Below are 119,766 nucleotides of genomic sequence, written 5' to 3' on the forward strand. Positions count from 1 at the left end.
AATTTTTGAGGTTTCAAAAAATGTTAGCTTGCGTGCACATAGCTTTACCACAATACAAGAGGTACCGCCATAGCGAACAAGTAGAGTGTGCTTGACATTGAGTAATGAACAACGCAAGATAAATTATGTGTTTTAAACTACATACAACAAATAGCAACCTGAATATGTTTTGAACTGCAATTTGCATTTCACATGTTTTTTTTTTATTGTGCATTTGATAAATATATTTAAGATACATTTAAAAATATTGTTCCACTCGTAATGAGAGAACCTAATTTCGAGACGATGGCCAGGATACTTACAATTAAATTAAAATGTGAGTGAAACAATTTCTAAATTGTAAACTTAGCGTTGGAAAAAAGTAGGTATGTAAACTTTGTTATGAAAAAATAAATAAGATTTTTACACTTCTAATGTAACCGTATTTGCACTGACGAAAAGCCATGTAATAACTGGAGTAATAATGTTTGTATTAAAATTGTCCCGTTGTAACAAATACACTGGTGTAAATCTGTAAGAACGGTTAGACATTATCTCCAGTTACCATTGACGCACAGCCTTTAGTGTACATATTATACTGCTACTTTAAGCAGTAACTTTACCGTAGCTGATTAGTATATGTATGTACGTTTCATCATTAGTTTTGTGAATAAACTAATGTTGGTTTTAATGAACACAAGAGTTTTTTGGAAGCTCTGACTAAGTAAAAAATTTAACTTAAACTATGAAATGCCAATAAAAACGGGTGCGAAAATGTTTCAACTATATTTATTTAACTATATTATTGAACTAATTATTATAGAACATTGATTCCAGAGGTTCCTCTACCATTTTCCGAAATTTATCATGCTTCTATTTTTATTTTCATTAGGATATTAAACTCAACAGGCTAAGGGCGGTAAAAGTACTGTTACACTTGATTATATACAAAATACATTACAGTGTTATAATCAATGATTTTATCATACTACCTAAAAATATGGGATGATTAAATAATCCGCCGAAACAGAAATGGCGCATACAATCATTCTACCCTGGCATATTATATCATCGGCAATGGTATATTTGATCAGTTTTTAAATGTTGGAAGTGGCCAAAACAATAGCGACGCTGAGTAACTCGAGCCAACAAACACTTGACATGACGTGCAAGTGCGACATTGTGGTCAATTAATTGTTTCTTTTCTTTACTAACCTGACGTCTTATAATCGACCTGTCGTGTCTAAATGAATGTCAAAAATAATATCCTCCACATAATTAGCTTTAGTTTGAGATAGTTTGAGACTTAATATTTTTGGGTAATATGAATCGACATAAATTATATGCTTTTACTAAATAGGTTTATATCAATAAAGTTATATTAACAAAGTTTGGAACACATGAAATAAATATAAAATACTGATATTGTCTTATGCTTTGCTGGAGTTTCAACGTTGCTTGCGATTTAAATAGATCTATATCACCTAAAACTCGAATAATAAAAAAACCCAACATGAACAATTCAGGTAATAGATAAAAACAAAGAAATGATTATTTCAAACTTTAAACATTTAGGCAAATTTTTATACGTATACATTTTCTTGTAAACGCATGAAGGGTTGCAGTATTTGAGATACACCTTATCATTTTATTGTCTTACACTAACTTGCCTTGAAGACGAATTACTAAAATCGGTTCTTATCCTTCCATACAAAGGATTTGAAAAACACCTGATTTAAATTATAAGATAAATTCTAAAGAAACTAGCGTTTGTAGTGGGAAAATTTAAACTGGAATGAGGTATGGAAAAATCAGAGAAATGGATTTGCTCTAAATTAGACCTAGACAAACGATTACCTTCGTAACTATTGTGATGCATGTAAACTAGATCTATTATATAAAGACATATGAAATCCAATTAAGATCAGTGTAAAAAGTCCGTAGGTTTATAACAAAAATATTTTTTGTTAAAAAAACATTGTTTTTCATCCATTGCGGGAAAGTCCTGTATTTTGATAGGTGAAAAGAAACAATTTTCCACATCGTCGCCCGTGCACGTGAAGTGGTGGTTCACGTTCCTCAGATAGCTATCGCTGTAGCAACCACAACAATTGTCCGATCACTCGTATATTAATGTGCTGTGTAGAGTAAATTGGAAACTAAAATGGTAATGTTATTTTTCATTGTAAGATAATTTAGTTTGATGTAATCAAGCTTTTTAAACAGTATATATAAAACATGTTGAATGTGTATATAATTTTTCTTAATATTGCAGCAAAAATAGCCGTTTTAATACATGCGTTGCGGGTCTAAAGTAGCTCCTTTAGTCCCTAAAGGAGTAAAAAGCCTTTTTGGTCCCTAGGGAGTAGAAATCAGCTGTTGTACGTTTGATTGTAAGCCATTGCATGAATCGAAATTATTTATCGATTGATTTAATTGGCTTATTGTTGCACTATTTCCAATAGTTCGACAAATCAATAGTATGATGTACAGTAAACAAATGTATTTAAAAATATAGGCTTGGTCTATACTAGTGTATGAGTTCCATCAACTTTTGAAATTATTTAACAATATCATTTTAAGATTTAATGATAAGAATTAAACAACGGCCAGACATTCTGCAACCGACTACACAACCCTTTAGTACACAACGGCCGCGAGCCTCAAGCCGAAACATGCTTTTGTATTTAGCTGATTCTGCCGATGTTATTAACTGCATTTTCTTTTATTTAGTAAAAGTTTTATTGCACCAATTCATAACCTTAAAATGTTTTAAGACAATTTCCAAACTGTTTAGATAGCTTTGTAAAACTGCCAGTTTTTAAATTTGAACCCTAAAATAATTTTTATGATTTAAATGTATACTTTGACTATAAGAAGGCGCCTATTTTTCAAATTCAGATAGCGTATTAACATAATTTTAAAGTGTTTTAATATGTTTCTTTAACTGCTGAATCAACTCTTATCACCCTCACAATTAAAAAAAAAATATGAATTTACAAAACTTTAAATAGGCCAACGAATAATATAAAATTAGAAACTGCTTAGATCTATAAGTTAACTTTTTGACAGAGGGTAATACCAACCTGTGTGACCTAGGTTAAACGAAATAATCTCAAGACTCGCAAGACGTTTTTTATCATATATAATACGTTCAGTCTAGTAAGTAATGTTTATCAATAGATTATCAAAGCTTCTTGTTGGTTAATGTAAACACAATTTCCTAAGCACACAAACCATGCCTTATCTGTGTCGCACTGAGCACAGTGACAGCGTGTTTAAGTTGTAGTGTCTACCTTCTTCACACACGCCATCTTTGTGCACAAATTACTATATATCACTCTAAGACTGCAGCTTTTAGCGAATTTACCATATAGGGAATAAATAACGCTATTACCGCATGTCTCATAGTGGAACCTGGACTCTGGACTGATTTACTTTTTCGTTATAAATGTATAGAGTTAACCAGTTCCTAGAACCGATTACAATTAAGTTACCTCTTTATATTTGGTAGTTGCCTTATTTTCTCTTATGTTAATGATCAGTAGTTACGGATTGGCATTTTAACTTATTGGGCTTCTTTGGAGTATCTACAATATTTAAACTAAATGTTACCATGTACAATGTTCCTAAAGCAATGGTTTTTTATTGTTGTTGTATTTCATGATTTTATGTCCTTAGAAGCCAATAACACTATACATTCAAATTTACATTTATTTCTGTCAGTGTGATAATTTCGGTCTTTAGGAATAACTGGTGTTATTGGGCTGAGAATCCAATTAAAAATAAAACATCACCAATATTTAATATGAAAAAATTAAAAACTATTATTTCAGTAAAAAAAAAAATCTAGTTTTTATTACATTTAGAACAAAGATGTAATCCTACGTTTATTTAAACCAGGTCATGCATGACCCAGCATGATCGAACAATGAGATGGGGTCTTATTATGGAAAATTGTTATGTGAAACTGGGTTATTCCCATTTCACCCACAAAACATAGAATTCCACAAATTTCTTTCCATGCATTTTTTTATAAAAAAACTAACAATTTTGTATGGATAAGCGTTGTTGTATAGTTATTGGTTACGGTAAGACACCTTAAATGCCTACATTTTTCTTACAGAGAAAAAGTATACTGTTGTGGTTAGCTTGTTTGTAGTCCCAAGTACTTGTTAGCCTAGTAGTTTTTTTTTCTTTTATAGATAACAGATATAACATTATTATGGAAATAGTTTGGTGAAGATCCGATCCAACCAGGCAAATGTAAATCTACTTAGTTTGACGGTTTGCTGCGGTGGGAATATTAGTGTTATTATTAATAAAATCCAGCTTCATATTTTGAGTCATGATTTTAGTTATGAAATATTGTACATAAATAATTGTACGTTCATAGTAAAACTTTAATTACCCAAAATATACAAAAACTGTACTCCTTCCAACGTTCGCCTACTTTCCCCTTCATATTACTTCATATTAAACATTCCAACTTAACCCGCGATGGATACATCTTTCCCTGAATCATATTTTCTTGGTTGTTGACACACTGCCTTTAAAAGACAAGGCTTAATCCTCTTTAAAAAAGATTGTACCAAACTTGTTGTTTGTTTCTCAATAAGGAAATACCATTACTCAAGATTATAACAGAAAGAAATGTCCTTCTGTCTCACATTAGTTTGGAAAAGGAAAAAGTTACTCTATTGAGTGTTATTTTTTTATAGCTAAAATGGACATGTTACGTTAATGAATAAACATCTAGGAAATGTCCACTTCGTCTGACGAGCAATGGCCAAGACATGGAACTTCGGCTTTGAAAAGAAACAATTTTCTAGTTCGGCGCTCTTGCGTTGAGTTTACAAGCCTCAGCTGGTTTGTATTGTCACGTCTGTCGGTTTACAATTTGCGTTGACAACAACCAAAAAATTAAATAACATTTTCAAATCCTAACAACCAGAGAGGTCACCAAACATGCTCACAAGAGTCTCTTTTGTTGCGACGTAATTGCGTAATAAATATCAGCCTCATTCAAATAATTTTAGGCACAACATACACCTGAGATATCAAGTAGTCAGTGACAAATGATAAAAACAAATGAATAAATCAGCAATACAATTATATAGGTGTGTTTTATTTACCCTTTTCATCCATGCTATTAAAAAAATTCTTCCTTACCTTATTAAAGAAAGTGGACTGAATCATCTAATATTCTTAAAATCTAATGTTGGCGTCCTCATCTTAAATAATTGATATTGATTGATATTGATAATGTTGAGCTTGTGATATAGAGCCTAGAATTAATTTATAGCCCAATAAATAGTGTAATCTCTAAAATAAATCTCGCTTGGATAACAAACCAGTCCCATTATATTTGAAGGAAAGTTCTATCAAAATCAGATATCCAAAGATATGATCAGGGATTATGTGTCCATGATGATAGTTAAAATGTGTTTTGTGATAATTTTTCAATCAGGCTAAAATAGTAAAATTTAGAATTTACAAAATAAGATGCCATGTTCCTATAAGACGGACTTCACATAAGGATTGTCATAATGAGAAGCCAGGAAGTAAGCTTACTAACAGTTAGGTAGCCGGTCATAGTTCTATGTTATAATAACTCAATAACTCAATAACTCATTTATTTAGCAAGATTAACATTAAAAATGCATTAGCCAAGTCAAATTTACAAAAAATAACTATTAACTAACTTTTAAAATAATTAAAATTAAAATTCATTAGGACTGTCCGTCAGCGAGAAAGGCGCGGACACTGTAGTAGCCTTTACCCACGAGAAATGACCTCAAGTGCCTTTTGAAGCATCCCGGATCTGATGTGGACTTGATTTGAAGTGGGAGAGCATTGAACAGTTTGATGGCATTATAGTTTAGATGTCTTTCAAAGAATGTGGTTGAATGGGCTGGAATTCTCAGATTGAAAGTATTGCGAAGCAGATACGAGTGGGTGGATGTGGTGTGGAAATGAGAATAATTTGACTTCAGAAAAGTGAGGACTTCTAGAATGTAAATACAGGGAAAAGTTAGAATTGCGGATGATTTAAATACAGCTCTACAAGTTTGTTTGTAGGGAAGGCCGTGAATTATTCTGATAGCTCTCCTTTGAAGGCGATAAAGGAAATGGGTTCTTGTGCTTTCACCTCCCCATAGTGCAACTGCATATATCATGTGTGGATAAAGTACACCGTAGTAAGCAGTAAGAAGTACATCTTTGTTTGAAAATTTTGCTAGTTGGCGCAGAAGAAAAATTCCTGAACTGATCTTTCTACAGACAGATATAATGTGCACAAGACTGAATCACAAATGCAATTTAGGTTCACGGACAGATCTAGCGTTTCATACTCACCGGGACACACTTTGTGTAATTATTACTGAGGTTATAGTTAGTATCTAATCTAGTAGTAATCTGAGTAGCGTAACCGATAAAACATCATTTATGTAGAGTTTTAAAATGACTGTTGTTCAAATTCAGACAACTAGTATATGCTTTGTTCTTTAGTTTAAGATCGGAAAATATCAGAGATTTAATATTTCTCTAAACAATTGTTTTTTTTTTTTTTTTTTTTTTTTTGTATTTGTTTTGCCAACATTTTTTTACTCGAGCCTTTTTTTCTGTACGAATGAGATAATGTATGGCTAATGCCAGCCTCTATCTTGACAATGGTTACTTTGTGGTCCGCAAGCCACACAACTAACCGCTGAGTCTATACAGCGAAATGGGTTCAGCTCTTTAGTGAGGCTTGCTGTTTACTTTGTTTTGTCTTAATGTGTTTGGGAACAAACTACGTTTTGGAAAGTTCCTTTTTTAATTTTTATCTCACAATATGCTACTGTTATAAAAAGAACTATATATTTAAAGTGTGTACAAAAGACTTGTACGACTTTACACTGAATTCACGATGTTAGTTTTCAACGAAAAATTTTTCCCTGTGCTTGATGTCAGCCAAGTTCTTAAGTTTGATTTTTCTCATTGCTGCTAAGAAATGAGTTGACAAGCCGACACAAAAAAATAAGGTGTTTGCCAACATACTGTTTCGTCGACTTCTTGACATTTAACCTTTAGATTTCCTTTTATATGTGGATATAATGAACATAGTCTGCCAGACGATTACCTCAACTGATGAACTAAGAAACAATTAGGATGAAAGCTTTATCCAGCATTCCAACGAAGTGCTAAAAATGGATGTCTATTGGAGCAACAATATAAACCACCTGCGGATCGTAAATGACCAAACGCCCAACGATTGGGGGCACCGAAGTAGAAAATTGTTTCTTTTCAAACCTCAAGTTTTCATGGCCGGAACTTTGGATGGTAAAAACATGTTTTACATCCGAGAAAATCTAATAATAATTTCGAAAAATAAGTCGTGTAATTTATTCCTAAAAAAATATCATCGTTCACAAATAAAAGTCATCTAGAAATTAATGTTTTAGTGGTTTCTTCACTCTTTAATTTTCGAGCGTCAGATGTACAAATTGCTGTAGGCATTACATGATTTCGAGTATATTTTAATTCTTTATTTAATTATAAGTGGGCATAAATGTGTTCTATTGACATTCAATAAACTCATGACTTTTTCCAAATACAAGTCCTTGAGGTTGCCAATATTTTCATTATTTTATTTTATTAATTCCCATTCTATATTAAGGTAATTACAACTGTGTGACTCAAAAAAGCTAATTTAATAAACTTTTGTAAATAGGAACCTGTCTAAATATGTTAAAATTTGTCTTATCCAATTTTCATGATAAATCAAAATGTGTGAAGAAATCCGTTCCTTGTAGAAATGTGTCCTTGTATTTAGCTGGATGATATTTAGGAATTCAATGCATGATGACAAATTTACTACCGTTTTAAAATAACATTATGTTAAAAAAATATGAAGTATGTTATGTTCACTAAACTGTTTAGACCAATTATTGAACTATACAATTACTAAACTGTAGCTTATAGTTTATTCTAATGGCCAAGTACATACCTTCTCGTAAAGGCCAAGCGGCTCATAAAGTCCGTTTCAGATTTATAAAATCGTAACAATTATTTTTGTATATGGACAATGTGTTCATACATTTGCCCGATTGAACAGATATAATATTTGCCAGTTATTGGGATCGTGGGTTTGTTAATCGGCATTTGGCTTCACTGCGTCAGAAGTAATCCTCTTTAAATCCATTGATCTGTTTGCAAAGAGGTTTATCGTCATTGTCGCCATTAATGGCAATTTGTTATCACTTTCAAATGCATACAATTGGCTAAGAGTTTGTCGACTATAAAAGAAAGAAAAAAATTGAAAACGTTGTTATTTTGATGATACAATTTGCTATTAATTACTAATTTAAAAATTATGTATACGTTTTTTAATTTCCATATGATACAGAGTGTCCACAAAAGATTGGTACAATTTCATACATTAGTCATACTGTTAATTTTTAACACATGATGTTATTCCTTTGTTTGTTTTGTTGGCTACACGTTTAAGTTTTGTTTTACTCATATTTATGCCGATTTTGTTCATCCGAATAGGATTTTTACCTAAAATTTAATATGTTGACTAAAATATTTAATGGACAAGGTTTGAAAACTTTGATTGAATAAAACGATAACTGCCAGAACCCCCATAATTTGTTATTAGAATCAAGATGGTTGGTCGAATGATCTTTATATGTTTGAACTCACTTGTTCTGTTGATCTGGGGTAGTATTGTCATCTAACGTGTCCGACATGCGATATCTCATGGCTTCTTCTGACTCTGCCTTGAATCTAAAGAGTAAATTGAGATCAGAATTGTTCAAAATAATTATATCTGTTTATTATATACTGAATAACTCCCCAGTATTTTTGACATCACTCTTTGTGTTTTATCCGTATTGGGTGAATAAAGGACACTGTCTACTTGTAAAAAACACCTTAGTTAACGTGCCAAAAGAAACAAAATATCAATGCCTTTCTCCTAAATTTTACATACCTCCATTTCCATTTAAAATCCTGTTATAAATCGGGTTTTTTATTTTGTTTTATTTTTTTAGAAATGCTTTCATTATTTTCTTACTGAATTCTTTAACTGAGATGTTTTTCTCGGAGGTTATGTCTGTTATTTACCATATTATAAGGTTAAACTCTATCATAGGGCGTGATGCCAGGAAAATATGCAAGTTAGTTTGATTGCTAACTCCGTCTATTTTATCTGCCAGTTAACGATTTAAATTTAAAGCCACAATATCTATTAATATGAGTTGTAGGTAACACTAAACTGAGCTGTGTAGCCGAAACAACTAACACAGGTTGAGCATCGTAAGTTAAAAACTAACAATATGGCTTGAGTATGAAGAAGAATTCTTAGTAAAGGAATCTTTTAGTAGCGTTATGTTTTCCCCGTTTACTAAAAAACAATCGGATCGGTTTGATGAACACGTCATGTAAATCAAGTTTGCAAAATGATTGACAATTTTAATAAAATGAATACTGCTACTTACACTACCATACTCTATCGTAGTTTAAATAATTAGGTAGTAGTTATTCAACATCTGAAAATTAAGATTTATGATTCGAATGTTACAGGTTTGCTATTAATGTATACTAGGGTTGCAGTAGATAATAGATAATGTACGATGAAAATTTAAGAATGGTGTAAAAGAAAATTGATAGTTTAAAAATATAATCTTTTATTCTTTATGGAAATCTTTATGGTTTCTCTAGAAAGCCATTTATATTCCGAACTAATCAACCTGAAATATTTACTCTTAAATAGTGAGACATTTTTTTATACGTTACAATATAAATCTTATATTTTGTAGTGACACAAGGCCACACGTTTATTTAGTGTGGCCTTGAGTGTCATAACAGTTTTATACAAATTAGAAAGTGTCTGTTTGTTTACTGAGTGAATTCATGTGTTAACCCATGCAGGCTTTGACGACTGGGCAGGTAAAGTGCTTATCTGTAGCCAATACTAGCCACAGTGGACTAAGCCTTGCAGCAAGCGGATCAACGGATTTGAAGAGATTGTTTGTGACAGAGCGAGACTGCACGATGTTAAACAAACATTCAACATGATCAACGAATATATCTGATGATCTGACGTCAACTACATCAACTAAGCTACCACTCTCGGGACTATGTTTGCAGTTGTAGTTAATGTAAACTAACTTTAAATGGCATACCTATTGGGAAAGATGTTAGTATGAGTAATAAAACATAAAATTCCAATCCTGCATGATAATTCACAAGTGTTTATGGAAAATAAATCTTTAGATTTCGTACGCGTTTTTTAGCTGGAAATTTTCTATATTTGAATCCGGGAATTTGAGGACCGTATTCAAGCTCTCTACTAATAAACCAGCTCGCTTCTTGGTCTTATTTTGAATACTTGTAGTAAGAATATCCATGGAACAATACTGAAAATCAAGTTAAATTTCAACTAAATATAAAAGAGTGTTGTTCTTAACTAATTTCAGAACGACACCTAATTTCAGGTTTGCTTGCCTAGTTTCAGAGTATTTGATCTAAAAAAATTATATGTAATATATCTTTTTCTGAATAAATTGAATGGAATAGAACTGCACATTATTAATTCTACTTTACACCAATGCTACAAAACATCATATGCCAATAGAATTATAGCATTAAGAATGCAAAAGAATGTTAACAAGAGTAATCAAAATACAAAATAAAGTATACGTAGGGGAAATAATATCCGTGTGTTAAGTGAAATGAATCAAGAAACACAAATTCCAAGTTAAAACATTCATTATTATTTATTCAACTAAAAATAAATTATTCTTTCGCATGGCTGCTGATAAAGTATACCAACAGCTGTTCAAGATATACAGGTTTCAAAAATTGTTAGCTTGCGTGCACATAGCTTTACCACAATACAAGAGGTACCGCCATAGCGAGCAAGTAGAGTGTGCTTGACATTGAGTAATGAACAAAGCAAGATAAATTATGTGTTTTAAACTACATACAACAAATAGCAACCTGAATATGTTTTTGAACTGCAATTTGCATTTCACATGTTTTTTTACTGTGTATTTGATAAATATATTTAAGATGCATTTTAAAATAGTGTTCAACTCGTAATGAGAGAACCTAATTTCGAGACGATGGGCCAGGATACTTACAATGAAATTAAAATGGGAGTGAAACAATTTCTAAATTGTAAACTTAGCGTTGGAAAAAAGTAGGTATGTAAAATTTGTTATGAAAAAGTAAATAAGATTTTTACACTTCTAATGTAACTGTATTTGCACTGACGAAAAGCCATGTATTAACTGGAGTAATAAACTGGCCGCAATGCAGAAAAACAAATGTAAATTGTAAATGTTTTTTTCTTTGTAGTTATTTTGTATATTATATTTCTGTATATATTATCTGTATATATATATTAGGTTAGTTTAGTTTTAGTTTGACTTGAGTAAGTTTGAAAATCATGTATATGAAACTCGCTTGTAAATAAAGGCCTTTTTATTTATTTATTTAATAATGTTTGTATTAAAATTGTCCCGTTGTAACAAATACACTGTTGTAAATCTGTAAGAACGGTTAGACATTATCTCCTGTTACCATTGACGCAAAGCCTTCAGTGTAAAGGTTATACTGCTACTAAGCAGTAACTGTACCGTAGCTGATTAGTATATGTATGTACGTTTCATCATTAGCTTTGTGAATAAACTAATGTTGGTTTTAATGAACACAAGAGTTTTTTGGAAGCTCTGACTAAGTAAAAAATTTAACTTAAACTATGAAATGCCAATAAAAACGGGTGCGAAAATGTTTCAACTATATTTATTTAACTATATTATTGAACTAATTATTATAGAACATTGATTCCAGAGGTTCCTCTACCATTTTCCGAAATTTATCATGCTTCTATTTTTATTTTCATTAGGATATTAAACTCAACAGGCTAAGGGCGGTAAAAGTACTGTTACACTTGATTATATACAAAATACATTACAGTGTTATAATCAATGATTTTATCATACTACCTAAAAATATGGGATGATTAAATAATCCGCCGAAACAGAAATGGCGCATACAATCATTCTACCCTGGCATATTATATCATCGGCAATGGTATATTTGATCAGTTTTTAAATGTTGGAAGTGGCCAAAACAATAGCGACGCTGAGTAACTCGAGCCAACAAACACTTGACATGACGTGCAAGTGCGACATTGTGGTCAATTAATTGATTCTTTTCTTTACTAACCTGACGTCTTATCCACTGTCGTTTCTAAATGAATGTCAAAAATAATATCCTCCACATAATTAGCTTTAGTTTGAGATAGTTTGAGACTTAATATTTTTTGGTAATATGAATCGACATAAATTATATGCTTTTACTAAATAGGTTTATATCAACAAAGTTATATTAACAAAGTTTAGAACACATTAAATATATATAAAATACTGATGTTGTCTTATGCTTTGCTGGAGTTTCAACGTTGCTTGCGATTTAAATAGATCTATATCACCTAAAACTTGAATAACAAAAAAACCCAACATGAACAATTCAGGTTATAGATAAAAAACAAATAAATAATTATTTCAAATTTTAAACGTATAGGCAAATTTGTATACGTATACATTTTCTTGCCAACGCATGAAGGGTTGAAGTATTTGAGATACACCTTATCATCTTATCGTCTTACACTAACTTTCCTTGAAGACGAATGACTAAAATCGGTTCTTATCCTTCCATACAAAGGATTTGAAAAACACCTGATTTAAATTATAAGATAAATTCTAAAGAAACAAGCGTTTGTAGTGGGAATTTTTAAACTGATTAGGAATGAGGGATGGACAAATCAGGGAAATATTTGACCTTGACAAACGATTACCTTCGTTGCATGTAAACTAGATCTATTATATAAACACATATGAAATCCAATTAAGATCAGTGTAAAAAGTCCGTAAGTTTATAACAAAAATACTTTTTGTTAAAAAAAACATTGTTTTTCGTCCATTGCGGGAAAGTCCTGTATTTTGATAGGTGAAAAGAAACAATTTTCCACATCGTCGCCCGTGCACGTGAAGTGTTGGTTCAAGTTCCTCAGATAGCTATCGCTGTAGCAACCACAACAATTGTCCGATCACTCGTATATTAATGTGCTGTGTAGAGTAAATTGGAAACTAAAATGGTAATGTTATTTTTCATTGTAAGATAATTTAGTTTGATGTAATCAAGCTTTTAAACAGTATATATAAACCATGTTGAATGTGTAAATCGTTTTTCTTAATATTGCAGCAAAAGTAGCAGTTTTAATTCAGGCGTTGCGGGTCTAAAGTAGCTCTTTTACTCCCTCTTTTACTTAGGAGTAAAAAGCCTTTTTGGTCCCTCGGGAGTAGAAATCAGCTGTTGTAAGTTTGATTGTAAGCAATTGCATGAATCGAAATTATTTATTGATTGATTTAATTGGCTTATTGTTGCACGATTTCCAATAGTTCGACAAATCAATAGTATGATGTATAGTAACGCAATCGCAATAGACAATATGATCGAATAACTCACTGAACAGCTGCTTATTTGTATTAGCAAAATTTAAAACAAGCTGGAAGTCACTGTGAGAGGTTATCTTTACATGAACAGTATTTTCGTTTTCTAGCTTATTTGTTGCAATGACAAAAATATAGTTCATCAAACGGATAATAAGTCTCTTTTTAACCTTCGCTAATTTTTCTTGAGCTCGGGTTGAAAGAGTCTCTTAACGCCCTAGTGATGATATATAGTATTTCTTGGTACGTATACTAAACACGTAACGTAATAAATTTTTAGCTAGAACAAACGTATCCTAGTTGGCAAATAAAAAAAATGACTCAGAGCTTTGGCGTACTCCGTACTCCAGCCAGCCATCATTCAACAAACTGTATTTTTTACTAATCATCGAACAATACTAAAAAGTAAATGCATACACAAGTAATTTTCTTTCGAGGGGCTATTTTGTGAGTAGATATAAAGAAAGTACTTTATTTACTTGGTACTTGGTCATTTTTGCGTAATATATTTGCGATTTCAGTGGAGTTCAGTGTGGAGGGACAGTGGAGATGGCAGCGGACAGAGAAGCGTGGAAGAGGCTGATCTACGAGGCGAAGAATAGACTGCGATTTGTAGCGCCCCAGCAGTAAGTAAGTAAGTAATATTTGCGATTTAGATTATTCCTATTGGATTATAATGCAACTAAAGAATTTTGCAAAGCTTTTTTTAACTATGGCATTTAATGTAAAAATGTTGTATCGTACTTTTCAGCAAATCTATACTAAGGGCAGACACATGTGTCTTAGTATATCTATGAACTCCATACTTGTGATAAACTATATATTATGATGAAAAGTTGAGAAGCATTATTAGCTGCTATCATTTACCGACCTGCAGCTTCATCCTCTTACTGTAATAGCCGCCATTTGTCATCAGAGCGACCTCTGAAACCATGACATCAACTAAAACCGCTTGGTCCCCATCGGTTAGTTGTCCACAGTTTATTTTTGTATGCATCATATGATTTTATTTATAATTGCATTTTTACAAAATCGTAAATTGGAAAATTGGCCTATTTGAAGCAACGCTATATTTGTTATAAATTTATATTGTGCTATTAAATCTTAAAAAACAACTGAATCTACCTGAAGTTACTATGTATCAATCTAGTAATAAGTGGTTTTCATGCAAGATTACCTTTTTACAATGGTCCAACACCGACCTGATCTGATGTTAATTATTGGAATTTAGGAACCATCTTTTAATTTTAAACCGGGATTTGATTTACCTTCGTCTTTAACAACTATGCAACATAATGTTATGGAGCCACGCAGTAGTGTTAGAATGCAAATCAGCTGACCATATTTCAAACTTTTTCATGTTTAGTTAATTAAAAACAGTTTCATGAATTTCTGTTACTTATTAATGAATTTATCTTTAACCATTAGTAACAAATATTATCTACATTTAATTATGGATTGTTTTGATAGGTAAAGCGCAGTATTTAATATATTTTTCTATGTAATATAATGCCATTTTATTCTATATTTATTACGTTTAATAAAAAGTATCAAAACTCTTTAAATTATTAAGGATGTACATAATATTTTGATGAGGAGTTAATTTAGAATAAAACAGTTTGTGCTCGAAAAACACAGCGGAGATGTATTTTTAATTTGCACTAGACAAGAGAGTGGGAAGCTGTGTTCAGTAAATTGAAGTAAATAAACGTTTATGTTTCCACCGAGTGGCGTTAAGCTTCATCCATTGGAAATTGTGTTTACTCATGAATATAATAGCTGTTACACCGTGCAATTCAATTTCTAAACAGATAATATTCGCTTCAATATTATAGTGCATTCAATATTTGATATTCGTAGCCATGAAAACTATATGTAAATAATACAACAATAAATCAACATACAATGATATAATTATGTAGTTTGAATAAAATATTGTGTTATTTGTGTGAGTTTATTTTTTTTTTAATAAAGCACTTATGTTAAAAAAATGTAAAAGGGCTTTTGTCAACTAATTTATAATTTTTTAATTACAACCAAATTTTAATATTTGTTTTAAGTTTAACGAGGTAAATACTCTATTCAAAAATAAGAAGGACCATTAGCAAAATATAGATAGGCACAACTTGAACAAAAATAAACTAATGAAGGAAGTTATTAAAAGTAATTTCTCTTAAGAAGTCTTGAAGATCCTGATTAAAACAATATGACTAATACTGGTAAATTATTTCATCGTAGTTATGAATGTATTTTTAAATTGTATGTATTTTATATGTATTTTATAAGGATAGATTTCTAGATCAAATCACTGTGTTAAGTTGTTTCTAACTCAACAAAAGACCAAAACCTTAACGGCCATATAAGACATTTAAATGTATTAATGAGTGGAATGAACACTTACAACGTTTTTCGCTGAGGCGGTGCAGAAGTGACGTAGACAAAGATGTATGACCTCCACAAGATAAATGATGTTTTGCTTTAAACTATAACCAACAAAGGCTGACCAATATGTAACGGTTATATGTAAACTTCACAATTTATGATAACATTTTTTTTAGCCTACACTGATGTAGTTAATTGTTATTGAATTGTTATTGTACCTTATTGGTGGTGGGGTACGTTTCAGACCGTATTGTAACCAGGTTTAACTATTATTTGAGAAGACCTCAGTATGCCTGGTGTTTGCAAAGGGAATGAGTCACATTATTAGCTGCAATGCAAGAGAATATTAAGGCCCGGTGAACGATTATAATTAAGGTTGAAAGTTCGTTCTTGTTAAACATCTGGACTAGGGCTGTTGAGTTGAACCCTAGCCGGCACAACCTTCATAACATAACCTCGAAGTGTGACCGGGGTGACAACTGCATCTACAGGCGATGTTCGGCCCGGTTAAGAAATAAAACTATACGTACTATTGTCGGTTTTACTTCTTCCTATATTCCGCTAAAATTCTGTTTACTTCGGTTTTACTAATTCATCTCTTCCGCTGTTATTCTTATGCATGAGTAAAATACGGTCGTACCGGCCTTCCATGTTACAAGCCCCGTCTTTTTCTACTTTTTCGTAACTCGCGGACCAACCAGCAGGTAACATTGTGCTCTCTTCACTACTATCATGGAATTTGTAAAGAATCCTGTATGTCATTCTCGTCCCGGCTAGTCTACAAGTTCGTGTTCGTACAAAATCATCATCTTGATCAATTCGCTTTTCGCAGTGTTCGTAGATTTTCACGAAAGAAACATTATCTTCTTAACAAATAATTTAGTGTTATTGTATATTCAGAAAGACGTTTAGTAACATTTTAAACATATAACTACGCGTGAACATAATGTACACCACAATACATCTTTACACTATGGATTCAATGAGAAAATTGTTTGAGTGAAACCCGTTTCAACTGTGATCATTTATTCTTTTTACTTTATAGTCTGGAAAAGAAATGTTAACTCACGTAATAGTCAAACTTTCAAATCCAAACAGTAGATGTAATTAAGCTGACGTAACAAAAGTACCAAGCACTATATTTTATTATTACAAATCAAACATTTTTTCAAGGAAAATAAACCAATTATTTTTTTAGGTTTACATTCACTTTTTATAATTACCAAAAGCTTTCTATAATTTTTTAGTGCGTGGGATCAAATTCGATTCGTAATCTTCAAACAGCTGATTTATAGCTATTTACGTAACAATTGTAGCATGAGCGTTTTTACATCACGCAGGTGAATGTTGTGCAACGAGCGAAGCAAGTTGCATAATTCACCTAAGTGATGTAAACACGTTCTTGCGTAATGTGTAACGTAAAAATTTTACCTGACCATATTGTCAGGGGGTTACGTACAATATTTTTCATGTACCCACAATATACAGGACGGGGTGTAAAAAAGTGTACCTAACCCAAACTTTCCTATCCCAAGCGTGATGTATACTACTTATTTACTTCACGAGTGATGTAAAGTTGAAAAAACTCACTCGGTGAGGTAATGAAACCCATTTAAATAACATTGAGTGCCTAGCTTAAAAATTATACCTCTATGGAGCCAACAACGTCCAACGCTAGAAATCAGCTGTGCGCTTGAATTTTATTGTTACGCTTTGAAGAATTTTCCTAACCTAACTTTTGTTTGTTAATGAAAGTTACTGTTAGAAGATGAGTGAAATGGATAATGAAAATATTGTTCGTAACCTCCTGTATATTGTCGGGTCAGGTAAAATCTTGTACGTTACACGTAATCTTAGGAGAATTATGCATTCACTGCGTGATGTAAAAACGCTCTTACTACACTTGTCATGTAAATAGCTATAATCTACAATATACAAACTGGTTTGCTTTTAAGTTAACTATTCTATTGATTACAATAAAATACAGGAGATTTTTACTTGGAAACACAACATAAACCTATGAACAGATTAAAACTATTTTGAGTAGATGTTAAAAAACACATTTCACTCATCTTTTAACAGCAACGTTCTTTTACAAACAAAAGCTAGGTTAGGAAAACCCTTTAAAGCATAACAATAACATTCTAGCGTTGAACGTCGTTGGCTCCATAGAGGTATATTTTATTAGCACTTAATGTTATTTGGATGGGTTTCATTACTTTACCGAGTGGGTTTTTGAAACTTTACTTCACCGAGTGAAGTAAAGAAGTTGTTTACATCACGCTTGGGATAGGTAAGTTTCACATGGCGGGTTGGGTAAAATTTAAAAATGTTTTCAAACGAAGGTTGATTGCTTATTCCATTCATTTATCATTCATTACTTATTAAAAAAATCTATTTTATAAAAAACTAGCTGGGCCGACAGACGGCGTCCTGTCCTAATGTGGTATTATGTAAAATGCTCGTTCATTTTCAAGATGAGCTCGTTCGAATGGCTCAATCGTGTCCTGGTTGAAGTTCGTATGCTACGCTAACTCACCTTTAGGTTTGAGCTCGTTTGTCTCGTTCCCTGCGCTTAAACTTACCTTGAGATTTAGCTCGTTCGCTACGCTGGGACCTACCTAACTCGCCTCCTAGTTGAAGTTCGATCACTACGCTCACTCACCTTTTTGTTGCAAATTAGCTGTTGTCATAAATTAAAAAAAAAATAATAGTGCTGAACCCTGTTGGTAAACCTATTAACCTTTTAATGCTATTAAAACATCACAGAATCAAATTGCTTAGTTGAACCAGCTGTTGAGATTCTTTAATTCAATTTAAATATAAGTACTCATAAGGTTAACATGGGAAACTCCAGAGCCACTGAGGCGGAGCTTTTTTGACGGATCTGCGCCAAACTTCACACAAACCACCGTTGAGTAATATCTAATGATGCCTGAAAATTTTATTACAATCTGTCGAGCGGTTTCGGGTCCATAAAACAATTTGATTGTTACCAGATGATTATTATAGATGACTTGTCTGATTGCATGTAACTGCATGTTTAAAAGACCAATAAAATTCTCATTCTCATTCTCATAACGTTCAAATATATATATATACAAACTTCCTCTTTTATGAATATAGATGATGTACAATAACTGGTTCTGAAGTAGCTCCTAACATTTGTTTTTATCGCAGTCATACCATACTAAAAAACATATTAAAACTAATAGTATCAAGAGCTAAGAAACATAATGGAAAATCCTATGAAATTTTCCGTTCTAAAATCTAACATAATGACTGCTTACCTAATGTAATGAAGTTCCCAATTCTCTTGAAACGGTTAAAGTATAGGTGCAATGTAATTGAGTATGAGCTAGAATTTGACAAAACGTGCATTAATTTTCTGCCTTAACATAACTTATTAGAAAAATACTTCACTTAAGTCTCAAGCTGAATTTATTGCAAGATGAATGACTGCCGGCTTGACATGGTCGCTTTTCATTACTACTAAAATATAAACTCTTCCTTGACGGTAAAAAAGGATGAAAATTTGACATACATACTCCTTACAATTAATACAGCTCCAAAAAAGGGCTTATTCTACTTAAATGAACGATAAAAATAGTGGAGTTTTTCAAAGGTGTTCATGTTATCTTCGCAAACAGACATAAACATAAATATAAATATAAACGAATTGGGGTTTTTTTTGCCTTTGGGAACCTGCAACGGAAAAAAATATGGTAGGTCCAGGTCTTAACTTGGGGCCTACGACAATAGCTTATTCCCGATGTGGAAATTTCGCTGATAATATTTGAATAATCAAAATTCACTATAATACGTTACATTATTAAAAGTCAGAGGTATTCAGCTAACAACGACTAGAGACAGTGTACATCACTTGAGACAACCATGCACTTCCTGTAGCTTGTACAACAGGAATTCCTACACGCAGAACACACAAGTCATGAGGCCGCTATCTTGTTTGATTCCAATGTTAATTAGTTGTAGCAAGCACATTGACACAACAATTCAAACATTATAAACTGTCAGAGTAAAGAGGGAACTCTATTAATTTTAGAATATGACACTTATGTTAATATAATGATAACTAATATCGTAACTTCATGTTTATTACCTTATATTTAGATGTTACTAGCCATAATTGGGTACAAATTGTAAAGAAAACTATAAGCAGGAAAACATATTGATTACTTATTTTCAAATTATTTATATGCATATTCATTCGAGATAGAAACGCTACCAATGTACGTATTTTAACCCAAATATGAGTGAAGGATTAGTAGTATGACGGATGATGCCTTGTGTAGCTTTGTTACTGACTAAGACCAGATGTTGCATTAGCCAAGACCATTTATTGAAAGCCAGCTGGATCAAGGTCAGCTGGACCCAGTTTCAAAATAAATATTTGGATAATAATAAATAATGAACTAATTAGTTTTTATGATACCAAAGATTTCATATTGAAAGCTGTTATTTGAAAATAGTGTCGTATAATAAATTGGTGTATTTCGTAACGGTGGCAATCTTATACAAATCCCCAATCTCTATCAGACGTTCTGTTCTTTCTAGGCCATGCATAAGAAATAAAACCCATCACACATGGATTAAAATAAGGAAATATTTAGTTGAATTAAGAAAAAGTTTAATCTTTTGGTAACTAATTAAAATTGTTTTATTATAATTGTAAATATAACTGAAACATGTAATTTACTTCTTATACGGTTACATACCTAAATTGCGATTTCCATGTTAAACAACTTACTTTAAACCAGCCATTGATAATTAATATTGATAATTGTTAAAGGTAGATAGTAGATGCAAGCCACAAAAATAGCAACAACTTGATCAAAACCAAATTAATACGGAAACTGGTTTTTAATGTTTATAGTTAAAAATCAGTTTCCGTACAATAGAAATGACCTTCATTTCTTTTGCAGACTGTAAGTAAGATATTTAAATGTGCACAGGTATCCTGCAATATGAACTAAGCATCAAATTTATGTATTTTTTTAATAACTCCGACAATAGCTACGCTAAGTTATTGAAGCGTGGTAAGATGTTAAGTATGGTAAAGTACTGTAGAGTTTACTGCTGAACGCGAAGTTAAGACTACTGTTGCACCAAAATATCCATGTAGTTTTCCCCATGTATCTGAAAATATTATTGCTGATTCAACATGTGTAATTGTTTTATATTCTTATATTTTTACCGATTGTACGAAGTTGTAACACAGTTGTATAAACTAATTCAGATTAAAAGTAAACACACCCACGTTCAGCAAAGGAACATACGCTTAACAAATACAAATGCATTTCAATTTGTTTATTATTGTATGACAAAATCTAAATGAATACCTAATGGGTTTACTAAATAAACATCCCGATTACCTGCAAATGTTTATACTGGATTTCCGGTCATAAATTTTAAATACAATTGTGCATTAAACTACATGGTAATGGTGACAGAATGACGCACATTTGAGGTTCCCGACTCCAACCGTTAGAGATAACAAATAAATTATGATTTTTTCAAAAAATATTGTAGTTGTTATGAAAAAGGTTATACTACTCCTTCAAAAATTCACTTCTGTCATTCTGTCGCCATTACCATGTAGTTTGATCAACAATTTTATGTAACACTTATGACTCAAAAGAACATGTTTCTATATTCATTCTGTTTTTCTGTATAAAATTGACAATTTGCTATCTTAACGACTGATTTCTATAGTGTGGTCGTAAAAAAGAGAGTGGAATATCAAATCTGCCATTTTGGGATGTAATCCACAACCTGGTATAGTAACCATGAATGCAAGTTAAGTATTTGGTCCAACCTATTAAAGGTTTTAAGGTTTAAACCTAATGAAATACAGTACATAATTGAGAAAAGGAAGAGTAAAAAAAATGGCAAAACCTCCCAAACATACTAGTGGGTCATTACCCTATACACTATATATTTATTTGCTTATTTTAATTAATTCTAAAATCATTTTAACAGAGTGCACCAGGCATGCAAAATACAATCGAGATGTAATACGACCAACAATGGATATGTTGCCACACAATATAACCACAATCCAAACGCTATGTTTTGACAACTGCGTATTGCTGTCGATTGCAATGTTGTGGTTTTTACACTCTTCGATTGGTTAAAAGCTTTACATTTAATCATGTTTTGTTAAAAAAAACTTTATGTATTCAGTTGTAGTCTAGCGGACATTATTATTCTCAATTCGTTACAAAAATATTTCTAGGTATAAAAAGTTTAAATATTTTGCGTACAGACATAAGTTTCTTTAAGCCTTATTTGCAACTCGCCTCAAAAACTCGCTTATTTGCAGCTCGCTGTGGCACAATCCTCCTTTGGACCTCCAAAGGAGGATTGTGCCACAGCGAGCCAAAGGCGAGTTGCAAATAAGGCTTAAAGAAACTTATGTCTGTACGCAAAATATTTAAACTTTTTATACCTAGAAATATTTTTAAAAAATTAACCACCTGGTTAACAGCAGGTTTGATAGTTAGAATTATCAGGGGAGAGTTATTACTGGATATTTTTTATTGTGAAAAACACAAATAACAAATAGGCAGTTTTAAAAGATGAATTCATTAAAAGCTTTTAAGCATAGTACGAAAATAGGGGGGTTGACAACCTGTTTGGAGGATGTTAAAATTAGAAATGTGGACGTCGTAACTAAACACCAGTAAACGCGTGACGTTTTGTCAAGTTAGGTTAACGTAAACGTATCAATGATAAAAAATGTAAGATTGGTCACTTATTTAGTGGTTAAAGAGTGGAAATACAAAAAAATGATAATGGTCAAAGTTATGGTTCTTTAAAAGTTTAAAAGTTCAGTAGAAAAGTCCCACGAGAAACAATTTGTTACTGAGGAATTGAAACTGTTTCACGGGTTCCTATATATACGGGTGAGAGGGGGATTGCATTTAAAAAATGGTTTATACCAATCTAAAACTAAATTAAAATAGTTAGTAAATATTAAGAGATAATAATTCCGTTATTTATGGAGTAATTTATGGTTACCCGAGGGCTGGTCACAGGCACAAATCTGTTGTTGCATAAAAATGTTTGTTAACCTTACAATTATCTGTTTATATAGTTCTTGAGCATATGTGTTAAGCAGGGTTTTCCTAGGCGCTAAAGCGGAGAGCGGAGAGAGGAATGCGGAGAGCGGAAAATAGATTAACATGGTGTTCCGCTCCGCTTCTAGGAAAACAGTAACATTAAATTACCTAAAGCCGGGATTTCCTAGGCGCGGAATCGGCGAGAGGAGAGAGGAACGCGGAGAGCGGACTCCACTTGTCTTAAGCTGGGGTTTCCTAGGCGCGGAATCGGCGAGAGGAGAGAGGAACGCGGAGAGCGGACTCCACTTGTCTTAAGCTGGGTTTTCCTAGGCGCGGAATTGGCGAGAGGAGAGAGGAACGCGGAGAGCGGACTCCACTTGTCTTACGCAATTTAATGTTACTGTTTTCCTAGAAGCGGAGCGGAATGCCATGTTAATTTCAATTCCGCTCTCCGCGTACCTCTCTCCGCTCGCCGATTCCGCGCCTAGGAAAACCCAGCTTAAGACAAGTGGAGTCCGCTCTCCGCGTTCCTCTCTACACTCTCCACTTCCGCGCCTTCAAAAATCCGGCTTTAAGTATATCAACCAGAGTGGCGAAAAAATTATAACAGAACAGTAATTGATACATCTGTTAGTGGTGCAAAAATATATTCCTGCACCATGTAGTATCCGGAAGAGGCGACGAATCGCTGAAAAGATGTAGTAAATAAAATGTTGCATAGTACCGTAACCAAGGTATTTTGTTGATTACTAACTTTACGACATGTAATCAGTTGAGGGTTGGATTTACTAAAACTGTGCGTAAACAAGCATCCCCAAAAATCTGTGATTAAAAAGAAAGACAATGCAATTATTATCAGTTGCAATCTTTATTACTTAAAAATGCATTAACAATTTTGAATAGTTTCCGTTATTAAAAGTAAAGGCTTAAACCAAATTTTTTAAACTGCAAATTATAAAGTAATCGTGTATTTATATTTATTAATCTATCTCTGGATGACATCAGTTAACACAAAGTAGCTACTTTCAGGCACGGTGCGCGGACAAAAGCTCTGTAATCGTGTCCTGTCTTAAACGGTTCTGCGACGCTTCGTAAACATTGTTAGTGTAATATTGTCAAGTTTTACTTTGAGTCTTAGAAAAATTTGTTTTAAGTGTAGTTGGAAATCATTTATAAAACATGATATGACGCTCAGAAAAAAAAACATTACTTTACAGTTTTTTATCTGGAGTGAAAAAAAAAATACTACGTGACAAAGCTAATAGTTTCAGAAAATTGTAGTTAAAATTAGATAAGTATTGAAGTCAATTTAAGGTTTTTAAATTTGACCTCATTGCAGATAGGTACTTTACTAAATCTTAACTATTCTGGTACAAACCAACATATCATACATAACTACTATAGAAAAATATAAAATGTATTTTTTATGTTAAAAGAAACTCTTTTTACATCCCCCTTACTAAAAGGATTATTAAATTGACTTCTGTGTTCACCCCCTGTGTAATTAGCTTCTGTTTGTAACAAAATTAAATCAACCAGCAGATTAATATTCGTAATATTCGGTAAAATATCAATTAGTTTTCAGTATAATAGAAAATATTTTAAACTTATTTGACGTATACTTATTGCAAATTGTTATGTCAACCTAATTTTAAAAATGCATGGAAATGCCGCTGAGTTAGTATGACTGAACCATTACATTTTTAAACGACTCTATAACAAACGCGCGTTTTTCAGGTGACCACTGCTCTATGACTGCAGATCATGCAAGGTGTAGGCTTTTCAACGATCCTACACCCACCACCCTCAGACAACCTGTCACTGAACGGTTGTGTCCATTTTGCGGTCGCCCATTTACCGGTCCACCCAAAAATCTCGTGGGGTGTCTAAAAAATAGCTTTCCATTTTGCAGTCACATATTCTTAAAATCCCGAGAACATGTAAGCCAGGTTGATGACTCATAGCGGAGACTGCTAGTTGGGACTGAAGACGCCTAGGTATGGGGAACACTAATGCACCAATAGAGGTAGGTATGAGACCTGAATTATGCACCCGTCACCCGCTTTATTTTTGACTAAACAATTTTTTTGCGGGATTAGCTTAGCTGTTGTCGGCAAAGTGGTAACACCTACGTGTGTGGATATTAATCGCGTCCTTTGAGTTCGATTCATATATTTTGTGGGTTTTTGTACATCGTGTTGTGTTAAGTGTTTTTAATTAGGTGTTACAATGGGATTTATTGAAACTGTGAGTGTGAGGGAAAATCCAAGTTTGCATTATATTGGGTGTTCTTATCGGATATATCGAGAAAACAATCAACGTGTTCTGACGTGGGTGTGCTTAAAGAAAAGAGCGCCTGATGCAAGAATAGTGAATATGAATAAAGACAAAGTTGAAATTAGAGCTTTTGTCCACGATTGTGTGCCAGACGAAGCCTATATTGAAGTACAAAAAACTGTGTTTTTAGAAAAATACCGGGCTAGAGAGAACATTGTCCACCCCTACAACCGGTGGACAACCCCCGCCTACGGTACCTAACCCCCACGCATACCTACATTTGACCGGTAAATGGACTGACCGCAAAATGGAAGACACCCACTGAACAGTACGCTGCAGAAAATGGATCGGCTTTTTCCGCACCCTGTATATATATTTTTTTAATACTTTATTAGTAGATAGTAGGTTAAAACTTTGTGTAATCTAGTAACAAGCATTGTCCAAGACATTATTCAAAGTCCTGGAGATAAAATATACTAAATTATTTGTGCCGCCACTACGTGTTTGAACCTACAACTTGTATATTTTTTAGCAATATATTTATGTAGACTTTAGAAAAGCCTGTTCAACAGTTCTGGGTACAGTAAATCAGTCTTATGAATGATATTGTTGGCGCTTCTCACACATACAGCTCTTCGTCTTTAGCGACGACAGCCCGCCACCTCGTAAATTGTCCTGATAAAGGAGGTGACAGGTAATTTGGAAACTTTACTTGTAATGGAAGCTTTAAATTTACATGTAAAATACCACCTTTCTGTAACAAAGATAGTAAAGAACGTCTTGTCTTTGCTTTAAAGTATAATCCAATAATGTTTATTTCATTTTAGATCTTAACATATGGAAACAAACCACTTGTCTAGTTCAACATTATGAGAAAGCGCCACTGTTAAAGTCGGGGCTTATTTTTAAAGACCCTCCTATCAATCTAATATTAGCAAATTCGTTAAGAATGAGTTACAGGTAAGTTTTATTTATGTAATCATAAAATCTTTAATGGTGAATTAAGCTATACCGTAAATTTTTAAAGGTAAATGAAGGATTTGTAAAGTAATGAAGCACACGTCGTATGAATATAAATTTATTTATATTTGCAAGAATAGAATTAAATAAATACTTTTCGTATATCGCACATTCCAAAATTTAGAATGTATATAGCTATTGTTTGTTTTTGATTATGACATTGCTTTGGACATTGGCAAGAAGGTTGGGCTGAATCTACAAAATTGAAATGGGAACTTTTTGCTTCGGCTAGATATCTCATTTTTAATATATTTTTTTTTAATTTGAAAAAGAATTTAGGTGATATAATTTAAAGTTTTGATGGATATTAAGCATAGTTATTAAACTAAGGTACACCGGTTTATATATACAAAATAAATGTAATAATGCAGTTCAAAATAGCTTTAAAACTTTACATCTTTGTTCTTTGTAGGATTAAGAAGGTTATTACTTTAATAAGTGTATTACCGTTATATGTACAGAATTTTACAAAATATGTTTATAATGTTTACTTATTTTACACTGTTTCATCAAGACGGTTGCGACAAAATAGGAAATCGTTCTTTAATCAAGTCTTTATTTTGGAATAAAAAATATAAATATGAAAGAAACTTGTACTAGGCACCTATTCTTAAAACAATACACTTATCTATTCACCAAACAATAAGGGTGATATTTTAAATGCAGTTACTTTTTAAAACAAAATTACCCTGCGCTGAATCCTTTCCAATACTGTATTAAATGACAAGCTTATGCAAAGCTCATTTGTAATTTAAGTTTTTTTTGCAGTATTGGATCTACATTCTAAGATCACGTTATACTGTAGCGTTTATAAAACGTGCATAATTTTTATTATTCAACGTTTTTGCAAAAACTAGAAAATTTGGTGTAAATTACTATCAAAACGAATTATGTTGACAAAGCATAACAATGTGTTTACGACATTTTGAGGTAGCTTGAAATTCCACAATAATAAAAACAACGCAGGCATTCAAACCGGTTGTGTGTGATCTGCAAACCCGGTGGTTTACTGTTTTTACCAGGGAACTGATGATGAAGGTCGCGGGAACCTGTTGAGAACTTGTTGAGGAGAAAGTGAAATACTACAATGATAGGTTAAAGTATACTCGTATGATAAATGTCAAATTTGGTTGTTTACGGGACACCCTGCACATCCATATAACTACACATACAATAAGTCACACAAAACATAGAAAAACTACTGCAAGGGACAACTGTCTTTTAGTAAGCATGGTTCATTATGTCGCTATTTCTAAATGACTTCAAGTATTCTCAGCTAACAAGCAGTTGAGCGATTATAAAATGTAATTCAATCTTTGTCTAAATAATGCGGTATCATTATGCAATAACTATTAATTAATTAATAATTAATGAACTGTGGTAAAGTTAATGTACAAAGAACACAACCATTTTGTAACAACAGTAGAAAGATATAATTCACTGCAGAGAGATAATGAATTTGCCCAATTAAAAAATTAAATCGTCAGGACTACTTTGAATTAATACGAGTATTTCCAAAATAGCTAACTAACCAAATTTAATGTGTATGCCTTTATGAAATATAATTCGAACTTTTCTGTTCCCTAGTAATGAATAGGTCTAACAATATTGAATCAACCCCCGTGGTAATACCTGAGCCGGCGTGACAAACAAATGTTGCTCAGTTGACTTCCGCTCCCGCAATCCCGCTGATGACTCAATCTGTCCGACACTTCCGGTAAAGTGTCCACATTTGTCTGGCAAACTACTCCACCCAGGTCTCATGTGGTTGAGCTAAGCACTTTTTAAAATATTAAACCGTAAACTTAGTAGAGATAAGAACTATTCACCCTCCCAGGAGGTTTTAACTGTTCTGATTCATTGTCGCCTTTTCCATGAAACAAGTAAAACTCTACACATCAACAAATTAAAAACATAAAAAGAAGTAAAGAGTCTATATGTATTAATCGAATATAAGATCTCAGGGTATTTAAGAGGACCATTTGATTACGAGTTAAAATAGCATTGTATTCAACCCAAACCTACCTAAACAGGATATTTAATGCTTCTGTAGGTCATATTGATACATTTCAATGGTTAAGGGATGATGGAGTTTTTTTGGAAGAAAAACTATATACTTATTGATGGTCTCCTCAGTTTCATAAGTCTCAGTTTCACTATATATTGTAAGGAGAGTATACAAAATAGTATAATTAATATAAGAGTAAATAAATTAAGTAAAAATTAAGAGGTATAACAAAATTATACAAATTAACTTTCAGAAAGTCCAAGTCATTAAAGGAAATATAAGATGCACCTTTAGATATACAGCGTGATTGAAAAGTTCCGGAACGGTTTAAAGTATATTTTAAACTATAATGTGTAAAGGAGTGAAACTTAGCAAATAAATTATAGCCATAAATGTCTACTATTTAAGGTATTATTAATTCTTTATCGCTTAAGGGGGACGGCCCTCGAGTAGTCAGACGAAATTCTTAAACAGCAGCATAGGTTGAGTTTGTTATAAAATGAAAGGTCTCCGTTATTAAAACACAATACCACAAACCCAAACTGAAAAGAACAATGGAGTACAAAATGACAGCTGTTCGAAGATTCCTTAAATTTGCAATGCTTATTATACAGGGTGAATAAAAAGTCAAGACCCCCTCTCTAATATTTTTCTAATTGTATATACAGAGATATTGGTCTTGCAATCTTAGCAGGAAGTTTCATTTTATGATTTTAAAATTTTTGAGTGTCCCCCAAAAGGCTGGATTTGGGGGGCAACTCCAAAATGTTAAATGTAAACCCCCCTCAAGTGACACAACATTTTGAAGTGTTTACAAAACTTAAGGAATGGTGAAAACCAGATTTCGCTATCTCTTCTCTATCCAAAATGGTAGCCAGTCAAAAGTCTCATGATGTCCGGTACTGTTACATTTATTTTCTTGTGTAATGAAAAGTATTTTCCCTCCCACTAATTTCTTCCTAAGTAAATATTACAGAGTTATCCTTTGGATGGCCATGCAGCCTTGGCTGGAAGTTTCATTTTATGATTTAGAAAATTTTTAGTGTCCCCTAAAAAGGCCTAAATTGGGGAAACTCAAAAAACTTTAATGTAAACCCCCTTCAAGTTGTGAAAACCAGAGTTCACTATCTCTTCTCTATCCAAAATAGTAGCCAATATTACCATTACGAACCAATATTACCATTGATTTTTCATAACATTTGACGGGCCAACATTTTAAATAGAGAAGAGATAGCGAGCTCTAGTTTTCACCATTCTTTAGGTTTTTGTAAACACACTTCAAAATAAGGTGTCACTTAAAGGGGGTTTAAAATATTTGATTCGCCCCCCAAATCCCTCCTTTTGAGGGAACACTCAACAATTTCAAAATCATAAAATGAAACTTCCTGCTAGGATTGCACGACCACCAAAAGGATATCTCTGTATATTTACTTAGAAAAATATTAGAGGGGGGGTCTTGACTTTTTATTCACCCTGTACTGTGGGGCGCATGCTAGAAGTCGGCAAAATCATAAACGTAAGCATAGGTCAACAATACCCATATCAAATTAAAGGTCTTTATTAGTATATTACAATGCCGCAAATATTAGCTCAAAATAACAGCTGGGTAAAAAATGGCAGCCGTTCAAAGATTCAAAATGGCAGATAAAAGAAACATTGGAACGGCTGCCATTTTTGTCCGTTTGAGTTCGGGTTTGCGGCAATGTTTTACTAAATAAGATCTTTAATTTGATACCAAACTTGACCTTTGCTGCTATTTCATAATTTTGTTTTATTCTTCGTGAGCCGTCCCCCTTAAGAGGTAAATAATAATACCCCCGTCGCAGCAAACCTGCATACTAAGCGAATTTCCATTTACCTGGCTTGATTTCTACTAAAATATTCCCTATAAATTTTCAGATTTATTTCCTATTTAAATAACATTAATTTTAGTGAGTAGTTAGGTTTGCTGCTACGGGGAAGATGTTGAGGTGTGTTTTTTTTTATTGAAATATTGATAGCTTAGTATGAAATAAGCCAAATTGCCAAATTTGATTAAAATATATCCATAAACAAGCAAACTAGAACAGTTTATTTATTCTCCATAAGAATAACATGGGAATTTTAAATTTACAATTTGTTTAATTTTCTCCGTAGTCAATGAACATTCAAAAAAACTTCAATATACTAAATTATTTGTTTTTTTAAGATCTTCAAAATGGTCTAGAGAGAAATTTAGAAATTTAAAGTTTTTAGGGTCAAAAATGAGAAAAACCCATTTTTACCCCAGAAAACCCCCCATAAACCCCTGATCCCATGGTCCGATTATGCTGGTTCGCGAACTCGTTCGAATAAATGTAGGTTTACACGTTTGTACCAAACTTCATCAAAATCGGATCAATTTTGCTCGAGTTATCGCGCTAACACATATATAAACATATATATATATATAAATATATATATATATAAATATATATATATATATATATATGAATTTGAACGGATGGTGTTTTTGGCCTCTGGGGACCTCAAAACGAAAAAGTAAATCGGTCCCGGGTCTAGGTCTTACCATGAGACCTACGGTAATAGCTTATTCCCTGTAAGGGAAATTCGCTAAAAATAGCTTGAAAGAGAAGATACCTATAGTATTAATACGCTACATGAATTTTTGTGAACAATAAGGCTTTTTTGTTTCAAGATTCACACCCCACATATTTAAGAAAACCTGTGCTACAAAGAATATTCATCATATTTCTAGATTTAATAGAACTAAGATGAGTCATTATCCATTTAAAAAAATACGAACAATCAATTATTTGTGTAAGATTATTTATATATTTATTAATTAATAATGTTATAGGAACATCTAAGAGAACATAAAAAATAATTCTATAACCCCTTATTGTACATTGTATAATTTTACCCGGGCAAAGCCGGGTTTTGCTGCTAGTTTTTGTTTATTTTTGATATACCAGGTTTTATTATTTTATCTATTATGGTAAAAAATATATTAAACCGTTCCGGGACTTTCCAACCACACTGTATGTAAACTAGTTGGAGAGTTTAAAAAAAAATAACTCATTAGCAGAGAACAAAAATGTACTTATTTTAACTACTGTAAAAAATTACGTTCTCTATTGCATTCCAGATGTCGTTGGACGAGAATGTTAAACTGGTCCAAATATTTCACTAAAGCTTCTTGTTTGAGACGTTTGTAATATGGACCCTTCAATATTGTCTTAAAACGAGTGAATCTAGACGTATATTTACAAAATGTTTAATTGTTTCTTTTATGTAATTCTTCAACTTACATAGTTCCAATCCTTTATCGACGAATTTTTATTTTGATGAACTATTATTTCTGTTTGTATCCTAAATATTCAATAACCTGTATATTGTGGTATATTAATTCATTTATAATGTTTTTTATAGTAACGGTCAAATCTATTTTATTTAAGGTGTATTTCTTATATTCATTTAAAACAAGTTAAATAAACCTAAGAAATTAATGGCTACTAAAGCTATTTATACTGGAAGACCAGTATACAGTTGGTTGCTGTAGTTTGCATTCTAAAGTTCATGAACAAGCTTACTTAACTCAATAAGCAGTAGACTGAAGCGGCCAGTGCTGAAATATATATATGTTGACTTCCTGGATTTACCGATAAATCTTGCCTGAAAGATTAAATAAACAGCTTTTTCCATTTTCATCATATTTGCCCTGATAACAAACCTTTGGAAATACTCTCTTCAATACAATACTAGCTGTATTTAATTTTGTTCATAACAATCAAGCAACCCCAATTAGGAACTAAAACCCGCTAAAAAAGTGTTTACCAACACCTTTTGTTGGCATTGGTAATTCAGTGAAAAAATACTTGTATTCTGTTGCTTGGTTATCCGAGGATTATATAGTTAAAATTGTCCAAAAAGAAATCGTTATGGTGTTTTATTTTAATGCAATGAACACATATTCTTATAGTTATTGGTTACTTCATTATCGTAGTGTAAGAAAGATGTCGCACTTCTACTCAAGTTACAAGAAAACCAATAGTAAAACATGTTTATAATTTTGATACTTAGTTTTATCGAAGGATAATAGTTCGAAATAATCGTGCATATAATTTTGTATGAAAATATTTTCTTTTTAAGCATAAATACATTATCTCTCAAACTCTGTTGCGCTCTCCATCTATCGATACGTGATTTGCCCGGTATTTAATTTATTGCATTTCCCTATACAAAATCCTTTTTGGAACACTAAGTATTACTGGAATACTCATAAAAATACTTGTTACACTGTCCACACGCCAAATGCTAAAATACATCTTGGGCTCATCACTTAGCTGCCACTTTAGATAAGAAAAGAAGGCTAAAAGCAAAATAGTACCTGTGGTCAGTTAGGCTTAAATAAGAAGATACACTATATTGAACTGACTTTAATCAAGCTAAATACATAATATTATCTTCCCACGCAAAACCAAACCCAATTCGATAAGCCATTTAAGTCCCACCTGACTTGTGTTGCTCGGACAATTAATTCTCCTAGGGGGTAAACGACGACTATTATTTGAGCCTGTGTTCAGTGCCTGCTACATCAATCGTATATTTTCTCATTTACATTTTGCAATAACTACACCCACCCTAATCCACTGAGTCAGCTGTTTGTTTAAGTTACCTGGTTCAAACCTTGATTAATTTATAGTCTCTATATATTATATTTCAGGGGGAGCCATGTTCCGAAGAACCAAGAGCCAAGAGGGCTGCAAAGGGAGAGCTACTAACCGCTATCATTGCAAATCAACCACATGTAGTTGAAAAATACGAAGTTACACGGAGTTAATTATCCATGTTACACATTGAACAAGGTAGTGTACAATGTTCATCCTGGCTGGTACCTTAGTTGGTGAGTGGAGACAGGAGATTAGCAATCTTGGCTGAATATACGTTGAACAATGATGGAGCTATCACCAACCTCTCCATTCTCAATCTGTTCTGGGAGTCCCATGTAATACAAGGAATCAATAATCTTAGGGTTAGGAAATTGTGAGTATCAGTTTGCATGGTTGTGGAATAAACTTCTGCGTTTGAATCAATTTAACAATGTGGTAAAAACTTTGAAACTTAAGCCATGGCTGCATGTTTCTAGAATCATAATATTTTTGGAACTTCTATTGCAACTTCATATTACTACGCCTAGGGCTTAATTAGCTATCTTTTAAGTGTACGTTAACTGAGGTAGAATTTCGTAATCATTGTGTAAACAACATATCACTGGTATCATAGCTAAAAACGATTCTATGAAAAATTCAAGGGTAGTAAAGGTAAATAAGATAACCGATCCCAAGAACTCTGCACATACTGCTACGGATCCTCGATGTTCGTGTTGTCAGCTCATATATATTACGGACTAGGGGAAATTTAAATTTAATCCTTGCAAAATAAGATAATTTTAGTGGATAATTTATATTTCCGAAATATATTTTTTCAGGGTCGTTGTTATTATTATTAGGCCACATGTTACCCGTCTGGTATATAGTGTAAAGCGTATTATTGAAGACGTTGAAAACATTAAATGGCGTAAAATTAGATTATACATACCTATTTTTTTTTTTTATTAATGGTTGAACGCATAACTAAGCTATTTATTTTAAACTCCACAATTTGTTAAATTAAGTACAACGGAACAAATTACAATTATTTGTGGTACACAGTTGTCAAAACATTGGCTTTATATTGCGGTCATATAGTGTTGTGGCAAGCAGCTGTCCAGTAGGTCCATTGTTGGTTGAAACGTAATTGTTTTGTGTAATTAGTTATTTCCAACAACATTGTTAAGCCACGTCTCCACAATGATGTGTTGTTTTTGCATTCACCAGAATACAACGAGCATCCGTCTGGTAACTGATGTCGTATTATAATTATGTTATAGAAATTCATCAGGCAATCATTATAAAAACATCTGCATTCAGGTTAACTTTAGCAAGGAGTGGTTTTGCCTCACTTATTTAAATTAAATAATACTAAAACCATATTATGTTTAAAAAAAAATGTCCAAAAAGATTTAAACCTATACATTTTGCCTTTGAGGTTTGTGATTACCAAATCCTGCATGTACCAGTTAAAAGCTAAATTGTTTGCCATTTATTTCTGTAAATATTTAATTAGAGTAGCTAAAAGCTTCTATAGATTGCACATTAAATGCTTAAGAAATCTTAACCCTTGACAACTGCCAAACGTGATAATCATCATACCTCATTGATTTTTCATCAAAGGATACATGAAAAATCACAATTTTCAAAGAAATTTACGTAACAATACAAAATTTGGTAAATTAATTTCACTCTTAACTATTTAAATAAATACATAAATAATATTAACGTGCAATAAACAAGCTAAAATGAAAATCAGAATGATTTGTTTTAAGCAATTAATAATAAAACATCAAAAGAGATTGTGTTTCGTGTTGAGCAATTTACTTGCTTAAGGGAACATTTCGGGAATCCTATATTGCAAACGTTTCAAGGGAAAGGCATTGGTGAAATGTGTTGTACAGTGTAAGATTCCATTGTAACAGCATTAGGAATGTGTTTGTATCGTGATGAATCATTATTTGAAGTCCTATATATTGTGACAGAAATGCCCGTACATAATTCTACCCGAATACTCTCTAGTAAACGTAGTATTCCAATTACGTATCCCACTAAGTAACCACTTAGTTTCACTAACTATGTTGCGGGTATAATTATAGAGGCATGATTAACAAATGGACTAAACTACTGGACAAACTTCTAATTTCAAACAAATATATATATTTTTTAATTAGATCCTTTATGGTATTGTTTCATCACTGGTATATGTTTTGAAACTCATATAGGCCTAGCTAACGTGGTTTCGGTGTTGTACATAAATTATACAATTAAACAAAGCTTTGTCAAATTTTAAGAATTATTAAACTTTTAACTCAATATCGAACTTGGAACCATAAAAACCTGGAACCACTGTTGGTAAGCTAAATAGTATCCAGAACCAATTATATTGTAGTCAACGATCACGTAAGACCAATATAGTGTCAAAAGAGCTTATTGTCATAGTTTTAGCGAATTTCCCTATAGGGAAGTAGCTATTACCGTAGGTGGCACGGTAAGACCTAGACCCGGGACCGATTTACTTTTTCATTTTGATGTCCCCAGAGGCCAAAAACACCATTCGTTCAAATTTTTATATATGTATATATATATATATATATATATATATATATATAGACTGATATATATACGTCCGTGAACGCGATAACTTGAGTTTTTGTCCGATTTTAATGAAATTTGGTTTAAAGGTGTAAAGCGGGATAAACTTGAATGAGTTCGCGAAACAGCACGATCGGACCATGAGAACGGGGCTTTACGGGGGGGTTTTATGGGGTAAAAATTGGTTTTTCTAACTTTTGACCCTCAAAACACAAAACTTTTCGATTTCTCTTTAGACCTTTTTAAAGAGCTTAAAAAAACAAATAATTTAGTATATAAAAGTATTTTTGTTCGATTATTGGTAACGGAGAAAATTAAAGAAATTGTAAATTTAAAATTCCCATGTTATTCTTATGGAGAATATTGTCAAATGTTGTAGTTTGCTTGTTTATGGATATATTTTGATCAAACTTGGCAAATTTATTTATTTTGTACTAAGCTATCAATATGTTACTCAAAAACACACTTTATTAGTTTCCTTGTAGCAGCAAACCTAGGTACTCGTTAAACCTAGTGTTATTAAAATATATTTAACTGAAAATCAATTCAGACAAATGGAAATTCGCTTAGTCGGCAGGTTTGCTGCGGCGGGGGTATTTTTTAATAAATTTACCAACTCGTACAGTTTTACTTATAACGCTCACTATATTATTCATTTTGATAAATTCAGTTTTGTCATATCTACTGTTATGTGTTGTGTTTTTATGTTACTTTAGTTTGAAATTACAGTATTAGTTTCTATTTAATGGTACAGTATGGTTGTTTCTAAGTTACATCGATCAACCTCTTAAAACATTATCTTTACAGTGAAATCCAGTTGTGTGATAGTTTTTACTATTAACCAATAGTCAATGGTGATAGCCTTCCCCTTCCTTTAAAACTGGAATTAAAAAACTCAAAATTCAAAAGGTACCAAAAAAATTATTTAACATCTCCCGTTACTGCAATCTAGCCTTAGATCTGTTAAACAAGTGTATTTTGTATTATAACTAACCTAATACGATTTATTGTAAACTGTATAAAATTATTTGATTTGATTAAATCCAATTATTTAATATAATGGTAATATATAAACTGTTCGTACTTATTAATTATAGTGTTAAAATATGCTATCTTTTGAAAATGTATCCATAGAAATCCAGGGTTATCGTATACAGTTTTATTTGGAATGCTTAGTATGGATGAATAATTGCAATTTCACTTTACATTTATAGAGTCAATATGCGCTGGATACATTCCGGGGGTAGTTTCTAGATATTAATTAGACTAATTTTAACATTGCGTACGGCAGAATATTCGTTTGAAGTATTACGGTTATGATACACGTTTCATCGAAATTCAGTAATAACATCAGATTTACACAGGAAAATGAGAAATATTGTAGTTCCAACCATCGGCTCCTTACTTAAAAGGTAACCAGTTTATTGATGTTTCGTTTGCCCATACCATAGTTTTTTAATATCTAGCTTTAAAATATTTTGTTTATCATTAAAAACCTACTATAATTACAAACATATAACTCTAACTGGGCTAAATTGGTTATTTAAACATATTTATAGAGTTTAAGCCATAACCATAGGACAATGTATCTATTTTACGCCACATTATGATAGAAAATGCTGCTTATAAGCCAGAAGTATTTGCAAGCTGCATCCGACGACCAAAATAATTTAATATCGGTTACTGTCAGTTTAAATAAGCACAAACCATTTGGTTACCATGTCCAATCTGTTTAAGGAAGTTTAATAACAATGTAATCTTTATCAAAAGCATTTGCGTTGATTTTTTTTATGAATAAACAAACATGTATTTTTAGAGCCTTTTTCGAAAAAAATCCTCCGTATCTGAAAAATATTCACTAATGCTGAATACAAAATTGTGTTGGTAAATAAGGAGCGATGCAGGAAGTCCATGTGTATATTACAGCACTGGCCGCATTGGCCCGCTACTTAGTGAGGCGGGTAAGCTGGATTAGAAACTGTTTAAATATTAAAGAGAACTGCTTCTAGCTACGGATGCTAATTTTGGCAACGACCAGTTAGATTTAATTTTTGTATACAATGTCAATGAGCAGTCCTAAATACTTTTACATTTCATTTCTATAATTATAAGAATGTGTGTAGATTATGTGTGTGATAAAAATAATCAATGTTGACGATATAGAATTTGTTTGGTTTAAATATATGGTAATACCATGTCTTATTAAAATGTAATTGATTTGCAGTTAGAATGAAGTTTAGACATGGTAATTTAAACAATCGTAAAGTGAAGAACCACTAGTTTGATTAGTTTGCACACATTGAATCTAATAAAGTCTAGTAATTTTTAATACAGAGTTTTTTAAATTCATTATGACGTTGGTTCCTGAAATGTTACTAAATAATAGTAACAGTTTTGAATAGTTGGGTACAATACTTTACAAAATTTTAGTAGTCAAAGAAATGTTTAAAACTTTTGTGTGGAATAATCCATAGATAAAATAAGCAAATTCCAACAAATTTTATAAGTATAGTAAATACTCTAAATACGTTCCATAAAACATTATTAAATTGAAAGGACCAACCGTAACAAAGATGATTTATGTTAAGGATTGAGGCGTACCGAGGAATCAGTGCGAGTGATATGTCTTTGTACCTTCCACACCTGCCTGTAAATGACGTCATTAGTTTAGCTTTGACACGCGTATCTTTCTCCAACACAATCTTGGTGAAATATACGCAGTGATCCGCTTTATTGAATGATCCAAATTTGTTGAAAACTCTTTCTCCAAACATTATAATGAGGTTTATGGATTTTACTCGCTTTGGCCCCAGCTGATCCCAAGCTGTATTGGGGGGTCGTGGCTAATTAGCAGTAGGCTACCGCAGCCCCCTGACAGTCACTTATTAGTAGATTACAGTTCCGTTGTAATAAAGCAGCAATAGTCATTGATGCTGTATTTAAATAAAAAGATCGCAGCATGAGATAATGTTCAGGTTATTTAATCTTACTATTGAGTTGTTGGCCCATTAAGGTAATAATATAATAAGAATTGCTATGGTAGTCATGCGAATTGATATTGTTGTATTTTTAATTTTTATGAATAAAGAAATCTCTAAACTCATGGGTCACAATCCAACCTTTAGGTTTCCATCTTTTCTGTCATAAACAATGTTATTCTAAATCCAAAAATTCAATATGTTGGCCAAAGATTTTAACTCTCTAAAAATAAAGAGCTATCGATTTAACAATGTTATTTGGTTGTAGGCTGTTGATACCTGAAGTGGTATTGAAAAATATCATCAACGTAAAAAACATTTATGACAACAATCTTGTCACAAAAATGCTAAGTACTTCAAAACCAAAATATATATTAAAAACGGATTGCAGTATTGAATTCAGAATTTAAAAACAGTGTTAAATAAGGTGTGACATGCCTACATTTACATTAAAAAGTTGTATCCAATATGGCGGATCCAAGATGGTGGGTGAAAATGGGTACCCACTAAAAATGAGGTACTGACTATACAAACAATGTTTGGGTGTGTTCTAGGATTGATATTTTAAGAAATGTAGAAAAAGGTAGGGGGACGCATAAAACTCGCCCTGTATATAAATATATGAATGTATATAGCAAACTTAAAAGGTTTTGTACCTGATTAACGTCTTGTGTAGAGCATGATTAAATTATAATTTTATAGTATAATATATGAATTATTTTTTTATATACTTTTTGTACTATATGTGTGAAAATTTAGTAGAATGGTAGTTACTGGGCAATTACTGAACTTCTTTACAACAAATACAAACATCATTAACTCTCATTAAAAATGTTCACCTGTGTCAGATCTATTTAGTAAGTTTAATCTACTATAATTGATTTACTGATTCAAAACTATTGAAACAATAACTTTGTTGAAAAGAAATCAAAAGTATTTCCCGAACATAAATTATTTAGCTAAATAATTCACCAATTAAAGCTCTTTGAAAAATTTGCCAAACTTGTGTTTGGAAAATGAATTAATTTGATGGGCAACCATGTTTAAATGAATATTTAATACATTTCGATTTCCTTTTTTGTAAATTTTAATAAAGGAACGTTTTGCATCTTAGTGGCTTCTAAAACAAGAGGAACGAATTTGACTTTAAAATGTCACAATAAACTTTTGAAACGCAATTAACCGATCTTGATACAAAATGCAGTCAAAATAATGTATTTATGGATGTAGGCCTATATTAAGTATAATTAGCACCTTTTTGAAGATTCCATTGTAAATTTGATTACCTTTTAGTATAAGAGTAGAGTCGACCTAAAACATGGAACAATAACTTGTATTTATAAAAAAACTAATAGAACGTGTTTTAATAGAACAAAGCAATAAAGAAGGCCTTCATATTAATAAAGTTATGTTTTGTAAAATCTAAATAAAATGTTCTAATAAAACGTTTTTAGAAGAGACAAAGGTTCCTCTAGGAAAGCGCCCCAAGGCCTCAATTGAAATTAACACTATAAAGATGAAAATTCCAAGACTACGGAGTATGTGCTTGGAAAACTTAAACATCCAACCGTGTTAAGTCTAACGCTTTTGTATTCGTTCTTCCACTGATGCATACTAATAAGGCCATTCAATATAATTAAAATTTGTTTATTAATTATGTAATGTTAAAACTTAAACATCCTTTAAATTTAAATGTATTCAAACTTCTTCTAGTAAATACCTTAATTGAATAGCGTGTTAAACATTCATGCTAAAACTTTATTTTGTAGAATATATTTAACACCCTAGACTTTTAGTATCAATTAGATAATTTTATTAAATTAAATGTGAGTGAATTAGACGAGACAATAAATAATACAAAACTAATTATGCCGAACTTTTTAAAATTTTGTCTTTAACAAACAATGTATAATATTACGTTTTAGTTTGGTGAGAAGATGACTCCGTCGGTACTGCGGCGATCTTTGGCTAAATTACACCAAGGGGTCGGATCCTGGTACTACATTTTTAGATCGGCTAAACTCTGGTGCTGTCCCTTCTTTCTTTGTTTTCTTGACGTAAGCCTTTCTTCGTTGTATACGTTTCAACCATTATGTGAGTATGTTTACAGTTTATAAAAGACCACAAGACTTAGAAAGCTGAATTACGTTAACAAGACAAAGTAGATAGCGCAGTTTCCTCAAACAATAAGCTAATTTAGGGCTTCCATTACGACAAAAGTTTTCGAATTACCTGTCGCCTCCTTTATCCTGGGGAAATTTACACGGACGCGAGCTGTCGTCGCCGGAGATGGATGGTGAGGAGTGCGCGAGACAGGAATACTTAGACGCCAAACAATCCCCTCTATGCAGGCACATGTTTTGGGTGGAATAGAACGTTTGTATACAGTATAGTTTATATGAGTTAAATGTTTTTATCGGCCGTATATGTGTGCGCACTATGTGTTTATTCGTCGTGTGTTTGTGTGAATGTGAAAAAACTGTTACTGACGACCTTCATATGAAGTAATATCATCCTTGTACTCACCTGATGATGACCTCCTAGCAGGTTGAAACTAGTTGTGAAGACAACAATTGGATTGCAAGAATAAGGTATTTAAACCACTATCATAGTTATAGTTTATACTAAAAATGTCATATTTTTTTTGTAACAATTTCCTTTTTCTGTCATTTATTTATTTATTTATTGCCAACGGATTTCACCGATTTACAATAAGAATTACAATAATAGTGAGATACTCATCATGACTAAATACTAAAACTAAGTAACAATGCGAAACTGATGAACAATGCAATAGGGATACATGCAAAATCTAAGACAGAAAAAAAAACTACTTATACCTAGGAGTAACAAGACATAAATAATACAAGACATACGGTAAATGAATAAATAGTAAAAAAGTTTGAGTCTAAGAAACATGTACTTAACAGAGACAAGTGAGACTAACCTAGGAAACATAACAATAAATATAAATTATATATAGCGTGATAAATAATACTGTGGTAACAAGACAAAACAATAAGAAAACAGTACATGTGATGGGCGCGTATGAATGAGCTAGGAACTATGAAAAATAAATAATACAGTGAAATGGTATACCTAATTATACAGACATTTAATACTGATACAAGGTGTAATTTGCAAGAACTTTGTGCTTGAATGATGCAATCGACTCATTAAAGAAGTCTAGGTGAGATGCAGCATCACTTCCAATCCTCAGGAGACGTGATAGTCCAGCATGGTAAGTGTAGTATGTGGAGTAGTATTTTCAATCAATCAATCAATCAATCAATTATTAAGATGGGGACGCCACCTAGGAGCGTATTTTAACCCAAATATGAGTGAAGGATGAGTGTAGAATGGTGTGTAATGACCTGTGTAGCTTTGTTACTGACTAAGATCAGCGGATTTTTTTCTCCTGAAGATAGTTCTAGATCTGGTTCCTCTGGGCGTGACGAAATCAATGCTGCTAAGCAGCTCGGGACAGTCGAGAGAACCATTCACAATCTTGTGCAGGGCAACGAGGTCGAAGTAATGACGTCTTTGGATGAGGGGAAGTAAACGGAAGCGTTTTTCCAAATCAACAACAGGAGTGGCTCGGTAAGTGTAACCGATTCTTGAGCCCAGTAGCCGCAGGAATCGATCTTGGATGTGCTGTAGCTGATCTATATGATTTTGCTGGTATGGGGTCCATATGATGCAAGCATACTCAAGTATGGGACGAACGAGTGACTTATACAGCACTACTGGTGTATTGGGGGAGTGGAAGTCCTTAGTTGATCGGAATAGGAATCCCAGTAGAGTTGGCACGAGATGTGATATAGTTTATGTGTTCCTGTGGGCTGAATGAGGGTGACAAGACAACTCCAAGGTCCTTCACACTCTGAACTCGCTTCAAGATCGTGTTGTTCATTAGGTATTGATATGACTTTATCGTGGAAATTAACAAAATGTTAGATAATGTTATTCTAACAATTTCCTTTATACCAGTGTTCCTCTTTGTCACATCACTGCCTTATCCAGAGCCATGTATGTCTGTATGTCTATGTAGTCCAAAGTCAACAGTCGACTATATTGACAGACCTGTCGTATACTGACACTGACAGATGAATGTTGACTCAATGACTGGACCCTGTCTAGTTTGCTACTTGAATCAAATGTGAAATATACCAGGACCTTAACAATATCGGGTTTTGTACGAATAGCTTATGTTATAAGGTGTGTGCTGTATATACATTGGCAATATTAAAAATGTTATTATAACAAGTACAAGCCAACCCAGGTCTTCCCAAAAAACAGTTTTAATTAGATGTTAATGTTAGATAAATACTTAAATCCGTTTATGCTAAATATATAACGTTTGGCAGTTCAAATTTTAATGCATTCTGTTTGTAGGTATAATGCATATTTTAATTCTTTTGAAATTATTAATTACTTTTTAATCTTACTCTTTATTTGTGGTTATAGGGAAAATTAAATACTGTATTTGGGGAGCTAAATTATTGTATAATTTTTATGAAGAAAATAACAGAGAATAAAAGTGTTATCTTAGGCATAAAAACTTAGTTCCTTGTCGTTAATACACCGATTACCTTTAATTTTGAAATTTTACTAGATTAGACGTTTACTAGATTAGTGTGTTCAGACTGTATGTGAGATCATATGGAACCAAATCATCACAATTTTTATATTTTATCCATCCTTAAAAACATAAAAAAAAATTAAATTAATATAAATTATAAGTATTTTCATTAAAGTCATGAAAAATGGTTACTGTACTTGATCAGATCATATAATATTTGTCGGCAATGAATACAGTCAGGTCAAGCGTTGTTATTTTCAAAACAGCAGCATATACACGTTTGTTTCATTACGTTCTCGACAGTATCAGGGCTCACATTTCAGACTGATACAATGTAGAACTCCTTTTGTCTGGGTAATTACAGAACCTAACACAAAGACTCTGTAGAAGGTTACCTTGTTTGGCAAATGTACAGCTTTACTTAGTTACCTGGCAGAGCCCATGGTCGTTTGTACTAAGTACCGTCTGAGTACAAAATTTATGTTTACATCAATCTATCAGATCAACAAATAGCGATGTACAATAGTTGCAAGTAATGTTATCTATTGGCGAGTTATATGTGTATCAAGTATATCTAAATCATATGCATCTGAACAGTATTTGTTTTTCTTAGCAAGTAAGATAAGCTCAAACCAATGATTTTAATATATACAAAACATAATTCACAAAACTATATTACATATGAAGCACAAAATTCCTATCGAAAATAAATTAATGTATCATGTATACTTACTTGCTAGAAGTAGTTGGATGAGTGTTCCGACTAACCCTGTAAACTGTTGGGTTGTATAATGTTTGTGGTGTTAAATAATTGTTCTGTAAGAGGTTTATAACACAAAAATGGGATAGTTATCGAGCCATGAAAAATTATCTTAGCTGGAAGATATGTATAACTAAAACTCTAAAACCCGGAAACAAACAGAAAAAAAACTCCCAAAGTTTTGCTTTCCAAATAGTAACCCACTTTGTTACAAAAATTACTGTTTATTAAAATATAAAAAATGTACAGACCATGTTCTCGGTATTATCAATTATTTTTTTAATTGAGTATCTAAAACCAATACCTTAGCCTGCTTTATGTTTACAATCTAGTTTTGGTGTGGCTAATCAATTTGTTAAAGTTATAATTTTGAACCTATTAAGCGGATTTATATTTCATCACGCAGGGATTTAGCTAATATCCTTGAGACATTGTATCTAAAGCTGTCTCCTCAAGGGCTCTATATAAAGTAATTTTCTTTTGCTAATACTAAGGATTTAATAATACGTGGCTACATACTAAGTCTTAGGTACCACTAGTTACAATAATTTTATTTTCACCATTTTGGGCCTGTGCAAGAGAAAATTACTTGATACAATTTTGCCTTTAGTTGAAACATGATTTTCCTGTTATGGAAACAAATGAATTAACGTTAGATGAGTGTGATTTCCAAGTATTTTATTTGTAAAACTTATAAAAATCTTGAGATTTGTATAAGTGGTTGAAATGTTTGGCATTTGTATATATTTTACTTTCTAACAATAAGTAACAGTTCAAGAGTAAGGTCTTGTCTTGACATGATACTGGAAACATTGTCATGAGCCCACTGAGGTTTAGCCCACTGTTCTACTTTTCTTCAATCTTGGGTTAGGTATGAGTTTTGACAGGCAATGTGGTCCTTAATAGTAGCTGAGTGGTTACAGTGCCTGACGACTATACTGGAGTTTGTGGGTTTGATCATATGAATCGTAATTTTTTAGTTCGAATCTGTGTCCATCAGGCCTTTATCGGTAGGTTTTGAATAATGGTCCTTAATAAAAATAACTTGTTTATTTTCATGAGCAATAAAGGACGGTATGATCACATCCATTCAAAATGCATCCTCACGCAAGCTTTGAGGTGGTCTTCCAATCAAAGGCTTTCTTCATTTACGTTAGTTGCTATTATCTAACTCTTTGACTAACTAATAACATACCATACTACAAAGGTACTACTACAAATCTATTGCAGCCAATAAATAGTTATTTGTGCAACTAGTGAGAAAAGTGAGCAATTGACTCACTCGAGAGAGATGAGGAATGGTTTCTCGAGTGAGGCAATTGTACTTTGAACTCGAGTTGCACATTATACTTTTCCTACAGTTACCATAAAACAAATAAATTGGTGAAGAAACATAACCTATTTTTACACAGAAGTGAACTTTTAATATAACATTTAATGTGAAGTGACAAATACAACAGTACAACAGCTGACCAGCTGATTTACAGCCAGTGCTGCCAACGTATTTCGCGCGCATACGACGTTGCCTGCATGTTACGCGCTCACTATTTCGTGCCTTCACGTTGCAAATCTGGAGTGAGACAAAGTAATTAGAGTGAGACAATGTTAACATTGTCTCACTGATGAGCGAATTGGCCATTTAGCTTTCTCAAATCAGTGAGAGAACATGTGCATTGTTAGGTAACTGCAGGAAAAGTATATACTTGTCGGTAAAAATAAAGTGGCACCGTGTGTGAAGACATAAGAATGCTTTAACAGCATTCCCGGACAAAAGAGTGGTCAGGTGCTTCGGAACAATAGCGTCAACACAACGTTGTACTCGTCGAGTCTTCGTTTGAGTTAAATAGTCTTAGGATCAAATTATTCAGGAGTTTTGTAATGGTTCTAATCAGTGCCAGTGACTTAAGAATTTAATTAGCGTAAATTCAAGTATGTGAGGATTTTTAATATAGTAAATTTAAGTATCTAAAAGTATTCACTATTCAAAATTTGATCAAAATGTATCCATAAACAAGTAAACTACAACAGTTTATTTATTCTCCATAAAAATAACATGGGAATTTTAAATTTACAATTTTCTTTAATTATATCCTTAACCGTTAGGCATAAAACAACGATTTAATATTCACAAATATTTTTTTAAGCTCTACAAAATGGTTTTAAGCGAAACTATAACATTTTATGTTTTTAGAGTAAAAAATGGGAAACCCCAGTTTTTTGCCCATAAAACCCCTCTTCCAATAGTCCGATCATACTCGTTCGAATAAATGAAGGTTTAACGTTTGTACCAAATTTAATCAAAATCGAATAATTTTTGCTCGAGTTATATAAGCAATACTTTATAGGTAAAACCATTAGATTCGTTAAAATTACCATTGCAAAGGATTTAAAAGTTGAATTAGACCAGATGTTGGCCCGTCCTACGTACGGGAATTGAGTAGTCAATTAGATCTGAAAATACTTCAGAACAGAAAGTTTATACGCATAAAGACATATTCTGACAGTTTTAATTGAGGAAAATCATCTTGCAAACAAATGTCATGTGACCACCTATTTATTTCATTCGATTATAGCCCTATATGGATTTGCATTTGAAATCTGTGAATTTTTCTCTCCACCACGCATAGCCTGCCCATCCGAGCCATTTACTTTTGGGAAGCACCCCTATAATCTGAGTGTTTTTTTCACATTTTATCCTAGCTCCTTATTCTTTCTCATATCAACCTCCGCTATCGTGAACTGGTCCATATAGTTTCTCTGAACTCGATTATCAAAGCCATCGATAAGGTTCTTCGGTCCTTTAGTCGGTACCCCAGTTTCTGAACCATACAGTACTAATGGGATTGTTTTGGTATGGTATGAATCAAATTTGCTTTTCACTGATACCCTGCAGCTTATAAGACAGTTTTTCAGAAACCGGTTGACATTTTGATTACTTACGAAAGTTTTGGTACGCCTACATAAACACATTCAAACACCAAGAAAAAGAAGTATCAACACGTAAACCACTAATATCTTAAACGATTAATCGATAGTTTTCTGAAAAATATTTTCCAAATACGAGTTAAAATTGTCAAGGCATAAATTTATACTTACACATATTGCATTTCCGAGAGAAAAACTTGTTTTTTCGAAATCGTTTGAGATGTATAAATCAAAATAATACATTTTCTGATAACGCAGATCCGAAAAACTACATTTTAAAGTTAAATAGTATTTATGGCAAACAAACACTTTTGATCAATAGCTTTGTAAACAAATAACTTGTAACATAAACATTTCAATTACAGTTTGAAACCAGCTATTAATTAAGGCAGCACTGAATCGACTTTTAATTGTTAGCATAGGCTCCTAGACTTTTTTTTTATAAAAAAATAAAACTGAAAGTATAAACTAAGTTTATAGCATCAAAATTTCCTTACTTTCAAAATTGGCTTTCGTTGAACTGAAAAATCATGAAAATTCCATCAATTGGTTGTTTCAGAATCCTGAAATTTAAAAACCCCTGTCACGTTTTTAATATACAGCCTTCAGATTAGTATTGCATTTATAAAAACAAAATATATTTTAAACAATTTTAAAATGAAAATTTTGTAGTAGTATTCATTGATGTAATTAGGACACTAAAGCTAACTCATTAGGTAAAGCTGTTGAATTGCTCAGACAAATTACCACTTAACTCGCTAAGGTCCGATTAAACTTGGTCAAATCACTCGGTTTGGCAAGATGCAATTGTCGCTGGGTTGGATCTCAGCCGATGATTATTCATTATCGAACTTTGTTTATTTACTAATTTCTTATGTCAGACATTAACTTTCCAAGTATATTTTTACTATGATTTTGACTTTTTTATTTACTTGAAAAAGAGTGTAGACACCGTTAGAGAAATGGATGATTTATTCTTTATTTTGAAACTTTAAACGACAAACTTGTATACTTATTACTTGTACTTTTTCTTATTAAAGCTTCTTCGTTTCAAATAGCGCCGCAATGCTCAAGCTAACTCAAAAGATGTAAATAACTGAAGTTCAACGAAATGTTATACGTTTTAAAAAATACGAATGATGAATAGCTTAACAATCGCGATTTTTAATTGTACGTACAAAAATAGGCAAACCCTTACAACTTGGACTGCAAACCCTTACAACTTGTCACCTCATACATGACATAAAATGCAAAAATATTTAAAGCCTCAATGAGGAAGCACCTATGAGTTATTTCATATAAATAATCTCTAAAAGGCCTCTTCTACCGAATACTCAAATCAGAAAGACTGATAAAACCAAGCAAACAAATTACAGAAGCCTATATTCTAGCCTATATTCTAGATACTATTAGTGAATATGTTAATTGTAATATAAATTATAAGTATTAGGAACGACACGGTGTAACGCAAAATAAAAAAAAAAATTATAAACCTCTAAAAGAATTATAGTTCAAACATTCTATTACTATCTTGTAGTTGAACAGATTTTTGCATGTATGGAAAGTAAAACACAACTTTGAATAGCTACGAGATTAGAAATAGTTATTTAACAATATTGTACTGAATATGTAATGGTACTATAATTTGTAAAAGATACCAGTTGCAATTGAAGGTCGGTATGAGATTAGGGTAATCAAGGAAAGCAATTACGAGGGGTGCCGAGTCAAATTGCAATTCATCTCGCTTCTTGGTGTTAAATCTGAGCGATGGCTCATCTGCCGACCAGTTTGCACTTACCTCATCATATCCCACATAAGAATATATGTTTTTCCTTGTCAAACCTGAGCGATGGCCCATCTGCCGACCAGTTTGCACTTACCTCATCATATCCCACATAAGAATATATGTTTTTTCCTTGTCAAACCTGAGCGATGGCTCATCTGACGACCAGTTTGCACTTACCTCATCATATCCCACATAAGAATATATGTTTTTTCTTGTCAAACCTGAGCGATGGCCCATCTGCCGACCAGTTTGCACTTACCTCATCATATCCCACATAAGAATATATGTTTTTTCCTTGTCAAACCTGAGCGATGGCTCATCTGACGACCAGTTTGCACTTACCTCATCATATCCCACATAAGAATATATGTTTTTTCCTTGTCAAACCTGAGCGATGGCTCATCTGACGACCAGTTTGCACTTACCTCATCGTATCCCACATAAGAATATATGTTTTTTTCTTGTCAAACCTGAGCGATGGCCCATCTGCCGACCAGTTTGCACTTACCTCATAATATCCCACATAAGAATATATGTTTTTTCCTTGTCAAACCTGAGCGATGGCTCATCTGACGACCAGTTTGCACTTACCTCATCATATCCCACATAAGAATATATGTTTTTTCCTTGTCAAACCTGAGCGATGGCTCATCTGACGACCAGTTTGCACTTACCTCATCATATCCCACATAAGAATATATGTTTTTTTCTTGTCAAACCTGAGCGATGGCCCATCTGCCGACCAGCCTACACTTACCTCATCATATCAGTTAATACATATGCGTATATGCTTTTCCTTGTCAAACCTGAGAACGACTCATCTCCCTACCTGCATAGCTCAACCCTTTACATTCTCCCCCACAAAGGCATGTATGCTTTTCAAACCTAAGCAACGACTAATCTACCTACCTGGTTACCTCATCATATCATTCAACACAAAAGTATATAATCAAATCAATGTCAAACATACTAAACAGTTATTCTAATGAGTTAAAATAACTTTAAAACCCTGTCATCATTTATTCAGCTGTACCTAGAAAAGAAGGGTAAATAGGTTAACATTCTTCAAATTCAAGGAATTTTACAACTTGTTTCACTCATGGTAAGACTCATAAATCAGTTAGGGTGAAAATAAACCAATGTAACGTTTATTAAGTGGTTTCATTATATACCCTAATATTTAATTGAACGAGAACTGCTCGTCCGTTACATTCAATAGCCTGATACAAGTGGTGAAGTAGTGATAGCAAATACATTGTTTCTGTAAGAAATACACCACAGCTGAGTGTAAGGCCACCAGTCAGTGTAAGAATGTTTTAACAGCATTCCCGGACAAAAGACGGTGAAGGCGCCTCGTAACAATGGTGGTCAACAAAGCAATGCACGTTTTGACTCTCCATTTGTTTCAAGTGTTTTCTAAAACTCACCTTATGTTTGATATCACAGCGCCTGATGAAAATTTCCATTATTATCATCAACAGTTAAATTATCATTAATAACAATGTTCAAACATGTGCGTTGTCCTTTGTTAAATTAACATGTATTTTTCGTCTTATATCTAAAGCCCAACTGCCTGCCATGCATGGTCCTACATACTATCTCTATGTTTGGTTGAAAGTTACAGTAATAGGGTGTCAAAACATAAACATGTCTTATCAACACGAATCAACCTTACTGTGAATATTTGAACAGTACATGTAAGCAGAATCGTATGTAAATGATTCAAAATATTCTTATTTTCATAGCTTATCAAATCTTGATACAGACTAGAACCTTATTTTATGACGAAATATAAGTTAACATCTAGGTGAAACGTTTAAACTTAAAATAATGATTATCTAATGAGTCGCAAGTAATGATAAAACCTAATTTATGTTATATCACAAATTCGAAAATATGTTACTTATTAAATACAAAATTATAATGATAAAAGGTTTATTTGTCAACTTTTAAATATGCTCAACGCAGAATCCAAAAACAAATCACTGCAAATGTGACGCATTTTATGGGGCTTAAATTGAAGCTAAATAAGCCGCATTAACTAAATCCCTTGTTAATGAAAGGACAATCCTTTAAATTGTAAAAGCCGCTAATTGAAGAAGCGCCAGAATACGAAGATTGAAGGATTATTCAATTTATTATCGCTTCAAATCTACAGTAATAAACTTCACATTGTCACTTTAATACAAAACGTTTTCTATTTAATAGTTTCTACTAAGCAACTATTAGCTTAGTAACTCAATTTTCTTTAGTAAATATCAGTGTTATTTCGTGTTATATTTGGTGTGGTGATTGTTTGTTGTTGTTCTTTACTATTTACGATGGAAATAATGAGATCCAAAAATGCGTACACTTATAATTGCAACATCTTAAGATGTACATTAGTCGTTAGAATGATTTCGAAACCTTCTATTTAGCTTGTAGAACGTCTCCCTCCCTTATTTACAAAAGAGTTGTAGAAATGTGTATAATCTGGGGATTAATAAATATTCCTAATCAATAAAGACATTAGTTTATTAATTTGACTGCAAAAATATACTGGGTTCTAACAACTAAAAAGTCAGTGAAAACCTTTCTTTCTAAGTTTTGTCAGCTAAAACAATATGTATCCAGGTGAAATAGCATGATTCAAACATAATTCAACTCGCAGTAAGAATATTTTCTTATTTAAGTTTACTCTTTCACAGCATTCTGAAAAGTACTGCTACAAAGGTAGGACTACTACCTATAACCTGTGCAACGGTAACAAAGAACGTTTAAGCGTAACAGTTACAGTAAAACTTAAAATTGTGGCACCCACATACCAATGCTGGGCCCAAAGGTGATAAATATGATATTTTACGGCTCCCAAACCTCCAAGTTCCGAAAACAAATATCCTTTGCGGCAAAGGTATAAGTTAGCATTTCTAAACCACAAAAGTACCTCTGTCATGGTTTTCAAAAAAGCATTCACTCATGTACTAATGACTCAGATAATAATGTTATAGGCACTCTTTTTCATTGTTCTTTTAAGAGCCGTCTTAAGAAAATGTATTTGTTAAACAAAAGATGTGCAAAAGTTATTACTCGCCAATTATCTTCGATAATGAGAATACAGAATACATTTGATGTAATAAAAAATTGTTTGTTATAAAATAATACCTCCGAATACCAAATGTCCATTTGAACGATTTGACTTTTACTACAAAATTTCCTTTAAAATGTCCGATCCATTCCCTCTTTAAATAACATAAGGTTTTTTTCGAAAATTTGTATAGCCCAGTACAAAATAAATAAATATTCAAATTATATCAAATCATATTATATTCAAATATTCATATGGTCAAATTATATTCATTAACAAGTAAACTGCACCATTTTACTCATTCTGCATAAGAATAACTTAGGAATTTTTAATTACCAGTTTTTTCCGTAATCATTAATAGCACAGAAACACTTCAGTATACTAAATCGTGCGAAATTTTGAGTTTTAGGATAAGAAATTTTAAAAACAACTTACCAAATAAAATCCCCCATAGTCCGATCATACTTGTTCACGCACTCGTTCCGCTAAACGTAAGTTACTTAGTTTAAACCAAATTTCACCAAAATCAGACCAAAATGACACGAGTTTTCGTGTTTACTGAAACTTATATAAATATAAATAATATTAATTTAAAAGGATGGTATTTTTGGTCTGTAGGGACATCAAAATGGTAATAATTCGGTCTTGGTTTAGGTTTTACCTTGAAACCTACAATAATACAATAGCTTACTCCTTATAATGTGGGAAATTTGCTAAAACGTTCAAATACCATGCCAAAACAACGACACGCTTTTAAATGTTTTTCCCTTGAGACAACCTCTCTGAGACCGATTTTCTGACCACTGAGCCATTTCAATTTCATAGTTTTAATAGTACATTTCAATCCTTAGTACAGTAATTTTTCAACGTGAAGTTCCTTCTTCGTAGGTTTATAGGTTGAGTTCAGTCGGAATGACAAATAAACTGACGTACAGTCATAGTATCTTTACTTTTTCGTGTTGTTTGGTCGAAATACTGAAGTGTGGAAAGTGTAAGTAAATTCAGGAGTTTTCTAGTTTGCGTAATATAATAAGTGCAAGAAAGCTAGCTTTGTGAAAGGGTAGGATAATTATATTTAAAAAAAGTCATTGGAGATCACATTTATCTCAACAATCTGAGGTAAAATTTGTCTCCTTAAGCGTGATTCAAATGTAAAATTTGTTTATGAAACTTATAATAGGCCTACATGTTGGAAATGAACTAGAATTATTGTAAACTATTTTTACATTTGGATGTGTAATGTATTATTAAAAAAATGGCGTTGAATTGAATTAAAACCTTGTGGAATAAAAACAATTTCTCTTCAAAGTTGTGTGAAAAAAGGAAATAGAACCGCTCACAAAAGACACACACTCCATTTAGGTATTAACGTTAAGAGGATGATCATATTCTCCTAGTAAAGCTTCATCCTTTATTACTTAAGAAATTATAAAATTCCGTTTTGATCTAAATTCATAAAATTTACTATTACATAAATTGTAAACTTTGGAATGAATTATCTTAATAAAACACTGGTGTTTTATGATTATTAAAACTATTATTTTTGGTTTATTTCTAAAATTAGATTTAAAAAATAGACGCTCAACAACTTTGAAAATGAACACTAAACACGTTTGATATTTTTATGTATTCATAACGAATAATCGATCTCATTAATCAACAAATCAACGTGTAGATGGGTGGGGTTTTAGAGTTTGACGTTTTCCTTGCTTTTACGCTAATTCAACCACTCGCTACATACGTGCTGACCTCCTGATCAAAACCCGTCGCAAATATGATTGCCTAATGGAAAACTAATATTAGCTCCCGAACCTGTTAACACTTTATTTTACTCGAAGAAGCTTACATTAGCTTGCTGTGCTACTTGCACTTGACGTTTGCTGCTATATTTTGAAGCATATTCAATTTCCTAGAAAAACGTATATTAGAACAAATTTAAACGATTTTTTTGTGAATAAGGATGTTGAGCACTCAACCTTTAAACTTCATTTTAGGCAAAGGTTTAGGTCTACCATCTAAAAATATGTAGCATGAACCTGAAATTTCCAATAGAACTAGTCTAATTAGTCTCTTCTTTGTCAATTTTGGACCCTGTATTTTGACTTCATGGAACATAATTTTGAGTTGATCTTGGAGTGTAGGCAATTTTGGACTATTTATTTTTATGCGCTTTAAATATTTTTAATTTAGGCTACATATATTAATTAAATTATTTAATAAATTTAGGCTATATATATTTTTTTGTTTTTAACTTCTTTTTCTACATAATAAAACAACTAATTACAAAGCTTGTTGTCTGCCTTGTGATTGTTATATATTGTAGTTGATTGTAGTATGATATTGATATATTTTTATATGAGAATTTTTGTTTTTCTGTCTTCATGTATGAGATGTATTAAGTCTGAAATGTAAAGTTTGTCATCATTGTATGAACATGTAAAATGTAGTTTTCTGTCAGTAAATAAATAAAAGAGATAAAATAGAATAAAACAACAACATGTCAGCAATAATTCGCTTGTATTTTACCTAACGTAAAACGTGTTGTTTAGTGTTTCAACGACTAATTTTTCATAAGTAAATAGTTTGCAAATAATGAACACAGTGGTAGTTAGTTTGAACCTGTTGTTGTGGCGTGTTAAAATACACATTACAAACCAAAAATTGAGTTCACGTAGAGATTTTGAATATACTATCTCAGTTATTTCCACACATTATATGTCTATCTTATTTTATACATCACCTTTAGTGTTTTAATAAAGAAGCCAGTATTATTCAAACAAAACTTAAAGACACAATCACACACACGCTATTCTTTACAAAAAATGTCACAACACGAACAAAATTTAATATTTTACAATTATTTGCAGTCCCCTCAACCATAATGCAGAACGATAGAAGACTTAACTTTTAACATCTACTCAAATCCAAAATCTCACTTTAGGCATTTACTGCATAGGTTGAAAACAAGATTTGGCTCTAAAATGGCGGATCTTTTACGATTTACAAATATTTCAACAATTCACTGTAAACCACAGTTCTGCCTTTTCCATTAGAACTATCAAATCTTTTTGTTGGCTAAGAGAAAGTTTACACAAATCAAAACTTGTCAACAAACAACTTCAGAATTCTCTTATCTGTTTCCACTTGGCTGGAAGTATTTCTCGTTAGTGTTTGACTTAAATGGATTTCAATTTCGTTTGATTTTTGTTTATAAACATAACATCTATATCATTTATCCCATTTGAAGCACTGCACACACCGTAACAATCCATATTTTCAACCATCTTAATAGTATGAGGATATCATATGTCGACTGTTCGACCTGAGATACTGTTTGCCATTATGTTAACAGGTATATTTTTGAAACACGTTATTTGTAAGAATAATATAACAATAAATAATAATAAATACACTATGATACTTATTACAAATACGAATTATTATTAGCTAGTATTTTATAGAAGATTATTATTGTAAGGGATTATCGTTTTTATTTATTTAATACAATATAAATAGAGATTGGTTGAGTTCGATTACTACTCGTCTCAAGAATCAATACCGGTACCTCGTACATCGAGAACCAGCACAACTTCTTATCCCCATTCAATTTTTAATCCCACATGGACAATTATATGCTGGGCCTATTACAGTTCAACCATTTAGTAACAAATTATATTACAAAAGCATGTTCTCTAAAATAACACATATTGTGTAGCCTAAAGGCTCACGTTAGAACCTTCAAATATGGTTGACGAATGCTAAATTTGATTTTTATATCGTACTTGAAAGTTTGTGGAAGTTAGTATAACACTGCAATGAGAATTTTATACTCATACGCCAACCCTGTACGAACGACGGGTACTCTGCTAGTTAGTTAATGTATAAGAGGCAGTTTCATTTGAATCGATTGGAAAAACACAAACAACAACCAACTAGCCCATGATGGCAATTGCCATAACTTCAGACTATTGTAGCATGATTACATATAGTATTAGTTTGTTGCAAATTATTCAATATTTTAATTACTGTTTATGAAATTCATCAATTATATCAATCAATCAGTGATAAATAGAAATTGTTTAGTTCATTCGTTTATTTATTTATTCCTATAATTATCACCAATGTCAAAAAATCCTCAAAACGAGAAGGATTATTGCAATATTATATCGTACCAGTTAATATAAATTTGGATATATCACTGCTCTTTCTGATTCTTAGGGGTTCTTAAGAGTGTTTCATGATAAGGAGTAATGATATTGTTACAATTCACAACTAGGTACTAGTTATCTTTTGATGAATTAAACTTGGGTATGTAAAAGGCTTGTGAAGGCCCACAACTTGGCATAAAGAGTATAACTCCAGTTCTCTGTATATTGTACCTGTAGCTATTAAAAAATTGTTCAAAATAAATTAAAAATAGCAGCAAACTGTCCACAAAGTCTACAAACTGCAACATTAATCAGATATACATTTATTTTTTTACAAATGCGTCCTATATAAATATATGTTTAAACTAACTACATTAATTTGCAACACGGATATCTAATATTGTATCTACCTTCAGTTAATATTAGTTTGATTAATATTCAGAAACTACTCCCGGAATGTATGCAGACCAGCACACATATTGACTGCATTACACTATAAATGAAATTGCTTCCATAATCATTAAATTGAGCAACCAAGTAAAATGTTGCGAGAAAATGTGTTCCGAAAAGATTTTAATTACATTATTCCTTTTCAACCATTAACATCACTAGAAATAAGCTATATTTTTTATGTCGTATAACGTTGCATGCCATCCAAACAGACTTCCGTTCAATAGCACTTAACTATTTATCACATGTTATTTCCAGAAATCAACCTTTTCCATTTTTAAATTAGCCTAACGTTGAACCATTTTGGCATTATTTTTTGTTGAAACTGTTCTAAAATGCCTGTTGAGCTATTTTAAATTAAATTATCATAATATTTAAAAGTTTTAAATAAGTTTCTACATTACAATAAACCCCAAAATCCTAGAAATAATTAATATTTTTAATATTTTAGGAGTTTTTTTTTTTTTCATATGGGAATTTGTTATGTGAAGTTGCGTTTTTTACCTGAAAATGATCCACCAGTAGGTTAACCCCTTACAATTTTAAATGGTTTAATTCACATCTCTCGGCAAGTAAAAGGGTGCAAAAACTGGCATGCAAAACAATATAGTGAATGTTAACCACTTAAACATAAGGCAATTGTTGAAAAGTGTGTTAAATATAAAAACATCTCATTTATATTTAGATAAGATGCAACCGGTTAATAAAGTGCGACCCAGGGAGTCCATATGCATATTTCAAGTACTAGACCTGTTGCTTGGTGAAGCATGTAACTTCGACGTCAAGTTATTTAAATATAAATGAAGATAAAGGAAGATTGTACTATCAGTTACATATAATTTTAGAACTGCGTTATTGGTCAAAAACCATTGAACACTTTCACTACTTTTTTATTTAATAGTACTCTTTTCACTATAAACCTTGTAACTGTGGTACCGGTAGTCTTTAGATTATTCAATATAATATTAAGATGTTTATAATACAACTCGTAATTAGCTGTTCTATTTTCAGGTTTTATTACGTTTACTTTTAACAGCTTTGTTATACAGAATCTTTTCATTCAAAAAATGTTTGAGTTCTCTTTATAATTACTAATTTGCAATGCTATGTATGTCTTTACGTATGTATGTATGTACAAGGGTTGGAACCACTTGAAATATTTTTCACACCTCCATTACCCCCTTTAAAATAAAAATATAAAAAACAACAACAAAATAAATAAAAGACCTTTCTTTTGCAGACCATGTATGATAAACAGTCATTATTATTGAATGACTTTTGGAATTTGTAGCTTTTTACAGAAGATAACTGAGGTAAAAAGAATCAAAATATTGGCATTCTCTGTTATAAAACAACCTACCAAAATATTTCTTCGAAAAACTAGATTGACGAAATTTAAATCAAAATAATCTGGGAAACCATTATCTCGTTCTTTCAAAACAATTTGTCAAAATCATGGCTTCTTTAAAAGTATGTTTGTGTGGTAATAAGAGTAATATCGTACCAGACATTAGTAGCTTAAAATTTTCTTCTCCTTCAATTTCCCCTTTTAGAAAATTTAGAATTAAACTCGACGGCTGTTAACAAGTATGGTAAGAAGTGGGAATATTACAATAAAAGAATTATCTCTGTAACGTGGAAAGTAAGGAGAAACCATAAAAGAGGACAAATAAATGCAAACTTACACACTGCCGCAGAGGATATTAGTTCTTGGAACTCATAGGTTAGGGAACCGTAAAATATAATATTTATCACCGTTGGGCCCAGCATTGGTGAACCGAAGTATGTGGGTGCCACAATTTTAAGTTTTACTGTAACCTTTACTCTTAAACGTTCTTTGTTACCATTGCACAGGATATAGGTAGTAGTTATATCAATAAATAGACTTCCTAAAATATTTTTTTTTACTAGCAAACAAGTAAAAAGTTAAAAATAGATACTATTAATATGCGTAACCACCATTATTAATGTTTCCACCATGATATGTAGAATATATATAATTTCAAAATTTCGATGTTATGCTTTTTCATTTTATCATACTCTACCAAAACCTCAGAATGTCTTAGATAATAGACAATGGACAAATATATTTGTTTGTAATTGATTTACATTAGCGTCACCGCTTAATCTGTCTAATCACTTGAATTGTCTATGTACCAAATAAGTAAGCTCATAAACAAGTCAATTAGAGAAATTTTATTTCTATATCATTTATTGGCTACAATTTGTTTAACCGATTAATTAAGGTATACAATAATCTTTGACGTGGCCCTCAGTGATAGAAGCAGTCATGTTAATAAACCAACAATATTTGTTGAAGGAGCTTAATCCAATATACAAATATAACATTAAAATTTCTTTAGTACGTCGATTTATGCTATGATAGTACAAGCAATTCATTGATTAGCTAACTAATGTTGAAATTCTAAGTGTCTTGGCCCTTTCAGTAGGCAACCCTTTGTGGAAAAATGTTGTATGGATTTGATTTATCATTGGGTTTGAATAAAATCAACACTGCTTGGACAAATAACTGATCCTTTGATAGCAAATATTATTACTGTAATTTAAAGTATTTGTAAGCTTAGGGACTGTCTTTATCCTATTTCATACATGATTTTGGATCATATCCTAGTTATGGTTTAATGTAGTAATCCTTGTTATACGAATTGTTGGTTTCATATAAAAATCAAAAACGTTTTAAACAAACATTGGCAGCCAAAAATATTTATTTACTAAATGTATATAATACTAGGATATTAATCAAATACTTTTAGTAGGAATTCTAAAAAAATTTTTCTTCAAGCGATAAAGTGAAGCTTATTACTGTAGATTTGAAGCGATAATAAATTGAATAATCCTTCAATCTTCGTATTCTGGCGCTTCTTCAATTAGCGGCTTTTACAAATTAAAGGATTGTCCTTTCATTAACAAGGGATTTATTTAATTCAGCTTATTTAGTTTTCAAATTAGGCTTGAAGTGCGTCAAGGTTTTAGTTGTTTTATATTTTTAACGATAAGGTATTTTTGTTAGCTTTGCACTATTTCAATATATTTGAATTTTCAAATTCTGGAAAGGACATAATTACTTAACGACACTATGTACTACGTCAGCCCTATGTAGATTATAACTATACATGTTTTCAACAATACAAACTTTCCTAGCACCTAGGATACATCTTGTTTGATATCATACTGATCAAAGTAAATCCCGAGGTTTGTGTTTATGTTTTATTTCGTCAAACGAGAGGGGAAATGTGATCATTATCTCATCACGGATTTTCTTTGATGTTTACTTTATAACTAACATGATTGCAGCTCCATTATTTTAACAACAAACATTATGACAAAACCTAAATTTGCTAAACTTTTATGTTTTTTTTTTATTAAATATTATTAATAAACAATTTAATATGTGTACAGAAAATTTAAAATTTTTACCTGTTCAAAACCTTTACTTTTATTAAATTTTAATAACATGTTTCATTAATTGTCTGATATAGACATGAATCCCTAATATAAATTGCACAATAAAAATATCTTTTAAAATTGAATACTATACAGGGTATTCAAAAAAAGGTGCGGACATATTTTACTTAAGAATTCCTTGGGTCTAAACAAAGAGAAAATCAAGAATAACGATTTTTCCAAAATTGCTTCGTTAACCAGGTATCCGCCATTTTGTATTTTTTACATAAACATTTTTATCCTTGAGTTTTTTCAACCTCTCTTTATGCAACTTGGTATGAATGTTAAGGTAGAAAAGACACATGTTAAAACAAAAACTCATCTTGATTCAACTAAAAATTTAAAAATGGCGGCCATTTAAATTTTTAAACTTAAATAAAAAAAAATGGCTGATTTTATGATAAAATGTCAAGAATACCACCCCAGTGGTCAAATCATAAATGTCCGACCCCGGAATTCTACACCCGAAAATCTAATCCCCGTGGTCGTTGGCTACGCTACGTATCGACCAAAATTCATTGTTGTAGTTGATTTTATTAATTGGTTTATGTAAATAATCAATGGCTCTTCGTTTGATAATTACCCTCTATATCTAGTATTAAGCATGTGATATGTCGTTGTCTTGTTTAATGTAATCTATCTTCCCAATTCATTAAGCTGTAACTGATTGAGATGCCATTTTTAAGCTTAAGATTCAGTGCAACGCTAAATGGTAATTAAGAAGGATATTTTGATAAAGGGCTTCAAAAGTTTGACCCTTAAGCATTTGATTAATTTCCAGACATTCAAGAGAAACGGCGTATATATTGCCTTGCAAAATACCTTTTATGATTCTGGTAGTTACAGGGAATGTTCTAACACAAAACAAACTACAAACAGAAACTAAGACTAACGTTTACGTGGTGACGTTGTTGCAGCTAAACACGAAACATCAGTACTTTCCTTTATAAATACTCTGATGGAAGCCAAATATAAAGTTAGGTTCAACATACGACCTTGTATGAAACAGTTATCTGTTTATATAACTGTTCTGTTATCCAACATACGCAACGGTAGTAACACATTTTAGCATAGACATCATTATAATAAATTTCACTGCTGACTTTATAGTACATGCATACAACTATGCATAACATAAACGGTTTTACCAATTGTTTGTCCTTAGGCTATTTCCGGGAGATAGATACAATGTCGTTTTACTAGTGTCGTTATAGCTTATGCAACGATCGCATAAGAATATTTACGTGAGTTGCGTACACTACTTTACATACGACAGTTTTTTTAATTATTGACAATCACTACTCATAACTTCTAAGAGCATCTATGAACTATAAATGTTTCGTTTATAGCATCTAAGTGCCACTGACAGTGATGCAATGAATCATTGTACTAAACACTACTCATTAAAAATTACAATTGTCTAAACAGCTGATTTGTTGATGTTCGAAGCATCAGAATTTTACTCTTTATCTCTAAATCCTTAAAACCTTAATTACAATGGAGTTAAGTAAGTAAACAATGCTGTTATGTGAATCTTTGCAGTTAAAATAACTGGACTGAAAAGTCTTTGGGTAAAAGAAATAACGTGAGATGAATCTAGGGTATGTAAAGTATGTAAAAAGCATATATATTATTTCTATATAAACTATATTATAAGAGTACATTCCTTTTATGTACCAATTTAGCACTTTAAGTTAGCTGTTTGTAAGACACTATATTTATTTAAGTTTTTAACTCGATTTTAAGTATTGCACACTTCTAAATGAAGCTTTAAAAATGTTCGATCACTCTTTCTTTAGTCCTTAATAAAACACAAAAACGTGTAAACTGTTATGGAACAACATTAAATATAATAAAATCCACATTCAGAGAATAAGTTACAGCTAATTTTTAATATGATACTTAGCTGAGTTTATGATATTTAATATTGTTCCATAACAGTATACGCGTTTTTGTGTTTTGTTAAGGAAAGAACAACAAAGTAAAGTAAATATAAAGTAGATTAGTAATAGGCAATGTAAGTAGATGTAAAGTATTATACAGTATGCTGTATACTTTCCTATGAAGCGTAGCTTGAAACTCTCCAAGTATCCAAAAGTAAAGAAAGAAACGCCTACATTCTTATTATTTTTCAGAACAAAATAAAAATGGCATCCATTTTCCTAGAAACTTTTCTATACTTACTTTGAACTAAGTTTCTCAATAGAAGTTCAATGTTATAAGAAGATCCAATTGAAAACTGAAGTCGTGAAGTTCTAGTATTGTCCCTTTGTTTACAGATAATGTCGTAATAAATGTCATTGATTTACAATGTAGAACCGTTTTTATTACATTTACCTTGAACTTTTGTATAGTCCGTCTTACAAAAGCATAATAATTGAATAACGAATATTCCTAAACAAGTATTTTTTTACACCACAATATTTGAATTGAAGGGATATGATGTAATATCAACACAATCATCAAAAAACTAATATTTTCTATTTTCATGAATGATAAAATATTTCTTGAAAGAAAAAAAATTTCACTAAAAACATTACTTCAAATATATATATATATATATATATATTATCCGGTCTATTCCATGTTTTAATGCATTGACTACATGCGCAGGTTTTCTGGAAGTAGATAATTAGTATTATTAGTATAATATAATTAGTACTATATAATAATAGTAGTATATAATAGTAGTATTATTAGTAGATAATTATAACCAAAACATAGTTTGGTAATTAGGGTGGTCCAACCCAGCGACAATAGGATCTTGTTAACCAATCTGAGTGATTTGGCCAAGTTTAATCGGACCGTCACGAGTTTAGTGCTAATTTGTCAGATGCGATTCAACAGCATTAAAAGCTTAACTTCTCAAATTATAGCTTCAATGTTCTAAATACATCAATGGTTGATAAAAGCATCAATTTAAATGCTCTCAGGCTGAAACAACGTTTGGTATGTACTCGATATTTATCTGATTATACTTTTCGACACATCACTTATATAGGTATATAGGTATATAGGTACCGGTATATTTAAACTCTACACTGAAACAGTTTGAAATTTATAAATTTATGTTTGTAATCGAAAACGCGTTTATGATACAAAAACTAACAAATTAATATACAGTAATGCAATAGGATTACAAATGGCAAAACATGTCGCTACAAACCCCCAAATAAAATTATTGAAGCGTCTTCTTTGCTTGGATTCAAGGCTTAACCAAAGATACACACAGATTGTAACAATAATATAAACTTAAGAATCTAAAAGATAGTGATATTAAATACAACGGCCTGGTTCAGATTATATTGCATTTATTTTATATTTATATTTTACTGATTTCACCATACCAATAATTTGAACACTGATTTTAAGTTAATTTTATTAGAGTTTAATTTGCAGTTAACGTAAGAGTGATAGTCGTACATACAATGAGTTTGTGGAACACTTAACATCATACATTTACACAAAACGATCAAGTTTATATAAAACCATTGAAACAGTGGACCACAGAGTATTCCATACAAACGGAGAGTCAACACGCACAACGTTGTCTCGACGCTATTGTTCCGTAGCACCTGACCACTCTTATGTCGTGCATTGTTTTTATTTTAACGAAATTGGCTTTATTAAGTGAATAACTTTTTGAATAACTTTTGTATTTATCTATCTACTTTTGTGAGAAGCAGCAACGCAGCAAGGCTGCTATCAATTTGAAAGTTAGTATATAGTGGTGTTATGACATATTGGATGTAGTTTTACATCTTAGCCGCCAGGACTTAACTACTAACAACGCTGTCATACCATCGAACAAAATGCTGAACAATATACTGATTATTATTTACATCAGGAGAAAACAACTAGTGTGCTAGAGCCATATATTAAATATAAAACGATTAGTCGTGAATACTTAAACATGTTGGTTAACTATGAATAAAATAGTATTTACGAAGTAAATAAACTGTATCAGCAATCTGTCACATACTTTCTCAAATTATCATGTTAACCACGGGTAAGCGCTGGGAGTACTATGCTATTTTATAAAATAAAATCATACAAGTTGAAACAATTTTTGAACTGTAATTTTTACAGAAATTGGGGTTGTACTATTTCGCTTAGAATGTAAAGGGCTATAACCTACTAAACTATCAAAACTGTTCGGGCCATTTTCAAGAAAATTTTATTTTCCATTTTTTATGGGTTTTTTAAGGAAATTGCAATTAAAGATAACAATTTCAAAAATAAAATAAACACCTGTAGGTACTAAAGATAAGTATATACATACCAAATATTATCAAAATCGGACCACAGGTGTCGGCTCTGTACACATCCACACATACAGACAGGCAACTTTTTGGGTCCAGTGGGACCAAAACAGAATATTTGCTCAAAACTCAAACTCGAAAATTTTGACGAAAACAATAATTTCTCCATTTACTATAGGGGGGATATAGTGTAGGGGGGGGGAGGGGATAAATCTGTGGCAATATGTGTTAAAACTCCATCACCAACCGGATACTTAATCTACAAACGCTATTAACGAAGTAAAAGTTATTGAATAAAGTCATAAAAAATGACAATTAGCAGAGCATGTTTAAGTATTAGGAGAACGCCAGTAATGTCAGAACCGCTCTCCCGCCAGACAGTATTCGTCTTTCGCCATTTTATTAAATGTCTCATATTTACATAATGGCAGTAATATGAGCGTCATCCATCTTTATTTCCTCACTGCTGAGTTATTCAATATTCCGCCAGTATTCATCGAACAGTGATGGATGCTGTGAGACGTCGCATCACACCCTTCCATCCCGCTTGTGTACAAATTATTTCGAATATGGTTTATCTGTTAATCTTTTCATGCATACTGCAAAAGTGAATTACAATTTTTGGCACAGACGCATATTAGTACCTAAATAAAAGAATTCGTATAATCTATCTACGTTGAACGTGCAATACTTGAACAATTTTATCTCAACGTGACGAAGATATAACCAATATTTAAATGGAATAATACTTAAAACATTAACAGAAAAAAAATCTGTAAAAAGATTCTCTACCAACCGTGTTTTTGTCAATAATTATTTTTTAGGGGAAGCACAAAAACACCTGAAGTCCCATGGACATTCTATCTCAAAAGAGGACGAGGTCCTAGCACACAAGCCTTAAGTTCCTTCACCTTGCGACTAACTAATATAAGAGGGTTGTTGAGTAAAATAAATGAGTTGGAGATATTTTCAGACGATTAGTGTCCAGACATAATTTGTTCAATCGAGTATGCGATTTCATTAGATGTTCTTATAGTGATCAGAACCTTCAACCCTGATCAACCTTGTGATCAGATGTTCTTATAGTGATTCAATCTTAGTTAAACTCAATTTAATACCTGGAATCAGTAGTAGTGAATGAGTAAAGTCAACATTTAAGAGTCAACATTCAACTGTCAATAGACTTTCAGATGTCTTAAAGAATCCCTTGTAGCAAAACATAAGGCTAGCTCAACCACTCGCTACAGACGTGCTGGCCTCTTGATCAACAACCGTAGCAAACACGGCTGTCTGATGGAAAACAAACATTTGCCTCTGAACCGCAGCTTTGCAGTATCAAGTTCCGTATTGACTTACAAAAGCCACATAACTGTTACACAGCCGATTATAATTGAATATCGCCCAGTTAGGTTTAATATAATTTACCTGAATAAAATTACTGGAATATCTCTGGATGGCTCCCTTAAAGTTATCCTCCCTGAGAGATCATTCCTTCCTTTACACGACGAGTGGTTATTTGTTTAGTGATCTACGACTTAAAATGGAAACAAAATCATAAACGCACGACATCTGCAATCATAGCCACAGAAGACAACTGATAAAAAATGTTAACTCGGCTAAATCCTTCACTGAATTGAATTGGTAGACTTTCTCCTTAGCCTGTAGAACTTTTAAGTCTTTAACTAACCAGAAGACCAGATATTGTTGAGTGATCATGTCATTTTTTAAATAGTAATTGTTTATGGAAAGTAAGTTTGTAAATTAGTAAACTTGCCTGATTTGCATCATTTAAACTTTATTAATAGCCGAGGAGCGATACATTTTAAGGTTAATGGACACGTTTTTAAATATTATGTTGTGAGTAATTATCTAATCAACCCTGATGTAAAATGAAATATATAGCAGCTAATTTAAAGTGAAACATCTTGTCAAAACACTAAATCGCTTTTACGGTTTGCTTTAGTCAGCCATCCATAACTCACTGATAAAAATCAATTTGTTTGCGGGATTTAAAGTAGTCTTTCCCTTTTGCCCGATATCGTCTCAATGAGATAAATTAATTAAAATTAACGAAACAGTTTTAATCAAACGATTAAATTAAGGTATTAAGTTTGTGTAAAGATACATAATAAGAACAGAGCAATAAAATTTGTTTAATTGAGAAGCGTAATGTTTTACAAGTATTAGCTTACAAGTAAGTAGCTAACAACTGCAACAAAGTATGCGGGTTTCCAGTGTATTATGAATATATTTTTCCTACCCCTACATGGAAATGACCACAATGCCATAAATATAAACAGTAACCAAATTGTTCATTTCCGCGTTATTCATTACTGAACTCGTTTGCGTAAGGGAATAATTATTTCTGCACTCTAAATCAGCTGGTTTCACCGTTAACGTTTCTATTAAACCACTAACATTCAGAAAGCAAACAGCATAACCTAAAAAAAACCCCTAAATGAAATGTTGTCGTATGCAACTAAAAAGTTAATCTGTGTGTCATGATACGTTATTTGTGGTAGTAGGAAAATATGTTAGGTATTACGAGCACAAACAATCATTGCCACTCTCGAAACGGATAGCCGCACTTGGCTAAAGCTTCGTACGATCTACAGTTATCGAGCGGTAATGACGTACTTTGCGCTATTAATACACAAATAGCTATTAAACTGCATTCTAAAACGTTATATAATCATGTAGATCTTCTTTAATTATTTCATATATATTTATTGGTGCTCGAAATTATTAAAAACCTATTGTATGAATGAAAAATATCATTGTAGCTATGTATTCAGCAACTAACACTAACATAAATATATATTTTCAGTTCATTGTACACCAGATTAATTAGTTAGAGCAACTTAGCTTATATTTCAACATTTCTCTATGTATTAAGGGTTACACTAGTTAGCGATTCAAATGCTTAACAACAAAAGCGTGTAATGTTTATTGAATATTTTGAGGAAACTTTGACAAATCAAAACTTCTCTGAGAACAACTTTAGATCTCTCTTATCTGCTTCCACTTGGACGAAATAATTTCTCATTAGTCCTTGTCTTGAACGGACATTTGATTTTTATTTATTTTTGATGTACAAATTATAAAATTGAATAAAACTCATACAATACTCATAAGACTCATAGCTTTGAAAGGTCATTTCATCATCGTCTACAATCACGCTATTGAAATATCATCAAACGAAAAATTCTTCTAATAAAATAAATGAGTATTTTCTTGGGAATAGTAAAGCTGCAAACTGTTTTGAATAAAAAAAAAAAATCTTAAACTTACAAACAAAAGATTTTTTATATTTTCAATGCAACAAGCAAAAGATAAGCAATTTAGTGTTTACTATCATCCTAAAAAATATGAAGTACTATCTTCGTATCATTTATTACAACATGATACGACATACTGAAATTGATGTATTAACCTTTGTTACTATTTACCATGCATATATATTTAGTTATCTATCTTATGACACTACTATCTGGGGTAACCAATCCTCTGTCATTAAATAAATAAAAAGGTCTTTATTTAACTAGCATTTTTAGATACAATCCTGCTTTTCAAAACAACTTTTGTCATTATTTTACTTAAACTATACAAAAAGCCATCTATAAAACAATCTATAAAACAGTCTATGAAACAGTCTTAATAATGAGTCTATTAGAATTAATCTCTGTGAACAATAATTACAATTATAATAAAATAATCTATATAAAACAATCTAATAAAAATATTTAAGAGAACAGCGTAAGAAAAGACTATAAAAACAATATGATAACAATCTTAAAATCACTCTGAAAAGAAAACAACGATGCATTAACAAACGTTTGTGAGAATATAATTGATAATTGAAAAAAAAAAATATGAATTCAGAGTTTTGTTTTCCATATTTGCCTCCTGGATTGATAATGAGTAATAATAATAGTAGGTTAAATACCTTGTTTACGTCCTCAATCTAAGTTGGTTTTTTATAATTACTATATTTTCGGGGCCAACAGCCCCATTGTCAAATTTTCTGTCTTGTTAAATTACTGTTAATAGCATTGGTCATCGTTGAAGTTCACATACATACATACACTGACACACGAAACATTTATATTTACACGTAACATTAAAAAGTTATACTTTTGGCCGGCCTAAACAAACGTGATTATATCGTTGTGCGGACCGGTACACTAACTGACTCCATTAATCATGACTGACTCATTTTATAATTTTTACGACGAGACTGATGGCATGTATGGTTAAATGGTCAATTAAATTGTTGTTATACACATATATATAAATATATATATGTATACATATATTTATTGGTATTTCTACATATATAAATATTTTATGCTGGGTTGAAATGTTGTACAAAAATGTATTTTAATTCTACAGTCACTTAAGAGAAATATTGTTATGTCTAGCTTATAAAATTGGAGATGTCCGTTGGTATATAAAATAAATAAAATAAATAAATTCTTGATTTTCCTTAAATATTAGCTTTTCAATAATGCGTTCTATGAGGAAATAGAAGAACTAAAAAGATATTTTCATATAATCTATTAAAGTGACTGATTTCAGGTATCAACAGGCATATATAAATAAACATATATTATAAACATACATATAAAGATAAAACTTTTTAAAAAATGAAATCACATTTTTTGCCAAAAACTAACAAATAATAATGAACAATATTTTTGTTTTATCTTTGATATAATTTGTACCCAATTACTTTTGTAACCTAATATCGCAGAATATGTGCAAACTTTAAATCGCTGCAATATAAGAAAGTCCAGTAATCCAACAAATCAAAACAAAGTTTCCAATTTCGCGTTTGTTTGCTAAGTGCACAAGGATCTAGGAGTAATTAAACAATACTTTTGTTTAACTTGGTTTACTTAAAAATGAACTTTTTATAATTATAGTGAAGATCCCTTGTTGTTTTATCAGTATTCCCCTTTCTTTCAAACAATGCTAATTTTAAAAGAATTTTGTAAACTTACTCTGTACACCAACAAATTAATTACACTTTTAAAAATGTTAATTTTATTTTTATTATTTGTTGAATGTAGGACTTGGTCTAGCTGTTACCCGCGGGTTTAACCCCGTTTGACTTCTTAGTATTAATAAAACTATTGATTGCCGTACCCCGGGATGGGTGGCATTTCAAGTGGCTTTTTATAGTTACTTCGAAGAGCAACATTGGACTTAATATGCTGTCAGGGCAGAGGCCTAGGAGACTATTAAAATAAAATATGACTATCTCCATTAAGCTTGTGTTTAACTTTATTTAAAGCATATGGTAATATGTAATATGTACTGTAATATTCAAAGTTAATTAAATATTTAAATATATGTAATATTTAATATTTAAAAAATAACCTTTTTTGTGGAATCAAAACAATTACGTTTTAGTATCAACCATTGTTTCATAACTATGACGGTTACCGATATAAATAAGAAAACAAGTTTGTGATGGTGGCCATTTTGTTTTTTACCGACAGCGTCAAACTGCAAAAAAATTGTATTTCTCCAAAGCCAAACGAAGAGATTAAGTACGGGTGTACAAACAATATGTTTCAAAACGTAGTATGACTTCTGTAATTTTACATTTACACTTATAATACCCTTTATAAGACTGAATACCGATTCCAGAGACTATTTGGCAAACTATTTTAACAATTTAACGGCATTTGACCTACTCTCTACTGTCTACTTAAGAGAGTGAGAGTTACTCCCGCCATTTACCCCATCGGTAGACCCACACAACAGGGGTGAGATGAGGGGGAGATATGATATCTAATGTCAACAAATTGGGATAGTTTTTAGCTGCATCAGCGAGTTTCCATTGTTAGTTTGAGTTGGGCTCTGTGTTGGCAGAAACCAATGCGTATCAAAACTGGACAAATGATACCCTTATTAATTTCCGTGTCACTATTATTTTCAGCACTGCGCCATCTATGATTCTATATACTAATTATAATATATTGTTTGGGTATTTATTTTGTTAAAGGGAGATATATTTCATTATTTTTTTTATAATTAAAAAAATGTTAGACTAAAGCTCATTTTTTTATTATTACAATTATTACAACCAATCACTGCATCTTATATTTACGAAAGGGTGAAATTGAGACCACAATGGAAAAGTTTCAAACCGAAATCAAACTGGTAATGTACTCTTTGAAAAGGAACCAAACGTTTTTCAATTGAAATATTAACATTTATATTTCTAAGTTCGTATCGAAACTTTAGTTTTAAGTTTAGTTGAATTAGCGAATTGTATGCAGAAAGTGGAATAAAGACTGCTTAATCTTGTTTCTCCTACTCGATACGCTAAAAAGTCTTGTGTTTTCTTGCCAATAGAAAGTATAAGTGTTTTTTTTTTCCTTTAAAAGGTGGGGTATCGGAATTTTATCTCCCTTGAATTTCACCCCCTGAGCAAAACTGACTTCAAAGTCTAGGGGTGAAATTCGAGCCGCGGACTGTTGCGTTGCGCGACCTAAGTTGATTCAATTAAAGGTGGAATTAAACACATCTTTTCACATTTGTGAACTTAATCATAACATATTAAATTATAAAACCTAGAGTGAAAGGGCCGGAATTTGTCCCCCCGGACTTTACCCCCTCATGAGTTTAGCTCAAAATGTACGGCCCAGATTTTTACCTCTGAATTCTACTCCCTGTACAGATATAGAATTTGTTGGCAATAGATAATTAGTTTTGTATATATTTGGCGTTTTTATAGAAATACGTTTTATCAGTTATCTATTATTTACAGCTGTTTATATTAAATGTTTTAGGCCAATTAAATTTGTAAACAAAATATCAAAATAGTTCAAAACATGTACAAACTTAATTTATCCCACTATTTCTGTGAAAAATATCACCAATACAATTGTCATATGCTTAACAGTGTTATTATTCGGGGGCAAAGCCTACAGTAGGTTCATTCATATATGGACAGGGGATAAAACTCCGGCTTTTATTGCTAATCTAAATTATCACGCTCTGTCTATTTTCATTAGACTCCCAAATCCGCAGCGGTAAAAAACGCCCGGGATCAATCTATAGAGCGCTCAGATCACTACCATAGCGGCGACAGCTGTGCTCAGGGGGTGAAATTCCAGAGGGATAAAATTCTGGTGACCATCAAAAGGTTTAGTGTTGTGGATGGTGCCATCTTAGTTATTTTTTTATGAGTGACCGTTATTATATTTTTATTTAACGTCAAAATAAAAAAAAAGTTATATTTAACATCGGTTTGAAAATTAAATTTATTAAAAAAACTGCTGACAGTATAAATGGTTTATGAAGGTTCATAACTCGACTTAATGGGTATAACTCCAGATCTCTGTAGATTATAGTTTGTCGTAACAAGTTGATTGCAGTATTGTTTCACATTTGCTTGTAATTGCTGTCAGAACATGGATCCAATTTAGTAGTTATTACTCTCTGATTCCATTTCCTTAGGCATAAATGTGTTGAAATTGTACGAAGACTCCTCTTTAAAGTTTATGAAGTTGCTTGTTTTTAAATTAAGGTATTTTTACCAAGTGTATAAGTTTGGAATAATAACAGTAACATTATTTTAGTCTCAGTATAGGTTTAAAAAACATGAGTCTAAAGGTTTTTAGATTTGTAAAAATATTAACATATAAAACGATCTCAGGAATTTGTTGTCGTAATTTTACGCTATTTTCAAACTTTTTCCCACTACAATATTTATATAGTAAAGTTTTGTGGCCAAAGACATGTGGCCAAATAATGACATTTATGATATTTTCTTTATCGTAGAGTTAGTAAGAGTAGTAGGTTTAAGAGTTTTAATTGTCATAATTTCTTTCTTTCACTTCGAAGTGGGTGAAACGATCTTTCATATTGTAATCTAACCATTAGATACGTTCTGATCTCTTAAGGAAACACCGCAAATTCAAATGGTGGAAACACGACCATTTGGATAACAAACATTTGATTCTGAACCACAGCTTTGAGGGACTTAAGTCTTAAGACGGTTGGTGTGAAAATTTTGTTGTGGTTTCATTTATTTGTTAGACTAGTACGAACCACTACTCAATAACTGAAAAATATTCTTATAATTGTATGATTTTAAGAAATGTAACTTGATATGATTGTGTCCCCGTCAGATACACAATAGAATATCCATTTTAGTACAAATAATAGATTAATGTAGTCATTGAAGTGATAATTTCCTTTAAATAAAGTTATGAATTGAACTGATAGTGTTTTGACCTCCGAAGACCTCAAAATAAAAAGTAAATTGGTCCCGAGTCCTAGTCTTGCCATGAGATCTATGGTAATAGTTTAATCCTGTATGAAAAATTCTCTATTAAAGGAGGTTTTGTAATGAAATATAGCCAATTCATCTTAATACTACTAATAAATTAATTCCAAGGGGAAAACATGTCAGTTATTGATTTTCCATGGGAAAAAATGTATTGAGAGTATTATTAGGAAAACATGCAGTGGTGAAATCAATACACAGTCACCGCATTAGTATTGATATACGTGTGTCCACTGTCTGTCTACCCTTGAGAGTTGTTACAGCGACCACTGAACGTGCAATCACGGATCTGTGGCCGTAAATACATAGGGTAGGTGACCAGTGGACATGCACTCGCGGTCTCTAGGTGATGACGTAGTGAAAATTGGACATTAGTTTATTGTAATAGTAATAAAATTTAAAGACTTAAAAATATTTTGTCAAACTTTATTGGTTGTAATAAGACGGGTCAATGCTCGTGTCGTATCTCCGACTCGTTTTTTTGTATAGTATGTAGGCTCTCAGTCTTTATATTATGGATGCATATAACAGCCTATTAAAGGGATTTATAATTAATTATCGAAAGATTAAGCTAGTCTTCTTAAGACGTTAATTCCGTAACTACACCCTAAAATGCGTTATGTAAGGTAATTGGCTTTTGCTACCGTTAGGGTTTTAATAATATGTGTTGTAAAGATGAAATGTAATAAAATTGCATACAAATGAATCTAACCACATAATTATTTTTATATAATGTAAGGCTGACGGAATTATCACCGTATTTGATTCAAGAGTGTGACTACAAGTTGCATTATTCATCGTTATTTTTTAAAGTATTTCACTTGAGGAATTCCGGGTTAAGATTAAATATTAAATACATATTTTGAATAATGTTATGTAAAGAGGCGAATATGATTTATGGGTGATTTGATTGCCTTAAGCTCAACAAGAGCCAATAATTTTTACCAAACAAATGGTATACGTGCACAGTTTGGATTATAAACAAGTTATAATATATTTCTGATAGTAATTAACTTGTTTTAGTGTAGGAAATTTCCAGTAAGATTAGCTAACTCAAGTTCGGTACCGGTAGTTATGTCTTTGCCAAATATATATATATATTACTTTAGAAATACACACTATTACCCTACTACTACTCTACAACTAACTATAAAACTATACAGTATACATTACTGAAGGCCAACAGAAATTTGTCGGTAGAAATAAAGTGCGAGCGAAAAGTATTGGTCGACATAAGAATGTTTTAACAGCATTCCCGGACAAAAGAGTGGTCAGGTACTTCGGAACAATAGCGTCCACATAACGTCGAACTTGTCGCGTCTCTGTTTGTATGAAATACTTTGTGGATCTAATAGTGCTATTATCGGATTTTCGACTGTTTCAAATCAACTTCATTGGTGTAAAATATGTTCTGTTTTCTGTGAATATCAAATCAAATCAAATCAAAAGTTCTTTATTGCCGTATAAAACACAGTAACATGCATGGCTTGAGTCACATTATTCAAATACAATACAAGAAATAAAATACAACATTCACATAAGTAACAAACCTCTTTACCACCTATTTTTAACATAATTTTCTACAGAGTAAAAACGTTTTTCGATTAGAAATATTTTAATTTTTCGTTTGAATAAGCTGATGTCACTTATTGACTTAAGCTTGTTGGGCAGCGAGTTGAACAACATTATAGCATTATAAAACATATGGCGTTTAAAAAAGGAAGTTTTGTGTTGTGGGATATTTAAATCAGTTCTTTTCCTGGTATTGTAATTGGAGTGAGGGAATAAAGGTTCAAAAAAACTATGGTTTTGCTTTAAAAATATCAAAGTGTTGTAGATATAGATGCAAGGAAAAGTGAGTATTCTTAATTGAATGAAAGCCGATTTACATGAATCTCTTCTACCAATGCCAGCAATGATCCGAACTGCCTCTTTCTGGAGCGTAAAAATATGTTTTGTTGCACATGTTTCAGATCCCCATACCGTGACTGCATATGAGAGATAGGGGAAAACCACTGCATAGTATGCTGAGAGAAGAATAGTTTTTTCTGCAAATGAAGCCAGCCGACGTAAAACAAAAATTCCGGAATTCACCCTTTGTGCAACAATGTCAATATGACATTTGTACTTCAGATTCTTATCAATGTTAAGCCCTAAAAACTTCTAATTGTTCACAGATGACACCGCAACATCGTCAATCCAAACACAGAGATTAGATTTACTCTTTGATGATATGCTGAAGTCAATTAAGGCAGTTTTGTCATTGTTTATGACGAGACCATTATCCTGAAACCATTGGACGATTTTATTGGACTCCAAAAAAGTGGTTACTTCCATAGCATTGTGGGTAGGTTTCTCCAAAACAATTGATGTGTCATCCGCAAATAGACATAGATGGGCATCTGCAATGCAATTACCGATGTCATTTATGTACAGGATAAATAAAGCAAGCCCTAAAATGGAACCTTGAGGCACACCAGCTTTGAAAAACAAGACATCAGAATTGCACTTTTTCAGGGTGTTATTTTCTGTGTATGGTAATTGAACGACTTGCCTTCGTCCCCTGAGATAAGAAGACAACCATGAATTCGTTACTCCTCGTACTCCAATGTTGTCAAGCTTTTCTAGCAATAAATCATGAGATACCATATCAAAAGCTTTCCGCAGATCAAAGAAGACTCCAGAGGCCGATGCTCCTTTGTCTAATGCATTCACAACCCTATCGATTACTGAAAACATTGCATTGACAGTAGACCCACCTTTGACGAATCCAAACTGATTGGGACACAAAAGTTTGTTGTGATTCAGGAAAGTCAACAACCTATTTAAAAATGCCTTTTCAATCACTTTGGAAAATGTTGAAGTTATTGAAATAGGTCTAAAATTATTTAGATCATGAACACTGCCTTTCTTGTGGACTGGCTTTACAATGGATAATTTTATTGCGTCTGGAAAACTTCCCGTTTGAAAGGAGTGGTTGATGATATGAACTAAAGGATCTACTAAAAATTCACAACAGGACTTCAGTAGCTTTGATGACACACTATCACAGCCTGATGATGGCTTTGTTTTCGAGGACTTGATTAATTCTAATACCTCCTACCTGCTTACAGGTGTTAAGAAAAACGAGGTTTCAGAAGAAACAGACTCCAAATTAGAGGAAGAATTTCGGCAAGCATTTACATTTCCACTACCCACTTCCACAAAAAATCTATTGAACATATTAGAGATCAATTTTGGATCACTAATACTTGTACCACTCTCATCCTTGATGTTGAAAATATGAGAAGATGGTTTCCTCAAGCCTCTATTTTCATTTACTATCTCCCAGACAGTCTTGGTTTTATTAGCAGACTTATTTATAATATCAAGCACTTTAGATGACTTGGCAGCTTTGATACTATTCCTATACTGTCTTTTCAACGAGAGAAAGTGTTGTCTCATGACGTGAGAAGAATCCATATCCTTTGTTAAGCAATACCAATGAGCAACAGTATCACGGAGTTTTAGTATTTGTTCATTCAAGGGCACTTTGCTGTGTGAAGGAAGCTTGTGAATCTTTGTCTTTTTTTCTGGAAAGGATCGTTCAATATAAAAAGATATGGAAGATAGGAATAGGTCCATCTTTTTATCAACAGAATCTGCTTCAAAAACATCAAGCCAGGTCTCGTTGCTGAGAAAGTATTTGAAGACTCTGATGTTATCCTCAGAAAATGAGCGTTTAAAAGTGCAACTAGGGTGGTTTTTCTCACGACCATCTCGTGACTTAACAACTTAGCATGGTCTGATCACCATGCTACTTAGGCATGGTGATCAGACAAAGCAGTGACCATTACATAACAACTCAAGCGATCGACTGGAAGGTCAGTGTACACCATCGATGTATATAAAACTAACTAAAACTAAAACTAACTAGTTAGTTTTATATGTCGATGGTGTACACATGATCTGTAAGAGTTTTAGAGTTTTTGAATTCTCTTGTGTATGCTGTGATTCTATTCCACAAATCATGAGATGACATCATGTTTACCAGCCTATCAGCTTTGATATCTGAAACGGACAGATCTACATTGAAATCGCCTACAACAACAGTTCTAACATTTGGCTTTAGAAGTCTTCCTAGACAATTAGATAAGCAATTGTTAAAATATTCATGTTCTTGCAATGAAGAGGAGAATGGTTGTGGCTTGTATACGACAACTATTATAAACGATTCTTTATTTACGTCTAGCTTAACTGCAGCGATCTCACACCTACCCTCAACACAAAAGCGTGAGACATCTATGGCCTCACAGTTTAAGGAATATTTTGAAAATATACACACTCCTCCTCGTTGGAAAGACGATCTACAATAAGCCGTGACACCTTTAAACCCATACAAAGCGGTGACCTCAAATTCTGAATCCTTCAAATGATGTTCAGACAGACAAACGATGTCAGGTTCCTCCGAGTCAAGGAATATTTGAAGACTATCGAGCTTATTAGAAAGGACGTTGTGGTGAACAATCTTGAGACTAGGAACAAGTGGAATATTGAATGTGTCACCACGAAGTTGGTTCAATCTAAAAAATGCAACTGTGGTTCTGCAATAATTTTAGGAGACTCAGACAATGTTTTCCCCAATGAAGTGCTGCCTTCGCTGTTAGGATTCACGGTCGTAGGGTTACAGACTTGTTGTGTGCTCAAAATAGCAGAAAGGACAGAAGAAAACAGATTTCCCAAGTGATAGTTACCTTTACTGTTCAGATGTCTACCATCTCTAGAAAGATGATACCTCGTGACCCAAACATTTCCTTCAACAAATACAACACCAAAGTTATTGCACATCAGTTCTAGCTGGTCATTAAAGTCGAAGAGAGCCCTGTACGTTAAATCGCGTCTTATTAATATGCTATTAACAAAAACCATAGCTTTAGGGAAGAGTGTTTTTGCAGTGAACAGGAGGTCGGCCATATCGTGAAGGGCTTCTCTCTTTCCATCACCACCATTGTAGCCGGCTTTACCATTATAACAAATTTTGAGATTATTAGTCCCAACATGAATATAAACTAGGAGTACGCTCCGAAGTCGCGTATGAGAATGAACGAAGACAATTCCATGTAGGTGCTCCTTAACCTGCCTCTGCGGCCAGCCGCAAGTTCGTGCGGCGATAGTGGCAGTGATGACCAGCGTTGCCAACACAATTTGCTCATTTTACCCGCAAAATCCGGTGGTAATCCCCGGAATTAGCCGGAATCAAGTCTTGATTACCCACCAAATCCCCTGAATTCAAATTTTAAAGATTTCGGCAAACTTTTCGGTAAAAACCTCGTTGTAACCACGTTGTTACGGTGCATTGAGAGAATTATTAATATTTATACCATTCTTTATTATATTCATCAAACCGTTCATCATTCATTTCAAGTTTTTTTAAGGCTACCTTTTTTAACTGAAGTCAAATGAAATGTAATGAAATATCTATTTATGTAGGTAACTATTTATGCAAATATTTTTATCTTTCTGAAAGAGAGGTACCGGAACTCCGTTCCACTGCATTCCCCCCAAATCGAGCACTGAATAACAGTAAGACTCTATCCCCTATATCAACCATAAAAGTTTAAAAAAAAACATAACATTTACAAGATTTTAAACCTTATGTGATGGCCCCTGGCCCTATCATAAATTGAAGAAATAATTTTAATTATAAAAGCTAGAGCAAGTAATGCAAGAGTACCCTAGGTCTATCGCGAATGGCAATTTGAGTACTGAGGTTAATTCGGAATTCTTATGAATAATATTCAATAGTTTGATGCCATGAAATGGTGTTAGTAACCCTTATGGGAAAGTGGACTGGTCCCAGATCTGGATTCTATATCTGGCCAGATTTGGGATGACATATCTGGACATATTCCAGATCTGGCACCCATATCTAACCAGATATGGAATTAGTTCAGATCTGGCATCACAGATCTGATCGTATCTGGCATCCAGATCTGACCAGATATGGAATATGAAATTGGTAAAATTTGTGTTTTAAGAGACAAACTAACATTTTATGTTATCCACACTTTATTCTCATAAAATCCAAGCCTATAAAAGATAGTAACCATTGACAGAGAAAACGAAAAAACTTTAACTAAATTAACGCATGAGTAAAAAAAATAGTTTTAATTTGTTTGGTTTGTAGAGTGTTGTTTATTGTAGGCCTTTCACAATCAATGTTGTTTTTGTGTCATATAACAAATTGCCAACCATTTGTTTTAGCATAAGTAAAGGACCATTAAAAAAAAATATTAAAGTACTTAAGTTAGCCTACGATAACATTGTGTGTAGGCCTAACTTATCTATGGCTTACTTTTTTTATTATTAATTAACTGGTGAACCCCTCTTGACATTTTCTTTAAAATATTCCAATTTTTCACTTCATTGATAGATAGGCCTATGAGATCAATAAATGATTAAATCTGTAGGAACTGTTGTAGTAGGTCGAATTTCGTTTGGTAAAAGTTCTACCGAGCAAGACAATATTTGGGAAATGTTCTTACAATTACGAGACCTAGATTCTCGTATTCGTAATGGCTTTCGTTACAATAAGTGATTAGAAGTGGCCGTGGTGTAGTGGCCAAGTGATCGGAGTTCAATGCTAGAGTCCCTGGTTCAAATCCCGGTCGGGCAAGTTCAAAACTTTTACTAACAGTTTTTTCACTTTTTAATTTTTATTGAATTTTTAATGCATAGTTCATTAGGTTTTAATGTTAAAACATCTTATATTCTTTTTTATTTTATAAAAATCATTTTCTTTATAAGTAATCTGGAACTCCTTCTTAAGGGAAGATGCAAAACAATGTTACTATTTAAAATGCATAACAATGTTATTATTTAAGTATTTTAACCTGTAGGACCATGTTACCAGAAGAATAGAAGCCTGTATATAGAAACAAATCAAGTACTGTAGGCCTACCTATGGAAATTGAATTTAAGGTAAAAATAACAAGATAAATACAGTATTTCAATTTGTTTAATTGCAAGCATTTTTTATATTGTTATTTCATTGTGTTTCAACCACTATTTCAATTGTGCAAAGACAGTCAGTCTGGAGGTAGCATAAATTAATGAGCCGGTTCGTTATAGCCTAAACTTTACCTTCCTAATCGAACCTAACTTCAAAACACTTAGTACAGTCACAAATTCACATAAAACCCAACCTACCTTCCCCACATGCCTATCTAAGAGCTGATTATTTAGTTTCAAAACAATTTGATTTAATTCCGCATTGAGTCAAGTATAAACAGCGGTTTGCTTTGCTCACACAGTCCTCAGCCCACATTCGGACCCGTCCAGACCACGCCATATTACCATCCGAACCGCGAAATGAACCTTAGATTCGTAATTTTAGCCTTCGTTTTACATCCACTTAGGAATCTTTCCGACAAAAACGGATTGCATTTTTGGAATCAGCGTGAAAAATACTGTAAGGAAACATCTAAAAATTACATCATTTCTCAATGTAGACATACTAAATAATTGCCAAATATTTTATCGGATGAGTAAGCTAAATACATTTAATCTTAACAATGAATATCAATATTTATCCGATTCAATTTTTCGATTAAAAAAAATTCTTTTTTTCCAATGTATGTCGCTAAACATCAAATTGATTTATGGTTGGTACGGTTTTTGTTCATACCTATTTAAGAAATTAGGCTAAACTACTGTCTAGGACTAACTTACAATTCGACCAATAATAAGTAATAAGTTAGGCCTATTAAAAAGAAAGGGTACAGTTTCATATCTTTGGCACAAACAACCGAATGAGTAATATTAATTATTTGATTGTTTAATTCGATATATCGATCTATATTACTCATTCGGTTGTTTGTGCCAACAGATATGGAAGTGTACCCAAAAGAAACAAAACAAATAGGCCTAGGCCTACCTAATAACAAAACAACCAAGGATAAAACAATAAAATGCTTCTTTAATGTTTGGTTACCTCGGTAGGTGTACCTATGGCTCTGGGAAGTGGGATTTTTTAAACGTTATTTTTTTATTTATAACTTATCATAGCCTATGGTAAATGTATGATGAACTTAAATTCAATAGGCCTAGGCCTACGATATTAAGTTAAGTTAAAATCAAACCGATAAGTAGTTATTCATCTGATAAAATAATTAAGTTATTGTTGGTTCTCTGCGAAACTGTAACTTACCCAGTAGGTAACATAGGTAAGAAAAATTGCCTACATTTTTATAAACTCATGAAAAAGATCAAAGTTAACTTACCGTAGCCTAACTTGTGTATTTAAAAATTTATCTCTTTAACAAAACATACACAAAAGATTCATGTTGATTTTTAGAAATGTTACCTTTGTTATTAGGCCTATTATAAACTAAAAAGTAGGCTACACAGTGTAAAGAGTCTCCTTAAAAAAAGATCTTAGGCATAAATTGTTCAATATTGAAATAGGCCTTGGCCTACATGATAAATAGGTACGGTAAGTTGTATCGCCTAAAAGTGAACCGATTACGATAAGTTATCGCATATAGGGTATATTAAGTTAAACAAAAATATTTCATCTGATAAATTATCGTAGGCTAGGTTCTCTGCGAAACTGTTCCCCTGAAGATGGGTAACTTAATCTAAGTAGGCCTACTATTAGGGCACAGATATATAGTAGCTAAAAGAAAGTTATAGGATACATTACTTTTTTAGGTCTATACATCGATGGGTCTATTTAGGTAAGTTAGGGTTATATTAAGGCCTACCTTTCTTAGTTTAAACTTTCTACCGTAGGCCTACATTCTTTGACGGTGAAAAACACATTAAACACAGATTGTTGTATGAACAAATAAGCATAGTACTGTGACATCATTAGACACAGATTTTTAACAAAACACTTGACAGGCCATACCTAGGCTAGGCAACACGGCCGTCTAGGCAATTAATCTAACAGACACACTTCACACAAAACAACGTTACATGACACAGCACTTCCTCGCTTCACCGCCTTCCTTCAAAAGTTTATACTGTTTAGGCTATATTTTGAAGTTAAGATTATCTACCTCAGCATTCTGATTGTCTGTCTTCCACTGCCTTGGTACAATCGATGAAGACCTGTGAGCCCAATTTCATGTCTGCTCGTACCGTACGTCTTGATCTTCACTTCTTGGTTATCTGCGTAGTCCTTTTGTTATGGGCCCTTAGCAGCATTATTTTATGTGGGCTAAGTTAGCTCTTTGAAGCAGTAGGTTCCCACTTATTGACCTACAGTATTTAGTGTTCAATACTTGATGAAGGGTCCAGAAGCTCAGTTTACACATAGTCGACTGAGAGTTCAATATTAAACTCACTAAAATTTGTCACTTATTCAGACCAAAGTCAAAGTCGGGAAAGCTCCTTCCTATTGCCTATTCTTGTGTCCATTGGCTGAGTTTCATCCACTCTTCATCAGAACTGGGTCTACTTGTTTTAGGTTAACCTTAACTTAATGAATGAGGTTTGAGTTGAATCTAAAATGCAGTTTGATTGCATTACTTACCTACGTAATTTAAATGGATAGGATTTTATTCACAAACTTTTGAAACCTACTTAGGTTGCCGTCTTATTATCAATTAGCAGAATGCACTAAACCTTGAGGAGTATGTTCTAAGACTAAACTTAACTTAAGGCAGCATTTCTGATTCTGTCTTAGTTAGCGAGTGAACTGCAGACGACCGATGAAAAAAAAGATATATTAAATGAAAAAAACCTTATTTGATAAAAAAAGTCTTAGTACTTATGTTATATCACTATACAGTAATATGAAAGTACAGTAACTTATCTAAATATTTTGGGGCAACATTTGAATGACTGACTGAATAGATAAAGCCACCGACGCGAGAACTGAAATTTAATTTAGAACAACCAGAACGAAAATAACTAAAACCATTGATTATTAGATAGTGAAATCTTATCTAATATTAATTAGTCAAAGATAACACTTAACTTTTAGCAAGTTAGGAAACAATAAGTTAGTAGACTTTCACCCACGGCATCGTTTACCGTCGCGTCGTACTTATTATATAGCATTGCCTACTGAAGAAACGTAGCTTGTAGAATAAACATGTAAATATTTATTTTTCAATCAATTGCGATACATTTTAGTAGATAATTTGTTAACTCCTGCCAGTATTTTCGTAAATACATTATTATCCTAGAAATTGTAGAGTTATAATGTGAATACGGTTTGACTGTTACTCTATGGATGAAAGAGTAGTCGTTCTCTTTGTCTCAAGTAAACGACAAAATTGTAGGTCGTAAAATGTAAACAAATAAAAAGAAGAAGAAGGTAGCTCATAATGTTAATCTTATGGGACAAAATTAAAAATGTTTTTTTAAGATTTTATAATAATTACGGAACAAATATTTTTCAACAACTAATGGTCGCAAGATAAAGTGGTATAGAATCTTTGTGCAACACATCAAGTTTATAACTTTAGGCATTCTCGAGATTTCGATCAACATAAAGATGCATTTCACCCCAGTATGAGAATTCACTTCGTTCATTCAATTACATTTAATTCCTTAGTTCTATATTTACAAAGTTTATCTTTTATGTTCTTTATTTTAGCACCAGGACAACAATATACTGTAACACCCTTTTTGGAAACCTCTTTGGTGGCAAATCGAATAATTGAGTCACCAATAAACAGAATGTTTTGATTGTTTTTTTTAGTTTCCTGGTTTTTGTCAAGGTTTAGAGAGGGAGTAGTAGTCTCATTGATTGATCTAAAATCAGATGATCCAACTACATCACTGGTGGCGTTTTCTTTCACTACAAAAGTCTGATGCTTAGGGCCTTGATTAATGTTGACAATTTGTTCATGATTGGAATGTGACTTGCACCTTTTTATATTCTTTTGGTTTTTTTGCTTCCATAAACCCGATACATTTTTTTATATAAGAACAATGTTCTTTAGGTACAATGGTCTGTTCTCTATTTACATTGTTAGATTCTTTAAAACTTAGACTACTATACTTATTATTACAACTAACAGTAGCCGGTTGGTTTGCAGCTGACATAGCTGAGTTTCTTTTACTTTTGTGTTTTTTATTTTTGGTTTTGACCAGTGTCCAATCCTCATTTGGACACTTCTTGATTGTGATTGGACTGACATTGGAACATTGTATTAAAACATTGCTAACGCTACTTGCACATAACATTTCGCTAACAATACTACTGTCTTTAACGCTTTCCTTAATATTAGGTACAGAGTCCAGATTAGAATTGAGTTGAAACCATTCCAGAAATGGCTTATGGACATTGGGACAGCAGTAATAGTGGAATATTAACTTAGCATGCATAATAACATTTATCCCACACTCAAATCCGTTATTTTGTTGAAAACAACGCATGGTAAGAACATTCTCTGCAGGAATATCAAAGCTAGTCGCTATAGAACTTGCCGATAACGCATTCAAGCCCAAGGCAGAGTCGAGGTGATAAGCATAACTCTTACTCTTGTCTATGAAAACCAAAGACCAGTGAGAACCGTCACCACCACTTGTTTCATCTTTGTTGTTTACAGCTATGAAAAGGTAATTACATGATTTGTAGGATGTAGATTCTAAAACATCTGACAAAACACTATTATTTTTCGCTTTTATTAAAAAAGATACGGTGGGGCTAAGGAATAAGCACTGATCTTTGTTACAGTCACTATTTTGCATTGACTTAAAATATTCGTTAATAACATTATCGTCAACCCATTTGTCTTTTGAAATTTGTTTGAGTTCTGCAACTTCCTGTTTAGTGAGATTATACTTTAAGTTTAAATTGTCTATTTGTTTTGATTTAGTTGCGTTTTCACATTGTAATTGGTCTAATTTCTTTTGAGCGTCATTAAGTTTAAGTTTTTGAGCGTCACTTTCGGCGATGACTGAAGAGATGGATAGGTCCCGCTGCCGCAGATTCGCCTGTAGAGCCTCGATGCGTTCGTTGAGAGCGAAAATCTCACCCTCCGTTTGTTCTTGGATTTTAAAAGACGAATTCATCTCCTCTTGTCTAATGTCCTTCTCGACACTCAATTTTGCGGTTAACAAGTTCAAATCTGCATTTAAAGACTGAAGATCACTTTCCTTATTGTTAATCTTAACATTTAAATTGTCCATTAATTGAAGTAAATCTGTAATTATAGATGAAATCGAGTCAAAGGTAATACCAGGATTATTGGCAGACAGAACATTTAGTTCTCTCGACAATGCCAGTAGAGTAGCTTCTTGGGCATCATCCCAGTGTGTCAAAAGGTTTTCATAAATAAATTCTTTCATAATCACAGTAGGAACTAACTACTAAGGCCAAATTGTTTGTTGAGATCAAAAAATAAAAAGTTTGTGGAGATGAGCGTATTCGAACCTTCACAAACGTAAATGCCAGCCTACAACACAGTCAGGTGATGAAGTTGCAGCGCAGAAGCTGAAGGCGCAACATAAATCCTTCGCAGCGGCTAGGTAGGCAGCGCCAGTCGGTCGTCAAACAGCGGTTAGTGACAAGCGGACATTTACCGCTGTGGTCGCCCGACAGTTGGCAGCGGCGCACGACGTCTGCGCAGAACGTCAAGATGTAGCGAAGATGGAGTGATGGAGATGTCTTTCTTCAACTGGTTGAGCTGGTGTTAGTTACTGAGTGTGACAATCAGTTGCTTACAGACGTTTGACATCGTTCGTAGACGATATTGGTCCTCCAAATATTAAAAAAGCGTTGAGACACACTAATAAAAAAGTCACTGCCAAATAACAAGGATGAAACATAAAATAAAAGCAGAGTCACAATCCGTGTCAATCTATTGCAGACCAGGTCTGCCATCCCTCAATGAATATATGAATATATGAATGAATATATGATGTAATATTTTTTACATGAGTGTATAGCTAACTTCCTTACTTTAACTGCAACGAAACAAAAAACAACCTGTGGTAGTACCCATCAACAAATGGTCAGTCATCATACTATAATGTATATTTATTATTAAGGTATGTTTGGAAGTGAACATGTTTATATAGGGTGCGCCAAAAAAACCTGACGGTTTCTGTTTTGTAATAAGTCAGCTGTTATACTAGCTAGAGACCTCATTGTTGTATTGTCGGGACCACATAAGTTTGCAGTTGAGGGAGGAGCCTATTTACCATATGCTTTTGAATGAACCAATGAGAACGGTGCGGTGTTGCCAAATCTAATAATACCAGCTGATTTGAAAATATTGCTTTGTATATTTTAATTTGCGTTGTCATTGGCGATGTGGCAACGTCGCACTAGCCTTGTCTTGTGATTGGCTGCCACCAACTGCAAACTTATGTGGTCCCAACAATAGTGAACGATTGCTTATGTTATGCCATTTTTAGGTTATGTTTGGTAAAACATCACGTTGTCAAAAGAAAGTTACTGTCTAGTGTGGTGCAGTGTGGTGTGGCACTGTTTGGAGTCATCGGACCATATGTTTTTGAGGACGAAAGTGGGAACACCCCCCTGTCACCGTGAACTCGGAACGCTATTTGGGAATACTGAGGGGTTTTTTGGTTCCACAACTGCGGATGTTATGAGGGATAGACATGACTAACACGTGGTTTCAACAGGACGGCGCAACTTGGCATACATCCAAATTATTCAATGTCAGTTTTGCGTGAACTCTTTGCCGGTAAAGTGATCTCTTGGTTTGGTGATGTGCGGTGGTCAGCTCGATCCCCAGACTTAATTTTGTGTGACTGTTGGCTGTGGGGATACTTAAAAAGCAAAAGATTTGTTTCGAAATTTCAAACCATCCCTGAACTCAAGCAGTGTCTCAGGGAAGAGATTGCTTCTATTCATCACGCGAAGGTGACTGCAAATATGCAAAAAAATGGGAAGCCTGTGTTTAGGAGAAGGCGATATAAACTGAGTGATATAATTTTTCATAAATGAAAATGGCATAGTAGTGTGAACAATATAACGTTATTTAATACATGAAATTGTAGTTTGTTCTTGAGTTATTTAGTATTAAAAACCGTCAGGTTATTTTGGCGCACCATTTATTACTTTAAATGCCGAGTGATTATTGTCATCCCAAGTACAGGATTACGCGTTTCGACGACAAAGCGTCATTGTTAAATCCTACAAAAACTTCTTCAAAACCACGTTCAAACTATGAACCCATTACAAAAAACATTTGACATGGAACTACTAACTACTCACAGAGTCCAGATCTGTCACAGCCATGTACACTAGTTTATTTTTAAGCAATGCAACGTTATGTAAAAAGCATATTACTATGAGAACAAATAGTTGATTTACTTATTGTTTGTATATTCATCAAATGGCTTATTAACATTGAAATCCACCCATGAATTGAGATTTTTGGTTATTGATAATTAATTTATTGTAGAAATATTATTTTATATCCTTTAAGAAAATAGTATAGTTTGAAACTTCCAGATACATAATATATTCCCAAATTAATATTTAGATTGCCTGCAATTTTTATAAAATCAAACAATGGAAAATCTCCCCACAATACTGAAGTTTGATCTGGAGAAAAAAATCCATCAGCATTCAGAACGGAGTTTCCAATTAAAAACTCGCAGCATTGATTTAAATACATAGGTTTACCAATAATAAAGACAAATAAAATATTCTGTTGGCACCTTTTCCGTCAACTGTCTACCACAATAAAAGTGTATGTAACGATTTACAATTGAAGTTCCATGTTAAGTCTTGGTTCTAATGCAACCAAGCATAAAATTATCCAATTCTAAACAGGATTTTTAAATAGTTTCTAGTATTTAAACGTTACAACACACAGTGGTAGTGTATAAACGGATAAGTTCCCTGTTTTGTCTATATAAATAATTTAAATTTTACCTATTTTTAGTGTGCATCAGAATATATTGGTGACTCGAACATGAAAACATAATAGTGTAACATGTTAAAGGAGACTTTCTTGTTGAGGGTGAGCATACAAAAAAATCTGCTCAAGATATTCAATCTACCTTATAGTTTTTACATAGTTTTTCTTGATTATGTAAAAATAATTTAAAACCTTTATTCATAAAATACCCTTCTGTCATGCCTGTCGTACTACCAACTGCAAGATAAATTTAATAACAGCTATTCTACATTGTGAAATTCTTAAATCCATAAAAATCATATGAAAACAAAGGATCGATAATGGTACAACTAGAATTTAAAGTAAAGTCGCTGTTTCAATCGTATCTTCGTATAACACTGAACTTTCATTGCGAAACTTAGTACAAACCAATAATAGAAAAGTATTGTTCCTTTTATTTTGTTCTGAGAAAGGAAAAATATGGGAAAGTCTTTCTTTATTTTTTTTATATTTCCTTCTCTTTAAAAGTTGCAAGCTATAATTCGTAGGGAAATAAACTACTTATCACTCGTTAAATGTTGTTAGTATGAATATTAGAGACGTGTAGGGTGTTATGAATCAAACATATAAATTTACAAAATCACATAAGAAGATCTGTTGGGATATCCAGTGAAGTTTTAGTTAATGCCATTTAAACATCCTAAATTCATTTACTTTGACAAGCATAGCTAGCAGAAATAGTAAATTGTAAATTGTCACTAGGGCTTAAAGTGTTTTTTTTTTCGACCATAATTCAAATTTTTATGATTAAGGTGAAACCGAGGACGGAAAATGGTCGAAGGTTGAAAGACACTTTTTGCCCGTGTGATGAAGTATATTTTTCGTAATATTGCACTATTATTCAAGCAAACTAAGTTAGAAAACGACAAAACTTTCCACGTGAAGATAACCACTCAAAACGAATAGCACCGGGTGAAAAGTGAAGTAAATAATGCTATTATTTTGCTTTACAGTGTGTTTTTATCGTGGTGTGTACTGTAGAACAGAACATTTATATAAACAGATAACTGTTTCATAAGTTCGTATGTTAGCCCCAACTTTGTATTTGGCTTCCATCAGAGTATTTATGTAGGACTGATGTTTCATGTTTTCCTGCAACAACGTAACCAAGCCTTAAAACACGTCAACTCACAACTTAGTATTAGGTTGCAGTTTGCAGTTCGTGTTTAAGTTTGTGCCAAGTATGTAACTACAAGAATGGTTAAATAGTTTTGCGATGAATGTATCATGAGAAGATTCGTCTTGAATTTGCGTAGGTTTTAGGTTGACTTAGCGCCAATGCTATAATCTTATTTCACCCATTCGCTTGTCAAACTTTATCATGAATAGGTGATGGGAGTAACCAAGATATTTTATATGGCTAATCACAAAAGCTGCAAAAGCTTTTGAACCGCAATTTTTCAGGAATGGGAGTTATGCCATTTTGTTCTAGAACTTAAAGGGCTATAACATACTAAACTTTTACCAAAATCGTTCGGGCCATTTTTGAGAAAAATCGATTTTCCGTAATTTTATCGTGTTTATGGAAAAATCACCATTAAAAATTAATTATTTAAAAACTGAAAAAATCCTCGAGATACTATAAATTAGTACTAACATACCAAATTTAATCAAAATTTGGGTTCTCTTTTGGGTCTTCATCATTTGGGGAACATTAACTCTTTTAATCTCTTTTTGGGTTCAGAGAGACTCAAAACTAATATATCCACTCAAAACTCAAACTCTAAATTGTGACGATAATGATACTTTCTCCATATATATATATATATATATGAATGGGGGAGAAAGTAAAAAGTAATGCACACTATCTGGCATTACAAAATTACAACTTTATGGTAAGTGAATATTCAGGCTTCCCGGTATTAAATCTTTATTAATTCCGTATGAGTGAATTTTTCATAATATTTGGGTAAGACAGTTAATCAAAACTATAACAGTAAAATTAGCTGTGTATTTAATTGCAGTTTTACAATTTTTACAACTATAGTTGCCTGAAATGTTCCATGATTTTAATAGGAACAACTGTTTAGGGCTCATCTAGCAATGTAAAGATTTCCTTTAAGCCAGTGGACTCAAGTTATTTAGTTGAAATAAAAAAAGTATTTAACTAAATAAATGTGCAGTATACAAATTTGATGCAGATTAGAGTATGATACTTTTTAGATGTACAGTGAACAAATCAAAAGATTTATTGCATTACAGAACACATTTATTGAAACCTAAATTAAATAGTGATCAAACTGTCGTCTAAGGCGACCGTTTTCGAGGTTAAAATCTCATCATCAGTCAGATTACAAAAAAGTCATTCCAGCGATCCAGTAGGATCATTGACTGACATGAAACATATTTATTTAATTCAATAAATAGGCCTAATCCTGGGCCACTATGCATAATGAAATATAAACCTAGCTTTAAGTTATACTGAAACTAAAAACAACACCTTTACAACAACGAAATCATTCTCACATGTCCATTTGTTTCTATACCAAATATCACCTGTTAAAATGAAGGGTCAGAATAAGATTAGGGTAATCAAGGAAAGCAATTATGAGGGGTTCTGAGTCAAATTGCAATCTATCTCGCTTCTCGGTGTCAAACCTGAGTGATAGCTCATCTGCCGACCAGTCTACACTTACCCCATATATCCTTTAACACATGTATACAGACTCAAGAAAAATGAAAACCTGTAGTAAAAAGTAGCTCTTAGTGGGACCCAATCTTCATACCGCTGTCTCTCCCTTAGTTCTGAACCATCAAGATTATTAGAATATAACCTTACTTTGCAAAGGTCACCGAACTTAACATGAGCACATTAGAATTACACTTCGATTTACACTCTTAAGGAAACATAATGAACATCAAAGTTTTTTTGGGGTTTCTGGAATTTCAATAACGAATTCTCCTTGAATCTTTAATATCTGATTACCTATTACTGTCGCTATAATGAACAAACTAATACATTGTTTCTGTAAGAAATACAGCACAGCTGAGTGTAAAGCCACCAGTCTACGTAAGAATGTTTTAACAGCATTCCCGGACAAAAGACGGTGAAGGTGCCTCGTAACAATGGCGGTCAACAAAGCAATGCACGTTTTGACTCTCCATTTGTTTCAAGTGTTTTCTAAGACTGACATTACGTTGTCACCTTCTCAATAAGTGGTGGATTTTTTCCATTTTAAAGGTAACGTAATTGTCTAAAATATTTAATAAACTTTACTAGCGTATATTTTTTTCATGTTATTAATTATGTAATAATTCTTTTACATATCAAAATTTTACTTCGAAACGTTGTTTAGAGTCGCATAGGGTCTAAAAAGTGTGTTAGTTTTAAATATGTAAAAGCTTAAATATAACAATTTTACAAGCACCATGAAAACGGACCCAATAATTAGGTTGAACTATTGTTTAGAGTGCTTTCTAATACTAACATTATAATCAACAATTTGCATGGCTGTCATACAATACGCTAAACAAGTCTAAGCATAACATTCTACTGTTACTATAGAATTTTTATAGTTTAAAACGTGAACAATGATCATGTATATTGTACCTTGGACTGTTGAATACAATAATGATGTCCAGTAGTCCAGTGGGTGATTATATGATTCATATATTATATAAATTGAAATAGTCAAAAGTTAACAAAGAACGTGATATTGTTAAAAACATAAAACGACTTAAACGTGACGCATTTTGAATAGCCTAATTTAAAGCTTATTAATCCGCATTAAGTAAATCCCTTGTTAATGAAAGGACAATCCCTTAATTTGTAAAAGCCGCTAATTGAAGAAGCGCCAGAATACGAAGATTGAAGGATTATTCAATTTATTATCGCTTCAAATCTACAGTAATAAACTTCACTTTATCACTTGGAGAACAATCCATTTCTTTTTCAAGAGTTTCCACACAAAAATAACTTGATTAAAAACCTTGTATATGCTTTTTAAAATTGTTCCTTCCTGTTCCTCTTTTAACGAAATGTTCTTCAGAAATTACCACAGTTTTACTCGTTACCTACAGTACTTACAGCCTACATTATGAACAACTGCTCAATGGTTTGTATAAATCCCATGTTTGTCTATAAGAATAAAGAATGTTTAAGCGTAACAGTTACAGTAAAACTTAAAATTGTGGCACCCACATACCAATGCTGGGCCCAACGGTGATAAATATTATATTTTACGGTTCCCTAACCTCCAAGTTGCGAGAACTAATATCCTCTGCGGCAGTGTGTAAGTTTGCATTTATGAAATCTCATTTGTCCTCTTTCATTCTTCTTTTTGCATTAAAAACTTCTAAAAACTAACTCTGTGCAAGGATTGGTTTAAACTTGTTATACTTGGAAATAGTGAAAAAAGTTAAGTTAAATCGGATGTAATAATCAACACATCAATACCCTTAAGTCTGCTGCCTCAGGTCCACTAATTGAGAAGTGAAAAAAAACCAATAACCTTCTTCCTAATACAATTTTATAAAAAAAAAAAACATATTATAGAATAAAACAAACTAAAAATGTTTATAATCAATCCTTTATCATACGATTAAATAATGTCAATTTTTCAATCCATGTTTATGCTTCGAGCTATATAAAAATGGCTCAATTAGGAAGCCCTAGATAGTTCTTGCTCACAACAACGCTAGACAATCGGGAAGATTAAATTTTTCCCAGCCTACCACAGCCTGATCTAAAGTGATTAGCTGATGAAAAGTACCTGAATTTCATAAGCAAAACACAGTAGGAATATTTTTTGTGAACATAAATTATTTTCTGCCACAATAAAGATAAATGTACTCTAATAAATACGATTATATTAATCTAATAAGATATTAATGAATACATAATTGATATTGTTGTTAAATATACACATAACCACTCTGAATACTCTAATATATAGTTTTAAGCTGTATAATATTGTACAAAAGGTCAAATGTAAGGGTGTGCAAGATAATAAATGAAATAATTTTAATTTTACTCCCTAGAGACTGTGTAATATTATTTACAAGAGTCATTGAATAAGTCTAAATACAGGGTGGAACGAAGTTAGGAACCACTAACTTCGTTCCACCCTGTATAACAAACACGTTAAAACAAAAATTACAAATTTAGAACACTTGTTAAACTCCGATTACGAAAATATCAACTATTGCCTTTATCTGCGAATCATCTTCTATGTTAGTACTTCGTTTAGTAAAGCAATAAGCAATATCCTTGATGGACCACCCCTCATTCTTCAAAATTAACTAACAAACATTTTCGTTCAACAACAAACGCATGATATTTAAGATCGGTTAACCAATTTTTGCGACGCGTTTAGTGACTGGGATTAGGCAACCTTACAACACTAGTGGTCAATGGTGTTCATTGGGCTGTCCTTTTCTTTTGTAACGTATTTTAATTTGCTAGTATACTGTCAGTAGATGGTTTGCTGTAACCATACTATTAGTCTTTTGTTTACAATGTTTACATTTTTCTGGTTAATTAATAAAACCGTCATGGCTACTTGGTAACTCTTAAGGCTAATGTAAAAAAATAAGAAATTCATGTTAGTTTTTTTTGTTATGCCTATACAATTTTGTAATTGTCAAATTACACTTTTTAAAAAACATTCCAACGGCGTGTCTAAATAATCTTGGTAAGTTTATGTAAAATTATTGTATGCCGTTATCGTCTCATGCGATTACAAATTTGCATTAGGCCCAATCTCAAAGAGATCCACACATAAATGTAAGACCGATGGCTATAGGAACCACGTTAGCAAATATAAAGCAAACATTAATTTCTTATCCCTCAAATAAAATGGTAAAGATATTTTAAGGTATACTGCAGTAATAATCCTTAGAAATGAGATATTAATCCCTCAGGCTCGTTTCGTTAATCTTGCTTCTTCCTTAGTCTTCAAGAAAGCTAATTGAAGGTGCTACTTTCAACTAGGAAAAATTCCAAATTGAAAATCTTTTCTTAGGTAAAAACAAATGCATTTAGTTATTTTACAATTGAAATAGTTGTTTTTTAATTTATAATGGGGTTTTATAAACTGTTCAAAAAAATCATATTTATCAAATTAAACAAAGTAAAATTGCTTTCTGGATAGTAGGTGATGATATAAGAAAGATCTTAAAATAAGACTACAAAAAAATTGTGTAATTTACTACTTCTATATTTTAATATAAGAATAGTGAAGAGAGAAACTCTGAATAGTCTAGTCTGTAAACTAGAATGGTCAAATTCATGTAGTTTAGTAGCATTTCATTAGTATAACACAAGATGTATTGTGTAACCCATATGTAAACAACACTAACTGCAGCAAATAAAAACAACAAATACCTTTAAAGCTGGTGAAAAAAACTGAAAAGTCTCACATTAAAAAAGAATGTGTTGTATTATACAGGACCAAGCAAAAATAAGTATCGTACAACGATAATTACAGGGTTAGATTGGCGTAAACACAAATTTCGTAATCAGAAGGTACTTAGTACAAACGACCGTAGGATCTCTGCCAGGTAACTAAGTAAAGCTGTAAATTTGCCAAACAAGGTAACCTTCCACAGAGTCTTTGTGTTAGGTTCTGTAATTACCCAGACAAAAGAAGCTCTACATTGTATCAGTCTAAAATGTGAGTTCTGATACCGTCGAGAACCTAATGAAACCTATATGTGTAGGGTGATGTTGGAAAAAACCTGTGTAAAAAACTGCACATATCTAATTTTGTCATAATTCTATTTGAAACAGGATTTTCATATTATTATATGGTTTCATTCGTATTTTAATATATGCTATACTTAAATGTAGGCTGTTCAATACGTAACACTATTTTAAAGCCATAACTTGTTGATAAATTCACGTGCAATGTATTTTACTTACTTAGTATGGGTTCGATGGTTAGAAGGTTGTTTTTAAAAATAGTTCATGTTCTATTGTCACTACGTCATCACCTAGAGACCGCGAGTGCGTGTCCACTGGTCACCTACCCTGTGTATTTACGGCCACAGGTCCGTGATTGCACGTTCAGTGGTCGCTGTAACAACTCTCAAGGGTAGACAGACAGTGGACACACGTATATCAATACTAATGCAGCGACTGTTGATTTCACCACTGCATGTTTACCTAATAATACTCTCAATACATGTTTTCCCATGGGAAATCAATAACTTAGCAATTTTATGATGAATTGACTTGAATTCTATGACAAAAACTTCTTAATTCGTTTCGGGTCATCTATGAATCACTTGCCAGGTTAAAATAGCGACAATGTGCCTGAACGTACTATTTAGCTTGCTTATCATAACTTAAAAATATTACGAAACGTTAAAGCAATAGGCTCCGAATGCAAATTAGCACTAAACTTGATCAGATTTTAGTTTGAATGACAAGACAATAACTATACACAAACTAACTACCAGTGGTATTTTTAGTTTTGGAAAAATCTCTTGCTTTAGACCGAAACCAAGTGTCTTGCTGCAGAAGGTTAGTAATGCGTTATTTAGTCATAAATCTCAATACTTATCCTCGGAAAATGACGAGTATCAAGACCAAATAAAATAGCTTATAGCATTAGGCCTACCCAATATGTTCACGTATTTTAGAAAATTAAAAAAAAAAATTTATCTGCATTCAACTACAATTCTTTATGCTATCCCATTTCCAGTACTCTATGCTAGGCCTGTAGGTTAACTCTACCATATTTTTCTTTTCACTACATTACAAATTTATTATATTTATAGTGCATTTATTAGTGTATTTTTTATACCTGATTACTCTTACGACCAAACGAATACTAATATACCTTCAATGACAAAACTAACTAAAACTAATGAAACAAATGAGAATTAATAATGAAACATTTATCATTATGATGAGCCTTTTAACATTCTTCGTATTTCACTGGTGACATGAACTATAGTCTTGGTGCCTCGCATGTTTGGCCAACAACGGGTTGGACACTGGACAGGTTGACTTAGTCACGTTTAAAAGAGACTGAAAAAACATAACACGTCTGTTACTGAGCAAGTGATGATGGAGCTGGAGAATAGGTGTAAAAAAGAAATCAAAACCGAAATTGTGACATTATTGAATCACAATTCAAATTATGAACAGATTTAACAAAAATAAAGAAAAGAAGCTAATTTTAAATTAATAAACATATTAACTTACGTATTAACTAGAAATAGTTGGAATTACACGCAAAAGAATGAAAATGAAAACATCACTTGGTTGGAGCTCTAAACTGGGTATTGGTGGAGTAGAAGATTAACAGTTTTAGAGAGAATCAATCTCTCATTTGTCGAGATCTGCCACAAACATTTTCTTATCGTCTTTCAAATCGTAATGTCTTATCAGTTCATTTGCTTTTCCCATCGGGCTCAGTATTTGTAATCAGGGTTTGCAACATAAATGAGTCTGATTATTTCATCGATGAAGAGTTGGGCATGTTGAAGCAGTCTATTCTCTGGTAAAATAATAAATTATGGTCTAATAATTGTTGCCTCGTTGTTCCTTTGGGTAAAAATTGTTGTTTCTTTTCGTTTCACTTTACTTGTTTGGAGTATTTACTCCAATTAAATACTCGATGCACCGTATCTACATTTATGGAATTGTAAACTATAAATATAGAGGTTTCCTCGAGTTTCAAAACAAACTAAGTAATTAACATTTCTAATGATTTTGTTGTGTATAAGTATATTTTAGTTTCGTTCGATAATTTAGCTGCGGACGGTTAGGTTATCGTCTAAGAGTAGATTTTTTAACTACTAAGGTGAAAGAAAGAAATTAGGTTAGTTAGAACTCTTTATCCCACTATGCCTATAATAACAAAGAAAGCATCTTAAATTCCATTAGTTAGCCACCTATCTTGAATATTGTGATATAATATCGTGGTTATGTGAAAACGTTAAATACAAGTATAATTACAAATCCCTTAGGTTGTTTTAAGATATTGCTAAGTTTTGCTAACCTCAATAGCTTCAGGCTTGACAGAACAATGGGGGAGTTTTTTAGTTATCATTTTAAAGCACGAGCACTTCATTATGCGGGCACTTCAATGAAAAATAAAGACATTAGGATAATTAAAACTATTTATCCTACTTATAATAGTATAGAAGCTGTTCTAATTCCAACCACCAAATTCGAACAGTTTACCATATAAATATGGTAATGCTGAGAGAGAGAGAGAAAAGAGAGAGAAAATTCTTTATTTACAACAATTATTTTGCAGCATTACATAAAGAAAATAAAAAATATCACATGGGTCACAATGACCTGTGCGTGATAGAGTCCTTATTTGGCTGCTTAAAATCAAAATAAAAGTTCATCACACTTCACATAATAAAATTAAAAAAATCGAACAATAACTTAGTTAAATAAGCGTAACAATTAATTTACTATACAATTATAGTTATAAAAAACTGCGAAACCTAAAAACCATATACAAATGTAACTCAATAGTAGGGAGCTCATTGCTTGCATTAAATCCAATGCACATGCTGAAATATTAGACAACACGGTACAACTAATTATGATAATCAATTTTGAAGGTAAAACGTTTGTAGATAGTTTATCGTCAATCACAGCTAACCTTAATACTTCAGGCTTGAAAAAACAACGCAGTTGTGAAAAATATATAACCGTTACCATTCCGACCTCATTAAATTAAAGATTTGGTAAGATTAAATTTACACTTAATTAAATCCATGATTACAAACATCATAAACTTTTATGAAGAGTATTCATGTTAACTATAAGACACTTATATAGCTAAGGAACGGGATTAGGGAGCAATAACTATTAAATTGGAGCCAAGGTTCTGGCAGCAATTACAAGCAAATGTAAAACAATACTGCAATCAACTTGTTACGACAAACAATAATCCACAGAGATCTGGAGTTATACCCTTTAAGTCGAGTTATGAACCTTCATAAACCATTTATACTGGCGTTACTCATTTTTATCAAGTCAGTTTATTAACTATTTCAAAATGTGACAAAAAAATATATATTTGATGTGAAATAAAAACTGTTGTAACATCCATTCATTAAAAACCTATAATAGTTATGCACTAATAAAATGTAACGCTTTCCACATAAACAACAGCATACAGTGCATTTTTTACTAGTGTATAGAGTAAAGCACAGTATTTTATTCTCATTAATTAAAAGCAATCAAGTCAGTATATACTCCACTCTGCCCAAACAACTTGTCTATATTTGCAAAGTACTACTGTAGTTGTCGATACAAACTAAGTAGAGCCAACTAAATATTGGAATCGGTATTCTAATTGTTAACACTTTAATGTGCCTTTTCAAAAAAGATTAGGACTTATTTAAAGATTTCCCATTAATTGCAACTAAACCGTTTGCGATACATACAAAGCTGTGTCTTGTGATTAACTGAATTTACTCACAACAAAAAGGCTTATTATTGTAACTTAAGTATGAAGAAAATGCGCAGAATTATATAGAAAGTGTTTATGTTAGTAATCTATGACTGCTAAATTTGTTTCGAACTAACCTAAACACCACAATGGTTTAGTCAGTTGACACATAGCACTCAATAGTACTTAAATTTACTTTAAAAATTTATATAAATAATTCAACTTTAAGAATGTTAAGTAAATGAAGTACTGTTGTGGTATAGATGAATTACAAATAAAGTACTGTATCATGAAATACATAAAGTAGATATTTAGTAAGTATACAAGTTAAGCGTATAAGTAAAGTATAAGTACAAGTATAAGTATATAAGTAAAGCATGTAATAATGATACGTAGATTGATGAAGATGAAATAATAATAATAAAATGTGTTTATTTATTTATTTCAATCCACGGATACACCATTTACAAAACAATATGTTTCAGACCCAAGAGCAGAAAGAAATTATCAAATTGCATTGCAAATAACACAAGAAGTTCATACAAGCATAGACCAAAACAGCATTGCAAATAAAAATAACAACAAGAAAATTTAACTGCTGAACAAATATAACAATCAACTCAATTTAACAGTTACAGATAAAAGCAACAACAACAAATATTTTCTCAAGATCTAACAATATTAACTATTGATAAAAAAAGTTCTCGTGAGACAATAACGAATAAAATCGATAAATCTATGAAGCAAAAACAAGAATAAATTATGGACAAAACAAAAATAAGTGTACTTTATTTACCATGTCAATATGGCCAAGCTGATATGGTACCAGATAATTAAGCCATACCCCAAGACTGGCCAGTCAAGGGTCTTATACAACACTAGAAATGACCGGGGATTTGAAGTCTCTTGATGTTTAGTTGTGATACGCATTGCTTTACTGCAACACGAAGTCTAACTCGGACTAACAATGTACAACTCGCTGAAGCAGCTAAAAACTACCCCAATTTGGTGACATTGGATATCATATCACTACCCGTCGTCGCCTGTTGATGTGGGTCTATTGGCCAACTTTCGTGCAACCGAAACTAAATGTTATACCCTAGTGATTAGCAAGCTAAGCTAGATCATAACTTAGTAAGCTGACAAATATATAAGCGTATCAAGCAATAACTTATTTTTCTCCCTTATTATACCCTAACTGATCAGCAAAGTAAATTGATATTTTCATAGATTCTACCGTTGCAAATATGGCCTACCTACCGTGCTATATGTAAATAGTAATTTACTATTATTTGTAACCCGCTTTGAACACACAAACTATTTTAGACTGATCACAACATAGAATCATACTTGTGTTGCCCATGTGAAAATTACACTTCTGTATAGTTATTGTCATACGCAAAATCATACTCAAATGCTGGTTTATTTGTACCGGTATGTCCTAATGGAGCAGTTGTAGGCTCAAGGAGGAAATTGGTCACATTCAGGTGGGCATTTACCAAATCAAAACTACAATGATTGGTTATAGAATAACATCTCCCTTTACAAATAGTACTGTTCATTAATGTTTATTATGGCTAAAGTAAAGCAAAAGATAACGTTGGTCTACAATATTTACATGTTAAAATCTTACATTATTTACAAGACAATGAAAAGATTCTTCGCTTAGAAACATGTAGGCTAGATAAGACAAGTTTTATTAGCTCAGTTTGTGGTTTCGCAATATTAAATATATGCATAAGACTATAAAAGGTATATTGCATAAGTTACACTAATTAGTTGTTGCAAGGGAACGAGCTAGTCTAGTGGCACTTGACTGGTTCCTGCGGTCACGGGCTCAAATCCCACCAATCACAATTGGTTTTTAGCTCCTTGATAATCGCAGACTTCAAGGCCTAGCCTGAAATATTGTATAAAAGGATCCTTGGCTCTGACTCCTTCTTACTGTCGCAGGAAGTATGGCGTTTTAAGACTTAAAAACATTGATAAAAAAGTAAACCAGTTGTTATTTAGTTCTAAAACAAGAAAAACAATAATAGATTTTTGGATGTGACAATGCAATATAAATACTGTGCAAACTAAAATCTAATACATAAGATATGGGCTGGAAAATTCTAATAGCGTAATTTCTAATGTGTGTATTGTTGTATGCATTTTGCATTTGATTTACTCGTAATAGTTTTTGGATACTATATTATGAATTGCAAATATTTTTTGAAATTGAACTAGTTCACAGTTCAGCGTAACCGAAGTAGAAAATATTTAGTAGGCTAAATGTAAAGGGTTTAATATTGTATGCAACGTTGATAAAAGTAATTAGAAAATAATAAGTTAAATGAGGTTGTATGCATTTATAATGTGTACAGAAAAACGTTACAAAGCGCCGCTAAAATTACTATTGTTTAGAGAAGAAAATGAACTTGGGCGAATACATTGGATAGCTACAACGGATATTGCTAAAATAAAAAAATGCTTATTCTTACTGAGTTAAACAAAAGTATTGCTAAATTACTCCTAGATCCTTGTTCACTTAGCAAACAAACGCGAAATTTAAAACTTTGTTTTGATTGGTTGGATTACTGGACTTGCTTTTATTGAGAGGATTCAAAGTTTGCATATGTTTTGCGATATGAAGATACACCGTTTTAAATAAGAAAATGCAAATACTATTTGGAGAATAGACAATGACTTTGCAAAATTGGTCAAGACAAATATACAGGGTGGCTAAAAAGTAACTTGCATCCCCCCTTAACTTTTCAACCATTTGAAATATGTTTGCGGCAACCTTCTTAGCTATACGGGGCTACAATAATTATGGTCAATTTTGAAAATTTTGCCCTTAGGGGTAGTGATGGTAGAGGGTAGCTCAAATTTTTCAAATGACAAGTATAGTCGAGTTTGGTATCATTTTACAGGTCTTGACGAAACGTACAAATTGACATAAATAAAACGAAAATCGGCCCACTAATAACAAAATGGCGCCCTAAAACGTTTCAAATCCAAATAACCATGAGGGTGGCTGCAAATTAACTTGCACCCCGTTTAACTTTTTAACTATTTGAGATATTTGAAATCGGTTTGCGGCAACTTGTTAGGATATGAAGGGTTACAACAATTATGGTCAGTTTCGAAAATTTTGCCCTTAGTGGGGGTAGGGGGTAGCTCAAAATTTTCAAACGACAATGATAGTCGAGTTTGTTATCATTTTACAGGTCTTGACGAAACATAACAATTAATATAAAGAGAATAGAAATCGGACCATTAATAACAAAATGGCAGTTCAGAATTACTTTTAATAAACATGGTCTTAATCATTTTTAGCTGCCATTTTGTTATTATTGGTTCGATTTCTATTTTATTTATGTTAATTGTTATGTTTCGTCAATACCTGTAAAACGATACCAAACTCGACCATACTTGCTATTTAAAAATTTTGAGCTACCCCCTACCCCCACTACCTCTAAGGGCAAAGTTTTCGAAACTGGCCATAATTATTGTAGCCCTTTATATCCAAACAAGTTGCCGCAAGCCGATTTCAAATATCTCAAATAGTTAAAAAACTAAACGGGGTGCAAGTTAATTTTCAGCCACCCTCATGGTTATTTGGATTTGAAACGATTTAGGGCGCCATTTTGTTATTAGCTGGCCGATTTTGGTTTTCTTTATGTCAATTTGTACGTTTCGTCAAGACCTGTAAAATGATACCAAACGCGACTATACTTGTTATTTGAAAAATTTGAGCTACCCTCTACCCCCACTACCCCTAAGGGCAAAATTTTCAAAATTGACCATAATTATTGTAGCCCCTTATAGCTAAGAAGGTTGCCACAAACATATTTCAAATATCTCAAATGGTTGAAAAGTTAAGGGGGGATGCAAGTTACTTTTCAGCCACCCTGTATTTTATTGCGAATTACAGTTTACACATGTATAAAACAAATAACACATTTGTTTGATACCTAAAAGCTGTTCCTGCAATTCACAAAAATGTCATTGTAAACTCTAGTTTGCTTCTGACAAGACATTGTTTGAAAACTAATAAAACTAATATCTATGACAAAGTGAAGCTATCTTCGCTAAGACTATTAAATCAATGTTGACAAGACTACGTATCAATATGGTAATAAATACTCTAAATATAGTACATAACATTTTGTAGGATTTCATCAAACACTACATAACTTATCTTTTGTTCTTTGCATTGAACATCACATACTTTTTCTCATGTTTGTGAGTTTTTTTGTCTTTGATTGGGACCCGTTTAGAAGTAAACAATCCTGAAAGACAAAACTAATGTATTTGTAGTTGTTTTAGCGAATTTCCCTATTAAGTAGCTATCATGGTAAGATAGCTACATCACACTAGCTAACACAGCACATACATCATCACTACATCATCACAGCTACACAACACATCATCACTACATCATCACTAGGTCTCATGGTAAGACCTAGGCTTGGGACCGATTTACTTTTTATTTTAATTTTTATGTCCCTAGAGGCCAAAAACACCATTCGTTCAAATTTTTTTTATATATATAAATATATATATGCGTCTCTGTGGGGGTGTGTGTGTGTGTGACCGTTCGGACGATAACTTGAGTATTTTTTGTCCGATTTTGATAAAATTTGGTTTGAAGGTGTAAGGTGGGATAAGCTTGAATGAGTTCGCAAACCAGCATGATCGGACCATGGGAACGGGGTTTAACAGTGGGTTTTATGGGGTAAAAATGGGGTTTTTACGATTAAAACACAACATTTATCAATTTTTCTCCAGAAATTTTGAAAGAGCTTAAGAAACAAATAATTTAGTATATCAAAGTGTTTTGTATGGTGAATGGTTTTGGAGAAGATTCTAAAATTTAATTTAATTTAAAAAGAAAATTTTTAATTTAAAATTCCTATGTTATTCTTATGGATATTTTGTTAAATGTTGTAGTTAGCTTCTTTATGGATATATTTTGATCAAACTTACCGGATTTATTTATTTCATACTAAGCTATTGATATTTTAATAAAAAAACACACTTTATTAGTTTCCCTGTAGCAGCTAACCTAGGTACTCTTTAAACATAAATGTTAATTTTATAGATTAATTGAAAATCAATCCAGGCAAATGGAAATTCGCTTAGTTGGCAGGTTTGCTGCAGCGGGGGTATTATGTCACACCTTTACATCATAGGTACTAGCCTGGAACCTGTTTACACATTACTTCAGGCTAGTCCTATTGGGTTGCGAAATTATAACATGGATAAAATCTATTGGTGATTGGCGGGATTTGAACCCGGGATCTTGGGCTTCGAAGTCACGAGCTCTACCTTACTCCCCAAAGTGTATTGTAGTAAAATGAGCCTTAATTTAACGGAGTAATACTTAATTAGAGACTACAATGGTACGTACCTTTTAAACCTTTGTATATTTATTTTACTTAACATTATAATTTGTACATCAAAAGTAATAAAAATCAAATATCCGTTAAAGACAAGGACTAATGAGAAATTATTCCGTCCAAGTGGAAGCAGATAAGAGAGTTCTAAAGTTGTTCGCAGACAAGTTTTGATTTGTCAAAGTTTCCTCAAAATATCCAATAAACATTACACGCTTTTGTTAACGACAAACATTTGATTGGCTTACTAGCTTAACCCTTTTTACATAGAGAAATAGTTAAACATAATCTTGAGTTAATCAGGGTACAATTAACATAAAATTTAAACGGACATATCCCCTGAATATAACTTGTTATCGTAATTTTAAACACATATAGATAGTTTTAAATAAGTAACATTACCAATCAACATTCAGACACTAGTTTAGAGGAAAACAAAATGATTGTGGAATTTGTTTAAAACCGTTTCAACTATCAACTAAAAGATAAAAAAAGAACTGTAAGTATCATTTTGATATACATTTTTACAGAGAGTGAATGAATATGATGTATAAAATACTGGTAACCACTTTCATTTTCAAAATGTAGCTAGTTGCTATAGTCGTGCAATGCAACGGTGTCATTATGCAAAGGAGACAATATTAGTTCTTTGAAAATGCATTAATAATGTTTTCACAACCACCATTTTAAAAACGCAATTTAGAAACTAAAATGAACTGAATTATATAGCATGATAATTGCACGTTTTCGTTACCTCAGCCTAAGAACACTTATTTCGACTAGCTAGTATGCTATAAGAGTGCAAACAATAATTGTATATAGACATATATGATTTTATGTTATAAAATACACTTACTAATAAGTGTATTTAATTTAATAAAAAATACTGGAAGTCAATTGTTAGGTAAAACTTACAACTAAAAGGGTACTGAGGGGTAGGCTATGCAAAACTCGTTGACTACAAATAACCCAAATGTTTTGATTATGATAAAGCCTCTTTACCTAACGCTTAATTAGTATATTTTACATTGAGCAAAAAGGAGGAAACAATCTAATATTCACTAGCTTTAGTTTATGAAGCACAGCCTTGTTGTTAATTACTACACAAATTTCATTAATATTAAAATTTTATAGACAAATAACTTGCAACGGCTGGTTTAATTTAGAAATTCTTATAGCAAAGAGTCACTTTCCCCGTTCCATAAAACAAAAGTTAACTGCAAACCACTCGGTTTTGAAATATTGCCTATGGTTGTGCAACACACACACACACAGACAGACAGACAGATGCCACCTCTTCTTAATAGTAAGATAGATAGATTTACAACAATTCTCTCAAGTGAATATATTATTTTTCATATCAACGCACTCATAAACTTATGGTGCAATTAACATTTTTCCTGTAATCTTAATGAGTTAGGATGTTATCGACCAAGAAAATGAGAAGATTACTTTAAATCCCACAAAATAAATCATTTTTATCAGTGAGTTTAATCAGATGGGCGCTGACTGAAGCAGAAGCGATTTAGTGTCTTGACAAGATCTTTCACTTAAAAATAGCTGCTTTTCATTTTATATTACAAATGGTTTGACCAGATGACTTCTCACACCATTCCTTAAAAATAAATACATTTAGCGTAAAAATGTAATTCAATTTTTATCATGGCAATCAACGTGGTTTCACATAATGCATTTTTGTTATGTCTACCAATTAACAAACTTGGTATTTTCTAAAAAAGCAACAGTTTTAAAATAGCCGTTTGATGCCATACCCTGTCGAAAATACAATCATCAACATACATCTGAATTCTTTCTAAATAACTACATATAACAATAACACAGTGTAAAGAAAATGCACGTTTTTTATCATTATCTCAATCAACATTTTAACCTCTTAACAAACGTCAACAGCTAGTTTCAAACACTTAGTTCATAAATGTGTGTTAAAACATTAACGAGAAGTTTTGTCCATTCAAAAGGTAAAGAGTTTCAAGACATAGGAATTACTTGCAGTAAATTCGATGGGAAATGTTGATGATTTGAAGCAAATCTATTTAAGTAAGGGGAAGATGTTTCAACGAGGTAAACGAATTTTCATTTATTCAAATACAATTAAGTATATATTTTTAAAGTAGAAGGCTTATAAGGCTATACCTAATTTACTCAGTTTGTAATTGCTAAATTTTGATTGATTACAATTGTATATAAATAAAAATTGCCTTAGCAGTAAAAACTACAAATGCTAAAATAAAAAAATCAGTAACGATCTTCATGGTTGTAGATTTTCGTACATTCACAAATACTAACTTAAAAATACTCGTTTAATATTATTTTAAAGGACCATTTTAGCTTAAAAATCTTCTGGTTTCAGTTAAACTTGGAACAAGCCTCTAAGCCATTACTTAATTTTATCAAATATTAATTTTACAATCGACTGTTGACTTTTAATTCAATATTTTCTTATTAGGATAATCTAACACTTCGATATGATCGATAGATACAGAATATATTCGAAATAATTTGTACACAAGCGGGATGGAAGGGTGTGATGCAACGTCTCACAGCATCCATCACTGTTCGATGAATACTGGCGGAATATTGAATAACTCAGCAGTGAGGAAATAAAGATGGATGACGCTCATATTACTGCCATTATGTAAATACGAGACATTTAATAAAAATGGCGAAAGACGAATACTGTCTGGCAGGAGAGCGGTTCTGACATTACTGGCGTCCCAATAATACTTAAACATGCTCTCCTAATTGTTGCTTTGTTGTTTGCAAATAGCATTATTTAATCATTGTTACATCGGAAATGACAATTGCCAAATCTAATCTTATACATACTTTAAATTATTTGCGTAACATTTAAGACTTGATATTTCGTCCAACCCTATTGTTTCTTGCTTGTTAAATACTGTTTATTGATAGTTCCGTATTGATGGTAACAATAGTTACCCAATAAACAATAATTTGAGACTAATAATTTTATACAGTTATACTTTTTTCTAACTGTCAATAAGTGATTGATATTTCGCAACTGCACCAACAATACCCACAGTTTCAGTGCTCGCACCTCAGATGAACAACTTGATCCGATTCCCAACTAAATCGTCATATACTGATAACAGACGGTTCTAGGAGCCTTTTTAGGTCTCCGTGCAAACAATAAACGAAATCCGGAAAGTCAAATACAAGAATTATTTACCAAAAAACTCATGTCCTTCAAAACCCACTTATAAAATATTAATAATGCTTTCAATGAGTCCAATCGTGCGGAATCGTCTATCTAATAGTTCTAAACCGATATTTCGTGCACAATATGGTAACTTAATAGATATCTGGATACATGGAGCCTGCAATTAATACTTTATTTCATCAAAAAAAATATCGCATTGCTCTCTTTTCAGGAAGAGTGTATGTTTCTTTCAAAAACAAAATGGTCATAATATTATACAATAGGGCCTGCGTGCAAAGGTCACACTTCTCAAATTTCATTTTGTAGCAGAATGTCCAATTTTAAAAAACATTAGATTTAAATGGTTGGGTAGACATTTCTTGGCTCAAGCTGAGTTTATTTCATATTTAAATGGGGAGGATTAGAGTTTTTTCTGTAAATTTTTAAGGGAGGCTTGGTTTTATAGATGGGATTTAATCCAAGAATTTAATTTTTAATACGACTCTCTGCTGCATATACCATAGTTAGACGTTACTTATTTAATTGTTTTTTCCTTGTATATATATATATATATATATATATATATAAAAATGTTTTTGTAAATGAAGTTAAAAGTGTATAAATGATTGTTTTTTTTAATCTTTTATATTACTGTACAGTTGGAATTGTTTTTTTGTTAGGAGAAGGTATGTATGTTGCCAACCAAACAGACGGTCAACATTGACCATTGTTTAATAAGTGTTAGGTTTTTATTTTAGCAGTACTTATGTATTTTATTGTATGTGCAAGTTAGTGTTGTATATGTTGTACATATGGAGGTAGACTATATTATGTAATTTGTACAACAAAGCACTTTTTCATTTCACACTTCTCAAATTGGAATAGGGCTCTTAGATCGAAATTGAGGCTGAAATCCAAATGACTGAAGTTTCTAACTGACTCAATCTTTCTTGTTGGCCGACGGGGCAGTTGATCGGCTAACCATTCTATATCCTGAAAACCTGTTATATTATAATTATATCAAAGTAGATTTAAACTGATTAAACACAGCCTGACGATGGAAACATAGTTTCTGAAAGCGCTTGTGGATTAAAATAATTTATTATATATTGGCCTTGTTGAACTTTTAAATTTAATTATACATTTCACCATATTTTTTATGTTTCTTTCACATCAATTCTTTAAGATCGTTAAGATTGTTAATTTCCATTACAAAAGTGAGTTTGTAATGGACTTTTGCTCTTAGTATAGGAATGTATCATACATTTGTCTATGATCATACACACATGCATGTAAGTATTTTTTCTCATGCTTACGATTGAAGGGAAGTTATCGTAATCATAGTGATGTATTGTAGATTGACCTACAACGTAAATTATTTACTACGGCGGGATACGGCCAGTTAAGACTGTTTGATCAGACCTGTTTGGTGGCGACCTTGTCTTTGTCGCTGTAGACCAAATAGACCGGCAGCTGGATCCTCTGCAAGTCGTACTGTGGTGGCTGCGTAGAACCGTACATTTGCCTGTTGCCTCTGGAGCCGTAGTCGAACTGTTGGAACCGTTCTGCACAGGGTTCCCAAAAAAGGAACCTTATTATATGCCTATCCGTAAGTCGTAAAGTTTTTTTTAAGTTTTTTTGTGTTAAAGACTTTCTGCAAAGAGGTTTTCTAAATTCTAATCGGCTTTTTTAAATATATTGGAGTTTTATGAGGAAAATGCATATTACAATTACCTCAGAACCACCAAATTTCCAATTTTAAATAAGTAAGCTTTTTACGTATTTTAGTTGTCAGAAACTATATGAGTACACAATGACGAAACAAGGTAATTGATAAAGTAATATTAAATATTAATTGATATAAGTCATATTAAACGAATAGATAAATATATACTTAAAATTAGAAAATTACTGCTAGTGATAGTACTGTACTGTAGAGCTGTTTGGTAGTGCTGCAGTATAGAAAGTAATGAACTAAATTTTTTACAAAAATAGTCAATTGTTAAAAAAACGTACATTAAGTTTGGAAAATTAGCCTACAAACATAGCCTGTTCTTTTTCTTGGTAAAGCTAAAAAATTGCTAAATTTGGCTAAATTCTTCTCACTAAATTTGTTACATTGGTATGATATTTATTTGTAGGGGTTAAAATTACTGCCATGCTAACTCATCTAAACATTTCACACATTAACGGTAATCATTGGAGATATTAGCCACTATTTGCCTAATAATCTAATATACATACTTGCACAAGCAATTTGGATGAAATGAAGAATCACTTTAACTGAGATTCCGGCTGGAGAATAAGGGATCATTTTGAATGCAGCGTCCTACAGCGAAATATAGGAATAGATTGATATGTAAAACTTAGAGTGACTTAAAATCATATGCAAATTTATGATAGGATAGTCAAGAACCTATCCTATCATAGTTTTTAGCTAATATGAGAATATTAGCTAAGACTTAACGAAAACTTCAAAACGAAAAAGTCCAACAAGACTAAAATGGCGTGTTTTGAATTTGAAAAATGCACAACTAATCAATGGTAATTTATTTTTGCAATTACTAATTTTATTAATTATTAATTATCTATCTATATATTAATAGGCAAGCATGTTTCTTTAAAACCTTTTTTCTCAGCTTGTGTGCATCGTGGGGTAAATCTACGCATACCGTTAGAAAGCTATTTTCCTGTAGGTGTGCAGAATCCCTTTATAAATTTAAATAGGCTCAAAGATAAGCACAAAAAATGAGTTTACAAATTTGAAAAAATTAACATGGATCTTATGCGTTGCCATGCTGGTGACGAAATAACAACGAAATATAAACAGAAAATCAAAACAAAATGGAAGAAACTCCAATCACATGTTTTATTTACAGTGTGGGGTGAAAATAGAGAAGTGAGTACATTACATATTTTTGGTCGAGTTTCGACCACTGGACGACCTCTCGTTAATTTTATTATCTGATTTCATTGTGAAATCAGATGTTCAGATGTTCATTTGAACCCTTATGACTTATATTCAAACGATCAACACCATACATAAATAATATAAATTCTTTTTTTTTTTTTTTTTAGGGAGAGGTGGGAAAATGCATTTATGCACACAGGTTGCTAGCCTGTAGTGTGGGACTCCAACGGGCTTAAGGCCCAGAGACTACCCACTAAAAACCTCCTCTACTCTTCGGACACTAGCCTGGGAACACTTGTCACACTTCATCAGAACTAGGCCGAGTTTGCCTACGCCCGAGGGGCTTACGCCGTGTCTAGCCGTTTATTTCTTATCAAATCTAGACTATGTTCCGATCTAGATCATTCTTTTTAGCTTGAAGGACATTCCGGACAAAGTGCGACCAGCAGTCCCAGTTGTCCTCACCCTTCAGCAAGGTCTCACAGATCGATTCAATCGACAGCACCCCAAGATGTTGAATGGCCTCCTGGCGAAGCATATCCCATTGTGGACAGCGGAAAAAAGTGTGTTCCGCGTCGTCGGGAATGCATGGGCAGTAAATGCAGTCAGGTGAATTCGTTTTGGCCATCAAGTGCAGGTACGACTGAAAATAGCCGTGACCTGACAAGAACTGCGTGAGGTAATAGTCAACCTCACCGTGCCGCCGTTCTACCCACGGTTGGACCTGCCTGATGAGTCTGGCAGTCCAACGTCCTCGAGTCTCCCTTTCCCAGCTTTCTTGCCACATCTGAAAAGTGCGGGAGCGCTCTTCTGTTCTTGCAGCGTCCTTTCCGATATAGCCTTGTCTCTGGTAGATTGCCTTCCTCTCCGCTGCCAAGAGTTTGACTGGGATAACTCCAGCGATCACCAAAACGGCCGGTTCGGACACCGTACGGTACGCGGAAGCGACCCTGAGTGCCGCCTGACGCTGCACTCGTGCGAGCCTCAACCTATACGCCTCCTTGTTAAGCGCGTCTGCCCACACCTCAGAGCCGTAGAGAAGCACGGACTGGACTGCAGACATCAGTAGTCTTCTACGGCTGGACCGGGGACCACCGACATTGGCCATAAGCCTACTAAGAGCAGCGACACTCCTATCAGCCTTGTCCGCCGTACGGAAGATCTGGTCCCTCCCGCTCAACTTGTTGTCCACCATGACACCAAGGTACTTGGCGGTTCGCGTGGTTTGGACAACTACGTTCCCAACTCGTAGCGGAACGATGGTTTCAATCCGTTTTTTCGTGGGGATGACGATCTCTGTCTTGCTCAGAGCGAGTGTCAGATCATGATCAGTCATCCAGGCGTTTACAACGCGCATGACTTGGTTCAGTTTCAGTTGGGCTAGCTCAACGTTGCGTGCAGCAATGAGGGCTGCGACGTCATCGGCGTACCCAACTAAAACGGTCTCCTCTGGCATCTCAGATCTCAGAAGGCTGTCGTAGGCAGCGTTCCACAAATCTGGGCCGAGTATCGAACCTTGCGCGGCACCGGAAGTAACATCCATCGTCCGCGAACCATCTTTAGTTTCGTAATTAAGAGTTCTGCAGCGCAGGTAGTCCTCGATCAGCCTCAACAGATATGCTGGTACGCGGAAGCTGTTCCTCAACGCGCTCAACATATCGACCCATCTCGCCGAGTTAAAAGCATTCTTGACATCTAGCGTAACAAGAAGCACGATACGGCGAGAGTAATGATTGAAGCTCTCGGCACGCTCTACCGCTCTGTGTACCTCGGATATCGCGTCGATTGTTGACCGACCCTTTCTGAAACCGTACTGACGAGGAGACAAATCTCCGGCAGCTTCCACGGCAGACGTCAGGTGGCAGCGGATCAGTTTCTCGAAGAGTTTTCCGGCCACATCCAACATACAGAGGGGTCTGTAAGACGACGGCATATTCGGGTCACCTATCCTCTTGCTGATTAGCACAAGCCTAGCCCTTTTCCAAGGAGTTGGGAAAACCCCTTCGCACAGGCATGTGTTGTACATTCTCAGCAGTAAGAGGGGATTAACTGAGAATACCTTCTTGAGAGCCTCACTGGGAATACCATCAGGACCAGGTGCTTTTCTATTTTTCAGGGAGAGGACAGATGATTCCAGCTCTTTAATGCTAAAGAGTGGAATGTCCCCTACCTCGCCATAGTCGAAAAAAGGCCGCCGAGGATGAGACGGAAAGAGGGCGGTGACGATCCTGTCCATGGTGGTGCCCTCTATGACGGAAGGTGGTGATCGGGCGCCGAGTTTCTGGGTTACAACCTTGTAGCCCAGTCCCCAAGGATCAGAGTCAACATCCTCCTGAAGCCTCCTCCAACAGCTAACCTTGCTCCTGATGATAGCCCGACGAAGAGCTTTCTTCGCAGCCCTATAAGCCGCTGACTTAGCCTCGAAATCCGGGAATCTTCTGGCCCTCATAGCGGCACGTCTGGCTTTCAGACAAGCTTTCCGAAGGTTCGAGTTCGAGATCTCTAAAGTCCACCAGTACACAGCTTATATAATATAAATTCATTATGAACAACCCATTTATAAAAGTAAAGATGATTCGCATCCGGCATTTTATGTAAAGTATGATTCAAAGGGAAACAAATGTCAACTAGGATTTAGGTGAAAAAAGTCTCGGCGTATCGATAAACATTTCAGAAGCTCTACAAAAGTTACATCTTATAATTCTTGAAGTTCATGTAAAGTTAATACTTTGTATAGGTACTTGTATTTTATTTCTTAATCAACCTTGTTGTTTAGCTTGTAACATGGCTGAAAATTGTACTTTTTCGTCATTGCATCTTAGGATAGGTTAGGTTAGGCTAGGTTATGAGACTTACGACTTCCATCTCCTCTTTTTGGAAGCGATTCATCTTATCAACAAATCTTTCACAGGTAAATCTGAATTTACCACTGCACAAACGGCTGAGAATGGAAGATGTTGTATCTCCATAGGACATAACTTCACACTTCTTTAGTGTCCATAAAGTTTTCTACAAAAAAAAATAGATAAAATAATATTGAGAAAATGAATGTAATAGGTATCAACAAAAATAGTTAACTGTTTTATCGAAAAATTGTTTTTACTAAAAATACTATATTTCTAGGTTATAATTGAGGTACAGTATACAAAGACCTTAGTATAAAAATGAACCACCGAAAACCAGCCCGCCCTTCCATCTAAATGGGGACTTGCAAATCTTATTTATCTTAAGTCATTTGTACTAACCGAATAGTAGGAACATTTTACTTGGCATCCTTATGAGTAGTAATTTTTATTTTTTTATCAACTTCTGATATGATTTAACCACATTAAGTTAATAAAACTCATTAACAGGTCAAATTTCAACAAGAACTTACCCTAACACATCTTTCTGTAAAAGTTAAAAATTATATATTATGGGTTTCCTTCATCGTATGCCACTATGCCAGGGACTGGTTTTATGATAATAATACTGTACCCCACTGTATGCCACCATGCCAGGAACTGGTTCTATGATAATAATACTATACTCCACTGTATGCCACCATGCCAGGAACTAGTTCTATGATAATAATACTGTACTCCACTGTATGCCACCATGCCAGGAACTAGTTCTATGATAATAATACTGTACCTACGGAAATACCCCGCTACTCGTTCAGTGTAAACAAGTAAATATGCAATCGATTATGTGATTGAGTGTATATAGAAGTGACGTGGAAAATATTTGTCACTGTTAAATTAAACATTGAACAACGTCATTAATTTTTGTATTTATTGTTTTTTTAATCACCTATGATTTTCTTAAATGTTAATATTCTTTTGATGGAGAGACCTATTTGTGAATAAGAGTTTGGGATCCATTGAGTAATCTAAAAATATAGTTGACTTCTTTGCTTCCTTAAGTTCAACTAAACCATGCAATATAAGCTGTGGAGCCAGAGAAATATTTTACCAAAATGGATGAGGATAAAGGTAGGCTTCTAGCTACTAAACCAACAATAGACTTACAAACAAAGCATAGATTGTTGTACGAGAAAAATCGTTCTTGAGAAGCCGCATATTGGAGGGGCGCGCCACGGGGTCTACCGCCACCATGACTGACACCTTGTTCTGGTACTGGGGCAGAGAGGAGGCGAGCACCCAGAACATGGTCGTACCCATGGAGAACCCCAGGTAGATCAGTTGATTATGTTGTGTATGGGTCAACACGTAGTCTATCGTTGCAGGCAGATCCTTTGTACCCATTTCGTGCAACCTGATCGTCATCAACGGTTATCATTTAAATGAAAAATTTAACTTTGAATACCTAGCCTATATAAAATGTCCTACAAATGTTTTAATTTTTTTTGTTCTCTAACTCGCTTATCTCTGTACTACCTTTTATATACTTGCACACTTCAAACTAAATCTTCTTTGTCAATCACTGTATCCTCCCCTTTGTACACCTATAAAGCCGTTTGTTATCTGAAACACGTGTAATACACAGTGGAATAGGGACAAACGAGATTTAAGAACGAAACCTCTATTCATTTGCATTATCATTTGAAACCAGAATATTATAATTTAGCCATTGAAGATTGGGTAATCTTCTTCAAGGTTAGAGCCACGCATGGCAGCAAATCTCCAAATGACCACGTGGATAACATTGAATACCTTTGGTAAAATCTCGTTTCAGGATCCATAAAATAAAATGTTAAAATAATATTTTTGACAGTGAAAAACACTGATACCGCAAATATTTTATGTAAAAATATTACACAATATATCTTAAAATTGTAAGATATGCTTACGTGAAATTCCAGAAAGCTGGTGAATCAGGTGAGATGGTCTCGTGTTGGCGAGAGTACAGGTTGCCGCGGTAGTTGGTCAACCACACGTCAAATCCTTGGTCCACCAGAGAGTACGCTGCAGGCATGACAATGACTCATACATCAAACCTACTCGGCTATTGGTTTAAATACTGAGGAATCGTACACTATCGAATGGTAAAATCTATTTATAAACTGTTGGCGAAACTCATTAGGGTGCTTATAGAATTTGTTGAGACGTCGTCACTGGCTGATATGAAGTTTTAAATTTGGTTTAAGATTGAGAGGAAATTAAAAAAAAGAATTATGGGGTATATAATTCAAGCTATACAGTAATTCGAGTAAATAAACTCATATACAAAAAGTTACTATTTATTCTGTAAGAATATTATGAGGGTGGTTTGAAAATTTATAAATGTATCGAAATAGCTCCAGTCACAGCCAAGCAAGCTTGTTTGAATCTAACACAAGCGGTGTATATTTTACTTCTCTGACTAGTATTTGTCTACCCCTGTGCTACGATAAGTCTCATCGTAGAAGCCGATAACGCTATAAGGGATAACCGACACGTCCGTTTTATTTTCTCTCTCTTTATCAAGACCAATCATAATACAGCAGAACAAATCTACTAGCATTGTATTTAGGGGTTCAAAGAGCACTGCGCTGGATTCAGATTTGAAATAACTCACTTGTTTATAAATAGAACTCGTTGAATATCTTGATTTTTGATCAGCCCTCGTACTAATGTTATTTCTACGGATTGGGGAGTTCACCTATTTAAGGACCGTAGATATATTTGCATTACCAATTCCCTTCCCCTTAGCAAGGTTGGAAGCGGATGACTGTAGCATCCCCTCAACCAGCACCACAGGTTCTGCGTGTGTTTGTTCTCGGCTACGCCCCAACAGCCTGTGTGTCGTCAACATGTAGCCATCAGAGGTGTGTATCGTGTGGGCCTCCATGTCGTAGCCGAACTCTCTCACAACGTCTCCCTGTCACGGGGCCAAACACTCCAATAAGTAACTCTTCTCTTAGTAGTCTTGCTGCACACGAGAGAAATGTTTACTCGAGTTAAGTTTCACGAGTGCAGCAAAGGCAGTTTTCACTCGTGTTACACATGTTTACTGTCAAAATTGTAGCGTCTGCAGCAATTAATATGTTTACATGGGAGGAAGTTGTTACTATTAGCTAAAATAATAAGCTTAAACTACTATGCTTCACCTGCATTTATTCACTTATTTATTCGAACAGACATCTCCATTTTACATCCATACAAATCAAATCAGTACAAAACTAAGGATGGCTTATATTGTAACATTTAACAAGAACAAAAAAGAAAAGAGTTTTTAAAGAATGAGATAAGTACATGTATAAATAAAAGTAAACTTAGTTTTAGCGAATTTCCCTTTAGGGAAGAAGCTATTACCGTAGGTGGCACGGGAAGACCTAGACCCGGGACCGATTTACTTTTTCATTTTGATGTCCCCAGAGGCCAAAAACACCATTCGTTCAAATTTGTATATATGTATGTATATACATATATAGACTTTTATATATATATATATATACGTCCGTGAACGCGATAACTTGAGTATAGAGAGACTTATATATATATATATATATATATATATATATAGACTTATATATATACGTCCGTGAACGCGATAACTTGAGTATTTTTTTCCGATTTTGATGAAATTTGGTTTAAAGGTGTAAAGCGGGATAAACTTGAATGAGTTCGCGAACCAGCACGATCCGACCATGGGAACGGGGCATTACGGGGAATTTTATGGGGTAAAAATTGGTTTTTCTCACTTTTGACCCTCAAAACACAAAATTTCCCGATTTCTCTTTAGACCTCTTTAAAGAGCTTAAAAAAACAAATAATTTAGTATATAAAAGTAGTTTTGTTTGATTATTAGTAACGGAGAAAATTAAAAAAATTGTAAATTTAAAATTCCCATGTTATTCTTATGGAGAATATTGTAAAATGTTGTAGTTTGCTTGTTTATGGATATATTTTGATCAAACTTGGCAAATTTATTTATTTTGTACTAAGCTATCAATATTTTACTCAAAAACACACTTTATTAGTTTCCTTGTAGCAGCAAACCTAGGTACTCGTTAAACCTAATGTTATTAAAATATATTTAACTGAAAATCAATTCAGACAAATGGAAATTCGCTTAGTCGGCAGGTTTGCTGCGGCGGGGGTATATTATAATACTTCAGGTAATATTGAATGATTTAACAGTCATTACAACAATACAAAGTGAAACAAAATACAAAATACCGTATTATTTACTAGTCTATTGTACACCTAGTATATTGATGTGGTGGATAGTCAACGTCTAAGCTAGGTTACTAATCAATATCTTAAGCAGCTTTAAGTACATACTATAGGTCTGATATCCGAACGTATCGCACATGTAGGCGCGAACACTGATATCACTGCTAGAGTCAGCACCAGAGCCATAACACTATCATGAATGAGACTAAATTACATCTGAACCAATTGCTGTACTAACACCTGTCGGCAGTTATTAAAATTACAAAAACTAGACAAATAGCAGCGACACTATAGCATTTATAGGTACTTTTAACGAACATAGACAATAGTTTGGAACTTACTGGTAAAGTATTTCCGAAGTAAGTTAAGCAAAAGCCACTTTTAATAATTAAAAAATTAATCTGTTGTAAAAAATTGAGGAATTGATTAGTAGACAAGTAGACAAAAATTTAAATTCAATCAACTAACATGAGAGGTTAGAAATGAAATCGGATTGGGTGAAGACCTGAGAATGGATTATCTTATCATCAAACAGCACGTCTATAAAGCTATAGCGTTCTATTAATTGGTACTAAAATGTGTAAAGGTAATTATAGTTAAAATGTGATAGTTAAATTTGATTGCTGGTTCTGCGTGGGATATCAAAATTATTCTTAGTGCTTTTTTCTGCCATGTGAAAACCTTCCTGGCTCCAGCACTATTACCCCACAGAATGTTTCCATATAAAAGATGGGAGTGGAAGAACTGTAATAAGCAGTAATGAGCATACTATCCGAGATGCATATCTTTTTTCAACATAAAGCAGACTAGGGAGATCTTAGAAACAACATGAGTAGTGTGGCGTTGCCAGGTAAGCTTTGCATTCAATCTTAATGAAAAATGTCAATTATTTGTTATTAAATTATTAGTTAATTATATTATATTGTCAATTGTATTGTTAATTAAGTAATACCTAAGCAGGTGTAAAATTGTTTATGCCCTTTATTAAATTAAAAATAGGAAACTAAAATTGGATTACTCTTAAATAGTAAGATGATATAAGATATAAGTTTGTTTCCACGATGACTGACGCCATTGCACCTTGTCTTCTGCGTGAAGGTACGAACCCTGTACAAAGGCGGCACCCCCGGCGAGGAACGCGCGTAGAGCGGCAACAGGCTTCCCATTAAGAACAACGCAGAGGGGTTTGCTCATATACGTACTTTATTTGCTTTTCAAATCAAAGAAATACTTATTTAGTACAGTTTGATACCACACAAGATTTTCTATATAAATAACATAAGGCTTTCAATACAATCGATTTTCTCCCCTTATAAGCTAGGCACGAGCTCGGGCTTGTTTCTTACATTACTTCAGGAACCTGAAGGGACTGACCTAGGGGTTTTTGGTATTGTCACTTTGTCAAACGTCCACGAACGGCAAGTTGATTAGCAAATCCATCAGTCTATTATATCTGGCTTGGATCATGTTTATCAGTTCTTTTAGGTACTTATGCTGAGGTGACCAACCATAGATGCATACTCTAGATGAGGTCGGACATAACAGACCAACGTTTAGTGTTCAGTGCCTCTGGTTGACGAATAAATATATTGAGCCAACAGATTAGGTCAAGAGTTTTCTTTTCCAGCGTATCTTACAGAGTCAATTTGAAATTAGTAATTACTTCACTCTTTGTGAAAATATTTAATTACGTTTCATAATGAACTGTTGAAGATGTTAACAACTTATTGCAGATGTGGTTTTTATTAACGCTAGCATTTACAAGCAAAGTGCCGTCGTCCATAGTTAAATATACCCATACAGAAAAACTATAAATTTCAAAAGCTTTTGTTGGGTCAGTTTTTAGTCAAATAAATGCGTTTAAGGAATTTGATGCGAGAGATACGGAATTTGTTTGAGTGCCTAATAATATCTTAAGTTATGTTTAAATTCCTCTTAAACATTCATGGAAACATAATACACAGCTCAGATACTTTGTTGAGTACTCCTACGACATGTTCTCAGCTGCAACACATTAAAAGACATAATCTCATTACTTTTGATGATTCTAGCAGCAGATTGTCATAAAAGTAAAGTACTGTCCCAACACAAGCTTTTGCTATTCTGTGTCAATTAAATAACACAACTGTTCTTCTCATAATGTAAAATAAAATTATCATAAACTATAGCAAAGTTACAATGTATAGTTTTTTTTTCATTTAAGTTGTCGTATAGACTGGTTTTTGGTTCAGAGTATAATTTATTTTTACGGAAAATTTTAAAAATGTGTGCAAATATAAATATTTTGTACATTTATTAAGTATGATCTTTTTTCCATCCCCACGTTAAATTTATAGCCAGTTTTTTTTATCAAAATCGTCGTAGTTGATGTGAGCCACCTACAGAATGCGCTGATCTAAATTCTGCCGAATACACAATCTGTTTAACCAAGTCAAACTTAGGGAATTACTTATGATGAGTTAAGCAACTGTTAACCTGGTCATTAACAAAAAATAAGGTATAAAATAGAATTTTAGTCAATAGAGCATTCTGTGACTGGCTCACACAACTACATTCTTTTTTAATAAAAGAATTGCTACAGCTGGTCCATATAGATGGAAATCGATGGAAATGTAATATGACGTACACATATGCTCCATATAACTTGTGTTAACACTTAACACTTTGGGCATACTCTTCAGTCACGTTTACATTAGAGTTTGCAATACATGTTTTGGACTTTTTCAGACTATGTATACACCATCAGAGCTTAATACATCATCATATTGCATCACTATTGACTTTTTTCAACTCAATCTCGTTGGGAACAATCAAAACATGATTACATTTCTTAAATGTATTGGATTAATATGTTTTCTCCACTCAATGTTGCAAGCAGGTCACAATTGCATTATACTCTTAAGTTTCGTAAACAGGCCAACAACAACACACGCACTGCACTCCGATAGCAAAAAGGTGAACTAAAACCAATTTCTACCAATGAATGAAAAGGGGGAAAATTTCCAACAAAACTAAGAGGTTTTTTCAGTACCAGGTTTGGTTAGAGATATATCGTGCTTCGCGAAGTCAATTATGTCTATCCGTTTACCCACAATTACTGTATTTACGAAACAGTTATTAACAAAAATGGCATAGTTACTGTGTTGTGTTGAAAAAATATAAGAGACTTACTCTATTTATTTATTTATCTCATACGGAAACGCCATTATTACAATAATATACAGGGTGAATTTTAAATGAGTTCCCCCCCTACTTTTTTCTACATTTCTTAAGATATCATCTCCGGACCACGTCAGATCATTGTTGAGTAGTAAGTACTTCATTTTGACTGGGTGTACATTTTTGGCCGCCATCTTGGATCCGCCATATTGGATACAAAGTTTTTTTTTCAAATGTAAAGGTAGGGTTGTGACCCATTATTTCAAACAAGAATTTTACGCTGATTACAATGCCGCAATTAGTTTTTAAAAATCTTGATCCGTTCTAAAGTTATGAGGACTTTTTATAACTTTATTTTTAGCGCATTTTAACATTGTGCATTTACAAACTAAGACCATAATCTCAAAATAGTGCTAGATAAAGATAAGTATACAACACCATTCATTGTTGACATACTTTCACTTGGTTGTGACGGATGTAGTTTTTTCAGCCGCCATCTTGGATCCGCCATTTTGAAATGTGATCAATTAATTTAAATATGAAGGTGGTGTTGTGACCCATCATTTTGAGCTACTTTTTTATGC

The 119,766-nt window shown here is 32.8% G+C and overlaps 2 protein-coding genes across 2 annotated transcripts; both read right to left on the reverse strand.

The window, feature by feature from the left end:
- Positions 1 to 8,663: 8,663 nt before the first annotated feature.
- On the reverse strand, positions 8,664 to 75,669 carry LOC128984133 (uncharacterized). The gene is made up of 3 exons (XM_054403420.1): positions 75,465 to 75,669; positions 74,762 to 74,936; positions 8,664 to 8,751 (listed from the first exon to the last, which is right to left on the reverse strand). Exons 1-3 carry the CDS (start codon positions 75,667 to 75,669, stop codon positions 8,664 to 8,666), a joined length of 468 nt encoding a protein of 155 aa, XP_054259395.1.
- Positions 75,670 to 78,021: 2,352 nt separating this feature from the next.
- Positions 78,022 to 116,209, reverse strand: LOC128984134 (lipase 3-like). Its single transcript, XM_054403421.1, has 10 exons — positions 116,132 to 116,209; positions 114,539 to 114,725; positions 113,716 to 113,830; positions 112,934 to 113,180; positions 111,780 to 111,932; positions 108,257 to 108,341; positions 107,435 to 107,577; positions 106,879 to 107,005; positions 84,093 to 84,275; positions 78,022 to 78,179 (listed from the first exon to the last, which is right to left on the reverse strand). Exons 1-10 carry the CDS (start codon positions 116,207 to 116,209, stop codon positions 78,022 to 78,024), a joined length of 1,476 nt encoding a protein of 491 aa, XP_054259396.1.
- Positions 116,210 to 119,766: the final 3,557 nt, after the last annotated feature.

The sequence above is a fragment of the Macrosteles quadrilineatus genome, unplaced genomic scaffold (assembly GCF_028750875.1).
Source record: "Macrosteles quadrilineatus isolate MER2022 unplaced genomic scaffold, UCM_ALF_1.0 Scaffold_2__2_contigs__length_208266976, whole genome shotgun sequence".
In the NCBI taxonomy this organism is placed as follows: Eukaryota; Metazoa; Arthropoda; class Insecta; order Hemiptera; family Cicadellidae; genus Macrosteles; species Macrosteles quadrilineatus.

Excerpts from the sequence above, each read along its gene's own strand:
- LOC128984133 (XM_054403420.1), bottom strand. The coding sequence starts at position 75,669 with ATGGATTCTTCTCACGTCATGAGACAACACTTTCTCTCGTTGAAAAGA. Across the intron at positions 74,937-75,464 it reads CAACATCAAGGATGAGAGTG|TAATCGATAGGGTTGTGAAT; the intron begins GTACAAGTATTA and ends CAATGTTTTCAG. Across the intron at positions 8,752-74,761 it reads TCTTATCTCAGGGGACGAAG|ATTCAAGGCAGAGTCAGAAG; the intron begins GCAAGTCGTTCA and ends TTTACTCTTTAG.
- LOC128984134 (XM_054403421.1), bottom strand. The coding sequence starts at position 116,209 with ATGGCTCTGGTGCTGACTCTAGCAGTGATATCAGTGTTCGCGCCTACA. Across the intron at positions 108,342-111,779 it reads AAAAAGAGGAGATGGAAGTC|GACGCTGCATTCAAAATGAT; the intron begins GTAAGTCTCATA and ends ATTTCGCTGTAG. Across the intron at positions 107,006-107,434 it reads ACAAGGTCGCCACCAAACAG|GATATAGAATGGTTAGCCGA; the intron begins GTCTGATCAAAC and ends ACAGGTTTTCAG.